The sequence below is a fragment of the Aythya marila genome (assembly GCF_965140915.1).
Source record: "Aythya marila genome assembly, chromosome: 2".
NCBI classification, from domain to species: domain Eukaryota; kingdom Metazoa; phylum Chordata; class Aves; order Anseriformes; family Anatidae; genus Aythya; species Aythya marila.
Window position 1 is genome coordinate 31,815,564 of NC_139043.1, and position 144,179 is coordinate 31,959,742.

Below are 144,179 nucleotides of genomic sequence, written 5' to 3' on the forward strand. Positions count from 1 at the left end.
GCTCAAATGGTTCTAACCACAGTGTCTTTCAAAGTAACATTTTAAAACTGATTTACATAGTTAAACACATTTTAGAGTATCGTGCTTGATCTCTTCAACACCAATGACATCTTCAGTGAGCACATAGCCAGAACCTTCCAAGTTTTGTGTACCACAGGAGGTTTTCTGTTTTCAAAAACAACACTAGACAAAAACAGAGTCACCTGTGAGCACAGGAGGCATCCAGTTTCCAAAAGACTGAGAATTTTCATTTTGTCTTTCACCAATAGGCAGTAAGTAATGGTCACTCTCAGTGTTATGTCTACCTTTACTTTCTGGGTTCCATTAGGAAAAAACACATTGAAAAGATTTCTGTCATGAACAGCTTCACTTCTGCAGCTTTCCTTATCGAAGGGTAGCATGAGAAGAGGACATCAGTCAGTTTTATGTAGAAAATTTGAATTCAGTTGGCTTGACCTGAAGTATTGTAACCTACAATCATATATAATTATTTGAACTGATGCCAAATAAATACATGAAAGAAAAATAAAATACAACATCATTAACATATTCAAAGATCAGCTAAGGTAAATGGAATTTGCATGGTTTTGTTTGAATGATATCCTAAGCATAGGAGAAATGGCTGAATAGGATAAGCTATCTCCTTAGTTTGTTTGGATGATTATGCAGCTTCCATACAGCCTGCCTGCTCTTCCCTTACACTTGAAGAAAAGAGTGAAAATTATTTACTCTGAATAATTTTGCATTATGATGGTATAGCAAAATTGCCATTTCAGGTGGCATTCAAGCTGTAGAAGACAACAGGTAATAAGCTTTTATTTATTCTATATGCCCCTGGTATTCAAGAGCTTTCAAGGGGACGCAGAGCCGACCACAGTGAACATCCATCCACACCACAGTCACAGTGGCTTCTCTCCTGGAGTACCAGGGACTGGCAGTGCGGACACCCCATCCCGGACCTGAATGTTGGAGCCGACTGCCCTTTGCTGGAAAAGCAGACATTAATACTGTCTGCCAAATACTTAAATCTGATTTAAAAAAATCTCACCTGTAATGCAACTTGCTCATCTCGGCTGCTTTTCCAAGGCCTTACCAGATGGTGGCAATCTTGTTTCATGTTTGTGCTGTTTCCGCCCTGACTTGCAGCAGGCAAGAAAGAAAAACCAGCGGATGTAAAATTGGCAGCTACAGGCTTGTTGTAGGCACAAAATCAAAAGAAAATGAAAAGAAAAATCCTCATCTCTAGTGACAAAAAATATTACACAGGTGAGCTTCCTCACTGAAAACTGCATCTTTAAAATTTTTTCTTGTTTGGTAGAATTATTTTACAACATTGCTTTTATTTATAGCTACTATTCAGAACTGAAAATCTGAACGTAGCCCTATTTTTATAGGGAGAGCATTTTAAGCTTGTGTAATGAGAAGTTTTTATTTCTTTATCAAAGGTGTGTTTTTATTTAAAAAAAAAAAAAAAAAAAAAAAAAAGTAGTGCAAAGGAACTTTGTATGGGAATGACTCCATACATTTTGCTTCCTGAAAGAGCCTAGAGTAACACAAGAATAACAGGTGTCTGAGCACACAAAAAGTTGTTTGGATAGGTATTTGAAAAATGAGCACACTGCAAAGCAAAGTGGCCCTGGTTTCAGAGAAAAAAATATAGACAGATAGATATTATTATATATAATTCCCATGACTGAGAAGAAGGAGCCATTTCTTGTGGAAGGCCTAATCCAACCTGCAATACATTGCTCTGAGGAAAACTTCATGACGTAAATGGGAGATTTACCATAGCAAAGTCTGTGATCCCTTTTGAACGGGAGGTAACACACGTCCATGATTATATTTCATGTATCAGGCCTTTCCTTTGTGTCTCATGATAATTTGGCCATTCTATCCTTCCACAGTCAGATACAGATACAGGCAGAGGCACACTGTGCACACAGAAGTGAGGCACAGAAAAGAGTTGAAAGGGGAACTCTTGCAGGAGCTACAGCCACATGCCTGGCTATGACTTTTACCAATCTGAATGCTCCTTGGAAGGACAATGCATTTAATATTTAATTTGGTATTTTGCACCACAGAAATCTCTCCAAACAGAGGACCTCTTGGAAAAAAAAAAAAAAAAAAAAAAAAAAAAAAAAAGAACTCCCTTCTGCAATTTGCATATAAAGCCAAGATCATTCTCTACAAATATCTAATCAGATGGTAATTAAATATTTAACATTTTAGAGACTTCAAACTTTTTACTTTAGACGAAGTGTTTATCCACAAACACCAGAAGTCACCTGCTTCTGGTCTGGTTCCTCAAGAGCATCCAACAATACACCCACTGCCAGACTTCCCATTGCTGCACTGCAGACCGAGCTCGATCTTCAGTGTGCTGGTGCACTTCTGTCCTTCAGGAGTGAGGCAGGCTGTTTTCTCCAAGACCCAGCCCTTGTGGTAGAAGCTTTTTCACTAACACATAATTTTTTTCAGTGTCCCCCCCACTTCTTTCTGATAATTTAAGAAATGGTATCTTAAAGGAAATAAGAGCATACAAAAGTAAAATTACAATATTTCTTGTCCTTTAAGGCATTGCCCATTCAAGCCATGCTCTTCAATCAGAGAAGCCTTCATCCCCTGGCTCTGACAATACTAGATTAGTTGTTGACATGTAGAGGACATGTTTACGCTGGCGTCTGTTAGAGTATCAAGCTCTCCATTGGCTGTGAGTGGTTGTGGGCATCAGTACAGCACGATAACTGTAAAGGATTGAAAGCAAGTATAAGGCCAAAACTCCTGTGTGCCAAAACACAACAATCATTATGTTACACACAGACATTCACAGTCAGCTTAATGAAGCGAGAGAGAAGGCCCAAGACCAAAGGGTGTGGAAACATTCAATCTCCTGCAGACATGTAACAGCAGCAACCACCCATCTCAACATAGGGCCAAAATAAATCACTAAGATAAGAGAAGACTTCTGCAGGAGACTGAAAAATATGGGAACATCTGGACAGGAAAAAAAAATAGTTGAATGTGTGTTTTGGATGCTTTGTAGGAAAAATATCTGCAAGAGACTGTCTTGTCTGTAAGCACTGAACACTGAGACCGAGGACATTTCCTGAGGATTAATAACTACCTAGGAGAGTTAATGACCCAGAGGAAAGCTGAGGGTCATTTAAACCAGTCAGTCGTCAGCTCGTTGGGAAATACCCTCCACTGAAGTTTGTTACCCTTGCTGCTTGAACTCCTCCCTCTCAGTAAATACCAAAAAAAAAAAAAAAAAAAAAAAAAAAAAGATCATACTGCTTTCTGCATAGCCAGAAAGCTCTACAGCTATGCCTCTGCACAGAGAATTGTGTAGGGACACCACCACCATGCCAGATTTTCCAAATAAGCAAACAAAAAGTCTTCCTTTGAATTCACATTACATCACTTAGAAAATTAAAACAAATAAAATAACATTTGTTATTTGACTAACAAGGTATCTGATGAGTTGTGGAGGGGAGAACATCACTGAGGAGTGCAGCACGTCAGCATGGGGCAGCAGCTGTGCTGCTGCTACAGGACAAGCACCGCATTATAGGCACCGGGGAGGGGATGGAGAAAACTTTCTTCCAGCCTGACTGACATTATGGAGGAGTTTAAAGCAAACCACAGAGATGTTTCTAAAGATGAGAACGACTTCTCCCTTCTGTATCTTTTGCTCACTGTGGGATTACAGCACACATCTGAAGTGAAGATCTGCTGCCGTGTGGACTAAGCACAGACCACTGCCAGCCACAGACCCAAGCCTAATCTGGCCCTTAGATAAAGTAGGGAGAAGGAAGAGTAAAAGTGTGACCTAGAATATATGGTACCAGCATATGTTTCTTGCAAAGTTTCATGAAGATAACACGTTTTTTGTGATACTCCCTTAACCCTGGGGCATAGAGATGCACCAGAGCAAAGGTGCAATTATGAGCACCAGAGCAACCAGAGCAATTGCATTATGAAAGAGTGAATAGACCAAAGTAAGCAGCCACACAAATCCTTGGGGGAAAAAAAAAAAAAAAGTATTTCATCTTTAAAATGAGATCTGCATGGTAGTCATATATCAAGGCATTTCACAACCTTATAGTTTGGGAACATAATGTGTGTGTGTTTCTAACATGAAAAATAGTATTACTGCATCATATTCCAGTGGCTTAACATTAGGCAAAGTTGTGCCTGGAAAGCCTCAGCCCTCTTTTCACTAAATGCTAGATATCTGTTAGTTTAAGTATTACTTATTTAAAAAGTTCTTTACATAAAATATTAACTTATTAATAAGTGCACTTGTGGTTATTAATAGCACTTTTATCTGAACAAAGAGAGAACAGGTTTATGTCCTAAGGCACCCAAATGTTATCGGTTACTTGAGCTTCCTGATTTGGCAGTGAATACTGGGAGAAACACACTTATCTGAACTTTACATTTGTCTGAATGCTCACCAGTAACAAGGGCAGGTAGGTACAAGAGAGGCAACAAATACAGGCACCTATTTCCTGCCTCTTTTATACTCCATGGTAGTGCTGCAGGAGCTGGTGGATAAAGTCAGGATCACTCTGGAAAAGCACTTCCAGGGAAACGTGTATGCCTTTAAGCTAAGGCACTTCAGACAACAAAGTTGCTTTTAACAAGTAGAAGATCTGGTAATGAAGCACATCTGATCTAAGCTGTTTAATTTTACCCTGAGTATAAGCAGTAACCAGGATCCAGTAATCCAGTAGGAGAAGAAATGGCACTGCTGGTGCTCCAGCCCCCTTTGTTAGGAGGGCCAGCCTGAAAGTTGAGCATCTTTAACTGTCTTTTGCAAGGCAGCTTTAGCAAAGACAGCTTGAACAAACAACAGTTGGCAGTTGCAGTCATTGAAGGACCTTCAACACTGATTTTATTTCTCAGCCGTGCAGAAAGGTCCAAGTGGACATTGACAGACAGTCACGACAAGGGCAGCCCTGAGGAGCTCTCACCCTGCTCTCTGACCTGCTGGCAGAATAGAACCCCAGGCAAGTGGCGCCTGTGTTGTCTCCTTGTCTTGACTGTCGAACTGTTAACTGCTCAGCAGCAGAGACCTAAGATAATTTTGCAGCTCTGGAAAGCTCTACTGAGTGTTTCTCCCACCATGCTGGGGTGGGCAGTGGAGCTGTGTGAGCAATTTAGGAAACACAGGGAAAGAGTTGTTCATCTCAGGCAGACATATATATATATATATATATATATATATATATATATATATACACACACACACATTTATATATTGACATTGAAGTACCTTTATAGTATGGATATTCTGTAACAGAGAGGCTGTTCTTTTACAAGCCTCATTTTATTGATTTATTTGCGTAAATTATTCCTAGTTGGTAGAACATCTATTTTTTTTTTTCTGTATGAAATCTCGATGCATTTTCAACTATGAAACTTTCTTGCTTCTCTTGACTGAAGCTGTTTGGCTCTGGTCAAGAGGAATGTTCCACCAAATTTCTCTTCCTCCCCCTCCCGCACAGGAAGAGGATGCCAGGAAGAGGATGCACTGCTTCTCATGACAAACTTTGTTTGGACGTTACCCCTCATGAATTTTCAAGATGTGCTGGGGATGAAATACTCAGGATAGCAACTTCTCTTTTACTGCAGGAAAGGGAGAAGACTTATTTTCAAGTGGTCTTACTTTTGAGCCAAATGTCTTAGTTTTTTTCTTTCCTTTTTTATTTGTGTTACAGAATTTCTCTGCACTTTGAAAAACAAAAGTTCATCAGGAGACAGAATGATCTTTGGACATTCAATCCATCCAGCTCTCACCAGTGCTGATTTCCCAAGTGTTTATTTTCCTTCCAAGCTTCATTTTTATTTCTTGTATCTCAGTGTGACAATCTTAGGCTGCGCCATCCTCTATGAGATCGAATGGAAGAGAAATTCAGCTGCCTGCACAGATGAATCCTCTCATATGGGAGTTCTACCAGACATTCCTGTCATCACTGTTAGGCTAACAAGTACAATAAGTATTTACTGTGTCAGCCCTGCGATACCTTTCTGAAGGGACAGGGTTCAACGTGAGGGTTGAAATAAACATGGAAAGGCGAGGCAAGGGAGAAGGAAGGCTGCCAGCAGTTCCCGTGCTTGCTCCAACTTTTTATGTAAACCTTCCACTTTCTGAGTTAACTGAAAATCTTTCAAGATAGAGCCCTATCACGAGCACATCTTTGACTCAGTATTGTGGCAATCAGCACAAAGTGTGTGGAAATACAAGAAAATAAATAAGTCAACTAATAATTCTACAGTGGCATACCTGCAAGAGCAGGAGATAAGAAAAAGATTGAGATTCAAAATGCAGAAACTTCCTTTTTTAAAATATTTTTGTCAAATACCAGGGGCTACATGTAAAGCAGATGCCAGCAAAACAAACCTTTCTCACATGGCAGATGGACCTGTCACAGCACCCTGGGGAGCCCAGGAAGACAGCACCAGGTCCCTCACCAGCAGCAACAGATGGGCTTGCCAAGAGGAGAATTTCCTTATATAGATAGTAGATCTAAGAGAATTATAAAGAAGTACCGCTGGGAGAGACCCTTTCAAGGAGACACCCTTAAAAAAGTCTCCTGCAAATCAAAATGAGTAAGTGATTCTCCTAATATATGCCAAAAACTGGCAAAGATGACTTTTTGGACTTTGTTAAGAGATCTCTCTGTAGTTTAATTTCTCCTGTTAGGGTTACTGTTTCTACAAGTTCTGAGCATGTATTGTGAAAGCAGCCATGGCATGAAAGCAGAATGATAATAGCTTAAGTCAAAAATATGTTCTTTGTGACAGCACTCTGAAGAGATAAGATTACACTTACCAAGACCTGGAGAAAAAGCAAGCTACAGTAACCTATACAGTGATAACCTTGCAATGAGGTAAGGTTCGAGCTTCGAGCAATAGCTGGCTGTGACAAGACTGACTTTTCTAAAGATTCCTCTTTCATCATCACGTGTAAGCCGAGACTACCTACAAACCAAGACCTAAAGATTACATGGCTGTTTCTTCTCAAACAACTGTCCCACAGCCAGAGAATACATGCAGGGAGAGGGTAACATTCTAATACATCAGCTCTCTAGCACACCAGAAGCTTTTAAAGAAATGTGGAAACAAGAAACCTACAGAGAAGAGCAAGAAGGAACAATATACAGTTTTGGAGGGTAGAAAAAGTTTCCAAAACCTCTGTATACCCCTGAGACCCAGCAGAACTGACAGATCAGCCACAGCTTTGTCAGGACTTTGACCTCCCAGCTACAAGACCCTGTGCCTGATGCCTACTCTGCCAACACCATCTGCAACCACAGAGCACATTGACCAGAACTGCTTCTGAACAAAATGTTTTTCAAACAAAATATTTTCCCACGAAGGCATACACACCAAAAAATAATAAATTAAAGAAGACAACAAAACAACTAAAAACACTCCTCAGTTTAGTAGGATTCATTTTCAGAAATATGTTTTCGATCTGATATAATCTGATTTATTATTCAAAGACAACAAGACAACTGCTAACATTCACTCCCTGGAACACTTTATGGAAAGTATGGACAGGAAAATAAACTATCATTTAATATAGGAAATACACTATGATACAGGGCTTTTCCCAAATTAAAACTGCAAAATTTGGTAACAGAAGTCATACCTTTGCAATAATAATAGCAAACTAGTAATAGTGATGCTGAACAGTGAGTTTATCAGGATGGAAATATGTTGAGTTTGCAGGTCTCAGTGGTAGTCAGAGCTAGTAATTTAGATTAGCTTCTGTAGAATAAATTAACAGCCTATTTCATAACATGCACCACTACATATGAATTCTGTCATTTTTAGAAATTCATAGAGCTGACAGAAGAGATGAAACATTTGCTCAGGGAGAACAGGGTTGGGCAATTTTCTTTTTTGACCTGGAACACACAGATCCTCTCCAAGGGAAGCTCTGGAGATAACACTTTGCTTCTGTATCTTTCAAATTCATCATCCTCCAGTCTGTCTGTTAACTTTGCCAGACAGCCATGCATCTTCTTTTTGAAGATAGCTGTTAAGGAGAGGAAGGATTAAGCTATCATAGCCTGAGGTTCAAGAAATTAAATTTGCTACTTCACTGAACGTCACTTGGGGACTGCCTTAAACTTTTCTGGGGCACAGGGGTGGGGATGTTGGATTTCTCCAGACCCGCTGTTTTTGTGTGTCTGCACACTGGAGGGAAGGAGAACGCAACCCCGACACGTGACGCATCCACAGCATGATTGCCAGGCAGCCTGCCCTTCTGCAAATACCATTAGGAACTTCTTTGCTCAAAAAATAAACTTAAATCAACATTAGCATTGTAATTATTGTAATGCTGCTGAATGGGCCACTCTGTTACCAAAAGTCTGTTCTAATCCCAAAACAACATAGTTAGGATGGGAGACTTTTTATAAGTATTTGAAATATGCATACCCCATTTCAGGTCCCGAGAATCAAATTACCAGCTTGTAAGTGAGATAAGGCAGCAAGAGAGTGCTGAGACCCTGCACGTCCCCCGGACCCAGTGATTTGCTGGGCTCGGTCCTCAGACCGAGCTAAGCCCTGATAACACCAGCTGGAACGTGTGCTCTGCAGCCCTGGACAGCTGGGAGGAGAAAAGGGCAGCCACAAATTAAATTAGGAGGTGTAATATGCTGTGAGAAGAAAAACAAATTGAGATTGTGAAAACAGGTGCCAACTGACATTTACTCAATACTCAGTCACACTTTCCTTTCTCTATATGTGATTAGCAGCTAAACCGAATTAGGATAGATTTCATGCTTCTGTGACCTTCCAGAACCCCCATACAGAAAAAGAAAAACACCTGTAGCTAAATTTTTTTTTTTTTTTTTTTTTTTTTTTGCTAAGGGGTAAAAGTGCCCAACTACTGCAGAGCTGGGTTGGCAGGACTGACACGTTAAGGGCAAAATCTGCCAGTCATTTTTCTCTGAGTAGTCATTACTAAATCTCAGCATAATGTAAAAAGGCAAATGTTCAAGATAAAAAGGACAAATAACAAATATTAAATATAGTGGTAGGTTGGTAAATATTTAGAAATGCAGTCTAATAGTCCAAATATGATGGAGGTACAAGCTGTCAGCATAACCTTCCCATGGGACCTCTGACAATGCTGCTATGCTTTCCATAGCCCCAGGGTAATGCAGTTCAACCCAAACATTTGGGGGACCATAATCAGAGTAAATTTGAATTATTATTTTTTATATTTTAATATTTTATATTTTAAATTAGTCCAAGCAATAAGCAGCAGTAAACACAGTGCTTAAAAGTGGCACCAGACTGGCATACTAATGGATTTAGTTATCATTCAAGCCCATCTTAGTAGCTCTCACTTGGAGAACAAGCTGAAACCTTTGGGTGCAGTCCTGATGTAGCCCTTGAGGACAGCAGTGACATTTGATGAGCCACTAATCCCCAAGGAGCCCCATGATGATCCTGTTCCTCTGCGAGCAGGATTGCTGTCTCCTGTCAGCTCCATGCGGGATTCTGTGAGTGAGAGGCCTGAGCTGGGCCTGAGGAGGTTGCTGTCAGCAAATAGATGTGCAAACAAAACGCCCTTCTCTAAACGACCTGGCATAGATGCCAAGGAAGTCCCTGGCTCAACAAGCCCTTCTAGGGGGATGATGTGATGTAAAAGATCACAGCCAGGCCTACCTATTGAAGCCAGGGTGATCTCCTTGCATATCCCCACCCCAGTAATTTCAGAGAAGTTCCATTGAAAGAAAGGGATCTACACATCTGTTAGGCTCGGTCTGTGGTCACAGAGCAACTTTCAAAGCAGGCATTTCCCTCTTCCCCAAAACCACCAGAATTATCAGAAGAAATTATTTTGATGTTGCTTTCCATCACCAACATAAGGATATACCACCCAAGAACTGGCTTGCAGCATAAATTCAGCCCCATCCTGCAGGGTTCAGTCCCACATTCACCCCTCAACCCAACTATAAAACATAAACCACCCCCACACAACCCCAAGTATACTATGATGCATAGATCCTAAATGCTTCAGTGGAAAATACTTCAAGCTACACCTTTCACTCATTTTAATTTTTTAAGGTAACTTTTACACAATAACATGAAGAAGTTTTGGGCTCTTAACTACAGAAGCATTTCATTAACATCTTTTCCTCAGCACTCCCCACAGCTGAACACATGATGGCAAGCACATACTGTAAGACCACTTGAAAAACGTCAGGGGCCTTAGAAATAGTTCACATTCTCTGGCCTTCAGTTTCATGATCATTCACATAATAAAATGTTTTTGCTTATTTCTTGCACACCTGCTGTGTGTCAGTTCCCCGTTATCACAGCTATGTCACCACAAGGCACTGCCGAGACCAACACACTCCATCACCTTCTTTGTACCAAACAGATCTCAGGCAGTGCTGGCCCATCACACTGATCACAAAGCATTTTATGTGCTGGTTTTTTTTTATGAGAGGAATGTAGTCCGTGGATGTGATTCAGGATTAGATTAAATGAGAACAGAGTTCTGGAACTCTGTCATCAAGTTTTGGATCAAAATTCATAAATATTTCTGAGGTATTTGTTTTTGTCTCATATGACCAACTCTTGCTGTGAAATGTCAGCAGCAAACCAAGCCAATAGGTGCACTCCTTGAGTTTTGAAGCCATAAACCATAAACCAAACCCTCTGTAGGGAGTAGCAAGGATGGATGGGAGGGTGCAGATCCAGGATCTCCTGCCTGGCTTCTTTCTTAACCCTGCTATTAGAACTGCAGGAGGGGGGAGGTACATTAGGAGATTCAGCTTCTCTTTGCTCTCAGTACCTACTTTACTTCCTCTTTGCTCTCAGTACCTTCACAGCCGGTCCCTGGGTACCTTATCCCACGTGTCATTCAACCCCCCAACACCCGCAATTTGCAATCTCCTTCAAAATATATTTGCTTTTAGAAGCACGTTACCTATGTTGTGCTTGTAACAAAGCAACCCAAGAAATAAGAAATGGTTAAATATTGACTTTATAACTGAAAGAGAACATATTCTAAATAACATTTGGATCTGATTTAAATGAACTGTTAGAATTTGTAACTGTTTTTTATTGCAAGTTTAAAAAAAAAAAAAAAAAACAACAGTCTCATGAATATTCCTACACTGACTAAAGAATAGCTGATGAAGAAAAACCTACTAAGCACGAACAAGACTATGACTGCTCTACTTCAAACACTACTTAAAAATAATTAAAAAAAAAAAAAAAGAGAATCAATAGCATTTTTCCTTAAACATGATATACTAAGCAAATGTTGAAAATACCTCACGTAATTATCTTTGTAAGATTTTCTTCTTAGGTCTTATGAATTAAAGACTCAAAAAATGCAGCAGACTACTAATGTTAAGAATGGAATTGATCTTGTATGGGGAACTGTTGGTAGCAAAGAGAAGTTTCTTTTAAATTATATTATTCCTGGCCCACAAAACACAGATCCAGAAATAAGAGTCCTAAATGTGATTTTTTCCTCAAATTATAGAGAAACTGCTACGATGCAGGAGGGAAAAGCACACATGGTCAAATCAGCTTCAAAGACAGCAAACTTACTAATTTAGCATTTGCATTGGCATTTTGTTCCAACTTCTGTTAACCAAGATTTCATTCCATGTCCTTACCTTAATTTATAAATAAAAAGCTTTTGTTACTGTTCTTTTTTTCTTAAAAATAAAAATAAAAAAACACACTTGGATGTTTCCATGCTCTAAACATCTGCAATTCCAACAGCACAGGATTCCTTGCTCACACCTTCTCCACAGACACAACCCCTCTGCCTTGAAGCCAGGCCAGTGCTGTTTGAGAAATGGATGAATCCACACCACCACTTAACCACAAAGGTGTTTACATTGTCCATACTTCAAGGGCAGTTGTAAAGAAAACTATTGAGAACAGTTTTACATAAAAATTCTAGAAATGGTAGTGAATTAGACTTCAAGTAGTCTTTTTCTGTTCACTCTTCCAATTAGCTAGTAAACACCAATCATTTTAAGCATTGCTCAATCAATATTGGCAGCTACAGAACCAAGAAAAGTTTTTTGATATGAAGATTCAGATTTTTGACAGTGGCACCTCTTTATGTACCTCCCTTAATCAGTTTTGTTGTTGGTGGTAGTTTTTCTTTGTTTTGGTGAGTTGGATGAAGACACAGAAGATATGAAGTACTGTAACATCAAAAAGTAAACTTGAGAAACCAAATGACTGCTCAAATCATTCTATTTAATATTCTTAGTTTAATAAATTACTGGATTAGTTGGAAAGACAACTTAATATCCTACATGGTATCACCCATGAATTTTAGTTTTGTTCCCGATACCAGCAGCTGAAAGAGTCCAAACAGCTATCTACTGATTATTAGTGTGCTTCATGCGGTTCAAGATAACATCCTTTAGAGAATACATTCTTGGTAGTCTCAGTAGTCTCGAGGGGGAAAAAAAACAGCATGGATTCTGTAGCAAGTGAAGAAGTTAGCACAAATGTTAATACATGGAATCATTTTTAATAGCTCAGGTACTTCAGCAAGATTTTTTTCTGGTACGAGAACAAGCATGCATCTTGGTCCTAAAGCATCCTTATCATTGAAATTCAGCTTTGCAAGCTGTATTTATATCCTGTCCTGATAAGTAAGGATGTATTTAAAAGACATTTAACACAGCTGTTAACTGGAAGCCTCAGCAGCACTTAGAACTTACACATAAAAATAACTTTGGTGTTTTTTTTTGTTTTTTTTTTTTTTTTTTTTTTTTTTTTTTAAATATGTGATATACAGGAGAATCTGGATCCATGTTTCCTTTCCCAGCACTGCAGAATGTCAGCAAAATTAATGAACTCCAAGCTGAGTGATACTGAAGTTCCACATTGCATTGATGTGATTACCCAAGACTGCAGAACAGTTCTGCACTCCTATCCTTTTCTCCCCCAAATACCTCTTAATGTTCTTATGTTAGTTTGTTTGAAATGTTTTGTATGAAGTCCTTGAAAACCGAGAGGAAAATGTTTTCCTTCATAATCCACCTTAACTTCACTTTCAAACTGAAAAATAAGAAACCTATAGCTTGCTAACATGAGGTGGCTTGTGCAAAGGAAGCTTTGTACTTATCCTAGTACTGGTAAAAAGAACAAGTTTTTCAAGTCCTAGCTATTTTGTGCATGGAATAACTGGCTCACTCGCACAACAATCTTCCACATGTTCTGAATGAACAAATGTTCCCAATTCCCACAAGTTTCTCAGAAGCTCCTAAGATTCCAGTGCTAATTGAAAATTCTGTGTCTACTAATTCAATGCAGAATTACCGCATTTCTCAACCTCAAGCTGAGAAAATCCAGGACACGGTGACTGAAAAGATTACTTGGAATTTGCCTTTTAAAAGTGCTACGCTAAGAAAGACCAAGGACATTTTTGAAAACTATATTCCTTCCTCCCAATAAATAGCTCTTGATTTCCAGTAAATTCAGAATAATCTAGTTCTGTAGTTAAACCCAACCTCAGAATTAACTTATGTACCAGCTCAGTTTTAAAATGTCAAACAAGAATTCCAGTTAGCTCTTTCTAAACTAAATGTCAAATGATTTAACATGCAGATTTCCCCCATCCCAACCCCAACATGCCAGAGTAATTTAAAGAGACACAGCATGGGAAACAGTTACGTGAGATACTTACACAGAAATACTTACATACAGAAATATTCCAGCATATTGCTGTGTCCATGGTGGGGGAATTGCAGTGGCATAAATGTTTCAAAGTGTTCATGAAAAGAAAGCTTAATTTCTTTTTAAATCCTTAACAGAAGTAAACTTGTTGTTTCCATTATATAATTTCCTTACTTCCAAGAGAAAAAAACATGAAAATTGTAGTTAAATAAATCAAATGTAGAGTGATGCTGATTATCAAACATTATAAAATCTTCAGCAATCCTCACACATACACTAAACACCACAAACAATATAAACCAGATAATGTGATAGATTGGAGAATTAAATAAGCCACAGAGCCACAGGCACATATGACCCACATTTAACAAATGGCAGATACTTCTAAGAATTCATAAAAAAAAAAACCAATAATATAATGGAGTGAGTTTCCTGCCATGAGATTATCCTAGGATAACAGCCTCAATAAATATGAATTTGCAAGCAGTTAATGAAATTCTTGACATGTGTCTATATCCTGTAGCAACATTGTGCAAATTAGTGAAAACAGTAAACACTTTACCCTAGGGTCAAAGAACTAACATCTCTGTAGCTCAGGACATCTTTTTGATGAATGTGAAACAGCTGGAATAAATATATCAAGGGTAACAATTGTGCTCTCCCATGGTAGATCCAGCTGCTGCAAAAATAAACCCAGAAGGGAAAAAAAAGCCAAATAGTTTAAAAAAAAAAAAAAAAAAAAAAAAGCATGCCCCATATAATTACACAGTTTCTGTATATATTCTTTTAGAATACAGGACACTGGAAATGCTGATTGAAAATTAGTGTAGTGATACATTTGTTAAAAGTAAAACCAGTTTATAAAGCATTTTAAAATCAAGAAATTACTTTTTTTTTTTTAAGCAGCACGTAACAGCAATATTTATCGTCAGTGATTTTTTCTTCTAGATCCGAGAAACATTCATACCTGCTAGTGAGAAAGTTATGTTTTTGTTGTGTGTGTTTTTTTTTTTCAAATAAACAGTGAGACTCAAAATAATCCTGTTAATACTTTATTAGTGTATTTTTTTTTATTTTTTTATTATTTTTTTTTAGCTTTGGACAGAACATAAATGCAAACTCCAAAAAAAAAAAAAAAAAAAAAAAATCAGAGTCCTCAGCCTTCTAGTACAAGTGACCCTGGCAGTCTGTTTCACGTTCATTCTTTGTTACGGAAACGAGAGGATGGGGAAGGGAGGGAAAAAGCATCAATAGAACAATTAGGCACACAGCTGACGCTTACTGTACAATGATATGCACAAGTAATTTATAACAGCTATATTCATGAGATGTGCTCTTCAGATTTTTCCCTTGTAATGTATGAGCTATGCTCACATGAGCAATGATCATTAAGAACAAGGGAATTAACAGAGGAGTAACAAATAAGACTTTTAAAACAAGTCTTTAAATAAACTAACGCAACAACAGAATGCAAAATTGTTTAGCTGAGAAGACATTTTTAACCTAGACTTCAAAACATTAAAAATTCATTTATTTTACAGTTATTCAAATACACATGCATTTAATGAAAATATTGCACAAAATTAAAATTTAGATTGTGGAATTCATATATTTTTATTTTGGTACACATTCTGGTAGCACTTAAAATTTACTGTTTAGTTCTAGCAAACACCAGCAGCACAAGCTTGAGGATGAACCAAATGAAAAATTGAATTGCTCATTTTCTCTTAAAAGTAATTAAGGCTAAAACAAGTGCATTTGTTGACAATGGCACAATTTTCAGCGGCCAGTCACAGCACCCAAAGGCCAGAAGTTACACCCATAAACTTAAGTGCTGTATATTAACATTCAGTTTTGGAGACTTTATAGGATAACAGGCTGCATGGGTTGACAGGGCAGGTATTTTAAATCCTCAACAGGAAAACCACTTAAATAAAGATGCATACTAACTTTTAAACAAAATGTATTCATTTCTGATCATTCTTGCCAGCTAACAGGCACCACTGAATTAGGAAGCCACATTCTGTAATTAAATACAGAAGACAAAACTTTAGTACATATATACATATGCACACACATGTATATAAATGTGTGTGTAAGTATATATATGTAATAAATTCATTAAGTAAAATGACTAACAAACACATTGTATTATGTTCAGTTCACATTCCTAGAGATATTATTTTATTTTTTTGTACAGAAATGTACCAGACAATTAAGAAAATCCCGAATTTGCACACGATCACTATTCTCTTCATTTTTTTCATGGTACCTGCAGACAGAAAAGAGGCTCCATAGATTTGACAAAACAGTATTTAAACTTCCCATTTTCATACTGTATAACTAATTCAGTGATTTAAAAGATATAAATTAGGTTTGGTAGTATCAATGATATATTTACTATATCACCAAGAACAATTGCTGAATGATCTTTATCAGTCAGATATCAGGTATAACAGAGCATACCCTGACATCAGAGGAAGATACAGGCATGTAAACAATAGTAGCTGGCTATGTTGATTACTTCACACAAGAACTCAAGAATTTTGTTAAATTCAACAGCACTTAATCATCACACTTCTACAAAACCTGCAGAGAGGAAGGGGGAAGGATTCATACATATTTTCCAACTTGTCTTCCTAGAAATTATAAAAGAAAGGGATTTAATTTACAGTATTTAGTTCTGCAATAAAGAAAAAAACAAGTGCACTTGAGCCCATGCATACTGTATGAGAATGTTAACAGTACAATATGATCACCATTAAGTAGTATGATAAAAGGCTACATTGTGTGAATAGAGTCCATAAGAAAAAAATATCTATATAGAGGCTTCAGTCAATTTAACTAGGTCCTTTAAGAGCTTTCTATCTTCTCTTAGAACACTTCCATAAAAAGTCTGTGTTCCCTCCTTGCATAAAAGGATCATTTGTTCCCATTTCGACACAAATTGCTATAAAGATCCTTGATCGATAGCTATATCTTACCCTGTATTTAGTGTTCAGAAAAAAAATGGACTCTGCAGGATCTTTCTATTCACCTGAATAGTGGTGCTCATAAACAGCAGGGGACTATGAAAAAGAAAACACAAACTGAGAAATGCTGTGGCCAAACAGGATTACTCATGTTACTTTATTTTTAGTTGGACATAAATTATTTGATGAAACTAAACAGATGGATGTGGGGCCTTGATGTCAAATTTTTATTAAAATTTTACACTATGCAAAAAAATAAAAAAAATATTTAAAAAAATATTGTAGTTTTATCTCCTTTTTATTTTCATATATACACTGAGATGCATTCAGGAATTTCCAAATGTTTGCATATGACTAGTGAAATATTTTATCTGTAAGGAACCAACTAATTCTAACATTTTTCCATGAGGCTTGCACACCCAAAGGTAAGGAATCCTTCAAGTGGGTAGGACAGTCTTTTACACCCAAAGTGTTTCAGATTTTAAGAGGGGAGTTGTGTGAGAATTGCTTCTTCATGCCATTTCCTCATCTTTTAACATGAGATATCTATCCTCTTTGAAACATGTACCCCCTTCCTTCTACAACTATCATCTTGACATATGTTCAAATACACCAATTGAACACAAATATGATGCCCCTTCTCCACTGAAGTCACATGCAAAATGTATGCCAGGTGCTGTAAGAGCAGAGCATGGCCCTTAGAGCTACAGAATAATCAAAATAAAGGGTTTATTTCTACTGCACCTCTGCCTTTACTAAACCCCCGGATAGATGTTAGTTTATTTTTCAAAACATAAAAGGTAAACTTTATGTGGCATAAAAACCACATTACCTCAACTTTTCTTTAATAAATATACTTTTATGATGGGGGCGTAACTATATCTCCCCTCCCCTACGAACCTGCTGTTCCAGAGACTGCTTTTCATGTTAGCTCAGCCTTTACAGGAATGTTAAATAAGCCCTACGGAGTCTCAACAGCCATAAGGTAGAACAATTCCACCTGATTTTCACACATTGCACTATCTCCCAGTGCCAAAATATTATTTTCCTCCACTGTATCGCCATAGCTGTTGTGCTTCACTCAAACAGTCTGGCACTTTTCATTGCTGGCAAACATCAACTCAGGAACGGAAGGAATCAGCATTCTTATACAATGGGCCAGTATTCTTCTCAATGTTGCATGAAGACGCACCAAATCATTTAAGACACACGAACCCTTCTGGTAGTGGTTGAATTACAAGTGAAGATGAGAAGATCCACAGGTCTTACAGATGCATTAATAATCTAATATGTGACACTAAAAGACTGGTGCAGAAGTAACAGCATGTGAGTTTGAAGCCCCAGAGAATCTGCCCAAGTAATTAGTCCTGGACAAACATACACCAGCTTAATAGGTTTGAAGTGTCACCTTTTCTGCAAGGAAGGCGCTTGAGTAGTGTGTAGTCTCTGTTTGTACCTCTGCATCTGCTTTGACCGTGAATGCAGTTTGTTGAAGAGCTCATGGAACTTATTTTGTGGAAATAAGGTTTCTAAGAATCTCTCCAGAAAGACATACACCATTCTCTTATTCAGTTGAGTGTGCTGGAACATTTCAAAGACCCGAAGAATGCCTTTTCGAGTTGTCTCAGCGCCTATGATGTGCTTCAGCTCATCTACAAAAATAAAAATTACACGTAAGTTCAAATCAAATTCTACCTGTTAACAACAAATTTAAACTGAATGTTAAGTCTTTTGAGTAATTTGTCTGGATTTTTCAAAAATTATGTCGCTTGAATTTTGAAGTGACAGTACCTCTGTTATAAATAGCATGAAAATACTAAAAGTTCTCTTATAGCCGAAATGATCTCCAAAAATTACTTCTTTCACACTGTATATGTGGAAAATATGCAAAAAATATGTATGCTTTTTTATAGTGAAATAATGCTGCATTGGAATACATATTTTTAATGTACTAAGCTTAAATTCTCTAGTGAAACTAAGTACAGGGTTGGTTCTAAGAACTACAGTTGCAAAGGTACCACATGTGAAGATTTTCAGTGCATTAACAATTAAAACCACTTTCATTTGGTGGTTTTAAATCAACATTTCAGTAAATCAACAAGAACACTAACATTAACACCACTACCACTAGATGGTAAGGACTATTTAGCTTCAAACACAAACCCACTTACCTGGCATTACCTCCAGTAATTTGGTCTTCCCTGCTACTCTTGTTCTCATTCTAATAGCTTTGTCTCTCCGCGGAACAGTCTCTGCTAAAATGCCATTGGGCCAAAAAGCATCTCTGTAACAAAAGCAAATCTGTCAAAATACATTAACATTTTAATCAAGTGAAAGGTTCTTTTTAATCCCTTCCAAGCTATCTCATAAAATAAATACAAGAAAGTAATTTATACAGAACTTCATACACTTTAAATATCAGAGCAGGAAGAAGAAAAGTGAAAAAGGAATAATCCAAAGTAGGAAGTATGATACACTCAATCTAATTGTGGTTAACTTCATGCTACTTTCAGCACAGGAACATCCAAATACCACATACTTGTTGCATAAAATATATGTAAAATTTGCTTTTACCAATCAGTCTCCATTGCCACTGACAAACTGTAGCCTTAGGTCTATTAACTGTTTCAACAGATCTCTGACAGAAGTTAGCCTATGAACACGCTAACTCTGAGATGAGGTCATTTCATTATACTGTAATGCCCCATGCAAAACACATACCTCTGTCTGAAAAGCTATTTTTTCCCTCAGTGAATGACGCATTCTTTTTCTGAGTAAGACACACGTGTTTTTACTCAACTTTATTAAAGAATAACAGAGTATCTCTAAAGTATGACCCTTTGGCTAATAGGTTATCCTACTGTACATCTTTCACCCCACCCCACACCCCAAGAAAAAGGCAAGGGGAGGGGTGCTATTGCTCAACAGATTTTGCAGAAGCCATTAAAACTTCTAGAAAGAATATGATGTAACATACAGATTGTTCTACGAAGATCTCTGACAAATTCAAAGTCAGACTTTAGTTCAATTGTTCCATCTTGTATGGAACATGTATTAGCATAGATCTAGGGTTTTTAGTAGTAACAACTGCTTGCCTTTTAAGACTGGGCATGCACATGCCTTCATCAAGGTAAACAAGACACTTCATCCAGTCATATCCTGAATTCAGAGACATAACTATATCACAGCTGTTCAGGGCCAGTTAACAAAGAATTTTAAGGAAAAGGAGAAAACTGTAAAACATTTTTCTCCACATGACAAATACTTTCACTCACTTAAAACAATTAAGAAGCAGGACTTACTCAAACTGTATTTCTGTACAGTAATTTCCTCACACAAAACAAATGGAAGGGATACACAGATATTAGGTATCAATTGACAAGCATTTTATATTTAATATATGTCATAAAAGACATACCTGAAGCGTTTTACAGCATCTGCTACTTGTTCAGGAGATGTCATCCAGTCAACATGATCAACTATTTTCCTAAAATCAAAGCAACAAAGTCTCATTTTGTTGTTACAACAGAGAAAAAAAAAAAAAAAAAAAAAAAAAGCATAGCATTTTGATAAGCATTCTGGTGCAAACCAAGCATAACTTCAGCTTTTCTCCAACTCCATACATAGGTTCTATAAAGCTGCACATCAGGAAGACAAACATCAATTCTCAAGATAAAAATCTAGAGCTCACTGATCACTCTTTGAACACTGCTAAAATTAAAGCCTTTTTCCATTTGAGCAAATACGTGATGACTAAGGAGGTTGGAAAACTGACATTACATCTTCAGTGTTATATAAATGTTCTGCTTGCAGAGTTCTCTTCATGAAGTGTTCTTCAAATTCTGTTTCTGTATGCAAAGAACTTACTTAAAATTTCAAATTATCCTACTTATGTATGAAGTTACTTTATAATCTTGACTACAAATTTACTGATCACGAAGTTTGACCTTCCTTCACCAACATATACACACAGCTCAATATTCAGATTTTGCACGTTTACAGAAATGCTATAAACATCTGTGCATCCCAGGACTGATTTCCTAAACAAAATTTGTTTTTTAAACAAAAGTAAAAGCAGAACTTTGTTGCAGAATGCCATTACACTTGAAGGATCTGCAAACACAAGGTCTGACTGCTGAACCAGAAGAAGCTGTAAGCATCTGGAACAGTCCCAAATGCACACATCTCTGCACTAAGAAAGCTGCCGTCTGTGTACAAACTCAGCTAGTTTGTTGTATCACAATCTGAAAGCAGCAAAATTGTTCACAGAGCTGTTCAATAGGGTAGAATGATTTTGGAAGCACAGGTCTCAAGATAATTATCATCTTCCCACTAGGAAGTATTTGAAAGCAATCCAGTGCTATATTATTACAATGCATCACCACTACTGGTACCATGAAAACTATATGAAATAGTGATAATGAAAAATATACTCATGAATGGTACAAAGTACTCTTTCAGTAATTTCCTCATCGTAATAGAAAGCTACTTTTCACTGACAGAAATCAAAGTCTTAATTTATGGCCCCACACCAAATCAACAATTTAATGTCAATTAAATTGTTTCTAGAAGACTTTGTTCTTTATTTTTACTTACTTTTCAGAAACAAATGATTAGAATGGGAAACGTGGAAGCAGTAGAATTCTATGTTTGTATATTAACAATAAACATTAATTATTTAGCACTACTAATAGCATGTGAATGAAAGGGGTATGTCTGAATTACAGAGACACAATCATGGGATCCCAAAGCATTGTTTTACTTTTCTCTCCTCCATCTTTTAAAGTGAGAGGAAAATATTAACATACCAACTAAGTACAAGTTCACCCAACTTGATAATGCTAGTGTATCATTTGTAGCACCGAACAGATGAAACCAGAAACGGGGCAGAAAGTAATGAAGAGTATTAACAGCAAAAAGTATAATGTTAAAACACGGGTGAAAAAAAATGTATACCATCAGTATTAAGTTGCATTCACAAAAGCCATGAACTCCATGTGAAAACTTTTGTGTAAGTACTCTGGCATGTAAGAGTGACCAGAACCGGTCTTTCAGCAACATTGTGTGTATCACCTTTTTACAGCACATTTGCACTTCCTTTACCAATCCTCTTTAAAGGGGAAGGCAAGAAGATATAAAACACAGTAGTTGAGCAATACCAAAAAGGATTTCTAGACACATTCTACATAGCTTTACTTACACAATAGCTCTCTAAAAGAAAAACAGTACCTGTTAATTGTGTCACCGTATGTTGCTCTAATAAGCTGTTGAAGCAGATTTTTTATATTTCTTCTTAACCACTGATTCCTTTCCTTTAAATCAAAGACTTCATCCATCAGGAGGAGCATTACTCTAAGTGGGATATTGTCATCCACCTGACCGAGTAAAAACAGGATCAATCAGTAAACTCATTTCAGCTCAAGAAAGGTACTTTTTTTTTTCATGGGACAAAAAAAATACTGAGTCCCCTATATTAGGATTTCAATAACTATGTGAAATAGTTTTTAAAGATGGATAGTGTACATTTGCAGGAACAGTCAACATCTACATTATTTTTAAAATATTAAAGTTTGAAGAAGTTTACTCAATTTTAGTAAGAGTATTAATTTTTCCTCCGTTATTATGTTTTATCCTACAGTAGCTGCTAATATTAGCTGCTAGCAACAAAGCCTGCTTATATGCCAAACTACAGCAATCTAAACTTTATGTTAATAGAATATCTTAAACCATTAGATAAAAATATAGCATTTGGAGTTAATGTATTGCACAGTACTGCACAAAAGACCACAGCTGTTTATCTCAAATACAATGAACGTGATTTTTTGGCTCAGTCATTACCTAAACTTTATATTCATTATTAAAACTTTATAGAATAGCAAATTAAAAATTAAAATTATTTTACATCCTCAGAAAAACAAAGACTCAATACCTTTTCTGTGGTTTTGGATTAGGATTTTTACATTCCACATATAACCTTCATGGTTTTGTGTACTGTTTTAAATCTGAAATGCTCTAACTGGAAGACTGGTTTCAGCAAGCAGTGCAACTTCACCTGTATTTTACTTGTGTTTGTACTACATTCTTAATGCTACCATTGAAGAATTAGCAAGACCTCACTACTACCAGAGAATTTTTATTTTACTTGGTGGGCTACACAGGTACATCTCACTTCAGAGTGAGTTTCTAAGGCTGGAACTGTGGTTAAGAGTACCAAGAACATTTTTATATACAAATGGAACACAGTGGAACATCATTCACTCAGCTAGAGGTGCCACGGATCCACACCTCACTTTTACAGTATTGTTTCCCCTAGCTTAAAAAATAAGAAATGTAAAATCCTATTCAAATTGACATATTTTTGTCTGATTTAGTGACTGTAGTTTGTGTAGAATTCATAGCAGTTCAGAACTGAAGGGTTTTAAAACATTTGAAATCTGCCTTTCAGAAACACATGATATGTTAACTTAGAAGCTATTAAGAATCGAAGCTCCTATTCACTTTACAGAAGATCAATGAAATATTTGCGGAAATGCTGCTCATATATTTGAGCTATATTATTTTTTCCCATGCAAAAATAGCAGCTTCAGGAGCATTAGAAGATACACATTTGTAATTACAGATTTACAGATAAATACTCTGATACAATGAAAAACAGTAAAGTAGAAAGAAAGCCTAGAAGAACAAATCTACGTTATTTGAGTAAAAATACATCTACCAAGCCATCATAGCAGTTATGCACAGGAAGACAAACTGGAATGCTTTGATGTGACTAAAAAACATGAAACATGAAAGGCAGAACAGGTGCAGACATATGACCATAGCGAATTGCATATAATCACTGGTAATCTTATGGCCTTTCTGTCCTACTTAAAGATGAAGGTTTCTTTTTTTTTTTTTTTCTCTCCAATTGTTTTCACATATATGATCAATGTTTCAATCAAAACAATAGCAAAATACCATAGTTATGATAACATCAAGAGCTTAGACTTCACCATCAAGTTTCCTAATATTATTACCTCATACATTCAAAGTATCACATACTGAAAGTTTATTATTCAGGAATATATTAAGTCTTTTTTTTTTTTTTTTCTCCCCTCTCTTCAAAACATACCAAACACTACTTCTGATCCATTAAATGAATGCTCCCTAAAAGGTCACCTCAGAAATCAGACCCTATAAAAAGACAACTGAAATAATGTAACATAACATAACAGTTTGGTATCATACTACCATTGAACTGAAAGAAACTTGAAGAATAACAAAAAAAGCATATATATATATATATATATATATGTAAAAATAAAAATACAAAACACCAAAGCAGTGTCATGTGAATTTTAAGTTACTGCACTGTCATGAAAGCTATTTTAGTACTAAAAAATGATAATTTTAAAAGGGAGCATATCAGTTTCTTTTTTAAAAAATAAGTAGTTTTTAAGCGTTTATTTATCTGAAGATAAATACATTGCTTAACAAAGTAACTAAATCTTTAATTTGGTTTTAGAAGACTTATCATTGAAGGGACAAGTGTCAGACTCACATTGTCATCAATTGGTGCTGCAACACGGCAGTGGTCAGGATCTGAATAGGTTTTCTGGATCAAAGGAGGCACCTGCAATGAAATCAAAAATGTAATGTTTATGAAGGAAAATACTGTATGAAAATAAATCTGATTTATTGCTATTCTAACCAAAACGATTATGATAATGAAAACCAAACTGGCCAAAAGTCAGTTATATACTCAAATGGATAAACATAAAGCAGACCTTTTGTCTTCCAACAAATCAAGTCTTGCATGTATTCCCCAGTAGCTGCTGAAGTTATCAATACCATTCAGACAGTCCACATATTTTCCCAAGTGCCTAGCGCTTCAACTGAAAAACATCTATAAATCCATATGAGACTGATGCTTCTTTAGATAATTCCTCTTTATCACAAGAATTCCCATTGAGTATATCTGCAGATGTGCACACCAGGGAAGCTACCAGCAATGAGAAAGTCCAGAGGCGGTCATTCTCTCACATGTAACATTTAAAAAAAAACAAACAAACAAAAAAACAAAAACAACAAAACCATACAACACAGGTTTGTTCTTCCCTTTGATGGTGTAAGGGTTAACTCATCTTGGTTACAGTTCTATATCTACCATAAATAACTGTTTTATTAATATAAAAATGTCCTGACCACAGGACCTTAGAGCAAGACAAGTAAAAGGGTAAGGGAAAAGAGGGCAAGATTACTACTTTACAGGACTTCTGGATAGCATGCCTTGCTACTACTCCACACCATTAAGGTGTTGTATTTAAGGAATACACAGGTAAGAAAAGATAACAGCTGTAGATGACAGGACAGGCAGAAAGAAAATTTGATTAAAAACAGAGTTCAGCAAGGAATAAGCAGAAAAGAAGCTCTCTCCTTATTCTAAGTTTCAATACATATGTTCTTTTGCTATTGAAAGAGGCAAATGCCGCAACCTAGTCTTATGAGAATGGAGGAGTATTCAGTTTTTACCAACATTATTCTTGTCCTGAATTAAAGGGTCCCTGCATAAATTTCATCTTCAAATATGTTACATAATACCAAAGAGAACTCTACATTTGTGTTATAATGACTGCTGAACCTTATTAGAAGTGCATAGGTATAAAACAGATTACTTTCCTGTCTATTGATGTAACTTTTCATTATAGCACACAACGTGAGTTCAAATGACTTGATAGCTAGTCTCCTATTAATTCACTAGTACGCATTAACTACCAAATATTTTCTTACCTTGAAAAATGATTGCTTTATGTCTTGTCCCAATCTCTCTGACATTTTACCCATGTTGTCTGACATTTTAGTCATTCCCTCTGCCAGGCTGTCAGGGAGAGACTTGACTGCATTTGATACATTTCTCATAGAGTTACGCAGTGGGTTTACAAATGTGTCCATCTGAAGGGGAAGATGTTTAACCAGAATAGTATAATGTGTGAGGACACTAGTAAATTAATACACTATGAGAAGTATCACATTGTTCTAGAGAACAATAAAATAAGGAACAACTCCAGTTGCTTAAGTTCATTACAAAATGCAGCAAAATGCAGAGACTAGCCAACAGTTCTCTGAACATTTCTGGTAGCTTAACAAAAAGGATGGACAGCTCAGAGCTCTGAATATGATCAATGGCTCTGAATGTTTACAATTAAACACACAGCAGCTGCTTCTGAAGGGAAATGCATTTCATCTTTTTGGCTGAAGAGTGGACAGCATGGTAACAACAGTAAATACAGAGCAAAGATTTGAAAAAGGATATTAGAAGGAATGAGACTAACAAAAAAAATCACAGATGTCACTGACAAAGTAATTTGCAACAAAAACATGTTTTATAAACTCTTAGTGCAATACATGGTCCCCAATTCAAAATTTTGATTTTGTTGTCATACAAATAAATGTACCTGCTATAGAAATGGTACATTTTTGGTTCTGTGTACCCTGAAATACTACATTAATCACAAATACTGAAACAGCTCACTTGAAATCTTTTTTGAAAGTTCTATAAAGCTGCTTAATATTGGTTAAATATCTCCATTTAATACAGTCATCACACTAATAAATGCTCTACTAAAGTTTCCCTAATAGTGCAAAACATTCTTACCTTCCGTGCAAAATCTCCCTTCCCTTTGCTGTAGGCTTTATTCTCCAGGAAGTCATACACATAATGGGCTAGAGCTGGAGAAGCTTTCATCATTTCAGGATTTAACAGGAGCTGAGTAAAATATTGTTGAAGGGCACTTTTTAGTTAATTATGAAAAAGGTCATGCCGTTTAGTAAAAGTTTACCATGCCTAAAAACACCATATCTTGCAATGTATTTTTTCATTTATTCTCTGAATTTCATTCCAACACTACTCTAAAGATTAAAACAATCTGCTGCCTGGTAATTTCTATAATTTTAACTTATATGTTAATTATTACATCTCACAGAAAAATACGTTTTCATTATTTATTAACATGTCCATCAAGTCAATCAACGGAAAGTCCCTGTGAAGTCATAGCTAGGCCTTATCTGAATGGAGAAGTTGTGTGTTTCTGCTACTGCGCAGAGTGGGTGCTGTGCCTATCCTACGCAATGGCACAGGAGAAAGTAACCACAGAAATGAGTGCAATGAAAGAAAGTTAAGTGGTGTAGTGCTCAAAAAAAAAACAAAAAAACACACACCACACAACACAGCTCAAGGGGAATGAGGGCAGAAACAGCTGAGAATAAACCAAAAGAGCACAGAGATGGCCAACTGACTAGATAATAATAAGTTTAAACTTCTCATGGTATACTGTTGAGTATTTATCTCCATGATTTATTTGGATTAATTCTGTTAGAAAACTATCTGAATTTTTAGATAGCATTAGCTCAAAACTGAACTCCTGAACCTTCCTGTACTAATATTAGGAAGTACTTATGACATTTCTATGAAATTTCTGTTTATTCAAAATTAAATTTGGCACTTAGTTTCAGCTGGAACACTTACAACAGCATTTTGTTTCGTGCTTTAAAAAAAAAAAAAAAAAAAAACACACACCACCAACAAAAAATGCTAGCAAGTTATCTACCTTAGGGAAAAAAAAAAAAAAAAGAATGTCAACCAAAAGACGTAACAGCTTACCTGCAAATATGCATTTAAATCTTTTTTCCTCTTTTCCAAGAATTCTCTGTCCATATTGTTAAATGTCTTTTTGCCAGGAAGTTTCAGTATATTTGCCAGATTTTCAAACTAGAAAAAAAAAAAAAAAAAAGATAAAGATTTTCATTCTGTGTTCAAAGGAGGTTCTAATCACCATGTAACCTCAGAAATTATAGGGGTCATTATTTCACATCACCTGTTCTCATCCACCATATAATACCTGGCAAATAATTTCTGCATCAAGACCAGAACTCAGGCACCCTGGAGATGCCAAAATGAAGGTAGGCTGTCAAGAACAAGTACTTGCAAACTCTTGGGACAGTCAAGTGCAAAATTTAATTTCCAAACATACCAAGTGATATTGAGCTTCGAAATACAGACATATGCTAGATTAGTCTACAAGTTATTCATATGTCATCACACCTGCTCAAAAACACCGGATTCAAGATTATCATTATTATTTGGGCAGAAGTTGGTAAGGTTATGACTATACATCAAGATAACTTGTACATCTTCCTAAAAGATCTCCAGTGAGTCTTCATTGGAGCTTTTCAATACTAAAAGGTGGCTTATAAAAAAGATGATGAGCAACTTTTTGCTCAGGCAGATAGTGACTGGACAAGGGGGAATGGTTTTAAACTAAAAGAGGGGAGATTTAGATTAGGTGTTTGGAGGAAATTCTTCACTGAGAGGGTGGTGAGGCACTGGAACAGGCTGCCCAAAGAAACTGCAGATACCCCATCCCTGGAGGTGTTCAAGGCCACGTTGGACAAGGACCTGGGCAATCTGATCAAGTGTAGAGACACCACCATGGCAGGGGGGTTGGAACTAGGTGATCTTTAAGGTCCTTTCTAATTCAAGTCGTTCTACGATTCTGGGAATTCAGTACTTTAAAAAAAAAAATGACAACTTCAATTTAATTTTGGATTGGGTGCCTATTTCTCACCCCACAAAAAAAAAATAATAATTCCTGCCCTTTCTATTAATTTTATATAAAAAATTCTAACATTTATCCATAAGATGTCAATAAAAGTATCTCAGACATGCACACAAGAAAGTTCAACATACTGGTGACATTGTTGTGTCTGCAAACTCAATAAGAAATTCGATTTTACTTTCAAAATAAAGTAATACTGTTGGGAGTTTCGGAGATGCTACAATGAAGCACAAAAATAAGATCAGGTAACCCATACCTGTTTCACCAGGTCAGGGATTACTATTAATTTTAATTCAATTTTGAAAAAAAAAAAAAAAAAATCAAGAGAAATACAAAATCTTAGGTTTTACTTTGTACTTCAGTGAATTACAAGCATCTTGCACATTTTTTTTCTTTTATTTAAGGATAAGTTAAGAACATGAGCATACACGTATATCAAATAAAAGAATGTCTAGCAGTACACTGAAATGCCAACATCTGTCCCTTCTGAAACCCACCAACCCTTAACATTTTGCTTAAAACCTAAATATGTATTTTCCAAGCTGAGTTTTTATTTCTTAATCTCTGTGACAAATATAACAGATGAACTGTGCCACTGTTCCAGACCAATAGCACAAACATTTCACAGTAAAACTTAGGAAAGGGAAGAAAAAAACCAAGTTTATTTAGTACCATATCCTTTTATTAAAGCAATCTAATGCCTCAGCATCAGGAACTAAACAGGTGCACCTGTAAACTGCTTTGTACAAATAACTTATTATATTAATGACTTAAAAGTATACCTTAATGCAAAAATAATGTAGAGCTTGAACTCTTGATCTTAACTCACTTTGAGAAAGCCAATACTTATGCCATACCATCACACAGGAAAAAAAAACAAACAAACAACAACAACAACAAAAAACCAGAAACACCTTTCAAAGAAACCTTCAAGGATTTCTGTGAGACAGATTACCTGCTCAGTGATCCTCATATGAAAGTCGTGAAAGTCACTGTAACGCCGATATGTCTTCCATGTCTCTTCACTGTTTTGATTTCGCCGATGGACTGTGATAGCATACAGTGCGTATGTCTTGCCATGGTCATTACACACGCCTGCCACAGCATATGGGTCATAGTCAGCATAGACTAGTAGTTTGAAAACAAAAACAAAAAAAAGGAACAAACAGAAAGAAGGAAGACGAGAGGACACAAACGTGAAGTAAAGAAATGTCTGAAATGACAGACTTGAGAGACTAAAATGGACGTGCAAGCAGAAGAGTAAGCCATCCCTTTATTCAAAACACCGCATAAGTGGTACCCCTCCAGAAACTTAAGTTTAATTTATAGACATTAAGTAGCCTTAACGATTGGAGCTTGTCTATCACATGCAAAACATGAAAAAAGAAAAAGAAAAAAAGAAAATAAAAGAACAGGAAAGGTTTCAACACTAAAGAATCGAGAACAAATCTTTTAAAAATAATTTTAACCTAAAGAATTCAAGATACAGGTGAAAGACAACTATGAAACCAAATGGAATTCCATTCTGCAAAGTACTCTCTAATTATATTTTTTTAAAGTCTGCAAATACAGAAGGAATGTGCTAACACTGTAAGCATTCAGTTCTGTTATTAACATCAGCAGTTATTAGCTACAAGATAGAAAGTAACCTCCCTACGCTATTTCTCAGTCAAAAGGAACTATATACACACAAATATACACAAATGCATGCCTTCTGCATGTATGCGTACATATGTACTCTGTATATGTGTACACATGCGCACTCAATTTGATTTCTCCATAAAATAAATTGAAAGAGACCCTTATCTGAAATAGAAAGAAACATCTTTTTTTCCTCATTGAGTATTTAAATTCTCTCCCACATTCCTCCCATCCCCATACAGAATTTTTCAAAAACTTCAATTTAAACTACAGACTAACTTAAAACCAATACTGCATACACCGCACACATTTAAATTAATGTGCTGTAACTCTAATTATTGAGCCAACAGCTCGTTGAAAATACTTCTTGATTAAGTTCTGTGAGTTTGTTAATGCATTTGTGCTCCATACACTTTTCTGCCAAATCATCAACTCTAACCTCGTGACATCTTTGAAAAGCAAGGCTGATGCCTAAGCAGCCAGTGAGTATCCCTAGAGTAGGGGCAGCTGCTGACAATGCAAGAGTTACATGTTAACAAAATGGAAACCAGTAATGTAGCATCATCAGCCTTTTCTTTGGTATCTACCCTCTAGAAGAATGATGAGTACTGAAACCCAAGAGAAAAGAGATAAGCCACGGCCCCATAAGCACTGAGCAAACCTTATCTTCTGAGCTTACACTGACCACTCTGCCATGCAGCCACCACACCACAGCTCAGGGACACTGCAAAGCCAGGAGTGGTAGAAAAAGAAAGAAGCAGCTCTGAGAAGCCCCTACATTGTTTCTTCTAAACCAGTACTTATTTTACAGCACAAAGCAAACTGAATGCTCAAAAATTAAGGAGAAGATCTCACGTACTACCAACAAGCACAGTGAAAGGTAGTGAACAGCATATGAGTGCTGCCTGTAACATCCAGAAGGCAAGGACTTCTTTCTTGCTCAAATATAAGGTGAAGAGAAAGGAGACATCCACTTTAATCCTATCTTACAGTATGAACATGTACAAAACCCACAGTTCAACTGGAGTATTATGGACTGACAGTAAGGCTGATAGTTATCAGTATGTGCTGCTAGCAGATAATAAATTTTAAATAATTTCTGTGGGGTTAGGTTATCTTTTTTTTTTTTTTTTTTTTTTTTTTAAGATCAAAACAATGAAACTTATAAGTTTAATTCAGAAAATAAGTAATGTTTGCAATTGCAAAAAAAATAAAAATTTGTGATTCTTAACTTTTAAAATATTTTTTCCCCTTTTCTGAGGGCTGACTACACTGCATGGATTGTACCATGTTCTTGCACTGGGTTTGAATAATAGAGTTTAATTAAAATGTCAATAAGTTGAATTCACAGCTTATGTCCACTATATAAATGCAAAGTTTTAAAAGTCTATTGCACAAAAAACTCCACAAAACAAATATCTGAACTGACAAATTAATTTCCTAGTGGAATCTTGTTGAAGTAGAATATTTGTAAATAATACCTGATGTTTATTATTTGCTCTCATGTAATACATTTTTTAACTTAATTCTAAGCAAAAGTTTGCTAAAACCAACCAAAAGTGCCACCACTGTAAAAACTGAAGTCACTACCTAAAATTAAGCTAAGTCACTCACAAATCAGAGAGAATTATGGGGTGACATAGCAAGAGAAGTAAAAACAGTCAACAATTCAGATGATGTGACTAGAAAAGGAGTTCACTTTTAGAATTTGTTCTTTAAATAACTGTAAAAAATAAATACTACTCAATATTAAATTTAACAATTATTCACAAACAGGAAAAATAATAATGCTACAAACAGTAAGAATTAAATCACATTTTAGGTATGGATATACCATCTACGAGCTAAACATACTAATTCTGTATGGAGTTCCATTACATGGACCTAAAGGGAAATATGAATTCAAATGTTTTATGATGTTAAGAAAAAAAGTTTCAGATTTCAAGGGCCTGTAATATTAAAAAAACTCAAAATAAATGTTGGAAAAAAGCAGACATTGTAATGGATTAACTTACCAGTATCTGAGATGTATGCATGGAGTTGAACTGTCTCATCAGAAGGGACATTTGAAAGGTCATCTAAGGACTGCATGGTGGGGGAGAGAGGGGAGAAGGAAGAAATGGTCAAGAGAATAAGATCATGGACACATCTCATTTGAGAGATGTTTTTTGATCATTTTAATCAATTTTCAAACTTTCAGTTCAGCATACACTAATAACTTAATGCCCTGTAATAATGAAGCTAAGTTTTTATTACCTGGCTACCAAACCCTTTTTTTTTTTTTTTTCCCCACAGCCAATAGGGCCCTTCATTTCCCTCACTCCTCAGTTTCATGTAGTTTGCGGACCACTCTAATATATTTACTACTTTCACTTGATATCTCAGTTTTAACAGAAGTACAGACACAAACAGTCTTTCATTGAACATTTCATAAAAAAAATGCAAAAAAGAACAGCTAGAGGGATACAAATGTGTTATAACAGATCTTTTGGTTTTATCTTTATACTGTTCTGTTTCTTTCAAATTACACAAAAGCTACAGTGCAGTAGAAGTTTAAAAATTTCTCTACTCTATGTAAAAAGCAACGGTTTCCTCAGGAATATTTTCCCATGTGACAAATAAACAGGCACACCCTTAGGTTAACATCTGTCTCCCTGTTCAGCAATTATTTGTGTGCCCACGAGGCCAAGAAGGCTAGTGTCATCCTGGTCTGCATCAGAAATAGTATGGCCAGAAGGACTAGGGAAATGTTGTCCCTCAGGACTCAGCACTGGTGAGATCACACATTGAATATTGCGTTCAGTTTTAGGCCTCTCACTACAAGAAGGATATTGAGTTGCTCAAGCGAGTGCAGAAGAGAGCAACAAACCTTGTGAAGGGACTAGAAAACAACACTTACAAGGAGCAGCTGAGGGCACTGGAGTTTAGTCTTAAAAAAAAAAAAAAAAAAAAAAAAAAAAAAAAAAAAAAAGGAGCCTGAGGCCTCATCACTCTCTACAGCTGCTTGAAAGGAGATTGCAATGAGGACAGTGTCTGTCTTTTCTCAGAAGAAAAATGAAAGGACACAAGGAAACTGTCTCAACTTGCAACAATGGAGGTTTCAATTGGATATTACAAAGAATTTCTTCACAGAGAGTGGGCAGCCCAGGGAAGTGGTGGAGCACCCATCCGTGGAGGTTTTTAAGAGACATGTGGATATTGCGCTAAGGGACATGGTTTAGTGGTGGGACTTGGTAGGTCAGGTTGGCAGTTGGATGTGACGATCTCACATGTTTTTCCAACCTAGATAATTCTATGATTCTATGAGATGGAGGAGTTATTACAGAAGGTAAATAATAGTCAACTGCTCTAATACTTTGCTTGCTATGAAATATTAACGTTAAACTACTTTTATATGGTTTTGTTTTGTTTTTAAAGCATCACTGATTATTGTTTTCCTGCCTCCCTACATTACCAACCCGACTTTTTTTCCTTAAAACTGCATAGGGTTCAAGCTAATTAATGATCTCCAGAAGCTCAACCCAGACATTTCTGCTGCCATTCAGGGTCTTGGGTGTAATACCTGTGTAACTGCTTCTATTTGTTCAATGCACAAAGAATATATAAAGTTCACATTATGGATGCATTTAGATGAAATCTGCAAGAGCAAATATTCTACAATTGTTTTATACCACAGTGTGCCCTACTAGTCTAGTTTAGTAGATGAATGTGTCAAATTAAAGGCAAAAATTAAGGTGATACTTTTAAACTTTTTTCCTCAAAACAGCCTCTTTCAAATGCATTCCTAAATGAAGGTACAGGAGATAAATTTTAAAATGGAAACTTTAGCAAACACTTAACTTCTGTAGCAAAGTATTATACAGAAGAAATTTCTGCAAATAATTGAAATGGTTGAGACTTTTTTTTTGAGATAAAGCAACAGACAGATTGCATTTAGTGTGCCCCAATATCTTTGGCATGAGGTACGTTTGCAGGAACAATTAAAAATGCACATATATTAAACGCACACAAATTAAATTAAAATGCAAAAATATCACACCACAACCTAATCTTTTTTAATGCATTGTCATTAGGTGAAAGTACAGACATTCCCTGACCTTTAAAGTAACCTTTCCAAGGTCTATTTTTCTTCATGTAACTAACTAACACAAGGGAGCTATACTATTTATACAGAAGTTTACTTTTGATGTGGAATTGAGCCAGGAAAAACTAATCTACCAGTATTCAAACACCTGTAAAAGCACTGAAAACCCCAAACAGCCCTAAATAATAAGGATTACAGAAAGCAAAAGTTCTGCATAAACAGGGCTTCGTTAGGCACTTCTGCTAGAATGTTTTTCACTCTTTATAAAAATAATAAATGTTGTATTAGGCAACTATACTTTTCAGAACAATAGCAACAAAAATCAAGACTTGGACAAGCATCTTATGCAAATACCTACTTATATTGCAACAGTACTTGATAAAGGCTTTAAGACTTTCTAGTTTAGTTTGGAAAAGCCAAAAAATTAAGCAGGACATAAGCGCTTGCTAGATGTGCTATAACAAAGAAATCCCTACCCCATAATATAGCATTCTGATATGTTAGGCTAGTTCTAGAAAAAATACTTGAGACGTTTTAAAGATCTTTTTAAGAGAACAGTCCATTGAAAGAATCTCTTCTGAAATGTTATCAGCATTGTATGCAAATTTATAAAAATTTAAAAAAACATAAGTTTTATTTCTGCATCAAGAGGATTTTGTGTAAGTTCCATCTGCTGAATCTTATCTTGTTTGTGTTTTTGAAATAAAAAGAGAAAAACAATAGAAAATATCCCAGCTTAAAAAAAAAAAAAAAAAAAAAAACTACATGGAAACATGTTTAGATTGAGAGTAAATGTATTCAAACTGTATTACAAAATTAATTATATTCCTCTGCATGCTAAGCATGATCTGGCTAATACACAGGAACTCTTAAGGAGCTACATAATCCTCCAAGAACGAATTAGAAGAACCTACGAATTACATGAGCCAGGAAATTGCATGCAGATTGCAAGCCTTTCTAAAACTATAAGACTTTCAAAAATACTCTCACATGCACCATCGAGCCTTGCTTATCTTGTGTCTCAGTTAAGAAGAAACAAATAAGAGGGAGGGAAGGAAACGCTTAAAAAAATGTTTAAAAAATTAATACCAAAATGCGAACTTGAAAATGGTCAGAATAGGAAACAAAGATTCATATTTTGGATAGGTAAAATCCAGATACTTGGATGTTTCCAAATCAAGTCCTAATTCAAAAAATTATTAAAAATGCAATTAAATGTCTTGTTTTAGGGTCTATTGGAATTTAATCCTTTGAGATTTCAATATTAAAGGATTTGTTTTCACCTATTATTACCCAACTCTAAAATTCATGTCTATTTATAAAAAGAATAAGGAAGTACGTTTTGCTTAAGTTTACTGTAGTCTACTGATACATTCATTCTGTGAGAAACTATGTAAGAAATTCATTAAATTCAGGGAAAAGTACAAAGAGGACAGTTTTATCTTACGGATTAAGTGATCCCTTATGTGTCTTTCAATTTGATTCAAGAGCAAGGCAAATTTTTTCAGAAAACAAACTGCAACAAAGTAACCCCCCTAATAGTAACATAATTTAAACTATTTTATAACACTTTCTCTACTATTGGGAGGAGGAAAAAAAGTACGTACCAGATTTATGCTGCCAGTAGGAGACCCATTAAAGGATTCTAGGAACAGTGAGGAAGGGGAGAAAAAAAAAGTAAAAACAGGTTAGAAAATTTTCTCCAATACAGGGCCCATATAGAAGAAATAAAAATGTGAAGCCAAAACCTTACGGAAAATTAAACAAGTGTACAACAGTTGTACCTGACATATAAATACCTTCAGTTTCCCAAAATGACATCTAAATGGAGATGTATGGAAGTTTATACAACTATAGATATGAAATAAACACTCCAGAGAACATTTCTTTTTCACTTTAAGCTTGTATCACCACATGAAATTGCTTCACTAAGGAGTCAGTGTAATAGCTGAACGTTTTCCATCAGATTGATGTTTCAGTTAATGAAAAAACTATTTTAGTTGCTGACTTCTTTGGGACCACACTACACTCAAATACTCCCTACCGCCACTAAAAAGAAGTCTGGAGTGACAAAATGGTTCCTAGCTTTGTTAGAAATCAGATTTAAAAAACAGTAATAATTCATGCTGGATATTAAAATGTTCTTCAATAGAAAAAAAAAAAAACGTACTTCAATTCAATACGCACTGTAACCTGGTAGCAATTTGACCCAAAAGTGTTCATAAGAAAAAGCACTAAGACTTGAGAGTGCTTAAGGAAATAGAACAAAAAAAGGTCAAGAGTTAAGCTAACTGTAGTAACAAGATATACAAAAACAATTTAATTAACATAAGACTGCTAAATAATTTGCTCAGAAAGGATGCATTCTATGTTTTGTCCACTATGTCTAATAAAAACAGACAGCATACTAAAAAGACACAGAAACTTTTGAGAAAATGAGGGTACCTGACCTTAACAACAACAAACTTAAAGAAAAACTCTTCTCCCCTTCCAGGATAATATGGATAGAAAGGACAAGCCATGTTAACATTCTCAAAGTGAAATAGAGCTAGTATTTCTATCACTCTTACCCTAACAGGACAAAAAATAGCTAAAGATAGTGGTTTGTGTTGTCAGCAGTGCTCTTAAGATTACTAGCAAGCAACCAAATGCTGGTAAATGATGCTAGCAGCAAATTCCAAAATACCACCAGGCAGCATGTATGTTTTCTTTAATTCATCATGCAGTTTGCCTAATCTCAAAAAAAAAAAAAAAAAAAAAAAAAAAGCCCATGCTCTCTGATGGACAGATGCAGGGAAAATCTGCTTTCATCCTTTCATCCCTACTCACTCTTAGAGTGAATTAGTTTTTTATTCCGTTATACAATTTATACAGCTTCTTGTTTCTAGTAGCAGGACTGCATCCGATATATTAGCTACTTCATTAAATTACACATTCAAAGGTATTAATTTGTGAATAACCTGACCTGTATCTGATCCAAGACAGATTTTGTCAGAGTTCTCTGGGATTTGTTAAAGAACTTAGAAGACCAAAAAAATCCCAACATTACAGGAAGAAATTAAACGTGATGGAACAAAACTAACACATGAAAATTAATAGTTATATTCACAAAAGTTGCTTAAAATAACTACAGAGAATAAAACCACTAAACAAAAAGAAGGCAAAAGAACAAGTAGATAAGAATAACTTGGGAACAAATAAAGCAGGTTGTAGAAGTGTTATTAGATATTTTGTATATTATTGTAGGTTTTGCAGAGGCAGTTCCATTAACAGGACTGTTTCAAAACTTAAAGAATATGGTGTAGTAAATACACATTATATTGAAAGTAACTTAAGTGAGAAGAACAAAGCTGATCTTCACAGTTCTAATTCTTCAGGTGTTAACAAAACGTATCACTAGAGCGTAGTAAAGAACACAATCCTCCTTCCATCTTCTAAATTGTTATTAAGAATAATTAAGTTCATATATAACTGTGCTTTAAAGAGGAAATAGATATTTATAAAGGGTTCTGTGTTAAAATTACTCTTGATGCACAATGTTACTTTAAGCGAGTAAAAAAGAAGGAAAGTTCTTAAAATAAGAAATTTCAGAGGAGCTGATAAAAAATCATGGAGAAAAATGTATAAAATGAAACTTCCAAAAGTGAAGGCTCCTTAGTTCCAAGGGGGCGGGGAGATGATAGAGAACGACATCACAACCACACATCTTGAAGTTTCAAGCTTGATTCTTAACAACAAAAAGACTTCACTGACTTTCAGTTTTCCAGAAACCTTTAAAAATCCACATCTCCTATGTACTTATTTCTATTTCCCGGTGAAGAATATAAACATTTTTTTTGAGAAAATTGCAAGTGAAAGAGTTGCACACTTATTTTAGTGACACACTCATGACTAAGACTTGGAAAAAAAAATTACACAAAGTTAATAAAGTTAAGAAAAACTTGTTTAACTCCCAGAACAATTTACATAAAAACACAAACCAAAAAAAAAAAAAACAACACTAATTTAAAATCCTGTACAAACCTTTTGATTTTATCAAAAACAGTGTGGACAATGTTCTTCATTTCATTTTAAAGGAGAAAAAGAATACACCCAGAAAATCTCCCTTACAGGTAGACAGCTCACCTCCTTCCCCGTCATCTGATCCTCTGAAACTAGGATCCTTTAGCATATCCAGCTCAGCTAACATGCGCACATACAATACATTCTGTTTGAATGAAGGGTAGAATCTTTCATCTCGCAGCATCAATTCGTAAACCTTATTGAAATAAAAATAACATTAGAAATATATATATATGTATTTTATATATATATTTTTAATTAGACAAGCTTTCATCAATAATACAGGAAAGGCATAACACATTACTTTCCTGAAGATTTCCAGTTCAGCCAACACTGTGTAATCACAAAGATTTAATCTACATCACAAATATTTAATCACATCATCTCAAAAATTTGTCTGTGTAGCCTGAACAGTAACATACTGCTTTCCTGCTATATTGACATGTTCTTTTTTTTCAGTGTCATCATATCCAATCCCCCAACTACCTACCCAACCAGTTACAAAAACAACCTTTATCATGAAGATAACTAGCAATTTAAGTACATATGAATTTCAAAAGGAGAAATACATAGAACATGATATCTTAATCCCCTACAAAATTGTCTTCAGTGAGTATGATCTTCACTCGCTATTTTTTAAGCAGTACTTTGCAGCAGTCAATGTATATATATATATATACACATATACAGAAATATTTGTGCATGGTAGGAACAAATTTGTACAAGTCCAATCACCTGGTAAGAATGCCAAAAAAAAATCATGCGGGTTTGAGGATGTCAATTTTGTAATACATGAAAATTTTACATTCTCTTCAGCAGATATCACATGCAAGGCCCTTATAATAATCTACTTTGAGCAATGTAGTTTTAACAATGTTTTCATTATTATTAAATGAAGTACAAAGTGATTCTAAGTTCTACAGCTCATATTGTTAATTTTTAATAGAAATGAGTATATGAAGTTAATGACCTAAAAATCGTAAAAACCTCTCAGACTGGATATGTAATTTACTGAAAGAACATCAATTATTTACTTGTTAATATCTATATATATTAGACTTGAGTGATAAAGTCAGTGCATGAAGGCATGAAGGTATTGATAAGATTTTATCTTCAATACTTGCTGCTGCTTCTGAGTGTTAAACTGTGCAGCCTGGCAGAAACAGAGCAGTCAAATTTCTTAAAAGAAATAAAACTAAATACAGTAATACACTTATACCCCCTTTGAAAAAGAAAGCTTTTTCAAAGCAGACCAAAATTGTACCACTTAGCCATTATTCTGCATAGGCACATTTTCTTAGATTGGTGCATAAACACAAATCAACCCATAATTTTTAACCCGCCCATTACTTTGAAAATCACAGGCTACATAAGGCCAAGCAAAAGATGACAATTTAGAATATTATTTTATAGAATATGAAAGTAGTTAAACAGGTTTTAGGTTTCTGATAACGTTGAGTTTCTTGATCCTCTTGAATGGCTGTACTGAAGTTTAATGCATTATAGCCTTAACAACTCCTATGAAATACAGGATAAATAGAGTATACCTTTCTTTGAATGTCATCAAAGATTTCAGGTGTTGGATCCTCATGGTTCAGTGTTTCTGCCAGTTTTGCTACTAAGTTGTCATCAATATTAACTCTTGGAGATGCCTGTCAAGAGATCTAAATCAACTTTCACAGAATAAAAATAAGCATTTTCCCCCCCCCAAACAAAATCCAATGCAATTCTGCAATTCTCTAGGCAAAATGCATTTCTGCTTGATGAGTATATCCAGGTCATGAACTGTCTAGAACACAAAACAGGAGTCAGAATTAAAAAAAGATGAAATTCGGACTGTGTGTTGAAACTCAGAACTTTAAAGAGTACTAACAAACATTTCAAAAAACAATTTATGCACATCCCAGCTGTGCATCCCAATTGTTCAAAGCAATATCCCAACTAGATTTACTCAGACTTAAACACAAGTTCTATTTATTCATGATCAGAAAGATCCAGATTCAGAAATGAAGAACAACCCAGAGAAAAAAAAAAAAAATGTAAATGGATGAAGTCCTAAAGAGTCTAAGGAAAAACTAACAGCTTGCCAGTTCTACTAATTCCTGCAGACTACTAGGAACAGCAAGCACAGTAGCTTCTTATACAGACTGTATTACAGCTACCAGAAGAGACAACATATTAGCATCCATCAGATTCACAGTCGTCCTTTGATATGACACATTTCATGCTAGTGCTTACTGAGCATTCATTTAGGTAGGCCCAAGCTCACATACTTTCTCATTTTCTGCAACAGACACAGAAGCCAACACTGAACCAGACCCAACATAGCTAGCTGCTCACTTGATCTATTTAGCACACCTGAGAGGCCAAGTTTGTTGGCTTTAGAATAAACTCTGGGATTAGGAACTTCTGACTTTGAACTGGTATGTGTTCAGTCAGCTCACAAAAACAGTAGAGCAAGCTCTGGATAGTCCATAGAAGACCCTGCTGATATTCTATTGAGGTGAAAAAACAAAGTGAAAGAAAAGATGCAGAAAGGGAAACATTACAACAGATTTGAGGGATAATTTGCTGAGGGAAGCTTCTAAAATGAGCTGAATAGTGATTTTTATGCATACACAAATTCAGAAAAAAGATGCTTTGTTCATAGAAGTTGACAAGTGTTTTATTCCACTGAACACTTCATTGGGAACATTAAAGCTTTGCCTATCAAAAGGTATTTAACAGGGTGATATTTGTGCAACATATACAGGCATTTGCAGAGGCACGGGAATTTATTTTGTTTCAAAGCCCAACCTGAATCTGTGCTTGTACACATATGAAATGGCTTTTGTTTTATTTCTTTTATTTATTTATTTTTTCTTAATCTAGGGAAAATGGGGGTAGCAGGGTGAGAGAGAAGGCAGTGTAAAAGGAAGGGAAGGGAAAAAGGGAAACATACACTATGGGAATTTATCTTCTTTTTTGTCTTCACACTTTCTTTAGTTTTTCCTCTATATTGTCCCTCAAAAGCATACTTTCTAGAATACAATGCATTTATAAGATAGCCAAAAAAAGGAGAACTTTGACCGCTTGACATAACAAAAGAGAAGATATGCAGGTAACACCTTAAGTGTTAGTTTGTAAAGAAACTACTACATCAAATCCATTTCACATTAATGTAGCCAGACAACTATTTGTACAAAAAGTTTCAAACAATTTAGAAATACATTATTCCTACCTTTTCTGATAAATATTGCTCATAAACTCCAACCGCAGCTGCTCTTAATAGACCCTTGGTTTGATTAGTTTGATGCTTTCCATCTTTTTGCCGGCTTTGAAGTACCTCCAGCTGTTGCTGTGCTGTAACCCTGTATCCTTCCACTGTCATCCAGAAAAACAGATGTGCTTGGCCACCAGTCTGCTGCATGTAATCTACACGAACACAGAAAACAGGCAACATACAAGCATAGTTATAATTTCACACCTTAAAGGAAAAATTCTCTAAGATGTGAACTAAGTTCTCCAGGATCTGGTTATACATCTAGAATAGTTGTCATCTGGAGTGAAAAAACCAGAAACTACTATATAGATGATATTGGTGATAATAATTAAAAAAAAAAAATGGGAACAGAGTCTAGAACTAAGCAGCTAATCTTAAAATGCACAAGTAAAAACTGAATCAATCACTACCATGTGGATATAACAGGCTTGTACAGCATGACAGGAGTTGAGAGGAAATTCAAACTGGAATTCTAATCAATCACATACATCTACTACATTAAAAGAACTATCAGCAACAAAAAAAGACAATTGACACTCTCAGCAATGACAATTAGCATTATTCATTTAGAGAAAAGCATCAAGCACTACAAAATAATAAATATGAATTACACAACCTTTAAGCCATCTATCAAATTTCTTTTTTATATGGTTAAAAAGTACATTGATTACAAGGCTACTGAGTTCTCTGAGAACTTAAAATACAGCAGTAATTTAACTTCAGTCTTGTCATTAGTTCCATTAGTTTCGCTGAGGCCAGTGAAAGGCAAAAAATAGCAATTAAGATTCAGAGTCATTCCAAATATGAAACTGAGCAATTCTTGCAATGATTCTTCTCTAAACAGAACAAACTTCTTCACTAACAGACCAAGAACGATTGCAGATCAGTCTTAAGGAGAGATTAGTATTGAAATGAGCTTCGTGGAAGTATTCAGAAGCACTAAGTATGGTGCTCTGAACAGATAATTATAGAACCATTTGCAAAAAAGGTTTTGTGTTTCCTCTGTCTTACATATAGCTTTCAGTAGATACTTAGGTACAAGTAAACAAACCTGTGAGCTAGGATAGTCTTTCTAAATAGAAAAATCAGAAAAAAAATTAATACTTACCCATAAAAAATTGTAGTGCAACATTGTCTACCAGAATATGGTCCAGAGGGACTGTGCAAAGTTTTCCAAAGTTTGCTGCCAGTTTCACAGTATCTATTTCCTGTAAGACACAGTTCAGCATGTTCATTGTTTTTAAATTAGGTTACCATAAATCAGACATAATAAAAAACTTATTTATGTTGTAGACAATAAAGCAGCCTCTCAAAGCTTAATTATTTTTACAGTCACTAATAAGAAGGTCATCTTCTCATAACTATTTTACTTCTCATAATTCAAACATGGAAGATTGCTGCTGTATGAGGGGCTGGCTTTTAACACATTCATGTAACATTCATGTAATGATATACAAGTCAAATTAACCCCAAATATCTCCCTACTGGTTACGGTAGAATGAAAATGAACTGAGATTAATTAATATCAGAATTTGATGGGGTGCAGGTCACCACAACTTAAACTCATCTCTGTCCAACTTTCTTCTGCTAATTAGACATTTCTTGGTATTGCAGTAGCACTTCAGGGTCCAACCATAAAATATTTTAAACATTTTAACTGTCAATATGCACAAGATTACATTATCACAGAGCCACACTGAGGTCCAATTAAAAGAGTCAATAAACTAGGCAAAGTCAAACATACCGACTCTGTAATAAATACAAAACAAAACAAACAAGTAAGCAGAACAAGATCAGGTTCTGAAATTTGACATCCAATTCTCATAAAATATTCCAAGTATGACAAAATACAATACGTAATAAGGCACCACAAAATAATCACCAAGTGGTACCTTTATCAACAAGTTAAGAGAACTTTGCCAGAGACTAAACTTGAGACACAATAGGTATGCACTGAAGCAGCAAAAAAGAACTAAATATAGGTGTAGAAATACAAAGATTTACCATCTATACACCATTTCAGTTCATCTCTTATACTGAATATATGGGAATAATATAATTTGTAATGGCATATCTAAACTACTAAATCCAGAATCTAAAACTCTCTAAACATGTGAACCTTTAGAAAATGTCTCCATGTTAGAATTGCAAATCAAAAAAAAAAAGTGAGTTTTACAATGTATGCCTGTAATTGCATGCTTCAAGCCATGTCTCAAAAAGCAGGAATCCAAAAGCAAAAAGCCAGACTGAACTGGTAAGTCATCTGCAACATCACTCTTTCAGAATCAAAAATCATTCTAAAATACTTACTTTTCCTGACTGCAACCTCTGAATTCTTGAATCACATACTTTAATAACATATAATAAACTGTTTATTTGATTTTTTATAGTGTTGATATCTGAAAAAAAAAAAAAAAAAAAAAAAAGTAATGCAGATGAGTATGCAAACTCTTGTCCTGAAATACTTAAAATACTTTCATAAAATACTTAAAATTCAGGCTGGGGCTTCAAGAAACCTGGCCTAGTGGAAGGTGTCCCTGACCATGGTAGGAGGGCTGGAACTAGATGATACATAAGGGTCTCTTCCAACCCAAACCATTCTGTGATTCTATGATCCTACTTTAAAAAAAATCAGAGCAATGGCACCACATATGAAACACGTCAGCTTTGCAGAGAAAGTTTTTCAGTTTAACTATTCTACCAATAGAAATGAACAAGAATTCTTCTCTTCCCATTTTCAGATTAACTGTTAAGCGACTACCCATTAATAACCAAAGTATTACTGAAATTTAGAACTAACTGTAAGTTTTAATTCAGCAGAAGCATACATATAACTAATTTAACTAATTTATAACTACATTAAAAAAAGAAAAGAAAAAAAAAATAGGTACTAGCTAATTCCTTCCTACAAAAATAAAATCCAGATGGTAAGAGACCTATTTTTAAACACATACCATCCAAGGTTTACCACTTTTATATATATACATATATATAAAACAATTTAACAACGAACTATTTTATACTATATTTTATCAGTTTGCATTTTCTAAAATTTTGGAATATTCTTCAGGGTTCACACTGGTAAACACACTCAATATTTTGTTAAATAATACAGTACTAACCATCTCCCGCTGTATCTAGAGATCGAAGATATTGCAGTTCTTCACTTGCTTTATCTTTCACTGCTTCCAACTCTCCTATATTATCACTTAATTTAATAATATTCATAAAGGCCTCATAGTTACAGTTGGAATCACGAATCTGGAAAAAAAAAATCAGTGTGAATAATGTAAAGCCGGTGAAAGCACAACATTAACATTATAAATTATTTCAGTGCAACACTGCAAAGTGGAATTTTGAAGACATTTTGATGCTTCTAAATCTTCCTTTGGTGCTAAAATTTTATATATTTCAAAATTAGATAAACTCTGAGAGAAGCACAATTTTTTCATAAGTTTAAATGATAAATGAGACTGGACATCTGTAAGCTATCTACATATTTTTACTCTCTACATTTGTGGGTCCATGGTTATCATTCTGTCTCACAGAGCAGCCCTGCCTTGCAAACACAACCAAACTGCCTCTAAGTGAGAGTCAGCACCACTAGATGACTCCCTCCTGCACTACATAATACGATCCCAAACCTCACATGCCCTTCATTCCGCTGTTCTGTAACCAGTTTTAGGATACAATCACCTAGGCACCTGACTGCTTTTTCCCAATACACAGAAAAAAGTTATCAGAATATTAAAAAAAATCAGCTTGAAGTTATCTCTGGCAGACATCTAAGTCCTGCTCAAAGCAGGATTCAATTCAGAGCCTTCCCATTAAACAGTGTAAAAGCTTGAATGTAACCTGCTTCACTTTTTTCCATGACTCAAAGGAAAGCTGCTTTTTAAAATTGATGGACGAGTAAAGAATGTAAAAAGGAATTGGAAAAAAAAGAATGAAATAAAGGTTGTCAAGGACACGATAAAAATGTTGGCAAGGTAGGGATAAATTAGAAGGAACAGGGCAAAAGAATCACGCTTGGTAGAATAAATGGACCAAGAAAGAAGAAACATGCATACAGTCCAAATCTGTTTCACTCCTCTCATTTTCAAGAGGTACAGCAAAGCCACCTGGAAAGCGTCATTGTACTTAAAGATCTGCCCCAAACCCATTAACCTTCTTCTGCTATTTCCCATCTCCCATTAAAAAAAAAAAAAAAAAAAAAAAAAGTAGGCAGAAATTGACCAGAACACTGAAAAGGTTTCAACTTTGCCAAGGGCCCCTGCAACTGTATGTGTTCCCCATGTAAGGGTTTCTTAAGATACAGAATTACAAAAGCAATTAAAACATTCTACTATGTAACCACAACCTAGTGGAATAAAAATTGGGAAATGTCTGAACTAACATCCCCTCAGAAACCCTAATTCTGATACCCTTATAAATACTATTAAGCTATTTTAATGCATACTATCATATCCAGGATTGCAGTCCTAGAATTGGCATACGATGAACCTAGCCTGCTCTAGGGACTCTCAGGAATTTGTGGAAGTGCAGGAAGCCTGCTGCACTGCTCACATCATTGGAAACTGCCTTATGAATGCAGCATGGGGATCTCAGGATGGCTGGCAGCTTTACAGCATGCATACACAGGTGGAGAGGGCTGAAGTCTAATGCTGCCTTTAGTATCTAAAGAGGAGAGGCTGAAATCACATTACCCATCTTTCATAAATGCTCGTTTTGGTATGGAAACATTGCACCTGGTCTGCACTACCAAAGTGCATTGACATGAGCTGCACAGAGAAAAGAGAATGTAGTGCAGATATCTTTGGTTTAAGTTAATGGAAAAACTTCTAAGAAATATTTTTTTTTCTAAAGTAACAGTACAAATAGTAGAACTTTAAACATTATTTTTTTAATGAATATAATGACAAAGAGAACTTGTATTTAACTTCTAATATTATAGTTTTATGTTTGTTTGTTTTTAAGAGAAATAGTATCAGACTATGTATGGTACGCATAGAAATGTAGTATTAAACATCTCATTCTCAATAATATTTTTTTTTATTTGAGTCTGATTTTACGTCAAAAGTTCCCATATGAATTAGAATTTCAGTCATATCAACTCCTGACCTTAATTTTCTGCAATCATCTTCATTCTGTAAGGCTTGTACTAAATTTTTGGAAGTGTTTATTCTTCCTTTTATTCCCTGAGTATTTACTTCCCCATCTCAAAGAAATTATGAAAAGTAATATTTGGGCCATCATCATAACAGAAAAACTTTATAAAAGCTTCAGAATTCTATCTTTGGATACAGTCGGGGGCAGTGCTCAGTAAATAAAGAAAGAGGACAAGTTACAAAAAAAGAATATGTGTAGGAGGATAGGGGAAACAAAAATTGAAATGCCTGGTGCACATGAGCAGCGGTAATTTTTCCATTTCACGTTCCTGCAGAAGCAACGTGAAAACTTTTACATAAAACAGAGGTGGCCAGACTGAAGGAACATTGTACACGTACACCTGAAGCAATTTCACGTTAAGAATTTTTAGTCTGAAATCCAGAGGTGTTTTCAGCATAGTTACTGAATGCACACATTAAGAGTAAGATACACAAATAAAAGTACCGAGGTCTTGCAGAAAGTTTAAAAAAAAAAAAACTTGACTAGTGACATAACAAGGGACAATGAATTTTAAGTGCAAGTTTTAACTTGCATTATCAGACAATAACATTAATTAAAATGTAAATGCTCTATTTACATAATTTTAGTATATACTTTTTTTCTGCAGGTCTATTTAGAGAGATGTCAAAGTAAAGATTTTGTTTCTTCCCATTCAGTTAAATTATTAATAATTAAGGATAATAATAATACCTTCCATGATCACAGGGAACAACGTAAGTAAAGGCTTATATAAAAATATTCTGGAAATATGAAGTCATGATAAATCTTACCATCCATATGACATACTGATTAATATAATCAGGATCACTGAGCTGGTTTATTAATGGAAGAAGAATCCCTCGGGAGAGGATTTCCTGAAAAAAAAAAAAAAAAAAATTAATCACTTTAATGTATTTACTCATAAAATTACTAAGTGCGACAATCCAAAAATCACTGTTACCAATGCTAAAGAAAAAGCATGTAATAGCAATTATCATTTAATGGGAAGATATTAATACCTCAAGAAAAACAACATACATTTTTACATGCTTTTCTAGTGTTGCTAGAGCTGAAAAAAACTTGGGAAACATATCAGGCAAACTGTTCCCTGCTACTAAATACTTCTCAAAATTGTTCACTTAAATAATCTAATGTTAACTTAAAACAATTAAAAAATAAAGTAAAAAATGAGCAGCTTTAAAAATTCTTATGGCATTAAAGCAAAGAATTAGGATGACTATTTACCCTGACAAAGTATCGCATGATCTTGTTCTGGAAGTCTCCAGGAGGTAGCAATATATACAGTAAAACCTCACACAGATCCCTTAGGAATCCTAGTGAGGGAGAACAAAACAAAAAACAAACACAAAATTCTCAGCATAATTGTGCATTATATTGTTTTTCATCCTACCTGATAACATAAATACCAACTGATAAATCCTTAAAATAAAATTCAAACATACAGCTATATAGTCCAAGCATTATAGTTACACCTTTCAGACTGAATATAAGCAGCACTGACATAAAATCAAACTGAGGCAGTTCTACAGAGTCATAAAGCCAAGAAAAAAGAGCCATATTACAAGGAATTCCAATATACTTTCTTTCATTAACATATATAGATTGTTTTTCCGTCCTGCATACTTTGCCAATAAACTGATTTCCCATGAAATTAAGATTATGGAGTGGTAAAATGGATGAGATACCTAACAAAAAAAAAAAAAAAAAAAAAGCAAAACAAATATCTTCAAAGCCACCCTTCCCTGTCAGAAAACAGTTTGAAAGTATTTTTTTTCTAATGAAAAGATGGATAGCTCCATATATACACACTTAAAATACTAATATGCACAAATTAGAGGAAATAAGACATTGTAAATAATCATGCTTTGAAAGTCACATGCTAAGGCTTCAGTATTTATTCATATTTGTAACTTCATAGTATTTTAATTCAGTCTGCTATACTAAAATAGCTTCAGAAGAATATTGAAAGACCTTCTTCATCTTTGGGAGAAGTGCAGACTAGGTCACGACAGACTTCTTTTTCCATTTCAACTTCAACCTCAAAGAATGTATCTACAAGTTCCTCAGCTTGGTCTACACAAAAGAAAATAAAAGAAAAATTTTTATGTAAAGATCAGAAATTTGAGACTAAACGATTAATAAAAAAGCCAAATATTTCACACACGTAAGATGCTTGCCAACTTAATACTCAAAGTAAAAATATATTTCCATCATTATGTTACCTTTCATCTGATCACCTTTCTCTGCTATTCTTTGCTGAGCTTTTCTGAAAACTCGAAGATGAGTGCCAAAGTCATCAACAAGTCGTGTAGTGAAATAAGGCTGCCAGTCTGTTTCCTTTGACCTATCAGAAAAGGGGTGACATGCAAATTAATTAGTTTATCCTGAATACCAAAAGCAATTATAAATTTCTACTTACTTCTCCCTGCCAAGAGTCAGAGTGATAGTAAACATGGAGAAACAAAGAGAAAAAAGCCTCCTGATCTATTCACTGAAAACAAATCAAACGTTGTGAAATACCATTTTAAAACTCACATTTACACATTATTTATGTTTGAATTACTTTAAAAAGTTAACACTGATATCCAGTATTGTATTCTGATTCTCATCATTAGTTTAAAATATCCGTGAAAATAATAATAATAAAATAAAAAAACTCACACAAACTGTCTACAAGCATCTACAACCTAAATGCTCCCCAGGTCTTTTTCTCCCATAGTTTCTGTCATTTTGGAAGGCACATAAAATCATTTTATTCCAAATTTTCAGGATATGCACAAGTAAGAAAACACACATTTCATTTGAAACTACCAACAACCTAATATTATCAGTAATTGATTCCATAGCTTACGTGAGAAGTAGTTGGCATGAATCTCTAAATCAACAGTGCACAGTATTGGAAAATAGTCACCGTTAGATTTGCATAAAACCATTTAATTATTGGTCTAAGAAAGATGCGGATATACTGATGTGTTGTCCATGCTTTCCTAAGCAAAGCTGTCTCAAAAGGCCTGTCTCAAAACCCGTTAATCATCGACAATCCAGATCCACAACCCGCACAACAATCAAATCACACAAAAACACTAGGTGGCAGCCTTGCAGCATTCTTCCGTAAGAGGAACTCCAAAAGAAAAAAGAAAAACCTGCAGTACTCGTTCTCTATAGAAATTCACACGCTAAATGAAATTAGAGATTATGGAACTAATCTAAGACTATTACAGCTATAACCAATTGCAGTCATTTTAAATGCACTATATCATTTTCCCTCAATAATAATAATAAGTTACTGCAGGTCAATGGAAATGATATGATTTGTACAGGAAGAAAAAACAATTGCACAGGAATAGTGGCTATTTTTGAAGAGCTGTAATACCGGAGGAAAAAAAAAATAAATTAGTTATAACTTGTCCTGCTTTGACACAAAACCAGTGTTTGAAAACGTTCAACAAAATTAACTTCATGAAACAGACAAAAACATTGCAACTGAACAGCCAAATCAATTTCAGGTAAGCACAGTATTGCTTCCCATATGGTATTATTCAGCCTATCTTTTCTGATTTCCAAGTTTATGACATAATGGAAAACCTAGGAAACAGTCAGTAAGATTTTGTTATCACATACTTCTCCTAGCATTAAACCTAGCTCTACATCTTTGATCTTTCTTGCCAGAAAAGCACACTAATCTACATTTTCAAGGTCAGAAGAAGGGGATGGATGACAACACTTGAAAACTTGCTAAGAAGTTTATTATTATTATTTAGGTTACCCACAACCGCTTCTCAAGAGAAAACAGATGATCACTACAGTGGGATGAATGCTTGAAATCATTGCTTATACCCATATACTTCTTTACTAAGTACACATGGTTTCCTAGGCTGAGAAATCAGCCATGCTGAAGATAAACAATTTCCTAAATTTCCTGCTACTTGATTAAGCAACAACTGAAATATATTGGACAATTAACAAACTATCCATTTGTTCTGAACCATGTAAGCTCATTTTTTAAAGAAGAATTACATGAAATCAATATTTTAATTCCCCAGATTGCTACCCCTCTGGAAATACTCATTGCTCTTACATATTGAGGAGCAACACCATTTTTTAAAAGTTACCTGAGTTGATACAGATATTTGAATTAAGGTTTTCAAACTGATTTGTCTTGGGAATTGCTCTGCTGTTTATATGAAACAGACCTGCACAGAAAAAGGTGATGACTCATGCAGCTCAGTGCCTAAACTGCAGAAAAATACTATTTGCTAATCTTAGGCATTAATCGAAATCTTGAAAAGACTATTTTGAAAAGACCATGACTATAAACTTCACCTCCTTTTATTCCTTAAGGGATCAACAAGACTGCAGCTCTCTTGGATTATAACCTTAAAGTACATTAATGTTCTTTCTGTAAAATACAGTGAACTGTACCAACAGATAAATTAAAAATTGTTTAGCTATTACCATACAACCAACAGAGATAACTGTCCACTTGTTTAGTCAGTGTATTGATAAAAATACAAATAAACTTACCTGGCAGAAAACTGAACAAGTGCATACTGAAGAGCCTGCCTGATTTCCAGAAGAAACGATTCATCATCACTTAGTGTGTAATACCAATACTGCACATAGTCTCTCAGGGAAAACTGGATTACCTGAAATTGAACAGGGAAAATAAAGACAAACTAATGAACAAAACAGAACAAAATACAAAACAGCTTCTTGTGCCTAGTAATGCAACAGTAGTCTTCTTAAAAGGTTCACATAGTGAACTCTACCATTACAAAATTGGGAGTGAAACAATAAAAACTCCCATGCTAAAACCTCTCTCATATTGATTCCTGTGAATTCACCACTGCTATGCTGAGTAACTGCAAGATACAGAAAACGGACAAGTATTGCCCAATATCCTAGTCCATCCTGGATGTTTTTCATTTACCACTCTCAACTGTAATTTCTCAACTTCTTTTTGTCTCACAACTACTTAGCTATTACACATTCAATACTTGGAAAAATAAAAATAATAAATTAAATAGTCCTAGTTATAACTTACCTGTTGCAAAGGCTCATCAATTATATTTGCACCTGTCAGTCTTCTGTCAATCTTAATAGGTCTGGCTTCACGTTTCATTTCTTCTATGCACTTGAAAGAGATTAGGAAATTTTAACTTTGCAGATTTAAGCAGAGCTGGATTCTAAGCATAGCTTCTCACGATACTTGTATACTTCCAATAGCAAATCTGTAAAACTTTTTGATTCTAATCTATGTAGTGCACAAGATCTAATATCTACATTTCTTTACATGGTAAATAACGACAAAAAAAAATGACCTGCATTACTTCCTGCTTACTGTTTAGAAGCAGTTTTGCTAAAATAACAGATCAGAAGGAAATAAAACTCAAATGGCAGTAAAAGGGCAGCGAAGAACAGCAGCACAAGATAATTTATGGGTAAGACTCCATCTTAATACTTGATGATGAGCTTCCTGTGCAGCCTCTGGCAAGTAATTGTACAGGATGTCCCCCCTATCCCTTTTGTTTCTTTATACATCTCAGGTTATTATATATGCCTGTAGAGAAACTACTCTTTGGTACCATCACGACTGGACAGGCAAGTCTTAGAAAAGTAATTGATGAGGATGTAAAAAATTGCTTTATAGAAGGACTTGCAACTTAGAGCAGTTAACTCCAGGTATTACTTCATCAGAGCCAACTTGCAGCAAGCAACATACTGAAAGAAATACTTGTTGACAGTATTTCATTGAGTGGACTAATATGGTGTCCTTCTATAAACTTCTGGTGAAACCTGCAATTAGCCCCTTTATTTTCTGGAAAATAACAACACAACAACCTACATTACTGTTCAAAAAAAAAAAAGTTTTCTTTTTTTTTTTTCCCCATTTTCTCTAGAGAACGGAGTGAGTTATGGCTGTATTGGGACATAGAATTATCAAAAAAACATAAACGTAAAAATGATAAACAATACACCCAGTGTTTCTGTTCTACTTGATTTCTCCTAAGTATCTCTCATTCAAACAAGTTCACATTCAGTGAATGGTGGTGAAATACAAGGCCAGAAAACGTTTCTGTTTTCAACTAACAAGGAAGTATTTGCTGTTGCAAAGTTCTACGTACTTTTAAGGGCAAGGGAACAGTTTGACACTACTTCAATATGTAAAAAGTTGACTCATATTCAAACAATATTCCAGCTATATATTTATGAATTTGCAAAACATTTTTGTCTTGACAGTATCAAAAATGCCAAAACAGTGCAGAATGGAATGATTATATATTGCTACTAAATGGTTAAAATTGCCAAAATAGTTTAAAAAGTGAAGTCTGAAATTTGAGGATTGCATGCACAAAACCACATTTGGAAAACAGAGGGGAAAAAAAAAAAAAAAAAAACAGCCAGAAAGAAAGAAAAAAAGAGAGAGAAACAGAATATGCAAGGTTAGTTGGTAAAATCTGAATGCTTATAGGCGCTTAAGATTCATGTTTGGGTCTGGTCCTCCGCAATTCATCTTGTCCAACCTTCTGCTCAAACCAGAGCCAACAACAAGGTTACACCATTCTTACACATTCCTTTTTCTCCAGTGAAAGTTTTATGTATTTGCAATACTAAGTAAATAATCTTCCATCAAACTTACATAATTTCCCCTTAATGCACAGCATTCATTATATATATAACAAGCAACATCCATGCAAACATATCTGTACTAAATCCTGTGTTGTAAGTTCTCTAGAGCTTGCTGCACTCTACACATTACTTTATTCACATTTTGGTGCTCTGAATTGTAACCCTTTTCTTTAAAATAAAGCATTTGAACATTTATTTTCAATTAAAGAAAAACAAAACAGAACAAAAGAAAAACAGCACCAAAATCATAGAATCACAGAATGGTTGAGGTTGGAAAGGACTTCTGAAGGTCATCTAGTCCAACCCACCTGCCAAGCTCGGTCACCTAGCACATGTTGCACAGGATGGCATCCAGGTGGGTTTTGAATATCTCCAGAGAAGGAGACTCCACAGCCTCTGTGGGCAACCTGTGCCAGTGCTCTGTCACCCTCACAGTAGAGAAGTGCCCCCTCAAATTCATCCGGAACTTCCTGTGCTTCGGTTTGTGCCCGTTGCCTCCCGTCCTGTCACTGGGAAAAACTGAAAAGAGACCGGTTCCATCCTCTTGACACCCTCCCCTCAGATATTTATACACATTGATAAGGTCTCCCCTCAGTCTTCTCTTTTCCAGGATAAACGGGCCCAGTTCTTTCAGTCTGTCCTCATATGACAGGTGCTCCTGCCCCCTGATCACCTTCATAGCCCTCCTCTGGACTTGCTCCAGTAGCTTCATGTCCCTCTTGTACTGGGGATCCCAGAACTGGGCACAATACTTCAGGTGTGGCTTCACCAGGGCTGAGTAGAGGGGCAGATTCATCTCCCTTGACCGGCTAGCAACTCTCTTCCGAATGCACCCCAGGATACCGTTGGCCTTCTTGGCCACAAGGGTACATTGCTGGCTCATGGTCAGCCTTCTGTCCACCAGGACTCACAGGTCCCTCTCCACAGAGCTGCTCTCCAGCAGGTCAGCCCCCAACCTGTACTGGTGCTTGGGGTTATTCCTCACTAGGTGCAGGACCCTGCACTTGCCCTTGTTGAACTTCATGAGGTTCTTCGCGGCCCAATCCTCCAGCCTGTTGAGGTCCCTCTGAATGGCAGCACAGCCCTCGGGGTATCAGCCATTCCTCCCAGTTTTGTGTCATCAGCAAACTTGATGAGGGTGCACTGAATTCCATCCTCCAGGTCAGTGATGAATAAATTGAACAGGACTGGACCTAGTACTGACCCTTGGGGGACACAACTAGCTTCAGGCCTCCAACTAGACTCTGTGCTGCTGAGCACAACCCTCTGAGCTCTGCCAGCCAGCCAATTCTCAATCCTCCTCACTGTCCACTCATCCGTCCCACACTTCCTGAGCTTGTCTATGAGGATGTTATGGGAGACAGTGCTGAAAGCCTTCCTGACTGCCTTTGAGAAAAAGAGCTTCCTATGAAGAATCCACATCTTCAGATTACTCTTCCAACTGAAAAGCTCAACTAAAATAGCTAATGCTGTATTAACAGTGACAAAAAAAGAGATGCAGAACGCTACTGTAGAAGATAAGTAAATATTAACTGGAGGACAATTTCAAATAGCATTTAGTATGAAGGTTTGTTTTTTTTCTGTTTCTGTTTTTTTCTGACTTACTACAAAAAATTCCATAGATCGGTCAGTATTGGTAGCATAATAAAAGTGACATACGTGCACCAATAATCCACACTCAAAACCAGAAGTACTAAATTTGCAACCATTGTACAAAAAAAAAAAAAAAAAAAGACATTTTATTCTTTCATAAAGCAACTAGAGCACACATACATATAGGGATCAAAAATCATTAAAAAAGATTCAGACACAAAGTCTAAAAGACAGAAAAAAACTGTTCGTAAATCTACTCTCAAAAAACGTTAGACATAAGCAACACTTCACAGTCACTATAAGCATTGTAAGCCATATAGCACCAAGAACTTTAGTCTCCTAAAATCAGGTTTCATTAATGGAACCAAATCATTAGTTTGCTGACTCCTTTCTCAATAGTGGCAATAAAGTCTTAAATTTTTCATTTAGACCAATAAATTTACTCTCAGCTTTCAATATACTTCAGTCCCAGACATCTCAGTTACATGCACACACAAATTGTGATTAGAAAACATACTGCTGAATCACAAAGCACATTTCTTTACACGTGCTGCTGATAAGAAAGTTGAAACCTCATCACAGACAACATGAAGTGTAGTGACCAACTGTCTGACAGCTGAAAGATGTTTCAACAAAATATTTGTGAGATTAAACATCTTAGTGTAACTAGCAATTTTTAGGTTTGTTTTCTCTATACTAATGAGTTCAAACCAATTAGGCCAAGATCCACCTGCCAAGACATATAGATTCATAAACCAGGAATTGCTACGAATTCCACATCTTGGCTATTAGGAGCTCATTCTATACTACAGAGATGCAGATTAAGCCAATTAGGATGCCTGAATTTAGGTCTATCTACCTGGTAACATTTCAGAAAAGAAGATGACAAAGTTGGAAAGTGGATCACGCTGCTCCTCCATTTGTGTATGCATTTCCATGATTTTTGCTTGGCCTTACATAAAACGTTGGTCAAAGATAAGAGCTTCTCCCTCCCTTAAGTACTCTAAATCTGGACTTTATCAAGGAACTCACTGACCACAAAGAATCAAAATTGTCAAAACTACAGACCCAAGGATGGAAGAATCATAAGTAGTCACAACAATCTTGCAAGAAAAATCTGGAAGGAGACACCACCTCCCCCCCCCCCCCCCCCCAAAAAAAAAAAAAAAAAAAGTCTAGAAAATAATAGTAATTTCTAACATATAGCATTAGACAGTTGCACCTTACTCTTTTTGCGTAATGAGTAACAATAATTGAAACAAACTTTCTATAAATGCTTTAAAAGCCTATATTTCGAAAAGGAAAAATCATGCATTGCAATTTCATACACAGTTTAATAGCTGAATCAAAACATAAAAGCAGGATCATTTATTTTGGGAAATGGGTACATTTTTAATTTTTAGAATAACACTGCTAATCAGTTTGAATCTAAGTTTCAAAGCTATGAAGACTGATTTACAAGTTAAGGTCAGTAAAGTCTCCTTACCTTAGGGATCCCAACTGATGTACAGGGAAGAAATGAATGTTCACACTGCTCAAGGTATCTTTCTGAGTTGCTTTTTCCAAATAAAAGAGTAACCACAAAACCCCTAAAATTGAAAAAGAAAGACAAGCTAGAACGATCTTTCCAATCCCCACCCTTTAGAAAACATTGCACAGTGAGGTACAAAATTCCAATACTTGACTCTCACCATTGACTACCATAGGACAGGGCTCTTTCAGTGTAGTATGCTACTCAAATTAACTGACACAATACAGTATGAAGTTTTCCAGTCTTCTGTTCGCATTCTTAACATCATGTTATCACTTAGCAAATGTTTATAGTCTATACTACAGAGCCTGCTACCTAAGAAGAACCTTTTAGCGCATGCTGCCTATGCTCCCAAATATTAGAAGAGTGAAAAAGGGGTACATGTACAGGCTACTCTGGTTGCATTTGTACAAAGATGCTTTTACTTCAACACTGTGCAGAAATAATGTCTTTACAGAGATATTTAGACCATGACATTTTGGTAATAGTCACAAAAGCACCAGAAAGAAACTGATGTAGTAAGCGTAGAAAGTAACTACTGATTACATATATTATTACATATATTTAAATGAGAGGTATAAAGTTTTCGATCTGGAATTCATATTAAGCTGAAAAATAAAGTAAAAATCAATAGTCCTATCAAGCTACCTAAGAACAGAGAGGCAAAGTTCTCCTAGAAGAAAAAGTAAGTTAAACACAAGGTATTGAGGTTTTGTTATTTAATTCAGCATATAAATTCTAAAAACAAGCATACTCCTGGGCCATTTATTTAAAAAAAAAAAAATGTTATTTTAGAAATTCATTACCTTTTCCCCCCTCACAATTCCTCAATACTATTTAAGTTATGACTTGTAACAGGACAGCAGCTACTTTTATTATTGTTTTCTTTGTAATATAATGAAAGCACAATGGAAAACAACCACTCTAAGAAGCTCAATTTTTCTGCAACAGGAATAATTTATGGCTTATGACACAGGGAACAAAAACAAAAACAAAGCTAGTTTTAGGAAGAAATGGATGAAAACCTAAAGGCTGTGCCAATTATAGCATAACTGAAGGAGGAAGCCTTTGAAAAGCTGAGCATGAAAAACAATGAGAAGCCACTGTTGCTCAAGACTAGTCTTGGGATGGCTAAACATGCACAGCAAGCAAATATCAAAAGTATTCCATTTAAAGGACAACTGACCAATGCTCGTGGCCACAGGATCTCACAAGGCTGTTCCAGGCTAGAACATGCTGAAATCACACTTTTTAATATAGGTTGCTCTTGATAAATTATATTCTTACTCTTATGATAAGAATCTAGTTCCTAACCAACACATCTGAATTCACCAGATGTATTCCATTTGAAAGTTTTAATTCCCAAGCTGGGGACCACTCTTTTCAAGTACTCTAGTGCTCAATAATTCAGAAGTAGGGAAGTCGTCATTTATATTGTAACAACTCCAGGACGGGGGGGAAAAAATAAATAAATAAATTATTATGGGTAATTTGATAATGTAGAAGAAAATTTCACTTGATATTCTGACTCCCTTACAGCCTACAGCACCATCTTTATATACCAATCCCAAATACTTTCTACATCTACATGTGAATGAAGGACAACAAATTAAAAAGAAATAATAATTAAAAGCTGTAATTGCTTTTCTGCTCCAGATGCTTCCAGATTGCTTTAAAATCGTAACACCAACATTGCTTTTAGCATCATAATCCAGTTCAAGGACAAAAGCTTGTTTTAAAACTTAACAACTTAGCATAGTGAAACTAATATTGTGTTTTGTTTTGTTTTTTATTTAAATGTTTGGGTTTGTTTTATTTATAACCTATCATTTTTCCATTAGAAACCTCAGTCTGCTTTTAAAGAAGACAGTACTCCCAAAATGCTTTTTTTTTCCCCCCCCCAAAAAAATGATTTTAACTTCAACCATATAGTAGTAACTTGTAGGAGAAAGGAGGGGAGAAGTACTTCCTTTAATTCAAAAGGATCAAAACCTGGCAAGTAACTAGCTGTAGACTATGACCATTCAGTATAGCTGTTAGTTAATCAGAAGCTTCCAGTGCAAATGCTTATCCAATTCATCAAGAGGATATTCAATCCAGTAAATGAAAAATCAGCATAGTCTTTTCTAAAATTGAATAGAACAGAAAAAGAACAAGACTAATTTATTTAAAGTTATTTTTTTCCAGATTATTGGAAGACCAGCTTTTCACAGGGATGGATTAACAACAGAACAATGGTGAAAGGCAGAAAAGTGAGGACTACAGATTTATCTTTTTCCTATCAAGTCTGAAAAGTGACAATGTCAGCTGAATGGCTTTGTGGAAGTCAATAAGCAGCTAGCTTCAGAACCAGTCTGGTAGGAATTAGAATAATCAATGTAGGCGGCCAGACACATATACATGGATATTATTAAAAAAAAAAAAAAAAAAGTGTAATTATCAATACTTAACACAATGGAGCAAATTCCTTAAATGTCATAGTGACTGCTGGTCCCATAAATGTTAGTTATGACAGTATCAGAAGCTTAAAGCTGCTGGCAGAGCCACAGATCACATAATTTCTATTTTACTTCTTTAGGATGCAAAGAGGGAAGTAGAGAGAGTAAGGTAAGAAACACACATGAAACATACATGGTACAAAGAAAAGATGGGTAAAAGACAGGCCCAGCATCAGGTTAACAGATTTGCATCTATACTTGAAGTAGAGGCAACAAATATTTTATGAAGCTTAACACCTTGTAATAGTCTTGGCTATACAGGTTAAAGAAACGGTATCTATCTCTTGCCTCCTGTTTGGGGTGGAAAGATCCCAATTGCCTTAGTGATGAGTTATCAAACCCCAAACTTTAGCTTTTTTGTTATCTTTTGTAAATCAATCCTAAAGCAAAACAAAATTAAACAAAGACAACTTTTGATTTAAAGCTTTTGTATAGACACACAAGTATCCTTCTATGCATACAAACACAGTTGCATGCTTACTACAGGCTAACTGTGCAGCAGAAAATACACATATTAAAAAAAAAAAAAAAAAAAAACTAGATAGCACACAAAAGAAGTGAAACAGTAGAAACAGATAACATTGATACAGCTGTGGCATCATCGTTTTCCTTCACAACTCACTGGCACACAGTATAAACATTAAGGTCATTATTAAGGATGCAACCAATATTCAATATCTCCTGTTTGAACTGCAAAATGGGACAAAAGTAGGCTCCCAGCTAGCGTAAGTCTGAAACCATTGATATAAGCCACCATTTGTGAACAAGTGTAACCAGCTAGAAAACTGTGTGCCAAACAGGATAACAATTCAAAGTATTAAGATAAAGTTACAGTATGAAAAGCCACATCCAAAATTGTTACTTTGCTCCACATAAGGGTATAGTAGTTTCCTTAATGCTCGTGCTAAACATGAACCAAAATTAGATTTTTATTTTCTTAATTTACATAACTGACGTTATATCATTGCTAATCATAGGTGAAAAAGCTATAAACAAATATTAATGTTATAAGGTAAGAGGAATAGGACCAAGTGTTTTGCATAACTTTGCATGGGAATTAACTCACAAAGAAAAGCAGGCAAGAATACCTTTAAAATAAATCTATTTGACCTAGTTGGTACTCCTGATTCTGTATGTTGACTGTTACAGGATGCGTCACACATCTGACAAGATTAACAGTGTAAAAAAAGGACCAGACTACAGCCTTAGCCGAGAAGACATGCGTTTTAAGCTAAACCTCTACTAGAAGGGCTAAGACTTCACGTCTGTCTACGTACATAAACATGTAATAGGAAAATGGATACAAATTTTGCTTTAACAAAATTTAACAGTACCACAAGATGATTTTAGTTTTAAAATCAATGTTCAGTAACTAGCTACAAAAATGAACCAAGTTGCATTGATGGACAAACAGCCAGCAAAATATGCCAGTCATACATGTATCAAGATTCGAGAAGACAAAAGCATTTACTTAAAAACTAATTTAACTCACCAATCTTGTAAACTGACTACTCTGCATTCTCAGACAGGGAATTCCAAGTTTAACCCAAGTTCAAAACCCAAGCATAGCATCTCCAATTCTAGACACTAAACTGTATTGCACTTTTTGGAATGACAGAGAAGTGTACTAATATTATTTACCGTATCAAATAAGAAAGCTAAAAGGGTGTTTCAAAGAGGAGAAAAAAAAAAAAAAGCCCAAACACTCTCATTAGAAGTCAAGCAGGTTGTGGAAAACCAAGAAATATTGCTGTCCTGCAGAAGAGACGGATGAATGAGAGGACGGAGGAATATCTCACCTCTCATTTAGACCTGGTATTAAAAATAAAGGTTATAAGACAGACATATACAATGTAAAAATAGTGCTAACGACAATAAAAATACATTGTTTGCTCCCTTCCTGTCCATAGGATAAAGTATCTACAGTTACTAATCTGATTTACTTGATGAAAGTGTTGCAAGACATGTCAATAAACCCAGAAAAACACCCGCTCACTGTCCTCATGAATGAAATAACAGTGGTGTTAAGTGAATATTTGTCCCCTTAACATCTCTTATATATAGCTCTTTTGCCTTTTTTTTTTTAAATTTTTATTATTATTATTTTAAATTAGTCACCTTTTCTGCCTTGGCAAATGTATCATAAGCAATATTCTACAGGAAAAAAAATCAAGAGTAAAATTTAAGATCAAGAAAAACAACTTGGGTCACAAAGAGATGCTTAAATGTGGATGTGATTACATAGAAGTCACTACAGATTTTCAGAGCAAACTGCTAATACACGCATTAAAATTTAATCTCACTTATAAAAAAGCAGTAAGTAGTCTACTTACCCACCCACGAAGCAGAGGATATAAAATGCAAAGTAAAATATAGCAAAGGGTCCAAAAGTTATTAGAAAAAGCACAACACCAAGACTTCCCCATCCCCATATGGAAAGACTGGTCTGTAAACAAGAACACATAGAAAAAGTATTATTAATATTTTTTACAACTTTAAAGTCTCCAGAGCAATATTTGTAGTTTATTAAAAACTTGATACATTTTAATTGTGTAGGAAATGACACTTTGCTTGATAAAATGAAAACACTAAGTAAGAAGTGCATATTGCTACCAACTTACATTGCAAGCCAGCAGTCTGCTTTAGCCAACATTAGAGCCTTTTTCCGTTATCTACTGTTGGGCATCTCTCACTTCACATGCAACTATTACCCATAAAGTGTCAACTTTCTTCTCTACATTTATTTTTTACACACTTGTTTCTTGAAATACTTTCTTCATGTGAAATTCTCCACTACTTCCAAGAAAAATACAGACTTCACAAGAGAAGAGGAAAATATCAATACAATCACATTAACATGACTAAACGTGTAATTTTCACAGCCAAGCAATGCTGTATCTTCATTAGATGATGCACTGGTCAGCCAGTGCATCAAATACTGGGTATAAACTTACTTTTTTCTTGAAAAGAGAGAAGGAAACTTAAACTGATTATTATACTGACAATTCTTGTTAGCAGAGAAATCAAGAGCATTCAAACAATTCTCTAGTATCTAAAAAGGATTTTGCTTTAAAATAGTGAAATTTAATACAAAAAAGAAGAGAGACCCCATGGCAGGACAGATTCTTTGGCACTGGGGGGTAGACAAAAGCTGTTTTGAAAGCACCCAGTGCAGCTGAAGTCAACCACAAGAGCAGCTGTGGATTTGGTGGTTTCTTAGGGCTGATGCCTGCCATAATTCCGCAGACAAAACTCACCCTGCAGTGAGATGTGGGACATTGTGCAAGCACATGCACATACATATGTATATGCACACACTTAATCTCTCTCTCTCTATACATATAGATGTATACCTGTAAAAACATGTATGCACGTGCGTGTATACTTCCAAAACTCAAGGTAGCGAAAACCAACTGCGCGGAGCTACAACGGCTTTGGACCCTCACGGTGCTGCAATGTAGCCGGAGAGTGTATAAACTTAATTCAGCCTAGTCTACAGTTCAGTATGGAAAGCATGTTTCAGCCAAGGCTCAGAAGTGTGAAACTGATGATGACAAGTATTTATAGGCCACCAAAACTGTTCCAGCTCTATGGTTCTCAACTTTTCTTTTTTTGCTGGTGTCTAATTTACGCCTTTCCTACCCGTGATCAAATGACACCCTGATGGAAACTCAGACAACTGCTATGTCAACAAGTAACACTAAGAAAGCACTTAAATAAACTCGTCTTGCAGTTTGACATTTAGAAAACAAGCAGAAATTGAACACCAGATTTGCAGAGAGCCCTTTTTTAAAGCTTTTAAGAGGAGGGATGAGGGGTGCTTGCCTACATTTCTTATTTCTCCTAAGACTATTTAGATTTCACCTTTCCTTCTTAGGCACAGAATTCAGAAAAAAAACAACTTCCTGACACACACACACACACAGAGAAGTTTTTGGAATCCTATAAACAATGAACAGTAATAAAAAAAAATAAGGTTCCTACATAAAGCAGTCTCAGTTCTTTTCTGAAAGGAAGACATCGGGCTGCCCAAAAGCAAAATCATAGCTCTACAGACAGATTGTTTCACGGATATACACAGTAATCACCAGAATTATCTAATTCTTCCTGTTTTATTACGAGTTTAATAGAAAGTTGAGATTGGATTCTGTTTTCTTCCTAGTTAAAGCTTTTTAGCAAGAGATGGAGAAGTTATATTGGCTTTTTGTTTGGAATTTGGGGCTGGAAAAATACTACACTCACCTGCTTACTTATTTGTTTAAATTAAAGTGTCGCAGCTCAAAAACTGAATTGAAATTCAATTCTCTTTCGGCTGAAAAAGTGCAATGCCTTTTTTAAGTGATACTAACCATCCAATTCAAACAGCTAAAACGCTGAAGAACAGCGTTACAATAAAATAAAAAAAAAAAAAATCTTGGCCACAGCTGAGTAGAAGATTCTTTCAACTTCTAAGAAGTAAATACAGCAGTATTTTGAGAAGATAAAGAAAACAAAAGAGACACCAATACAAAAAAAATGGCAAATACAATAGAAGTGCCATGAGCTCTCATCATACATTCTCATTATGCATCTACATTCTAATACACAAAGACGATTCCTCCAATTGATGCCCTCAGAAATACGTACATCCTAAAACTTCCACAGAGCACTACCCACCACAGGAAGATATGCATGGAGAAGATAACATTTAATCACGATTTTTTTTATATCATAATATCAGTATGCTTAATGGCATTATTCAAAAAAGTTGAAGTACCAAATATGGGATAAGCACTCTAAATGACTTAACAAAACTTAATTAAACTAGATAGCAGGGTGCATATTCAGGGCTGGATGAATGCATAATTAACAAAGAAAGTTCTCTAACTCTAATAGATAGAACAGTGACCTTTTGTCCTACACCCTAGCTTTGCAATTTAGCATATGGCTACAGAGATTCAAATCTCATTTGGTATTTTAATAGGATTTCTTAAAACTCGTACAACTCAGTACACTGCAGTAAGTACAACAGATACTGGCCCAATTCTTATATACTTTAGACACGTGGTGTATAGTCTTGAATGTCTCTCTCAGAAATCCACAAAAGGATGCAGCGATGAGAAAGGTTCCATTCAGGCTGACTGCAAACAAAGGTTCCTGTAACCTCACACTTCTTAAAGGGCCATTAGCAGCATGACTCCCAAAGAAAATTGAAATCTAAATTTCCTTTACCACATCAGAAGCAACTATGAAAAGCAAAGAAAGTCCTAATATTACTCAAATATGACTATGCAGCTGGTACTACCTTAGTAGAAAGTAAGGTGAAACTAGCTGGGGTATTAAAAAAATAAAAAGTCATACCCCCATACGTAGAACTTCTTTCCAAATAAGCTGTATTTATAAAAAAAAATATATATATATATATATATAAAAAAATAACAAATTGAATGAAGCTTTGTCTAGTCCTACTGAAGCTAGCTGTAAGGTATTTGTCACTCTCAACAGAAAGAGTACACCAATCTCATGAAGATGCCATAACACTGGCATTTAAGTAGCAGCTCCCCAAAACCCCTTAAAAGAAGCAGAAGTGTCCCCTGCTGGGAGCACACCCTTCCAAACCAAACTGTCAAAGTTTCAGCTACTGCATTTCAAGCAACTCTGGTCAACTGCCTAGGGCTGAAGAGATAGTATTGGCCTTAATCCTGTGGGATGCACGTACGTGTGCACACTGTGTGAGCGCACAGGCACACGTAGACAAAGACTCTGTGTTCCAGATGAACAATGCTTCCACCTCATCAGCTGGACATGCACTGGTTTACCATCCCTACAAGATGCCATATGTTCACCCCACCATCGCAGCTCCCTCTCTTGCGTGTCTTAACTCTTACAAAGAAAGAGTTCTGCAGCGTATTTGTAAGGTCATACCCATGAGGAGCTAATGCAGCACCACAGAAGATACAGTCGTCTTCTTCCATGGACTGGAATTGCTTCAGCAAAATAAACATCAAATGCAGTAAAGGGCTGTCTGCAAGTCAAAAACTGTGCACCAGAAAGCCTCGTTAGTTACAAGTCAGGTGAATATTCACAACCTTGATTCAGGCAATGCAGATGACAACACTATCAATGACACATGGCTTTTTTTGGACTAAGCTTTGTTCATTTTTCCCCACTCAATGTACCCCCCCCCAAAAAAAAAAAAAAAAAAATACAGATACCTACTAAAACAAGTACTTAAACTTGCTTTCTTATATACCTCTGCTTTTCCTGTTTGGCTTCTGCTTTCAAATTAACGCAGCATTTTGTTATTTTGTATTGTTGTAACAGGCTCCTGTTGCACACCTACAGCTGATACAACTGAGCCCAGACTGACTATGTCACCATCCATGCAGGACTTTGTCTATATCCATAAGATTCACGGCCTAGAAATTACGTACAGTTTATAGACTAGACAGACAGTCTTAAAAAAAGTTTAAGAGAAGAAATATCCCACTGTAATTTAGTATGCAAGTAGTTATGCACGTGATAGTCCACTACTTACGAATTAGCTAGATTATTTTGCAAGCGAGTCAAGCAGGAGCATGGCAAGGTTTGAATGTACCAGCCACAACAGCAATGAGTTACTACAACAGCATACGTAACTACTATGCTTTTTTTTTTTTTTTTAAAAAACTATACTTTAAAGTAGCTTCAGTGGGTTTCTTGTTCATTTAGTCCAGTAGACAAGCTTTCAGAGCTTTGCTTCTAACCCACCTTTAAGCAAAACCCTCAGCCCTGATACAGCTTTCACTGAATATTTGCTGAGGAAAGTACAGCTGTGCTCATTTTGCATTTAAACTGGTGCCGTCAATTTTTGTCTGCAACTGCAACTGACAGATACCTAAGTGCTTCTTCTTTCATGCAAAAACAGCTCCAGATGTCCAGTGGACAGATGCTCCTTTCTTCTCGCCTTCCCCTTTGCCACCAAGCAGCAGACACTTTTGTGTCTTTCAGAACAGACAGACAAAATGGCTGGAAAGGCTGGGCTCGGGAAACACCTACTTGTCCATCTACAGCTTTGGCAGAAGACTACTCATACGGCACAGCTGTAGCATCCAAAAGGCCTGTACCACTGCTGATTGCCCCTGTGAGTGCTTTCAAATTGAAGGCTTGCAACAGAATAGTCTGACCTTTGAAAGAACATGGTCATTTAAAAACAAAAACACTTCCTTGCAATTCTTTTACTGTGTATATCTGATTATATCTGTGTATATCCGATTAGTGTTTTTTAAATGGCAGTAGGTGACAAGTACCTAGCTAGATAAGCAAACTAGTCTTTGCTATTTTAGTACTTTTCCAATATGATGATTTGCCAAATGTATTCAACGCCACCTGTGGGCTCACATTAAAAAAATGTCAAAGACTGCATATACAGTAGATGTCAAGTTTAATTTTCTGTTAATTCTCCACATCTGCGTTTTCACTCAACTTCCATTTTAAGTGTAAATGGAATGTGTTCATGTATAAACCTTTCTATAATTAAGGCAAGTGTCATTTTTGTCAAGTGATTAAAAACATTATTTTAGGATTCAAATTACTGTGTCTTCACAAGCATGACAAGTAGAATTGGAAAGCAGTACCAACTGGAGTACCAATTTCATCTGCAGTGAAATTGTTATGTTATACTACCAGGAGAAACATTTAACAAGTGCAAAATAAACCATTAATAACTTTGTAGTTACATTCCTAATACATGCCAAATCTACAGCAATCAAAGTGAAAGACACGTCAAGTGGGGTTTTGAAAAGAGGTCTGCATATCCCTATTTCCTAACATCACTAAAGGTCTCTTCTTTTAACCTCTTCTGTGTCATCCCTTTGCCCTTTCCTGCCTTAAGCCAAAAGGCTTTCTCAGACTACATAAAAATTACAGTGAAATCTATACAACACTTTACTGCTGCAGTACTCAGAAGAAAACTCTTGGGAAAATTTTAAAGGGAAGGATTTTCATATACTCTGTTCTCCTTTTGTTGATTCAGGTTTATTTTTTTCCTCTCCCTCCCCCAAGTAAGCCTAAAATATTAGAGGATGTAAATATAAACAAATCATCTTTTAAATAAAGAACATCACACAATGTTAAGTTTTGGAAAATTAGGCCCATAAAAATATCTTCTGGGGAAGTGCAGTACTCTTGCTGATCCCTCCTGGTTACGCAGGCTGGAAACTCCCTTCTTCTGTACTAAGCAGGAGTCCATCTGTCCCTGCTCCACCTCAGCTCATCCTGTTCTGCTTACGGCATGCTTTTTATGTCAAATGGTTTAATTGGTTAACAGTTGGATTAATCCAAGAGCAGCCACGCCTAGCTCTGTTTAGCTCAAATTTTCCTGCTGCTTCTCACACTGCCTCAGCCAGGAAAGCTTTGGGGATCGTGTTCCCCTACCTGTCCCCCCAGCTACACCAGTTGGTCTAGCAAAGCACTCCAGGACAGGTAATAACTTCTGCTGCATCCTAAAACCACAATCACTGCGCTCATTCCGTGATTTGTGACATTCATTTTCAAAAGTGCAAACCTTTAAATGAAAATATATGTTAACATCACCTTGAAGTACACAACTATACAACAGAAACACAGTGTGTAATAAAAAGTTTAAAAGCTATCATGTATGTTATTGCGATTCATTTTTATCAGAAAAAAATAATAAAATAAAATAAAAACTGGCTTCTTGTTGAATATTACTGGTTAAAATAGCAAAATAATGTTGTATGTTTTGATTAAATTTGCGCGTGTAAGACGATGAAGAAAAAGAACAGTCTTCTGATTAACACTGCTTCTACCAGAAGGAATAAATATTTATCCCAAAACTTCATTTTAAAGTGAAAAATCAAAGTGAAACAGCCTGGATTAATGAGTCAAGGGGCTTTATTGTTTTTTTGTTTGTTTGTTTTCCAACACCTGCTCTACCAGCATTTCTGATGACAACATGAAATTAGGAAGTGGATTTTTTTAATTATTTTAATTGAACCAACCTTCATTTCTCTAACATTTATTCTCTGGGCTAACAGCTACTTTATCTAAGCAGAAATAACTACAAAGGACAGAAAGCCTTGTTTCACACAATCCAATTTTGAAAGTAGAATATTTATCATGTAACTAGGAAAACCAAGAGGCCACCTTCACACACACAGACACACACTTTCTGATCACAGGCTTGCAGTAAAAACCTAATTCTAAACCACATTCTAATCCAAAAGGACACGGAATAACAGGTTTAGAAGACGCAATTCAGCATCTTGGATAATGATGAGAAATAGGAGATGCAAGCCCACTTTCAGACAGTTTCTTAAATCTAAGAAGAAACGACATACACGAAGTCATTTTTAGTTTGATTTCCAAAAAGTGATCCTTACTGACTTATATCTAGCTTAGTTTGGCCAGAAGGAAAACAGACAGGAAGGATCCAACAGGACCAGACAAACAGGACCAGGCTTATTGCTTGACACGATCACCTTAGGTGATCCAACATGAGAACAAAGTAATCCCTCTAACGCAAGCTTGAATTCAAACCAGTGAGATAATCTACACTGTTTTACGTTCAGCCTCTGGATAAACAGATTACATCTATTTCAGGTCTTGCTAGTGCAAAACTCTGGAGAAGAAAAAGAGGGAGAACTGGAATCTCTTATCAAGTAACATTTAATAATTTTTTAAATACAAAAATGACACAGGATGTGGCTTTATGTTCAAAGGCCATTCTTGTCTGAGATCTTTAGAAATGGAGAAGAAAGTGGAAAGAAACTGATTATAAGAGATCTAATGAACACTAATTATTTTTCTTAAAATAAATCCAGTATTTCTTCCCTAGAATTATCACGGTTTCACAACAGTGCTTACATGAAAATATTTTGCATAATCTTAGACAAAATTGGCTTCAAAAAGTTTATATGCAATTGATACTTCAGGAAACCTCAAAAACTTTATAAACAATAGCCCATAAAAACAGGAAGCGAAACAAAGTGAAAGTGTTTTTTTTCACCACAAATGCAGAATTTGTCAACAACACAGAAGGATAAAATAAGCTCAATTCCATAAAATGATGAACTTTTTAGAACTATACACCACAGCACCAACTGTGCTTTTTCTGTTTTGCTCATTCCTAAATAACTCCTGAAAAATGTCCTAAAAACATCAAGTGTGAAACACAGCATGGACAATACCTTCAATTTTGCAGAAGCATCTTTAAGCAATATAATTATTCTCAAGCAAACCCCATACAACAAGTAGATCACTAATAAACCATGTTTTAATGACCTATCTGTAGATATGTATGATTTTAACCAATAAATTGTATATATAACATATATATACACATATATTTGTATACACACACACACAATCCAGAATGGTTTAGTTATTAGGACTCTGACTATAAAATTAGTCACCCAAGTTTTTTGTTTGTTTCTTTAACCTGCTGGTAATATATTAAATGTTATTTGATACTTGCAGCACAATTGTCAAGAGTCCCCTGAACTAAACTCATTTACAACTCTTACTGTAAGATGAAGCTGCTCTGGATGCACTGTAGTATTTCACCGTCCAGTTGTGTTTTTTCTTAACTTTAAAGTTACATAACACAATCTAATGGTTCCCAAATAATCAACACTCCTTCTCTAGATAAAAAGTTACTTTAAAATATTAAATTAGCAGTGTAACTTCACAGTGTTTTACCTGAGACTGGGCTAAATATAATAAGATACTCTAATTGCCTTAGTGGGTCAGGCTATAGATGTGAAGGAATATAAGCAAAAAAAAAGCTAATTCACATTAGCTACCATAATTGCCAGAAGGGTTCCTCTTGAAATAGACACCTCAACGAGACCAAATATTAATTTCCACATTGTCCCTAGTGGTCAAGTCTGTCATCTCTAACTATTGCCATTCACGTCACATCTTTGTGGACTTATTTTGTGGTTAAAAGACACTCCACCACCATTACAAAAAAAGTCATTTTTCCTTTATTAAAAAGGAAGAAAACTATAAACAATAATGTAGGGCTCAGAAAAGAAACCTTTGAGTTTCTGAGCTGTGATGTCAAACTGCACCTTAACTACAGGCAGTACTGGATCAGGAAAGTCAGAGCTCAGCTGAAGGCCAACACAGACACTCTCTCAAATTATATTGGCAGCAAAAGGGCATCTTCAAGAAGGTCCGTCCAGGCCAAGAGAGAAGATATAGGTTCATCATCCTCATCACGGTCCCCGGGAAGGCTGCAAGCAACCAACATGGATTTAGCAAGGGCAGATCATGCCTGACAACTCCATTCCTTTTTATGACACAGGGAACAAGGAAAGGGCCTCAAATGTTGTGCATCTTCCCTTTAGCAAGGCATAATACCTCAGTCTCATCACCTAACTGGTAAGCTATGGGTTGATAAGTGGATGATAAGCAAAGGAAAAAAAAAAAAAAAAAAGACTGGATGATGGGATGCAAAAACTTCATCAGTGGTGCCAAGTTCAGTGGGCAGCCAGTAACTATGCAGGGACCTTCAGGGACCAATACAGGAACCACCACTGTTTGATATCCTCATTAACTACCTGGATGATGGGACAGGGTACTCTCTCGGTAAGTCTGCATACAACACCAGACGAGAGCACAGCTGCCATTCAGAGAGATGTTGACAGGCTAGAGAAATGGGTTGACAAAGCCTGATAACATTCAACAAAAACAACTGTAGGCTTGCTGGGATGAAATAACCCCATGCCATAATACAGGCCTCGGGCCAGCACTCTGGGAAGCAGCTCTGCAGAATGGGATCCAGGGGTCCTTGCGGACAGTAACGCAAGTTGGCAGACAGCCCTTATGGAAAAAAAAAAAAGCCAACAGAATCCTGCCCTTTATCAGCAGAAGTGCTGCCAGCAGGTCCAGGGAAAAGATCCTCTATCTGGACATGAGATCACATCTGGAGTACTCTGTACTATTTTGGCCTCTCCATTACAATACAAATTAACCTGGAAACCAACACACAATATTTAATTCAACCATAAGGGATTTTCTGCCAAAATAAAGTACATCCATGTACTGAAGCCATATACTCGCTCTACCATCATGGGATTGGTAGATTTAAAAGTTTATTGGTGATCCTAATTAATATTCTGACCCCTATTTGTATGACTGGGAAGTAATACAACCTTTGAAAGTACCGAATCTAGTTTCAGTTTGGACTTCTGCTTGCGATGATCTCCCCTTCACTATGTCTAATTGCTGTTCCCCAAAAATTACTAACAGTCCCCCAATATTTGAGTGCCATCACATGGCACCTACAGGGCAACCAGGTGATCAGGCCCAGTCAGCAAGGGTTTATCAAAGGCAGGTCCTGCTTGATGAACCTGATCTCCTTCTACGACAAGGTGACGCACTCAGTGGACAAGGGAAGGGCTGTGGATGTGGTCTCCCTAGATTTCAATAGGGCTTTTGACCTAGTAAGGCTTCCCACAGCATTCTCCTGAAGAAGCTGGCTGCTCAAGGCGTGTACAGGGGTACGTTTCACTGGTAAAAATCTGTCTGCGTGGTCTGGGCCAAAGAGTTGTGGTGACTGGAGTTAAACCCAGACGGAGGCCGGCCAGTAGTGGTATCCCCCAGGGCTCAGTATTGGGGCCAGTTCTCTTCAAACAGTGATCTAGACAAAGGGATCAAGTGCACCCTCAGTAAGTTTGCAGACAACACAAAGTTGAGCACAAGTATTGACCTGGTCAAGTGTAGAAGGGCTTTGCAGAGGGATCTGGATAGGCTGGACCGATGGGCTGAGGCAAACTGTATGACGCTCAACAAGGCTGAGTGTCGGGTCCTGCACCTGGGGCACAACAACACAATGCAATGCTACAGGCTGGGGGAAGAGTGGCTGGAAAGCTGTCTGGCACAAAGGAACCTGGGCATATTGGTCCATAGCTGGCTGAATATGAGCCAGCAGTGTGCTCAGGTGGCCAAGAAGGCCAACAGTGTCCTGACTTGTATCAGAAATAGTGTAGCCAGCAGGACCAGGGACGCAATTGTCCTTCTGTAGTCGGCTTCAGTGAGGCCAAACCTCAAATATTGTGTTCAGCTTTGGACCCCACACTACAAGAAGGACATTGAGGTGCTGGGATGTGCCCAAGGAAAGGCAATGAAGTTTGTGAAGGATCTAGAAAACAACTCTTATGAGAAGCAGCTGAGGGAACTGGAGTTGTTTAGCCTAGAGAAAAGGCGGCTCAGGGGAGACCTTATTGCTCTCTACAACTACCCCAAAAGAGGTTTATAGTGGGGATGGGGGTCACTCTCTTTTCCCAAGCAAGAAGTAATAGGACAAGAAGTTCTCAAGTGATAGGACAAGAGGCCTCAAGTTGCACCAGGGGAGGTTTAGGTTGGATATTAGGAAAATTTTCTTCACTGAAAGGGTTGTGAGCCATGGGAAAAGGCTGCCCAGGGAAGTAGTTGAGTCACCATCCCTGGAGGTATTCAAAAGACATGTACATGTGGTGCTTAGGGACATGGTTTGGTGGTAGACTTGGCATTGCTAGGTTAACGGTTGGACTTGATGATCTTAGAGGTCTTTTCCAAGCTAAACAATTTTTTCTTTTTTAATATGTAGTACTTTTTAAACACGATGATAATTAGCTTCAACTACAAAACTAAATGGATGTGAAAAGACGAACCTCAAAGAAGCAGTTTCCGGTAGCCAATTAACAGATCCAGGCTGCAAATGTAGTGCATCGTAAGCAGCAGCTCAAATCCACTAAAGGAATACTAGAACCTTTCTCTGACTATTATGCTGCTACTCCACTATTCCCTTCTTATGTTTAAACTTACTTTAGTTCTTTAAATGCACTGTTTTCTTGCCAAGATACCAAAAATAAACTGATACAAACACTTTCACTACAAGTTCTCACTAGCCATTACATCTGAGCTCTCATAAAGCCAAATTTTATACAAAGGATGCTTCTAGATGAAGACAAACATGAAAAATGATGTTATACAAAATGACAAAAACCTTTACAAAGCTACAGCAATCCTCTAAACTTCCAGTTCATTGCAACTATTTTTCTGGACAGAATACCATCCAGCTGCATTAAAAAAAGTAAAATAAAAAATGAGAAAATGAGATCAGCATGTCCAAATTATCCAGTAGTCCAACATCAAAAGATTCCAATTTCTTTAAGCAGCAGCTGATGTCTAATTCTTTGCAGAATGGACAGTGCCTGACCAAAAAAAAAAAAAAGTCCCTATTTAACAGTGGGAAAAGAATTGTTGAATCCTATGGCCTTTATCAGTGGGATAAATGTAAGGGGAATATCGATTACAAATATTCCTAATCTTTCCTCCTCCTGTGTTTAAAATCCCCTTTCCCAATCCCTCCTTCAATCCTTATGGCTTGCCTGCTTTACCCACTGACTTCTAAGTCCCACTCAATTCACCATTCCTTTTGGTAAATGTGGTTACTTTCAGCATTTCTTCCCTGGTCTTCTGTGCACTTTTCACTTTTTCCTGTGTGCTGACTGTTATCAACAGACCCATTTTGCCCACCGCATCTGAAGTGCTTAAACTTCGCAGGGTTCAGCTTACTGATTTGCTACTTAACACTGCTGGTGGGCTGCGGTGCGTAGCTCAGAAACCAAGGTACGTGTAAGCAGACAGAAACCTCCTATAATTTCTTCTGAGTCTCTGCCTCTGTCCACTTGGCCTCTATGTACGCTCAGAGTCTGAGTATCCTGATAAATATTTCAGCCTCAGCAGCCTCCTCTCCTTTCTCAGGCACAATCTGGGCCCAGAGTTACTGTGCCAGCTACATCCTGGACAGCTCCATGGTGCACACACTGCCCACTGTGGCACTGAAGGGGACAGCAAGCACGAATATCTGTAAATAAAATTTACAGATGGATAGTTTTATGAACTCCCTGGAACACTTCATTCTCAAACAAGCATTTCCAGTACCTGAGCATGGAATATTTCCAACAGATGAAATCGAGTAATTTGAGTATCCAGCTCTTGGTGCAAGCTTACAGAAGAGATCTAAAAACCTCAGCCATTATCAACATCAAGAACACTAAAAAAAAATAATAATAAAAATTCTTGCTAAAGTGGATGTAGCTCACCTCACTCATAATTATGTTAGAGGCACAGATGTTTTCAGCAGTCACAGAAGGAACAAGGATGATCCCCATTTTCAAAAAGACGGGAATTATTTTGGGTATTAGTTGTATTTTAGATCTAAATAGAAGTAAATGCAGGAAGGCACTGTGTGCACACAATGCACTTCACTTGCACTGGATCACACAGTTGTTGACTGGGGAGTCAATTTCTGTGTTCCCATTGACTCCTCATTTGGCTGATGAAAAATTCCTCACGTGGTTCCTGCACAGCTGCTAGACCTGACACGAGAAGCAGCATCACACCAGCTGGACCAGGTGGGACTGGGAAAACCCCCTTTAGCAGCAGCCCAGACTAGATCCACTCAACTCTAACATGAAATGGCACTCAGTACCTTAAATTCCTTTATGCATGCAATACATTTAGAGAAAAATGTATGCCCTGTCCCGTGACATCAGCAGGAAAACAGATAAACATTTAAGGAAGAAAAATAAAGAGGAAGGAAACACATGAGAGTGATAAGTAATAAATAAATGAAGAGCCACACAGATAGCAAAGTGGCAGCACTAAGAGACCAGCTCATACTACTCCACACAACAGCAGCATGGTTACTTTGATCCTTGGAAATCAGAAAAATACCTTGCATAATGCATCAAAAAATGGAGAACAAGAAAAAACACAGTTACGGCTGAATCTCTAGAAATCAAGAGAGAAATTAAGAAGAGCACAAGCAAAATATCAACATATTGAGATTATTACAGGAAAACAATTTCAAATAGAAAACAAGAGAAAAGAAGGTATCAGTAAACTAAAGCAAAAATAAAAGAAAGTGATAGGCAAGAGAAGACCATCAATAATTGCGTATTTTTTTTCCTTTACTATATTCTCAAATAAAGTAGGGAAGAGCTTTGGAGCATTTATATAAACAAAGTTTGCCTTTGGTCTCTATTTCTAACTCATCATCTTCTCAAGAACTCTTTAAAAAGATGTAGTAAGGCAATTGCCAACTGAAAGACAAGACCAATACTATCCAAAGTCCAGATAGTGTAAATACATAAAACTTATTTCATCATTAACACAAGAAAGTCAAATTAACACAAGCATGAGGTAAAAAGAGATAACGTCATGCCATAAACAAGGCACTAGTTATACAAGCACTCAGTGCTAGTACACAAAGAATGCAAGTAAATTATGTCTAGCACAACTACTGAGTACTCAATTTAGAAAAAAAAGAATGAAAATTTAAAATAAAGACTTACTCTCCCCGCAGCCTACCATTATAAAGACACATCTTTGTATCAAAACAATGACAGTTCCATTCACACAAAACAATCTCTCCCCAATAATCTTAAAATTATATATAAGCAACAGATGAACCATAATAGGTAAGTAAGCCCCCTTTTAGTTGTTCTGCAATGTACCCTAAGATGTAATCTGTAAATGAGATGTTAAATCCCAAGCTTTAAGATCACCATATTAAAAGATTTTTCTTTACATAAGTGAATAAAATTCCAATTTGTTAGCACTGTGATCAGAAATGCTTGTTTGAATACACTAAATACTATAAAGAGCGTATTTCTTCAAATTACATTAAAAGAAGTTAGCTACCTCAAACAGGTAGGGATATTAAAAAATAAAGTACAAATTTTTAACAAATATGCCAACATATGCTAGAAAAAATGCTCAGCATAGCATTTGAGGAAAAAAATGCACACAAAAATACATGTGCAATTTCAAGCACATCCACTTTCCTCATCTACCAAACGAACTAGCAGTATTACCAATCATATTATTTTCAAGACATCACAAAAATCATTAGATATGCTTCAGAAAAGATGCTATATGATGCCATAATACAACACTCAGGAAAACTCTGAAAATAAACAAAGTCTGGACTTGTTATAATGAAATACAGAGGTGTAAGTGAAGAGGTGCCAGCCTCACAAAGAAGAAAGGACCCAAGGCGACTCAGATATCTCTGGTCAGCCTGAAGCAGCTGTTCCTTGAACAGCAATGAGCAAGGTTTCACTGTGCCCTTAAGTCAAACAGTCCCAAGATCATTTTTATGATCAGCAATACTTTAAAACAAACATTCTTTCTACAGTTACACAGGCTGGATACTTCTTTCCTCAAGCACCAGATTTTCAGCTCATCCCTGTGGTCTGGGGTGTCAGATTCTGACCATAGGATGACCAGGAACATCAGGCATGTTCCTCCCATGCCTTCAGTGCTGATTAAGAGCTATGACAGAAGCTATGCCAAGTCTGAGGCACTGTTTCATAACCAGTTGGTTAGCTGTAACAAGAATCTCACGATGAACTTCAAGAGTATTTTCGGCTTGGCCCTTGCCTGACAGCATCAGCAGGAAGAGTGGAAGCGCGGAGCATCCCACAGGATGTGTAGCAATGCAAACTTCCTGCTCGAGCCTAACCTAGAGTGCCTTATATGGCACCAGCAGAAGTGCAGAGCAAAGCTAGCTCTCAGGGTTGCAAACATATATGGATGGACAGAAATACATGATCCTAAAATAGCAATATTAATGAAATAATAACTTTTTGACACCAACAGATTTGGATAAAATGGAACTCAGACCATACCATTCCTCTCAGAAACACAGAACTGAGGCAAGAAAGGCTGAGGAAGAGCTGCGATAAATACGAATCACATAGTAATAAAAGCAGCTAATTCTGTACAAATCCAGACCCCAAATTCATGAATATTCTTGGAAAGAAAACATTTGTAGCTCATCTTCTGACCCAAAACTTAGATTGAAATACTTAACTGAATGCTCTAGACACCAGTGTTATCAACAGGTACCGGTGAACCTTTAGCTAGGCCATATCACCCTTCTCTTGAAAAAAAAAAAAAAAAATCATAGCACTACTCCCACCCATGAAACAAAGATCAGTTCTTGACAGATAATAGTTCGAAATACCAAGAGTTCTTCTAGCCAAGCCAAGCTGCAGTATGTGCATCACTTTTGCCATCTGATGCAAGAAGGGCCTTCAGTGGAAAGTGAGCAAGCAGAACCAACTTGAGCAAGGCAGACTGACTCCTACTGAGGTTCAAATGGGTCTTAAATCTCATGCTCACTGTCTGAGAAACTATGCAAACCTGCAAGAGTCTAGAAGTTTCAGGGCCACTGATGAAATGACCTCAGACTAAAATACTACTGAAGTAACCACTGCAGTCAAACTCGTATTCTGTTTTATGAAGCACTTTTAGAAAATCCTCCTTGAACAAACCCCGTTGAAAATTTGTGGAGCTTTTAAAATGCCAATTGATTCAATTCACAAGTAAAGTTGTCTTATAGAGCTTTCACTGAGATCACATTCCCTGCAATATCTAAAACACCAAGCAACGCTAAGTCCTTCAGAAATCTACTTCTCTTCTCTAAAGATTTCAGAGCTATTTCTGCTTCTGAGCAAGAGTAAAATGCTTGACAGATACTACTGAACTCTAGCAGGATAGAAATTGCTTTATTTCCAAAATAAATAACAGTTATAAAAGAAGTCACCTAGCTGAACATACCCACCAACCATGCTTACTCACGTTATAAGCCAATGTCTACTTCATCTCATACCCATAATCAAAATTACACAGTTAAAGTATAATACAATAGAAATCATGTAAACAAGGTTAGTGATCTTGCCAAAATATTTCAATATGGTTACATCATGAAATAGCGCCCCATTTTTTCAGTTCAGAAATGAAAGATTACTGATTACTTATGGAATAATAATTAAAAAAAGAGAACAAGCAATTAATCCCAAGATCATGATGTCCTGCACTTCTTGAAGTTTCTCCCTCATGTAACTGAAAGTGCCAATTACAATTGATTTTTCTATTATTCCAGCCTTAGTGCTTTCAGCCAAGTGACAGTGAAAGGTGTTAATGGGACTTGAAAATATTAGTTCTTAAAAGTGTTGCCAATAGCCTGCACACAACTCCAATGGTTTCTCATTTCTAATAATAGCAATGCTCCTCATGTTAGTTCAGATGAAAACCTGCTTTGTCATCTCCGTAAGGGTGGGGATAAAGGGACAAACATATTTAAACCAGAGATAATTCCCTAGAGCACTACCAAACAGAGGAAATCAACTTTTAAGCTCCTTAAGCTATCTAACCAGGCAAACCATTACAATTTTTACTGAATTAAGGAGCTTCACACTTTTCCTCTTCCACACTGTTTTGGGGAATTGCACAGAATGACATTTTAGAACTGATGCAAAACTCCATTAAACCTAATCACTTTATGACCACCTATGTAAGAATAACCATAGAATCACGGAATGGTTTGGGTTGGAAGGGGCCTTAAAGACCACCTAATTCCAACCCCCTACCATGGGCAGGGACACCTCGCACCAGACCCGGTTGCCCAAGGCCCCATCCAGCCTGGCCTTGAACACCTCCAGGGATGGGGCATCCACAGCTTCTCTGGGCAGCCTGTTCCAGTGCCTCACCACTCATTGAAGAATTTCCTCCTTATATACGATCTACATCTACCCTCTTTCAGTTTAAAGCCATTAGCCTTGTCCTATTCTTACACTCCCTGACAAAGAGTCCCTCCCCAGCTTTCCTGTAGGCCCCCTTTAGGTACCAGAAGGCCGCTATGAAGTCCAAAGGGTTTAGATGTTAACAGCCTTTAGCTGTTTAGCAGTTAACTGTGTCCTGCATCTTTCAGGGCTGGAGGAACATATACATTACAATGTGCTACTGTTTCAGTAAGGCTAATTCATTATTATTCTAAAGCAAGTTAAAACAAGCTGCTAAGTCAATCTTTATTCTTAAAGTCAGGCTAATTTCCTTGGTTTTCCCCAAAAACAGCTCTCAGTGGTTAGTACCCATCAAAATCCAACAACAATAAAAGTTTGTTATACATACTTTTTATTTATAAAGTAGTTTAACTATCGTTATCGTTTACCTGTAGTTAATGAATTATCTTGTCTGGTTGCAATAAATACTAACAAATCAGAGCTCATTTTACATTGGTTATTTTCAGTTGCAGACAAGAAAAAGTAACTTTTCCTACTTTGTCAAATTTCAGAAAGCTTCTCAACTGTCACTAGCTAGTGACTGCAAAGTCTCTCTGCTAAAATGAGAACTAAACTGTTGAAAATTTAGCTGCTGATAAATTCAGAAGGATGCCATCACTAAGAATCTCAAACCAGTTTAATAAGAAAAACATTGGAGAAGAAGCTGTAGAAAAACTGAGGAGCATGCTTATGCTTCCAGGGAGGCAATACTGACTGCAAACTCAGTTGCAGGTTGTCAGTTTTAAATAAGCTCTGAAACTTCTCATAAATGAAGTCTCACTGAAATCCTATTTTGCCCCCATTTGAATTTAAGATAAAATTAAGCAGCATAAGCCACAGTTGTTAAACACCTGCTGCCTTGCTGTGCCAAGGGCTGTACAGTTGCCACTGCACAGAAGTCAAGAACAGTGAAGGCAGCCACCTGAAAACACAGGGATGGACAAGGGCAACTCATGTCCATCACGGCTTCATCAGAGGAGAAAACCAGTGCTGAGTGCTGAAGCAGTAAGTCGCATGGGAACAGGCCACACTGAGTCTTGAATGGCAAAGGAGACATCTGATGAGCAAGAAAAAGGGAACAAGTGAAAAGACACAGAAAGGTCAACCAGAGAAACAGCTGTTGCAGCAGCACTCTGAACACCTACAGACAGAACGCATTGACACGACCGCAGAAGTGAGTTCCAATGCCCAAAAAGACGACAAAAAGTTGGGGAACAGCCTTTGCTAGGTAGGTAAATAAGCATGTGTCTGGCACCCAACAATATGATCTGTGATGCAACTAAAATAAGACCTGCAGTAAGGGAAAAAAAATCCAACCAACTACCCAGCATTTTTTTTCTGACAGGAAGCACGATCTTCCCCTGAAATTACTGATTACAAGGCCCTAATTCTAACCGCATCAGAACTGGCCTGAATCTGCTGCAGTCTGCATATACAGTCAAAGGATGCAGGAAGCTGATTCTGAGAAACTAAGTTACATTTTAACCGTACGATAACAGCACATGCAGAACCAGATCTTGCCTCTTCTTCACACTTAAAAATGCAAACTTAAATATTTTGCTTAATTATATTGAATTCATAAAAGTAGCAGCTCTAGCAGGATTTTTTTCCAAGTTTTTAATGACCCAAAAATCGATGGTGATCTTGGCCATTTTAGGCAGTAGCAAACTACCCACGTCCACAAAAATCCACCAAATTAGCTTTTTTTTTTTTTTTTTTTTTTAAAAATCTTTTTCTCATCTCGCTTCACTGTATGCTTTTAAATAAACAGTTACTCTGTGACAGAAAAAAAGACCTACTGGCTGTCTGGCATTCACCCTCCCTAAAGTTAGTTAGTACAGCCTTCGTATTTTAGGAAATATTGCACCCAGATATTAAGATAAATTTAGGCAGCCTGAAGATGCATGCAGTTGTCCCTACTGTCCTACTCTAATGCCAGTCCACCATATATTCCAATTAACTTTTCACTAATAAAGTGTTTTTGTTTTTGTTTTTAAAAAAAGGATACTTAAGTGTTTATAGAAAACTGTATATGCATCAGTAGGCTTGAGGCAATCTGCATCTTCCTGCCAAGTGTGAAACAGCTCGCAGGCGTGCACACAGTTTTCACAAGGTGATTTAGTTACCAAGTCACTCAAGTCACCATCAGAGCAGCCAAAAAAAGCACACTGAGAAGGACTCCTTCCAGTTTGTATGTCAGAACAGTTTTCTTGTTTGCTTCTAAATTGCAAACACTGCTGTTGCCATTCCAGAGCTGTCTGGTTGTTTAAAGAACTCCTCCCCATGACTGCTGTTCAGGCAAGCAATCAAAGCCTGCCTACAACTTTGCTAGACGCCCCCAAAATTTTAAAAATTTGTTTTCTTGGAAGACACCAAGCCTGCAATGCTTCAAAACATCTTGTCTACAAAGATTTTGTAATGAGAACAAGAAGTAGAACACAACAGAACCCAGTCCTCCAGATACCAAGGCTAAGTATCCTAATCGGTCATAACACACACAAGCTTCAGGTTTTACCTCCAAAAGCCAATGGAGTAAGTGGCACTGGTATAGCAGCATGGGTGATATTAAACAAGATTTTTCAAACCCAAGACAATAAAGTGTCCTGAAATAGGCCATCATCAAACAGAACAAAAAGTCAGGTGTGAGGCACCAACCCAGAACATTCTATGACACCCTTAAAATAATCTAAATTACAAGTATTAATGCTTGTACACATCATCCCTACCAGCGCTATTTCATGCAGACCATTAACCCTGACTACCAACCACATACCCCGCATGCAAAAATAGGTCATGTATTTTTACATGTTTAAGTCACTTGGCAGATGTTACCCTCCTGGGGAGATTTGAGAGCTCATCACTCCACAGAGCCACATTTCTAATGCCCTGAAACTCTGATGCACATTCAAAGCTTCAGTGTACTTCCTTAGCTATCGCTGAGGAAAGCAAAGCTAAATTTTCCAGGTGTCAGAAGGCAAGTCTTCATCCTGTAAGATGCTTAAGTTTTAAGACAGTTTATTTTTGGACAAATAACCTTCACCGCAGGATCAAGCGATAAATTACAAAACACATAACACACGTAACGTAGTCATCACGTTTGGGAGGCGTCTGTGTGCCAGACACCTTGTTGACTGATTAAAAATAGAAAATCAATCCGTCTTTGGAGAGAAAACCAAGTACAGCGGTGAGTCTCACATAATGAGACTGACATGAAACGCGAGCCTCCCTTTTGGCACGGGAGCCCCTCCTGACCCACGCAGACCCTCAGATACAGACTTGTCTCATATCTGTCTGTCTGATCTGGGGCTGAGACCCCCGAGCAGGGAGAGGCAGCTCACTTCTACCCACTGCCTACAGCCAGGAACTCCAGCCAGGGCAGCACTGCTCGGCTTCAGCCTTTGGAAGGGGAAAGCAAACGCGGAGCCTTGACTAAGCAAAGCCACCGCAGCGGGGCGGGTCGCAGGGGCTTCGGCGGGGGCCTGGCGGCGCATCCCCCGGCGCGGCCTAGGCAGGCCTCCCGGCCAGGTGCGGCTCTCCCTGCCCGAGCCGCCGCCCCGCGGCCTCTCGCCGGGCAGGGTGAAGGGGCTCGGGAGGGCCCCGCCGGCTCCAGGCGGAGGAGAGGGGCGGAGGCAGGGTGTTAAGAGGGGCCCGGCGCTGCCCGGTTCGAGCAGCAGAGGCCCCGGCCGACAGCAGCCCCTCGTCCCCCGGGGGCCGCGGCGCGGTGCTGCCCGCCCGGCCGCGCGGAGAGCCGCTCCCTGCCCTCCCGTCCCCCCCGCGCCCCGGCGGGCCGAGGCAGGGCTCTTACCTCTGCTAACATTATTACCCCGCTGCGGCGTCCCCGCGGCTCTAGCCCCGCAGCATGGTGAAGGCCGGCGGCCGCGCGGAAAGCTCCCCCCACCCTGCGGCCAGGCGAGCCCCCGGCCGCCTCCCTCAGCGGCCGCCCGCCGCCCCCAGCCCCGCAGCCGCCCCGGTAGCTCGGCCCCGAGCGGCCGCCATCTTGAGAGGGCTCCGTGCGCCGCCGCCGCCCGCCCATGGGGGCCGCCCACGGCCGGTCCCGGTCCCTCCTCCCTTCCCTCCTCTCCTCCGTCCCCGGCCCGCTGCTGTCCCTACCTGGGCCGGGGGGGCCATGGGCAGCCCGGCTCCGCCGCCAGGGACGGGGGCAAGCCGCTGAACGCGGGGCCGGGGAGGGCGCGGGGCGGGCAGCGCCTCCGCGGCGGTGGGAGCCCGGCCTCGGCTGCTCCGGCCTCAAGTAGTCGGCAGCCCAAGGGAGAAGTTGAGGGCAGCAGAACTTGAGGCGTTGTTTCCAAAAGCGCTTTGCAGTTTTTGTGCCCCGTCCCCGACGAGAAGCGGTTCTACTTTTCCTCTGAGCTCTTCGGTGCCAAGCATCAGTCACCAATTAAAACGCTTTTTCACATTTCTGACCAAACAGCACTCCATTAGGGCATGCGGCATTGCATGTCCTTTCCCTGCACTAGATGTTACAAAATAAACCTCTATATGTTTGCTACCGATGTTATCGTTAAGTAGCGACAAAAATTGTGGAACTGAAACACAGCAGAACCTGCGCCTCACGTACTGCCAGCATAGTTCCTTCTGCTCCTGTGAGAGCACACTCTCGCAGCTCGGTATTCAAATACATGTGAAGGAAGGTTACTGCGTGAAATCTGTAGCTTTTCCATTAAACACTGTTCTGATGGTCTTTCCGGTTTTGTTTAACTAGGTTTCAGAGTTGCTAAGCTAATCTCAGGTGCGCTAGCTTGATAGGAATACAAATGAGATACGTGTTTGATTTCTTCTGCATTGCCAGTAAGAGAAAATGCATACAAAACAAATAGTAATGATTACCAGAAAGGATGAAAGAAAAGCAACAACACTACTCTAATGTGGGAAAGAAGAAGGAAAAACAAAAACAAACAAACAAAAAAATCAATTACAGTTGCTTTTCTCACCAAGTAAAAGCAAAAAAGCAAAGGTCCTGTGTTGTTTATTGCAGAGGTGGAAAGGGGGACAGTGTGCTCTTATGGCTGCTGGGCTTTGTAAAAGTTTTCACAGGGGTTTTTAAATACTTAGCAGCTCAAGGTTGCCCACTTCTTGCTTTTATTCATGAGTATTACCAAGTTTCAGTTTTACTCATACAAGTGTTTTTCCCCTGCAGAGACCCAGCTGTTAGTCATGTGAATTGAACTTTCAAAAAAAAAAAAAAAAAAAAAAAAAAAGTCTCCTGATATTCATTGTGGCTTATTTGCCTTTTCTAAATAATCCAAAATATTAACCTTTTAAAGTATTTTTTAAGCTATGTACTTCTGAAATTCTTCTGCATGTTTGAATGTTTGTTGTTAGCATTACTCTTCTTCAAGTGTATTCCTTAGAGAAAATCCAAATCTCACAGCACACAGAAATCTCTTTTCAAGAATATGTTTAACAATAACAGAACCATGCAGTGGCCTTGCATATGGTATTTCACCATCTTGATAAATTAAAAATTGTTCAAAACCATTGAGCAACGAGAGTTATGAAATATCTACTTTATTGCTTTAGACCCCTAGCACTTATTTACATGCAGAAATAAAGCATGCTGTAGATGTTTATTTGGAAGACACGTATATAACTATGGTTCTCTAATCACAGCTTTCATCACACTCCAGTTCAGCCAAATAATGCCCTGTGTTCTGGTCTGTGGTAGAGGAAACCCCAAAGGGACTCGTAATATAGCAGAGTGCTCAGTAAATCATCAGTTGTGTAATTATGCAAAACCACGTTTAGGTACAAATAGAATTAAAATACTTAAAACACTGTTTGCTATGTCACTTAGTCATAACTGCATTCTCTGGGCAAGGAACAGTGATAAGATAAATTACCTAGCTTATAAAATGTAAGGGGTAAACAGGATGTGAAAGTCTCATGACTTAACATGAATATAAATAAAAGACAGCTTTTCTGGAGTTCAACCAGGATGATGGTCTAGCAAAACAAAGTGTCTCTTACCTTGTATGTTTAAGCACATAAGGTGAGTTATTCAGAAGGAACTTAATCCCCTTTTACAACCTACTGCAAAACTGTATATATCCTAAGTGTGGTAGATGCTGGAAGAGGACAGTCTTATGCAAACCTTACAAAAATGTTACTGTTTGTTCTTCTAAAGGTTACAAGCTAAGAACAAATAATAGGAATTATATTGTTGCATGTAGCATGTACTTTGTTAATCTGTAAATTCTGATGCTGTTACTTCAAACAGTTTTGGGGGAAGGGACTAAGAAAATCCTTATATCTCAAAGGTCTTTCTACTCCCTTACAAACATACTTTTAAAAAGGCCTATCAGTTTATAGGAAGAGACCTATTTCAGCCTAACCATGCTGTTAAGTTCTGGTATAACATCATTCACAATTTCTGTGAGGTCCTTCAAGACATTTCCTTTCCTCATAGAGGCATCAGCATCCCTTCAACATCAGTTTCAAGCCTGGGTCACATCCCATCCCTTCCCTTTAGCAGCACCCTTTACCCCTACACCCCCCAAAAATAGAATTCCAGATCACAGTTTTACATCCACCACTATCTTTTTAAAAAAAATAATAAAATAAAATCTTTATATTTTTTTTCTGACGAAGATGTAGTCATAATTAATACTTTGTACTTGAATTTGAATTCACAGCTACTTCTGCTTGCTATTTAGCAGCCCAAAAGCATACTAGTCAGGGAAGCACCTTCCATTCATGTGTTACTGGAAAAAAACTACCTATAGTGGTACTGAAAACTATTTCCTGTTTTTACACGTGTTGGCATAGCCTTAATATTGTTGCAAAATAGTTCTTAGTGGTATAGTCCATTGTTTTCAATTTAGGTTAACACCAACTCAATTTCAAAAGGGAAAGGTAGCGTAATTGCAACAGCAGGAATGAGGCTGTGAAGAAGGACAGAACCACACAAAGGTAGACTTGAGGCAGAAGAGGAGAGCTGACAGCAGCAGCTTGGAAAGAGGATACGAAGCATTTCTTGAGAGAGTAGTCTGCTGGGAGTAGAAAAAAGGAGCAAGAGAAAAGGAAGCTGCCCAACACTGAGGCATTAAAGAGTTACATTGTCTACTTCCATTCTTGGAATAAACTGAAATAACATAGTTATGAATTATTTTCTTCTGGGGAGGAGAGTGTTTCTAAATTAGTATGAGAAGGTCTGAAAACAAGGCTTCAGTGATGATTTAAAGGATTATCAGTCATACTTAGTGGGCCAGGAACACTTGACCACTTACTTGTTTTCCTGAGACTATCTTCAAGTGACAATACTGCTATTAAACTTGATGAGTCATCCTTAAGAGCCGTATTCCTTATGTTTTATCCTTGTGCATTCTTTACAGATATACCATGGGATCAGCATTGCAATGACCTTGCATACTTACCGGAAGGTTTGTAGCCACACGAGTACTGTGCTCATCCAGGCAGAGCGGTGCACTCATTATTTTTATTGTCACTTCCACAAACCTGCAAGCACTCTGCAAAGAAGTGTGTTATGGCAAGTATATTTCTGATCAAATACAAACTTGGCAGAAAGACTGTGCTCCCAGTCACTCCTTAAAGTATTCAGAGAATTTTCTTTCTCATAGGACTATAAATGCTTAATTCGAGGAAGGAGTCAGATACAGTTGTACCTTAAGGCTAATGACTATAAAGGGTTTCATATTTATAAAACAGCTCCTACCTGTTGCCAAACTTCTTGGTGTTCTTTACATGATTACAGTTTTCACTGACTATAAGCCCAGCTAGTTGTTGTGATGTTCTGGATCCACATTTTGAAATCCCACTGCAGACACTGGAAACTGCACGTTTATCTACCAAAACTATGTGTGAATGCAGAATTAAAATCAGAAATACAATGGAAGGAGATAGGGATACCACTGACAGGCTCTCCAGCTAGAAGTTTATGAAGATTTTTGTAAAGTGTAACATAGCGAGTTCACTAAGTTGAAAGGCAAGCTTGGAGACAAAAATATAATTGTGAGGGGGCGGATTTAACATACACAGAAGGGGCACAGGCAAGATTTAGAAATAAAAGAGCAACTCTGCTGACTTGCAGAGAAGCACAAAAGAACACAAATTATTTTGCACTACTAAAAGGAGGGCAGTCCCACAACCTAAATAACTGTTAGCTCGCCAGCTAATGAAAAATGAAATCAATGACCTAATTGCCATTAAGATACCCTCTGAAACAGCAGTAACCTGCATTTGGAGGGCAAAAGGATACGTCCTCTTGTTTTATACTAGAAGACAAATGAAGACCAAGGAAAGGGGAAACAATAGCCAGCACTGGGGGAGGGACAGACTGCATGAACAGACCAATTTTGCTTTACTAAGCAGCTTCATTAAAGTGGTTACAAGACTATTCTAGGTTCATTAGTAATCCTAAAGTTTCACATCTTTTGCTAAAGTCCACAATAGATTTTTCACAGCATCATTTCCATATACTATAAATTAGCTTTCATTATGCACAATCAACTAATGTAAACCAAATTTTGGCCTCACATAGTTTAGCCTGGCAGAATGGTTGGCATTTGCTTTGTTTTTTTTGGTTTGTGATTGTTTTTTGAGGGGAGAGAAGGTAGGACACAGGAGGTCTGAAGAGTAGTTTATTGTCATCAAACATTTCAGGTGTTCAGTCCCATTGTTTAAAAGCAGTGCTGTTTTTAAATGCTTTACAGTTCTGCTTTATGGTTGAGTTCTGTAAGAGCAAATGACTACACAGAAACATGATTGAAAGGGGAATTCAGAGTGTCTTTGATGCGTGAAATTTGAATATTCTGTTATTGCAGGATGTTGCCTGTTCTAAGCTTTTTGGTGTGAGCTGCCAGAAGTTCAGATAAGGTTCTGATCAGGCTCAGAGCTCTACAACCTCCAGTCAAAGATTTTGTACACTTTCTGGTTTATCAGCATTTGCCTAGGTGCAGCACAGACAGAAAATGCACAGGCATGTGCAAAAGGGCCAATCTAAACAATAGTATGTGAATATTGGGCAGTAAATAAATAATTACTGAAGAAGCATCACATGTAGTTCCTGCTTCTTCTTTTGCAATATCTACCCATTGTTCAGGTTCTTAGAGTTGTTTATTGGGGTCTGAAATTTATTTTAAAGCCTTTGCTAGCCTACATCCCTTCACTGTAGTGAACTTTCTGCTATTCCAGCAGTTGTCTCTAACTAAATCAGACACTGTTTTCCTTAACAGTTTAATCCTAATTGTCTAAGCAATTGTTAGAATAAAGATAAACAATATTTCTTAATATAAAGGAAACAGTCTCAAAATTATACTGGTGTCTCTTTCAGAAGTCTGTAATGACAGGCCTAGAATCATCTCAGAATTTAATATAGAACTTAGTCATCAGCTGCTTAGCTTCTGGCCATTGATGTTCTGTGACAACAGTGCACACAAACAGAAGGCTTCCGAAATAAGGGGTTTAGAACTGTCTATACTTTATACTTTAAACTTTATACTTTTTTACTTTAAGAGGTGTTTTCTGAGCATTGCCTCACAACCCTAGGTGTTCAGAGCCAGGCTTGAAGAATCATGACAATGGAAATTAAAGTTGTTTATATTTTCCCTGTTTCCTGAACATTTAAGAAGCAGTCAAGTCATATTTTCAGAGTTTGCTTTGCAATCATAAAGGCTACAAACTCTTTTAAAGGTTATTTCTACTTGCATTTAATAACATGGCTCCACAAACTCAAAGACAGAAGCTAAATATTGTAAGTTTTGATAAATTTGTAGGACTTGGCAAATACCATGAGGATACTCGAGGGCTTATCAGACTTTCTTTCCATCGTGCATCACTGCTATTTGTGTCTTCTCTCCGGGTGAAGGAGTTTATTAGTATTGTGAATGCTCTCACAGCTGACGCTCTCGCTGCTCGGACCCTTGAGGTCACTTTGCAGATTGGCTTCATTCTTCTAGTTTTTTGTTTTGCTGCACACTTATGGCAGTTTCTTCATAACAAAGACTGATGCAAAAAATACCACAAAATGCAGAGATTTAATTTAATCATCAAAAAGAGCCTCAGGAAGTCCAGATTCCTGAAATTGAAATGCTGCTGGTAATACATTAGCAAAAGGACAATACCAAGGAGTACCGTCATTACTTATTTGAATGACAGCATTTCCCTCAGTTTAGTTAAAGTTAGACCCAGAATATTTTCTCCTATGTAATTCACACCACAAGTTGGTTGCTGTTCCCCTGAAGGAGAGTTGAAAACTGGTCCTACGTCAACTCCAAATGGTTTTTCATGTGGTACCAGGACTACTAGGTCCCTCCTTCACCAGAAAAACCTGTTCCTTGGGCACTCCTCTCCCTCATAGTTACACGCATAGTCAGAGAGGCCACTCTGAAGGATCTTCCACTGGCTGTATTTTATATACAAAATGTGCCCTTGACTAAAGATCTTACACCTCTCAGTAGTACTACGGTTTGTTTGGTTTATAACTGAGATCATGTTTTTCTCCTTGAGATTTTCACAAGATGTTTATTTATTTTATTTATTTTACCATTACTTTTGATTGTATCAATCCCTCTACAAGTTAGTAGACATTCTGCAAGGCCACTGCAAGCTACTAAGGATTAAATAAAAACCAAAGAGTTGTTATCTTCAACTCTTACTCAAATGTTGCCATTATTTCCTTTCCATTTAAAGTTCTATATAAACTCTAATAAATAGATACTCTATTCAACTCTAATAAATCAAGTGTCTCATCTATCAACCTGAGCCACCTTAGGGAGGTGTGATGTGAAGCCTTCTTTTCTGTGTGGGTTTCTCCTTCACTTTACTATGAAGGCTAATTGCCACTTGTCCATTCTCATAATTTACATCCAGTTCCCAGAAAGAGAGACAGGTTTACCCACTGTCTATTGTGAAAGAATTGGAACAAACAATTCCACTGCTGCTGCCATGACTTCAGCAATACACCTAAGGTCATGAAGTTAAGAACATAATCTGAGCTTTTACAGTGGTTCAAATATTAATCCTTGCAGCAAAGGCATATCCTGAAGTAGAACAGTAAAATTCTCCATATTAAATCCCAAAATTTCTTGACAATTTCCAGTCTCTCTTGAAATAGATCCTCTTGAAATGCCAACTTGAAAAAGGATTTGTAAGCCTAAAATATGTTTCCTCTTTCCTTTCCTCCATGACGTCAGTTAGTTTAACAAAGGCTATCTCATTTTTTTCAGGCTAAGGACACAGTTCTGCCTTATGTTACAAACAGTACAGATGCTGCAGTCAGAGTATAGTGTTGTGTTAAACTTACCATATGATCACATAGATTTTATTTGGAAACACTGAATATAAACATAACTTGACCCAGACTACTCTGGAGTCAAAGTTGAGATTGCAATGTTACAGACTAAGCTAAATTCATTTAAGCAGCTGTGCACAGGAGTCTGCAATGCAGTGTTGCGTTGAAATTCAGATCTGCTTAGTCATCATACTGATAAGAGATGTTGGAATGATACAGATTGATTAACAGCTTTCTACAAATCTGTTTTTGCTAGATTCCTACAAGGATCACAATTTCACTTTTGAGAGATGAAATAGTTGTTGCCAGAAAAAAAAAAAAAAAAAAAAAAGAAAAAAAAAAAAGCCCATTTTACTCCAAACTCAGAAGAATAAGGAAAGAAAGAGAGAAAAACACAGAAGACAAATTAAAAAATAAAAATAAAAAATGTGTTCTGTCCTACTCTGTGACTGATGTCTTAACACTGTTAGTTTGAATTTTTTCATCTGTTCAACTAAAAATTTGCCAGTTCAGAAAAACATTAGTTACATGAAGTTTTTCCTCAATACAAGAGGCAGTTAAGAACTTACTTAATATATGTAAGTGTTTCCAGATTTAAAACCCAAACAGCAGCTAGTTCTCTAATTAAAGCTCCAAAGTATCTGACAACAATGACAAAGAGCAAGGTTGGAACAGAGAATTTCCAGTTACAAAACATAAATCAGCTGCACTACATTTTTTTTTTCACTTTTCAGGAGCAGCCCTATAAACACATTTAGGGAAAAAAAAATCTCAGGAGAAAGAAACAAAACCAAGTTAGAATAATATAACACAATTTTAAGATTTTTTATTTTAAACACAGTCCCTCTATGTCCAGCTGTGGAAAATAAACAGCTGGACTACAAAGTCTCCTGGTATTCACCTTCATCCATCCATACGCTCTCTGCTCACCCACTGTCATTTTTTTGTTCTTCACCCTGTGATTTCTTCACCATTACTTAAGCTCTCTTTACTTCTATTCCTCCCTTTTCATACTGGTAATATGCTTCCTTCCTATGTCTCCTCCCGTGCAGCAATGTCTCCATATTCCTTCCAGAAATACCTCCCATTCCCCCCATTGAGTATGAATCCAGGCTCATGACTCTTGCTTGGCTCCTGGGGAGGGAACCATCCCAGGGGAGCGAGCAAACTGCCAGGCCTCGTCCATCTTCTGCCTCTCCTTCAAGCCAAAGAGCTTCTATCTTTGAGGAGAGGCACTCTGGGATAAGGCTTATGCTAGCTACCCAAAGCACTGCTGGATCTAATATGTCAGTCGTTCTTGCTAATGGAGTCAGTAAATGCCATCTCTGTATCTTTAACCTGTATAGCTTTTTCATAATATGAAGTAGCTTTAATTAGAAATGCCAAATATATGACACACTTCATCACTACAGCAGGTCCTGTGGTTGGTTTTCTTTTTGTACCTAAAGCCACCGTCTGTGGAGTCATGTGTCTAAGCTGTGCACTGACAAAAGATTCTGCTTTAGGCAAGCAAGTTTTCTTCCTTCCTCTTGACACAGAATTGCTTACTCATGTGAATCCTAAAGCTGTAGGAAACCAGGGAAGGTCAGAAGATACATCTCTGTTTCATGATACAGAAACTCCCTGGTTCAAAGCCTTTGAAAAAAAAATCTCTTTTCTACTCCTAAAGCTTTTAGTTTTCAAAACCTTTGTTATCTGTTAAACTTACCACTGGAATAAATGCTGCAATTGTTTTCCATGCAGAACTAAAGGAGATGTGCTTAAGCGTCTGTAGGATTGTGACAAAAACATATTTATACATCATCTTCCTATTGATCGGGATTGGATAGCTCTATTCCCAACAGTGCTCCACAAGCACATTGGTATTTGAAAGGACAAGCCATCAGTATTCTTCTGAGAAATCTGGAGATTTCCAGAAGTCTTCCAGAAGTCTTCTTTATTACTTCAGCATTCTGTACCCAAAACCAACAATACATACACAGAGCTGTGCTCCCACAAGAAATTTATTTCTGAGATAATAAAGATACCTGTCTTGTCTTACCTCAGGTAAGAATTGTGAATAGAGTTGCATTAATTCATAGGGATGCACATAGCTGATATTGCGATAGTTATACAGAAGCTGTTGTATTTTTGTAACCCCCTTTTGAAATCTTTGCATTAGGTAGAGTTCAATTGTGGAATGAATTACAATGAATTGGAATGAGTCTGGAATGAATTGGATTGCTGCACACTAGCTAGAGAGAGCAGAATCGTATCTGCTCCCGCAGAACTTTTTTTTTTCTTTTCTCTTTCTACTTATTATTCTCATCATGTATGTAAAGTACACAGGTGCTGATTAAAAGATTGCAAAAGGGACGTGGAAAAAATCTTTTTAAACATACAGAATGAAATAGTTTGAGTGGCACTTTGTGATTTGTTTTCCAATTAGGAATGACATTTAATTTTCAGAGTTGAACTGTTTTTAAGATAACATTTTGTTGGCTCAGCTGCATATGCCTACTCCTGTGATTGCCAACTATAATTTTCAGGAGTTTGGGCACAGAGCAGGCTAACTGCTCCCAGTTTTAATGTGTAAGACAATGCTTACTGCTGTGAGTGACACAACCCCCAAATTATTCAGGTACAGTTTTTATATATGTATAGATTATTGAAGAGGCTGTAGGTTTTAGCTCTTCACTGACTTCATAGATATTTGGGATAGGTCTTTCCCTTGAAGAAGAAGAAGGGAAAACACAACTTTTTATGCAGATCATAAATTGTCTTGAGGTCAGTGTCAAGGTTTGTAGGCATCAGCACTGATTTGACAGTTTTCTCATTAAAATCCACTGGTCAGAATAATACAATGTACTTTCCTCATGATAAATATTTTTAAGTTGTTTAGTTAGTAAAAAGAAATCTGTTACAAGGAAAATACAACTTTTAAAAGTACCCCAACTGTATGAAATATTTCACAGAAACAAGTGAAACTATATCTCTATTGCTAACACCCCGCAAATAAGAGGCCTGCAGTGATGGCTACACACTCACATTAAACTGACACTGTCTTCCTGTGCACCCAAGTGCTCACTTTCATCGTCTTCCTTGTGCTGCTATAACCACTGAGGCTTTTAACAGGGTGCAGTCAGGCAAGTTTGGGAGTGCAGGCCACCTTTTTGACAGCAGCTGGCATTTCATCATGTTAAACTGATGGCATAACCATGACCTCATTCTGCAAAACTGTCAGTTCAACTCTGGCATTTTAAAAGACTGCACATTTTAAACATGTTGTAACTATAATCATGTACAAGATACTAAGGGCAAAACAGGATGCTGATGAAAAATAAGTGTATTTCCACTAAAATACGATACAGCTGATAGTAGTACTGAAGGTAAACTGTGATGAGGGGATTGGTATGTTGTATACGTGCTTCTTATCCAATATAAAAAATAGGTGTGCCACAAAGTAAAGGACGAAGGACAAGGAACCAGATGACTTCCTGTGTTGCTTTCAGAAAATATTTACTTTGAAATGCTTGAATGTCTTTAAAAATGCTTTAGATTAACTTCTTGGATTGAATCAAAGCAGTAATTATGATTCCATGAGTTATTCCATGAGGCTTTGATCCCTGACATGCTGTATCATGTTAGTGTTTATTACAGACCACCATGATGTTACCTGGCAAACAAGGAATCTTTTATTGTGCTAGGACTTGCACATAATCAAACCATCTTACTAGGACTGTAAAATAATTTTTTTTCCTACATAAGCTTAATGCTATATTTCAACTTTGTTTCTCATAAGCTGCAGGGAATTTTTCCAGACCAAATAGTAAGCTGTTCTTTATGTTCCTGCTGATGTATAGCATGCAGATTACTTATGAAGGGTTTGTTTTAAATTGTATTTTTAGATTGATTTTTATATGATACCAAAGGTGTGTGTACGGATGTACACACAAATGGGATGTACACATACCCATATACACACTTCTGTATGAGTATGCACGCACGCACACATGCATGTTTATCCCTCTGTTTTTCATTAATACCTTTGAGCCCTTTGGCTAATTCCAACCAAATTAATTTAGGACTAGAGTTCTAAAAATAAATATGTTTCTACAAGGCTTGGAAAATGGCCACGTAAAGAAGAAAATCTCACCAGTGTCCTGATGAAAAGAAAGGTTGTAGTGCATACATTATTCAAAGGTAGAGAATCTTCCTGGAGGACAACCCGTATAAATGTCTCAGATGTTGGAAAAAGGGCAGTTTCTTGGTCTATGTCTAAACAGTATGGTGCACATTGTGATACAGTCAATGGTCACAGCTGCCTGGTTTTCTGTCTTCTTTCTTTAGCAACTCTAGAAGTATTTTGGAGTACTTCTGAGTCCTCCATTCAGATGCAGCTTTTTATGTTAGAGACCTAGGTCCTTAGAGTACTCAACTTCACAAAACTACTTGTTGAAGAGTTTTAAAGGATACCTGGTGCTTGCATCCAGCCTGTGTAGCTCTTTGTCACCAGAAAGATTTGCTTCTCACCCCATTTTCAACTGTGAAGTCACAGGCCAATCTACATGGACTAGCAGAGACCTAGTGCTGCCTTCAAAAGTCCCAAATGCACCAGAGTGCAAAGTTTACAGGAACTGAAAGTGCATCAAACTCTACAGGACGTGCTCCACCTGATATTTTACATCTTTTTTTTTTTTTTAATTTGTCTGACACTTCAAACCAAAATATTATATAGCACTATAAAAGTATATTCTGTCTCATGAATCTCACAAGTCTCAGGAACTTTTGTCAAAGATCTTAAATTTACTTATGTGAAGAATACAGAAGACTTATACTTAAAAAAAAAAAAAAAAAAACAACAACGAAAAAAAAGATATAAGCTTCTTAATTTTGTGACTGAAGATAAAACCTTGAAAATGTGATACAATGACCAGGAAGCAAATCAAAGGAAAACACAAAAAATCTCAGATTGTAGATCAGTCTTATGATTTTGACTCATGAATTTGAATGTCCTTGTATTGTCCTTGCATATTAATATTGTCCAGTATCTTATCTGGAAAAAGAAGTCAAAAGGTGCATGCAGAACACCCACAGGAATGGCAGTAATACCGTTACATGCTACTTTTACATATTTTTGTTTCCTGTAGCCTATGAAAGGTATATATTAGGATATTCTTGTAATAACTCTACAGTAAAAATATGTTTTAAGTTGTAATGTGGCCTTTTCTAGTTATTCTGTATACAAATATATTCAGGATGTGTGATGAAGAAATAAAATTTTCTTCACTGTGAAACTATTTAGTGTAAGAACTAGGAAAAGAGTTTGGTTTATTGTTGTTCTAATTTTAATTGATAAGCATTTGATTTAGCAATAGATTTTCCAGGTTCTAAAGGACTAAGAAAAGATAGGACTAACTATATGCCTCTTCTACATTTATTATGGAGGACATTTTAGGAAATAATCATCATCCCTGTACCAAAATGTCACTTTAAAGGTAAACTGCAGTCAAAAATAAGTAGATAGGCACTTTTGTGCCTATAGTCATGTACCTATAAAAGAATTTTAAAACTTCTATGGAGTTATGGGGAGTCTTAAAAACTTTGAATCACAAAACTTAATATTCTTGATGTTCTTATGATAAAGAACACCTTTCAAACCATAGTTATAAGAAGCAAAATAAGCTGCCTTAAAAGCAGTGGAAATGAAAATGTTTGGTTTCTTCTGGATTTATGATCTAGTCCTGCATATTATATTCTCTCAGTAAGCTCATGTTGCCCTAGTATCCTATAGGGCACCCACTGCATAGCTCTGGTCTTCTCCAAGACCTTTGCTAACCTCTTCTGTAGCAATATCACACAAAATCCACCATCATTTGCAAATGTAAACCAAACACCCAGCATAACCTTAATCTCTCTTATTTTACCTGCTGGCTATGCAGACTAGCATTTAGGTACTGTACCAGATGAAGCACATGGTATGACAAGCACAGTTACACGTGTTCTGACTGATCCTGACAGATCAGCCAAGCAGCTTCTGTTACATAGGAAAAATGTCTGCATTCTTCACATCTTCTTATTTTCTCTTTAAAGAATCATTACTAGCATTTGTCTTCTCTCTCTAGGTGTCTTCTCTCTCTAGGTGTCTTTTTTTTTTTTTTTTTTTTTTTTTTTTTTTTTTTTCCCCACTAAACTTGAGTACATACACCAACTGTGAAACCTCAGTGCTTTTGCTGTAGTTGCTGCTGCTAGATGCAAATTACCAGAAGGGGAGCTTACAGAAGCAGGACAATTTCATAACCCTCCTTTTCTGAGGAAAGCATAAAAGAAAGAGGCAAAGTTAAGTTTAAAAAAGTCAAGTTACCTTTTGACTCTCTTCAGCATTTTCTCATGCTGTTTTATATAGAAAACACAAACAATTATATCCAAGTAATTCTGAGCATATTTTATTTAAAGCCCATTCATTTTAGCTTAATGTGCTGGTTCCCAAAGTGATACCAGGTTACTTTCATGATTCTGAATTAGTACAAAATTGGAAGACCAACAAATGCTGAAGAAGAATAAGCCTCTGAATCAATATTTCTAATGTGAAGTCAGATCATATTCCCTGGATATGTATTCTGGGATGACCCATTAATGTATGGCTCCAAGGATGTAATACAATAGGCTTGCTTTTTCCACAGTAATGCAGGGCCTGGATTTAGAGTACAGGGTGTCAGTGAGGAGCATTTCACTTGCGAGGCTCATTCTACATTGTCTCTGTCATCCAATTATAATTATGTTTATTCATGAAAATCTGTAGTGTTTTCTGCAGCTCTCCCTAACATTAGTGCAGAAATACCTTAAGATTCTTTACTTTGCCAACTTTGTAACAATCCATCTGAATGTTCTTTCTTAATCACATTATCTTCTTTCTCTTTCCCATACAACCCCCAGGAGACCTAATTTAATACATTATATCTTCCACAGTGACGGCTCTACCTTTATGCTTAGCTTAGGAACTGACTAAAAATTAAAAATAAAAACCTGTGCAATCAACTGTGGAAGCTTCTAATAGGTGTATAAATTCACAAAATTATTTAAAAGTCAGAAAGTATACCTAGTAGAGTTGCAGTTAAACAGATAACAATGGCCAAATAACACAGTTATTATAAATTTTGTGACAAAGTGTTTTCAAGACTGATATCTTTTATTAGTTACTAGAATTGCTTGGTAAGAACTCTCTTAAAGCCTGAAAATTGCATTCTCTGCTTCAAGGCAGATAATAACTAACAGGAAAGATGTGATATTTTCTCTACAGTCTTTGTCCCAGCTGGTCTTGCTAATGTTTACAAATATACCTATGTTCAATTATCTTTTTAGGATAGTTCTCTTCCTGAAAGGATGTCACAGGCTCTCTGGTTCTTTAATCATATCAGTTAAGCATTTCAAGGGAATAGTTTTAGTTACACTTTTTTTCAGCAAGATAACTGTAATTCAGCAACCAGAGCAGTTCTCCTGGAGAATGTAGTCAGAAGCTCCATGCCTGGGCCCTGGGAGCCCTAAGAGGTGCAATTGCCACATGAGACCTCGCCTGGGACCTTCATACACATGGCCACTGCTCCTGGCCTAGACCACCATTTCAGCTCTGGCCTACGGTATTGATTTCTCTGCCTGAGCTATACTGCAAGTATACTTGTTTTCAGCCCTGTTTGTTGAGGTAGTGTTTGTTTGTTTTTACTGCTCTGCTTGCCTTGCTGTGGTGTGGTGGGAACGAGCCCTGTGGTTGAAGCCCTGCCTGTGCTGTACTCTTCCCCAGCTCCCCTTGCTCCTGATGCAGCCCTGCTATTGTTGCTCTTTGACAGCTTACAGCTCAGTCTGCTGACTACCATAACTTCCTGGCTTGGATTTTATTCTTTATTAGAATAAAAATTCCACCTATAAAAGGAGAAGGTAGTAAGTCTTTTTAGGTTTCATCATACCACTTAAAAATAGGAAGAGGGGCATGCTTCTAATTCTGGAAGAGTATTGGGAGTTTTCTGCTTATCTGAGAAGTTTCTGATATATAATGAAGTCTTAGTAGACTTAGCCAATTACTTCTCTTTCCTGACTTAGTAACAATTAGTCATCTTTTTATTTAAGAATCGGCTTAATATTAAATCTGAGCGTTGCTTTTTTTTCAAGCCTATTATATTGAACAAACTGGAAAGTATTTGGCAGTGGAGGTATTACATAATGTACAACTTCTATATGCCAGAAACAACAAATGTTCATTTTGGCCTGCTGATTTTATTAAGTGTATAACACTGAAGGAAAAACTTGGCATAACTTTGTCTTGTCTCTTATTTGAAAATTAAGTCCTGTGCCACTGACTGTAATGGATGCAGAGTTATGCCAAAAACATCAGTTCTCCCCGCATGCTACCAAACCATTTCTCCTGAAGCCTTCTTGCTTGACACCTCAGAGCAGAGCTAATAAAACAAATTCCCTACCTAGAAGTCTGCGACTAATTTATTGCCTGATCTAAATTTCCACAGTAGCATGCAAGAAAGCTGGGGGGGAGGGAGCAGTGTGAGTAAAATAAGCAAGAGCTTGCCTTGCTAGAAGAATCGAAGTTACTAGATATACTTCTTTGTGTTTTAAAAGGTCTTGGGTGTTTTGTCACTCATAGACAAATGATGTTGGCTTTATACTGTGGCTGTGAATCGTACTGATGATTTGTTTACAATGTGGAATTCAGCATGAAGTGCTGGAAAACACAGGGCACTGTTTTGTTGTGGAATATGCTAGAACACACAATGAATTTTCCGTTTCAGTAAAGCAACTGAAATGGCTGAACCTAATTGTCTGAGTGGAACGCTGCTTCCTGTGCAAGGGCCTCATGGGTGCCAAGGATATTTTGGGTTAGCAAAACTAATTCCTATCAAAGAAGGGTCACTCCAGTGTGAAACTTAAAGGTTAAAAGACCTGGGAAATGTGGAAGGAATTACTTCATGGGGAGCAGCCGAGAAATGCAGCTGCATGTCCAAGAAGTATAGCTACAAGGTGCTCTATGCATCTGATCTCCACTGAAGCGTGAAAGTCCGGATCACAGTGTTTTATTTGTGGAACGATTCTAAGCACATGAAATGCCAGGCGAGGGCCGGGAGACACGATTGCTCCGTTCCTAACTATCTTAATTACTGCTAAACACCCTCCTTAAGGGTCGCGCTCCCGGCTGCCAGCCGAGGCAGGCCTGCGGCCTCCGCTAGCACCACCTAGCGCCGAGGCGCAGAGAGACCGCGGGGGCCCGGCCTCAGGCCTGTGCTTCGCAGCCGGGCTCCGAGGCTTAGGTACTGCGGCCCTCTGCTCCCCCAGCACGGGGTCAGCTTTGTCTGGTGATAACGCTGAAGTCGAGTACACCTTGTTGACTGGTGCCTGGAGAAGCAGAGCTGGGCTTGTGAAGCCAGACAGATGAACCTCTGCCCTTAAGCAAGGACTTTACTGGAGCTAATCCTGCGTCTCTATTTACTAAATAAATAAATAAATAGTAGTGATAATGAAACCCAGCAAACACTTCCAAATGTGTGAAAACGACTACCTGCTAGCATGTGTCTAAGTCTATTCAATGTTACCAGATTAACACAAAATTAAGAGGACTGAAAGGAAAGGAATGTGTATGAGCAGAAAATGCTTAAAAGCAGAGTGGGCCTAAAGTAGAGAAGCCATCCGTTATTACTGTGTAACTACAGCTTGATAAACAATAATTACGTGACATAGGTTGAACAAGTTTCCCTATGCTGTTTCCCTTCAACTGTGAAAGCAGATGCAACTTTTTGGACATCTAAGGGCTTGTAGTGAACTTGGTACATTCTTTTTACTGCTTTAATATTGATTACATGACAAGTCTTCACAAACAATGATCACTGATACAGCAGCAGTGACAGCATGTCTTATGCAAGTGTTTCTGACATGCTGGTGACAGACATAATGCTGCACAACTGCTTTCTAACAGGAACTAACACAGTTACAACAAGTCATCTACTGTGTGAAATAGTTTACAAGTGGCTTTGAGGTTCTCTGTAAGCCATTACAGAGGAAAGATGTGCTTCCAGCATACAGTGACCATACAGTGGATATGCACAAATTAACTTACTTTGAAGTAGTTAATAGCTATTGCTATCCAACCATAGAAACAAACTTCCTGTGGTTTAACTCCCATTGTTGAAGGGGTAACGTATAATGCTGGTCAGGTTTATAGGTGCTAAGGAGTGGTACAGACAGTCAGACAGAACTTAGCAGACTTCAGAAGAGGCTGGAGGGAAAAAAATAAATATATTTGAGAAAGGGATCATATTGTTTTGTCTGTGTAGCTTATACCTAGTGGCAATTTAGAGGAAGGCTGTTAGATGCTTCTGCAATATGAACATGAAAGCTTCTAAATGAATGTTTTTTATTTTTCCTTTAAAAAAAAATAAAAAATCAATGTCTCCTATAGCAATACATTAGACTGGCAGACTTTTATATGAGGAAAAAGTGTTTTCAATGACATAACTGCTGCTTGTATTTCAATTTGGATGGTGGACTAAAGGCCAAATTCACTAAGTTTGAATATAAAATTCATTCCAAATAGATCAGTTCTGAAAAATCTTAGGTGTTCTTACTGAAACTAATAAAACCTTGAAAACTTCTGTTCCAGTCAGATATGGTAAAATCACATGCCTGCAGACTTGCACAAGAGTACTCACTCAAACTTGATTTTTTTTTGAGACCCAAAGACATGGAGAAGATTCAAAAAGTAATCTTCTTCATGGAGAAGATTCAAAAAAGTAAAACTTGCTAATTAGAAGAAGTGACATAATTATTTTGGACCCTCTGCCTGATTATGGTAAGTGTAATAGGCTTATTAATGGGATAGTTAACAATAATGTAGTAGGCTGTCTTTACCAGTAAGATAGAACAGGCCAACAAAGTTAAGGCTTCTTTACTACACTTCCTACAGCCCTGCCTCTGTACATTGCTGCTTATTTAAATGCACGTTAAGACCTTAAACTACCACCTTTATAAAGAAACAAATGAGTTTAACTCCCATTAGTCCTTTAAGCAAGAGTACGTGCCAATGAGATTCTTCGCATGACCTTTCTCTTCTCCAAGCTGAACTGTCCCAGTTGTCTCAGCCTCTCACATGAAATGTACTGGGAGATTTATCCTTGGGACTAGAGGCAGACATATCTCACCAGTGCAAAGCAGAGGGGACGGATCACCCCCCTCAGCACTGTCCAGCTGCCTCAGCCCTCCTGAGTTAATCTCTTCAGGTTCTGTGGACTTGTGAATGTCCAATTTGCAGAAATGTTCCCTAAACCGATCCTCCTCTACTCCTCCTGTACAGATGGCCAACCATCATTTCTCCAGACTTTCCCACTGGTCTCAGGGACCTGGGATTCCTGTGGATAAATCTTAGCAGCAAAGACAATGTTGTGAGAAAGGCTTTGAGTACCTGGGCCTTTTCCATGTCCTTTGTCATCAGGTCCCTGCTCCTTTCAGCAGGAGGCCCACATTTCTCCAAATCTTTCTTTTGTGGCTCATACCTCTGTAGAAGACCTTGTTGCCCTCTATATGCCGCATGTGCTTGGCAAGATTCAACTCCAGATAGGCTTTGTCTTTCCTCCTCTTCCTCTTCCTCTTCCTCTTCCTCTTCCTCTTCTTCTTTTTTTTTTAATGTCATGGTCACTTCAGCCAATGCGCTTATCATAAATGCAGAATCCCTGTCATGAGCATTAGCTGCACAACCAGTTGTTGACCCATGCATCAATAACTGCAGCTCAGCTGTCAAGCCTAGGTGCATACCAACCTGTCTTTGCTAGGAATGAGCTCTCAGAGGCTATCTCTACAATGTCAAAACAATCTTGGCTGTTTTTTCAGCCTTTGATTACATGCTTGTTGCAAAAAGCACTTCAGATCTTTAGTTGAAACATTAATTTTTGGTGCAATATTTCTGGATTTTTTTTTCTGTTGAAGTGAACTATTTATAGATAACTATTGGATTTTTATTCATTTAGAAAAATATTGTGCACACAATTTTTCAAGGTATTTTCTATAATTTACAACTATTTTATTGATTGGATTTCATTTTAATAGGCCATTTGAGTCGTGACAATCTCTTAACTAAAAAGAAGGTAAGGATTAGGAAATAACTAGCAAAAAAAATCCTGTTGAGGGCAGAAAGAAAGCTCTCTAGTTTTTTATGGGTTTGTGTTTTATTCCTAATGCCTCCCTCTGCTGCAATAGCCCCAGTACTCTTGCATTCTTTTGAAACTCACTGTCCATACAGCAAATCAGATTAGAGTTAAGCATCTCATACTAGCTCTTATTTGGAGTTATGCAAAAGCTGATCATTTGGGTGTGAAAGAGGAGGAAAAAACAAACAAACTAACTAACTAATTTTTGTTAGTTTTTCCTAAAGAAGTGGCTATTAACTTAGGTTTCTCCCCTCAACTCAATCTTAAATTTCTACAAAGCTTGCAGGCATTGAACTATCTTCTTTCCAGTTTAGTTTGTAGAGGCCAGTGGGTTCTGGTCTTCCTGAGAGACAGGCTTCCAGACTTGTGGGCATGCAGCATGACTTGGTCAACCTTACTGCATCAGAAAACTAGTCTAGAAAGGGTAGTATGTAATAAGCCTGTCTTACAAGGGGACAAGAGTTAGTGTGAGGGAAGGTATCAAAGTGATCCAAGTTCCATTTTGATTTCTGCCACAGGCTTGTATGCCTCTAATGTACTTACTGCACCTCCAACCACGAGAAAACTTGTTCACTTAGGACTCTGCATTGTTTGGACAACATTCACTAGCAAGATTACCTGCTGTCCTTGGCTGTCACAACTGCTCTAATGTAGAGATTACTTTTCTACAGGTTAATGCAATTTTTCAGCATGTAAGATACTTATGTAATAGTTTAGTTTATAAATGTCAAAATGCAACTCAGAATATAAAGGGCAGTAGATATTTCTTGGGTTTAAAATGTCTTGATGGTCAAACAAACCAGCTGATGAAATTATAGAAACTTAATGATATGTGATAATGATATGTCCCAACAGACTGAAAGTGTGTCAAAAAATAAAGAATAGCACCGTATTTTCAATAACACTTTTTCATTCTATTGATCTCCATTATTATTTAGAATATTCCTGTCAAATAGCGTGAGAATAACATGCTAATAATGATCTGTAGTTCCTTAGTGATTTTTAAATAGATTGTTTTCTGTCAAGAAATCATGCACATCATCCCATTCAGCTTGTAATCTGTGACAAATCTGTACCCATTTTGGAAGTGTTCAAAGACGATGTTGATTAGAGGTACATAGGTCCTGAATATTGAAATACTAAAGCTTCTATCTTGAATATAAATATAACCAGCATTAATATCAAGGCTTTAACTCTAGGTGGCAGTTTATTCCATCATTTTTTTTTAAATGTTAGGTTTAGCGGCAGCATATTGATTAGCAAGCTTTCATAAATGCAACACTATAAACACGGAAAGAAAAAGCAAGTCAAAGAGTCAAAACAGCTCTCCTGATTTTTATATATTCTTTCCCAGAATCAGGTCACTGAGTAATGGGTTTTAGAGGGTATGACTTGCAAATGTTTTCTGAAGATTTTCCTATAAATCTGAGATGACTGGGAATGGCCTGATCATGATTCTAAAGACTCTCTGCCACTTTTTTTTTTGTTTTGTTTTTTTTTTTTTGTTTTGTTTGTTTTTTGTTTTTTGTTTAACCAAATATAGGCTCAAACCAGTTGGTAGTTACTGAAAACCTCTAATATTCTTGCTGCTGCTGCTTCAAGTACTTGATGTTGGTTGCTGCTCCTGAGCAACCTGCACATGTTTTTGCAGCCCCTTGCTAGGATATTTGCTGTTCTAGTGCAACCTTTTCTTCTGGTTTTCTGCAAGCCAATTGCACCAACAAGAATGTGTACACAGCAAACTGACTTATCTGTTTGCACTTGCTGAACTCTTTGTAAAACTGCTTCCTTTTTAAGGATATGACATCCCCATAGACTTGAAAAATAAATCAGACACAATACAGAGGATTTATAAACAATTAGTAAGGGGTGAGTGATGTAGTAACACTGCATTGGTCCCAGATATGGATAAGCCAATGCAGTTCTCCAGCAACTCTGATCAAATCTGTTTTATGGAAGTTTGATGCTCATATTATGTGAAAAAGTAGATAAGCTTTTGGAGCAGCTAAGACCGATCCTTAGAAAAGTTATTATCTATCACTAGAATTGCAAAAGATAATGGGGTTTTAAGCACAATTTTGGATCTTTCAGTTTTGCTCTTTGCCTTTTGATTGTGCAGGGCAATGATGACCAGCTGTCATTTAACAAAGTCCTTGCAGCCTATATACAACCAGGTAGAGGATGCTAGGATGCTATCATTAGATGACCACTACTAGTACTCTAACATGTTAGTTGAAAGCTATACTCCAATTTATTCTGGAGCTCTGGAGTTTATTCTGGAGACCCCAGCTGGAGCACTGTGTTCAGGTTTGGGGCCCCCTGCACAAGAAGGATGTGGGCCTATTAGAACAAGTTCACAGGAGGGCTGCAAAGATGATCAAAGGGCTGCAGCACCCATCCTGTAAGGACAAGCTGAGGGAGTTGGGGTTGTTTAGCTTGGAGAAGGGAAGGCTCAAGGGAGACCTCCCAGTGGCCTTCCAGTACCTAAAGGGGGCCTACAGGAAAGCTGGTGAGGGGCTCATGGTCAGGGGGTGTGGGGATAGGACAAGGAGTAATGGCTTTAAACTAAAAGAGGGTAGATGTAGATCAGATATAAGGAAGAAATTCTTCACTGTGGTGAGGCACTGGAACAGGCTGCCCAGAGAAGCTGTGGGTGCCCCATCCCTGGAGGTGTTCAAGGCCAGACTGGATGGGGCTTTGGGCAACCTGGTCTGGTGGAGGTGTTCTGCCCATGGCAGGGGGGTGGAACTGGATAATCTTTAAGTTCCCTTCCAACCCAAACCATTCTGTTACTCTGTGACTCTATGAAATAATCTAAGTAGATGATATCTGAGGGAAAATAAGAAATGCAAAGCATGTGGCAGAGAAATACAAGTGAATAGAAAGGCAAGAAGCAGAACTAAAAGAAAATGTTCAAAGTTAGGTTGAAGAGTATTAACTTACTATACTTTGAAAGCAGACACTAGAGAAGGAATTAAAAAGAAGGAAACTGTAAACTTTTAATGTTGCTTTTAATTGATTCAATAGCAAACAATCCCATCCTGCTGTACTCAATGGCTGTGAAAACACATTCAGTGACTTCAGCTGTGGCCAGATCAGGCTCACTAACTCCAGCACCTGTAAGTGAGGTGGGAACAGATGTCTGTATGCTCTGTCTAATCCATATGCAGGGTATACCATATGCTAGCTGTTTGGTTTAGAGTTGATTGGAAAAAGTCCCCAGCTTAGTCTTAAATGTCATTTTCATGCTTACCATTCTCCTTGTGCAGTGTTTTCCACCTGCTGGTGTGTTTTTACTGTTGATGCTAAAGATCTCAATTGAGAGTTCCTCTGTGAGCCCAGATGACAGTATGGATAACTTTTGATATTGAATTACTGTCACTTTACTTTTGGTTACATCAAAGTATTCAGCATATTCTACTGAAGCTAAGGCAGAGCTCTGGTTAGTAACTAATAAAACATGAGCATTGTTTTACTTGGAGGCAGCCTAATGAAAGTGTGGTGTTTTTTTTTTCTTTGTTTGTTTGAACGTGACCATATCTAATAAAAGTATTTGCAGAAAAAGAGTAATGTCAACATTTTTATGCAAACATAAAAGCTGAGCATCAGTATACATGACAGTCACAAAGTTTGAAAGAACTCCTGTATGCTGTGTTTATAGAGATGAAGATTAATTTGATGATAAAGTACCACCAAAAGCTTGAGGGATACTTGCCTGATACTTGCCACAACTCGTAGACTCCTTTTGGGACAGTAATTCAGACTTAATATACTTTGAATGATGTTCAGTATTGCTAAAAACAGCTATATATTTGAAAGCTTAATATTGCTTTCAGAAGGAACTAAGTGTTTAGGGGATTAGCTGAGAGTCTAAGAAACTGTGTCACCATCTCCATTGCAATTGCGTCCAATCCTTTTACATGACGTTTGTTTTTTTTTGCCAATAATACTGACAATCTTGGATTTTCTTTTATTTTTTTCACTTAAGTAATCTTCATAAGACTACTTTTGAGAAAGCTGTATCTGTCATTTCAAAATGCAGTGTTGTGTATCCAACTCAAAACCTTTGTCTAACTGAGATTCATGATGACTCTAAGGAATATTACAGATTGATGCAAGGACCAAGAGAATACAAGTAGCCCAAGCCATTTACATGTACATGATTTTTTTTCCATTTTGAGTTAGAAATTCTCTGTGCATGACCACTGAAATCCTCAAATCTCAGGCGCAGAATCTAAATGCTTTAAATAAAGTAAGGACATTCTCTATTTAATAAGGTAATACAGTAATATGTGCTTTAACTTAAATTATTACTCTTTTTGAAAAAGGCCTAGTGGACTGTACACAATCTACATGGACTACTGGAACATGAGCACCAAGCTAACACATTAGGTACCTAAAATCTTAAGTAGTTTTTGATGTTTCTGTAAATCTTAGCTAGATGTATTCCATTACCAAAGTCTGGTCATGGGGGGATTGATGCCTAAATTCAGACAGGTCTGTAAAATATGCTCTATTCTCCTTATTCTTAAGCTGTGAATGCTTAAAAATGGTCTTTCTTTACTCATTATAAGCACATAACAGTTCTTAAGAATGCATGTAAATGTACCGTGTCTCAAACAAGATTGTTAAGGGAAAAGACATCTTCTCCAAGAGGTGAGTCTTCCACCAAGTTGGCCTAAGGCAAGCTTGGCTTTCCTATCTTTTTCCTCACTTAAGACAATTGAAGTCAAGTCAGGCTATACAATCTACTTTTATCCTTAACTCCTTATATGCAATCATGAAACATCTTTCTCTTCAAGATTCTGTTTTTTCATTACAACCAACTAAACTATTAGACTTCGAGGACAACAAGAGTAATCACAGAGGCAGTTCTCTATCATACTACATACTCAGTGCTGCGGGCTTTTGCAGTGGTGTTGTAAAACATGAGGAATCTGAAGGTTGGCAAGTTTGGTTCCAGTACATTTTAAAGACTTTCCATATAGAATAGCACACCCCTGAGTCCACTTGCTGCTCTCGTTTCTTTGTTTGTTTGGTTTTGCCTCAAAAATTTCAAAATCCTGAACTCACAGGTTTCTGGCTCAAAAGGGCCTCATTACCAGCATTTCTAACATCTCTTTTCCTGATTCAGAAAGTTAGTTATTCCCTTACACGAATGCCCTCTCATAGAACCATTAAGGTTCAAAAGACCTCCAAGATCACCTGGTCCAACCATCCCCCTACCACCAACTAAACAATGTCCCTAAGCACCACATCCAACCTCTCCTTGAACACCCCCAGGAACGGTGACTCTGTAGTTTAAGGCACTCTCATTATAAAGCACTCCAGTTACTGGTTGTAACTATTTTAAGCATTAATATTAATAACAACTCTTTTTGTTCTGTCACTACAATTACTCCTCAAAACAACATGACACTCTACTGGTTCCACAGATGAAGTTGCAGTATATTCTCTACTACATGAAGAACAGCGTGATATTTTTTTAAAACTAAGTTAGCTAGAGAAGGCTCAAACGTCCACAGAACAAGCTAATTGTTTAAAAATAACTACCAAGTTACTTTAAATACTACTGTGTTTTTTCCTCTGTCTTGCTTTTCCCCCTAAATGTCATTCTGTTAACATGTAAACTCCCTGACTTCACACTAGAATGATTCTAGGAAGTGTTAGGAACTTGTCATCAATACTCAGAAATCATCAAAAAGGTAAATAAGCTCAGATCAACAAAATGGGTTTCCCCTTTTCTCCCTGTGTACTTACCTTTTCCCGTACTGCAGATTTCCTCAAGAGGCACACATCTTCAAATAGATTTACAGATGTGCTAATAAAAAGCTTCATTGTTTGAGCAGACTCATTTTCCATGGCTCTGATTGAAATTTAGGAAAAAATTAAAAAAAAATAAAATTACTCTGTGTTCTAGAAGAACAGCTTTCTCTTCTCATGCTGAAACTTCAGTATGGAAAAACTTCTCTGAAACCATTATCTTCTGCCCAGATCACTACTTAGGCTATTCCGTGTAACCCTCTGTTCTCTATTATGGAAGTAAGGAACTGTAAGAGACCTAATTTGCCTATTAAATGGAAATATTTAATGTCAAAATAAAGCCTGTCATAGTTTTGTGGGTGAATTTTGCATTTTTTTAGCTACCATTTCTAAAGTGAATTAATTAGTTGTATTCAATAATTGCTACGCAATGTAACTTTTCTTTACCAGTTTAGGCTATTACTGGTCTCAGGACTGTTTTGAAGATATGAAAGTTTCTAATACATAAAAATTCAAAGAACATGTGAAAAATAAGTTTAATTCCAATATATTTTTTTGAAAAATAACACACAGAAAATGAGAGACAATGGCTCTTCTAATAATGATGGACTTGGCCATTTCTAAACTCTTGTTACAAATACTGAAGATAAAGGTAAGGAAATGTCTCATTGAAGCAGTGCCATGTATCAGAGAAACACGGGCTTTAATGAAACAAAAATGAGACCAAAATGTAGTAATTGTTACACAAAAGGAGATTCCCAAATGAAAAAAAGTCTGAACTGTGAATTGGGCTATAGGAATATACCACAAACAGAAGTAATTAAGCAAAATAATAATAAAAAAACCTTGCTAATGCAAGTATTAATTACTAAAATATTTTGATACTTTCAAAAGTGACTTTGTTGTTGTTGTTGAGTTGTGGTTCCACTGGGTTCTTGATATACAAAGCAGCAGCATTCCAGGAACTTCTCTGAAACCATCAGCACACAAACCTGTTTGAATTCAGCAGTAGTTGGATAATTTAGGCCTTTCTCAGAATTTTGGCCTTAAATCAACACCACAAGGATTCACAAGGATAGTTGTTCTGATGAAGCAAAGAAAATATTATAACAGAGTACTTGGTAGTACTTGGTAGTACTGATATAAATAGGAGTAGATGCAACCTTGGGAGGTAGGTTAATCGATCTATCAGAGCAGAGTAGGAATGTTATGCCAGGTCTGCAGTCTGTTGCTGTTAATTGATTTCAATGTGATGTTTGGCCTTTTCATAGCAGCAGTGATATTGCTAACTCATGCTCACCTTTTAATAGCATATATCTCTAAGCTCCTACTTCAAAGTAACATTATCTAAACATCGCATATTTTTGCACTCTTTTTGCCCAAGTGTGATGTTTTCACTTTCACTACTGTATTTCACATTTTTTTCAGGTTTTCCTGGTAATTTGTCAACACCTTCTGAGTTCTGATCTTGTTCTTCAGGCAGTTCCTTCTAGGACTGTCTTTTCCTCAGGTACAGTAGTTTGCTGTATAACTCTCTATTCAGGCTGCACAAAGCATTGATGAGAATGTGAGATAGGCCACTGTTACATTTGTTATGTCCCTTCATTTTGCCAGTGAAAAATATGTCTTTTTAAGATATATTACACAAACAGTTTGCACCCGTTTATGGCAGTTTCACCTGGACCACATTTGCCCTGCTTCCATGTAAAATAGTGCTGGTCAGTGGGATTTCTTCATTACACCAAGTTTTAGGAAATCTATATATTTTCCTAAGAGCAAGGCCTTTTATAAAGGAAAATAAGTGAGTTTGACATAAGTCTTTGTAAAAATGTCAAGTTGTCTGCAGTTTGTGTTTGTTTCTTAAAATTCAGTTCTGTATCCTAAAGATTGATCTTTTGCTTTATATCATAATTATTCTGAACAGTAAAGTTAATAACAGTTCTAGACTTTATCAGCCCGTTTCATTATTGTATTTTGAACATAGGCATTATGTATACTTTTTGTTTTCCAGTCACTTAGAAATGTCTCTTTGTCATTCATGAATTTCTAAATATACTTGATAAGTTTTGCAGTTGTGTTGATCAGGTTTTTATGTATTTGATGGTGAAGTTCATCTAAAATTGAAAACTTACTCCTCTGTTCCTGATACTAATTTTCTAGGCCTTTGCTATCAGTTGGTTTCTTAGTAAAGACATTTAATTAAAGAAGACTTAAAACATGTTGACCTTCTTTGTTCAATAGCAGACCAGTATTTTGCTTGCTCATCACCTTATTATTGCTTATTAAATTATTTCTTGTTACCTTTGGTTTCTCTTTTATTTTTATTTTTATTTATTTTTTTGCCCTGCCCGTCTGTGTTCTTTTATTCTGATAATTACAAGTTAACCCAGTTTCTAATTTCTCCCTTTCTTTCATCATATGTTCCCTTCAAATTTTTGATTTTTTTGAGGAATTTGTTATTTAGGCTGGTATGTTTCTTTCTACCCTTACTATATTTCCTCTACTTTGGGATAATGTATATGTGTGCTATTTTTGTTTAATGTCATTTATCTGAGTAAGTACCTCTTCTGCTTACATTTTTTTTTTCCTTTCCCCCTTTCCCCCCGCCCCCCAGGGTCTTTTTATATTATTTATTTATTTACGTATTCCTTAGGTTGATCTTTTTTTTTTTTTAGATTTCCTTATGTCACTATGATTGTATCAACCAAATCTCTGCGTCTGCTGAAGTGTACCTGTTGTTAATTTCCATCTTCACTTTCTAAGGATTGTGAACTCTTCAGTTTCACCTTTTTCATCCAACTTGACAAGGACAGAAACCTTGCTATTCTTACCAGTTACCCTTTACTGCTCCTAATTACATTTGGGAGAATCTCCCTTTACCTGTCTTCTCCATTTTCTGTATTAAAAACAAACAAACAAACAAAAACTTGACACACATTCCAATAGGTTGCTAGGAAATCTGTGTTTTGCTGTATGTCTCCCCCAATGCCATTTATAAATATGGCACTACCCTAAACTAACATCTAAAATGCATAGTTCTTTTCATAGTTCTTGTAAATATAAATAACAGCTTACCTGTATTAAAGCTGTGGTTATAATTCTGAGAAGCTAGTTGCATATTGGATTCCTCCATAAATGTTGTTTTTGCAAAAATGTTTGCAAACTTTTCTGTCCATTGATTTGAGTTTGCTTCACTCCAACATGCAATTTGACTTACTCCTCTGCAAAAGACTTGCAATAATATTTTTGTAAAAGATAGTATTGTTACATTCGTGTGGAAAAAGCATCTCCCAGCAAACTCCTTTTACTTCTTAGTTAAAAAGCTTTAGCCACGAGAACTGAAATGCTAGCTTATTTCTCACTGCATCATTTATTCATGTGTGTGAAACACAATCTGTAGACAGATCTAATGGCTTGTGGAAAATTAGCATTGAATTACTGGGCAGTGGTGCTACATTAGTGTAGTGTTCCTTTCAGAACATGTTTTACTTTAGGTAAACTTGCATATTCTGAGCTATTTTGTTCATGGAGCTGAACGTTACAGAACAAGCCTTATGAGAAAACAACAAAGAGAAAGTACCATTTAGGCAAATGGTTAATTTTATCTTTGTTTTGCCAAGTCACAATTCATTGTTTTTCTTGATGGTGCAAAACTAATTGGCTCTTATCAGAGTTACATTACCTCCAAAGGCAGATAAAATTAATGCAAAGTAAACATCACCATGATCAGAGAGTGTCTGATGAAAGGGGAAACAGACTTGCGTGAAGTTGATGCAGAAACCCACAACAACTTCTCTCAGAATTGTAAATCAGGAAGTTCTCCAGGTTATCAGCTACTGCTCTACTTCATTATTTTGTATTCTCTGTTTTAACCTCAGGTCACCTTTAATACATCTGCTCTGTAGTGATTAATATTACTGTTGAAAATAAACTACGGAAGAGCAGTGCTGTACTGCATGACTAATTAGTCTATCATGCTACTTGTTTACAGCTTTTAAAAATGTTTCTCTTCACAGAAATAAATCAAAGCATGGTAAGCCCCATGTTGTATGTGAACCACCATTGTGTCTGACTGTGGAACTTTCAAGACTGGTGCCCTTGTCTTTCAAGAAATTATAATTTGAACTGCAAAATCTTCAGCCCTTTATTTTCTTCCATTCAATCTCTTTAACACTTGCCATGTTTGCAGAAAGCTTCTGTTTGGGTCTGGGAATTATATGACTTTTTTCCTGGAAAGGTTCACACTTGAACAAAGCTATGTACCAAATTTCTTCTAAGAAATCTAAAATAACTTTGACAACAGGCAACCAATATTGAGTCTGAAGGGATCAAGGAGTACAGGTTATGTCCACTGAGAGGTCAGGACTGTCATTTGCCTTTATAATTTTAAAAATGAAAATGCCAGTAACTTTAATCCCAAACTTCAAAAGAGTACAGAAACACTCTTGGAAAAACAGAAATTTCAAACTTAAGGAAACTTGTATTTTTTAATCAAAATTTGCAGTTTTCTGTGAAGCAGGTAAAATTCTATAAAATATGAAGGAGGGTTTATGTCTACATGGGATTTGTATTTAGAGACTCAACAGCTGCTCTGTTCAAGACACTTGATTTTAGGGAATGTGATCTCTAACAGGTTCAGGGTCTCTTATGGGGAAAAACGTCTAAGAATTATTAAAACTTGCAAAGAAATAGGAAGAGTTCAGATATCATTGTGCTCCACAAGCTTATACACTGACACTTAACTGCAAAGATGTAGAAGACTCACGGAGAGGAAATAATGCATTATTAATGCACTGGTGACTGGACAAGAAGTTTGGGGCTTAAAATGTAGGAGAGGAACCTCTCATGAACATGTATGTACCTGAAAGACAGGGGAAAGAGGAGCATCTCTTCACAATTATGTCTGGACAAAGCCTCTTTTTCTGATACCCTTCGTCACAGAGGATCCAAACAAGACCTGTTTGTTCTCTAGCAAAGAATACACCGGAGATGACAGACTTAATTAGATGTATCTGTAATTAATATTTCCTATAGTATTTAATATGTGGAATATTAAGTACATCAAAGAACATTAAGATTTGTTCTGAGAACTTGACTGAATCCAAAACATTATGAAAAGTGGGAATTGGGAGTCTCCATTCTGTATGTCTGCATGTAGAGCAGAGAGAAAGAATCTAGAGAATAAAGAAGTTACTTGAGGAAAGCGATGAAATACATACATCCAGCTTTCCAAAAGAATATTCTTTTAGGATTGTACGTGATGCAGAGAAATATGCAGAAATCAAAAAGACAAATATAGGAGAGTATTTCATCTCAAGTTTATGGTCAGTTCTATTTTTTTATTTATTTTACATGCAATTTTTTTTCATTTTTTTCTCACAGTCTGAGTCTCAATTTCCTTAAAAATGGTACATGATTATTTAAATGGTTTTACCATCAGCTTTGTCTCTTTTTGTGTAACATGGTGGGTGGCTTGCATTGCAAGCAGTACACTGTTTGTGTTATGTCTTTGCAAAGATAGAACATTAGTATATAAATGGGGTGCTGGCATTCTGGACGGATTAAGCTGTAGAAGTTTTGCTTTGTAAGATGAGGATCTGCCCAGCATTCACTGATAATTCCCAGAAGCTCATGGAGGCTAGATTATCAGATAGGGGCTTTGAGATATTTCTGCTTGGTGTAGGGCAGTGGCCGTCTTGTAGGCTGCGGCACGTCTCCTAACTGCATAGGCCTTTCTGCAAGGCATCAGAGGAAAGCTTCAATTAGGCCAGTCCACTCTAGGTGTACGGATCAAACAGACGTCATCAAGTAATCAAACAGATGTCATAAGAGGTTGTGTAACCATCGTGATTAGATGTTTCTGAGAGCAAAGCAAGGCAAAACCTCTCTCAACAATGCTAAGGCACAGTGGATCTAAAATAGGAGCATGGGCTAGATAACATCTTGAGGTTCTTGAAGCCCTGTTTTTGAGATCGTATCTTTTACTTCCTAAAATCCAGCACCCACAGCATTTTACTGAAAAGAAATTGCATTCCACTTAATATTGTTGTCATGCGTATGAAAATATTCACTTCCAAGTTTATCAAGTTTCACATAAAAAAAGAACATGATAAAGACAAACTGTACTCCTGTATCCATGACACTATTTTTCAATGAAATGCAATTTCACCTTACAGAGATCATTTGCAGAGCAGGATTCAAAACAAATCTGTTGCCAGTGTTCTTGTGTAGTCATCTTTCTAGTCACAAAGTGCAATCCCCACTGTATTTAAGAGCAATAAACAACTACAGCTGCATTCCCTGCAACAGAACAGGCAAACAGAAAGTGAAACTTTTTTCAAATAGCAGCTAAGTCATCCTGTAATAAGGGGATGAAAGGGGGGCAAATGTACTCGAGAAACAGATGGATTTCAGATAACCTTTTTTTCTAGTTTAAATGCAATTTCTTCTTTGTTAAGCCATTATTGGCCCATTCTAGTGTGTATATGTCTGAATCTGACAATCTTAGTGATTGTATGTTATGTATTTCCCAATTCTTTTCCCTTTCTGCAGCACCTTTGTGAGCAAGCCTCTGTCTTTCCATTTCCATCAAGACCAGCTTTTATCTCACATGCAGAAGCCTTGGTTGCAGGGACACTTAGCTGATGCCTCTGGCAAAGACCCAAAACTCCTTCCCATCGCTTCCTAGCAGATAGCGAATGTCAGGCCCTCTGCTGCTCAGATGGTCAGTAGCCTGCTGGCACCATTTTGCCTCAAGTTAGCATCTATGTATCATAGCAACATACAAGAATGCTAAGCACGTATACTAATACAGTGGTGGTTTGTTACAAAGAACAATCAGAGAATTCCTCAATCGACTCTTGCACTAGAATGATTTTTATGTGCAAATGCTGATTCACAAAGCAGGTTTTCCATATCAGGTACAGAAATGTGTGCTAGTATTAATCCCATTTCTAGATGAGCAAAATGACCTCTTTCTGCCTTAAAATTATGACTATATCACCTGCTCTTCAGTCATGCAAGGAGAAACAAGTTCTGCAAGGTGATTGTGATGAGGGCAGGTCAGCTGGTTATTTTTAGCTCAAGCTAGCACATTTAGCAAACTCTCACAAGAGGAAACATTTTTACCTGCAGCTGATTAGCATTCAGAGCTGCACAACTTCATCCATTTAAGCGTCAAAACAGCTATTTTAGTCTTATTCTTACAACCAAATGCTTGCTGTTCAGTATTAGGAAAAAGGTGCACTCAGATGAAATGGCATAATATGCTTCCGATCCAGAAAGCTAAATGCAAATAGTGATTACCAGTCTCTCACAGTGGAATAATAAGCACACAAACATTAGCATTGGAACAGAGTTTACCCTCTGTCACTGTGAAGGCTTCAGCCATTAAAACTCTACCAGAGTACAGAATGGAATTTTCCATGTATTTTTTTTTTTAGGTTTTCTTTTAATGGAAGCTCCCATTACAAGTTCAAAAGCCTTTATTTAGCTGTCATTAGGATATTGTTTTAGGACAAGCAGGATTTCTTTTAACTGTGTTCCTTGACCTGGCTGCACAGGTTTGCACATCAAAGACTTTCTCTTCCTCCCTACTCAGCTAACCAGACACACGTACCCCAGGGAGAATGCCAGATTATCTAGAAAGGCTAGAAATATGACCTATGTTTTTATATTAATTGCATACCTTGACAGAGTCATGTGGGAAATGCTCTCAGAAGGGACTTCACAAAAATTGCTTCTGCTAGCTGTTGTCTCCTGGATTTGTTCCCATTACAGAGTGAGATTCTACCTGAAAAAATAGATAATGCAAGGAATCATAAAAAACAAAAAGACGGGGAAAGAAACGATGTTTTGTTTAATAACTGCACAGCTGTTACACTTGTTTAAAAATGTAAACTCAAATAATATTTTTAAATTGCTTGTTGTTTACCAGTAAAGGGCAGAAATATTCTTTCTCTTCCAGAGAAAGGCAACCTGTTTAGAATACAAAAAATATCTTTCAATTTTTTAACCAATTCTCCTTATAGGTACTTGTTGGCAATAAGTATGATGATCAAATCTGAGTGGTTGAATTCTAAGATCAAAAGGGTACTGTCATTCACTTTCCAGTTGCAGTAGGTGCTGAGCATTTATTTATCAGAGACTCCTCGTATCCTTGCATGACATTTTTTGTTCCCATCCATTTTAAAGGTCTCCTGAAATCTGCTTCCTTCTGTCCACTGCCCTGTCAAGAACTCCCCACCCTTTTTCCCAGAATCCCAGCCTGATATCCCTTTTGTTTCCCTGCCAAGGTTCTTCCACGTGTTCTGGGTTTTTCTTCCTTATTCTCACTGCCCCAGAAAGTCCTTTCAGTCCCTCTTCTTGTGCTACTCTCTATTTTCCAGATTTCCTCTACCAATAATGTGGTTCTAGGTCATTCAGGATGCTAATGCTTAAAAACTGCATAGTGCAAATCAATAGCCAGATGAGGAAACCCTTGTTTCTCAGAAGGTGTTACTAATTGGCAAATAATTGAGGCATTTGTCTATCTTCAATTATAGACACCTGAAGCTGCTGGATATCTGACCACAGTGTCAGCACTTGCTTCTGTCCTATATTGCTAATGTTTTCTCTTCCACTTTCCACTGAGCCCAGTAGTTACCTAAGGATAGAAGTCAAAAGTTCCACTGTGTAATCTGCAATAGCACATAGGTAGGAGACGGGCTGTGCTAAGCACACAACACCACTGAAACAAGAACACTGGAAAGTTCTTCATAAATGCAGAATATATAATCTGAGACAGATGCAAAGCCAACAGCAAAACAGCATGTCTTTTTCTTTTGACTTCCCAGTACGCTTCTAAGTCAAGCTCCGGTCAGGAGGAAAGATTTAGTACATTTGTTGACCCCTGCAGCCAGCAGAAGAAGAGCTTGCCCCGCATGTCCTTAAAACCCCATCGCAGTACAGTACGATCAGGCCACATAGCACGCATTTCTTAGTGCCAGCACACTTGGTAAGGGCAGGCCAGGCAAGCAAGGCTAGATGTAGGGTTTGGGGACACCTCTTTGCAAGTAGTCCTGCTTCTGTGTCACCACGACATAAATCGCATGTGAAAAACTACCAGCTCTGGTACCAGTGCTCACAAAAGCACAGCTCACTGTTTATTTTTTGTGAGTGTTCCTGTGAATCAAATTGGACTGCTGGATTGTTTTAGGAAAACAAACACAAGAGAACCGTGAGTGCTGCCAAAGTGAGTGAAAACAATGCTGCTGGGGAGTGTTTGCTGTGGTAGTGGTGACTTTGAGTGCTCAGTACTTCAGGAAAGCAATTAAGACACAAACTCTGGCCTGGTAAGAGTTTAGGCTGTGTTTTAGTTGCAGCCCCTCCTGTACAGGCTGTTAATGCCCCCAAAGCATCACATTTCCTTCATCCAAAGCTTGCTTTCTGCTCTTAGACCAACAGCTCCTGTCTCCATCCTGCAGTTATGTTTGTGTGTGCCTCAGAAAGACTATATGCAGTGGACAAAAATTACACAGCATTTCTTCAGGGTAACAAAACAGAAAATACTAGGATCCTTTTGGATCCTCTTTCCTCTTTTTCACCTTGGTTCAGCTGAGTGCCCGTCAACATCAGCTTGACATTCTGAAATTTTCAGTAGTGTCAGTATCTTTATAGATGTGCTTACAATATTTCTGTTCAATTGCTGTTGGTTTGCTCAAGCTAATCATCATTCTCTTAGTCTGAAAAGTTCCAACTTCTGTCACTGGAAAAATACTGAAAAGAAAAAAGGAATAACAACAACAAAAATCCTTAAATCTGACTTGCAACCCCTAATGAGAAAAGAGAAAAAAAAATCTGTCATCTCATTCAGAAAGAAAAAATGCTTTTTTTTTTTTTTTTTTAAGTGAAATAAATGCTTTCCCTAAACATGATCGCAGTTGACAAAATGCTGGATGTTTAGGTGGCAATTATAGCTCTTTCAGAGACTGTCAAATCTTGTCACAACACATGTTATAAATGAGGACAGATTTAGACATCCTTTATGACAGTTATGTGTAGGATGTGGATGGTTGGCAGTTAAATTTCAAATGCAAGGAAATTTTCCTTCCAATAGATCTTTGCTTGTTTATTAAGAGGGAGTTACCGTGCACTGAATCTTGTATCTACCATGTGCAGCTTTTCATCCTTACAGCTTTTGACATTTCACTTTAACTTTCCTTTTTGACAGCCATCTGAACATTGTTTTAGGTAAAATGTAACCTTCAGTGCTCTGGAGATGTATGAAATTTTTAAAGCTCTCGGTGTTTTCATACTGAGATTACTGTTGGAAAAGTGTCATATTATACATGGATGGATAGATAGTAAGAAAGCAAATAACATAGATGGTAACAATAATGATTGAAGGGAGCCACTTCATGATGCATGCAGAAAATGGGATAATGCAGAAGTCCACATTTATCATGAGATGTATAAAATGTTGATGATGTATTTGTAATAATAATGTGCATCACAAAGCACAATTCATATGATGATAGACTACACGGGTGTCATTAAAGCCAAGCCTGACATGGATTTTGAAGTGTTTCTGATGTTAACAGCTCCAATGGCATGGGGAGAAGAAAGAGAGGAGAAATCCCAGAGCCATGGAAGAGTCCTGGCAGGGTCAGACAGAACTTTTTTAGAAGCTCCTATGGAGAGCGTGCTGGAGCAGCCTAAATGTCACATTTTCTAAGTGCAGCATAAGCCTTTTTGACGGCACCAGCCTCACTCTGCTAACCGGCATTGACATTGACAAGCATTGCATGCACCCTTTCTGCAAAGCCCAATAAAGAGATAGGAAAGGGCTAGGCAGCATTTCCCAGCTAGGTGACATACGGCGTATGCTACGCTATGTGCAGCTAGTAGAGAGGGGAACTATACCTCCTTTAGCCCCCGCTCCAAATTCTAATAATCCTTTGAAGCTTCTGGCAGCATCTCCTCCTCCTGCAAGAAACTGGTAAGAGGAAAAAATCTGTTTGCCCATTTTGTAGTCCTCCCACACTTGAATATGGTAGGCTGTAGACTAATTTTTATGAATGATGGCGTATAAAATACCAGTGAATTCGTTAAGTGTGATTCTAACGTTTCTGAGAGATAGTAAAGAAGAAATGTCATCTACGGTATCAGGACCTTGTGACTCTTCCATTTAGCTATAGCAGTGTAGAATGGCAGAATTATTCACGTGCATACGGCAAGGCAGCTACTTGAGATTGCTGGACTGGGACCAAAGTGCTCGTTGCGTTGGAGGACTGAGCCCATAAACTGGAACACTGTGGGCAGCTATACCTTTTGCAGAGCTGAAGTTTTTCTACTTTCTATTTTCATAAGAGTGGCAGTATTATGTAACCAAGAGATAGATGAACTTGTGCTCATTCCAAAAGATCATAAAATACTCAGAAATATTTGTGGAAGTCTGCCTCGAGTAACACAGCTTAAGCCCTTGAATCCTGAATGGGTAGCTCTCCTGTTTCTTTCCAGTTACAGACCATTCACTTAGGCCTAATGACATGCATCCAAATAAAAGCTTGCGATAGCACAAATGTGAAAATAAATGTACTGTTTCTATGCTTCAAGACACCAGCATTTATTGCCTTATTCGGGAAAACAACAGACTTATTTGGCTCATTTATACTCTACACGAATACTGTTTTGAGACAGGGACCTGTGTCTTGCATCTCAGAGATCTTCATGAACAGGGCCATATGCTTCCAGGCATCCTCCCTTCTACTCACTTGACTAAAAAATACAAAGGGTCAAAAGATTACAGGATGCCTCAGGTATACATAATTAATTTACTCATAAGCTGCTAAAAAGTAAGATAGCCACAGCTTTTTTTTTTGATTTGTTCAATTCCTAACTGAGATGACTTCTTAGGTCTCCCCTTGATTTCAGAGGTTAACTTACTGTGTGTGAATAAATTCTACCTGACAGTCTCTCTCCTCACTCACTTGACCAGTGAAACCTTTTTGATAATATTACAAAAAGTTTGCCTATTTGAGAAGTATTTTGGAGTATTTTTACCTTCAAGGAAATGTCATATTTGCATGTATGCATTCAGAATAAAAAAGAGTTTGTTACTTCAAAAGGTAATCTTTAAGTAATTGATTTCACACCATCTAATTTTACAGTTTTATGCAATAATCCTGATTGTGATAGTGACTCTCAGAAAATTAGAAATACCAGCAATTTCAGCCCCTTTTAGGGTTCAGGAAACTAATTTTTAGAATTATAATTATTTGAGGCTTTGTCAGACTTGTTCTGTTATTTGTATTCATGCATTTCTAATTACAGAAAAAAAATAATAAAGAAGAAAGATATCCTCCATAAAGATAAGCAACACATTCTTGGATAATATTTGTAATGGATCCATTAATTGAACTTGACAAAAACTAAACTGCAATAGCAAAATATTCATCTTTAGATGGATGCACTTTAAGCCTTCTTTCAATAAATGTCTGTCCTTCGGGGCAGATAGATCTTTTAAGGCCCAGGGATATCAGTATTTCTATGCCCAACCTGTTCAAAATCTTGACTGCCAAATTGTCATATTAAAAAGACTTACAAGTCCTAGCTGATGGCACTGCCTTTGATGCTGGGGAAAGGAAAGGCTACAATGCCATTCTGTCACTATTTCTGCTCCTAGTGCCAGGGTGGTGGCAGAGGCCACCTGGGTCAAAAAGGCATTCAATGAGAAGGGGAAGTTTAACCCCTCTAGTTCATTCCTTGATGTCAGTGCTAAAGCAGGTGAAGGCGCAGATGTCTGGAAGCCCTTTTGCATTGTCAGGACCCTGAGTTATACTGCCCCTGCCTCCCTCCCCCAGTTCCCTCACCCTGCCCAGGACCCCATGCCAGCCCTCTGGGTTGGGTTTTGCCATCCATTAGGTGAAGGAATCTGAATGGAATTGGCAGCATGAGGGATCACATCTCCAGCATTCATATCTGCTCCTCAGCAAGTCCTACATGGTTTGCATTGTGAAACCAAGAGCAAAAAAGGTCTTATCGAAACTTGATGTATTTCATTGAGATCAGGAGGAAAAACACGTTACTATACTGTAGATTTGGATAATTAATTCTGTGAACCTATATTTGAAAGGATTTGGTGTAAACCACAAGAGAAGCACTCAATAGTGAAGAAATTACTATAAAACTCTTTACAGTCCAGCTGCCCACAGCTGGATTAGGAGGATGCTTTGTATTTCAGCTTCTCAGCCTACCATTAAAAACTACCTGCAATTGCTGGTAAATACAATCTTCTTCTGCACTGCTACCCACAGTATGGGCCCAAAAATGCGCAGCATGGCTGGAGGATATTCATGCCCAGTATGCAATCAGATCTTGAAGAGTTGCGTGTTAGTCTACAGGCTCTGGATGAAAACATAATAGCCATTGCTTATCTTTGCAGTTTGCTGTGACAGGATGACATCTTAAATTTATCAAGATGCTTGGTGATCTCAGTGCAATAAAGAGCAATAGAGAAAACACAGGAAAAATGTATTTGTGGAGTTTCGTTTTAGACAGAACAGCAGGGAAAAAAAAAAATCTCACAAACTAATCAGACCTCATGGTTGTCAAAGTGAACCCTATTCTTTTCAGTCAGTGTCTGAGGAGTCACAAGCAGACCAGGCATATTCTGCATATTTTTACAGGGACTATTATTGATCACTTTCTCTTTTTCACATAGACAAATATTTTTATATTTATTTATTTACAAATAACAGTAAACGAATAGAAACTTTCCAATCAAGAAATCTTTGGTTAATATAAAACTTTACAGGTGAGCTTAAGATTTTCTGGAGTTTTAGTTGGAGTGACTACTTAAATTGCACAGTTGTATTCCTCATGAACAAAACATAACATTTCTTACATTCAAACAAGGTTATGAAAATAGATGTATATGCAAAATGAGTTCTGTAACAAATAATGCTATTGCTATTTCATTGGCCTTATTTCCAAACAGACCTGAATATTCTCCAGTAGCTACACTGCATGCAGAAAAGGCTTAGTGCAGAAATCATAGCTCCTTTGCCTTACATACAAAAGACAAATACAGAAAGAACAGGCTTTCTCTATTTTCTTCTGCTTCTGTAATTCTAGTACTGTACCTCAGTGGAATAGGAGGAGTTACAGAGGTTATGTACAGGTGAGTTTTATTATACTCCTAAATTCCTTTTTCCAGGAAAAAGGCCACAGTAGGTTGAGATAAAAATTCTCATTTCGTACAGAGACATGCACGCTTTCCAACTCTCAGCTGTAACCTGGAATATGTATGTGCATGTTATTTATACTCATGTATAAATATGATACATACATACATATACGAAATATACCTCTATGATGCAGATCATATGGATATGATATAAATTTATATATATATGTGACACAAATCTTGTAAGATGCTACGCAGCACAATTTATAAATATTCTCTTTAATAATCATTAGCACAAAAGAATAACTAAACCTCCAACCCCCTGAATGTTTTACCTCTACAGAATAGGTGGTATTCAGGGAGCAAGTACGTTTTTCTCTTCAGGGTAAAATACATTGTGTGAAATCTTTCAGAAACTGGGCATTCATGCAGTACAGCAAGTACGTGTGACCTCTACAAAGTTATTCGACTATGTGTGAAAGAAATGGTAGGCTGATAAAAGATAAATGTGGGTCTCTCATCAGCACTACTTCTCGGATTTCTTTAGCTGAGAAACAGTAATTGTGGCAAACAACCAAAAATAAAAGAACGATACACAATAGTAAACACACACACACACAAAAAAAAAATAGACTGGGATATTTAAAATAGGCTAATCACTAATGGGAGTTGTTTTGCATGTAAAAGACACCCCTTGTCTTTTCACTGAAATAACTTAGGCCATTTAGATTCATCAAGCATTAGTATTGTCAGCGTCCATACTGTAGTGTTAAAATTGCAAAATGCTGCAATTATAGAAAGAGTATCCATTTGATAGTCTTGAACACAATGCATTGCCTTGATGGCATATGCATTTTTAATTGGATATTAACTTTAGAAATCCAGAATCATAGTAGAGATGTCTCTCCTTGACAACCTATGAATGAGAAGGGCTATCTCCTGTCAACCTGGCTGATAAAAATTCTCCTGTAAGCCTTCATGTAATAAAACCAAACCTTGTAAGGAATGAATAAAAGCAGTAGACACCTCAGGTGGGATCCACCTCACCTCATTTTGGGCACCTATAATTGAATGAAGCGTTGCTCTGCTGAGGTATCTCTCTCTGCTGCCTGAACAGGGAGCCTTGGGTAATGCAGTCATCTAAGTGAGGGCAAATGAGTTCCAGCTCTTGTGTGAAAGCAAGATGCTGATCCAGATTGCTGTTTGTAGGATGTGTCTGTTGGAGGATGCTGAGACAGTGTGATAAAGAAACATTTCTTGACGTCCGTTGGAGAAGGAAAGACTCAGTGCTGCAGGCAGCGAGGCTCTGTGACTAGTTGGTTTTGACAAGAACTGATGGTGCTCCGTACCTCATGTGATTGTAAGTGTAGCATGTTGCCTTCCTCACGCGTGCCGAGTGCCTGCCGTGCGGCGCTGAGCAACCTCACATCTCATTAAAGTCATTGGATAGAGCCTTCAGCTATCTCATCAGATGAAGCTGCACTATTTATACGCTGAGAGCATATGCATACTGTACTATTAGTGCTAATATTTTTGTCAGAACACTTTTTTGAAGTAAAATGTGAGAACATTTGTGGGCAGTAATCACAAAACAGGGTTGACAGCTCCTTCCTTCTCTTACTCAGTCACAAACGTTTTTCCCTTCAACACATCATGTAATGTAAGTGGAACTGGTCATTTTCAGAAACCAGTGTTATTTGGTTGATAATATGTGAATACCAAAAGGGAGCTGACAAGGTTATCACCAGGTAGAAACTGATAACAGCAGGCTGCCTGCATCCCTATCTTAAATTGAAAGGGGAGCTGCACAGCCTGACAGCAATACCTGGGAGGGGAGCATATACTGCATTTGTAAAAGTTCGTAACAGATAACTAAGCCCCTCTCTTTCATCACCACCTGCCTAGGAGTTACGGGGCAATTTTTATTCCATTAACAGTCTTCCATAGCCATGGAAGTCAACCAGTAATATGAAATACATACTTTAATGTTTATGAAATATGAAATACATAATTTAATGCCACAACAATGTTTAAGTCAACCAAGACAACAGAAACATTTACAGCACTGTTCACCTACCCCAGCTGGAAAAGCCAAAACCATGTCAACGATAATCCTTCTTCATAGCTGAGAACTGTGCAGTAAAAGTTCTCTTTCCATGGACATCCTGGTTCATATTGCCCTCATGGCTGAGCTATGGGATCTTGGGAAAGAAAAACTACTAGGTATTGGCATTTCAGAACAAGAGGTAAGAAACCACAGCAAGAAGTAATAATGTCACTGAATTGTTTTGTTCCCCTCACTCGGAATGGTGGAAGACTCACTCAGATATTCACATGCAGCTGTTTGATGTGCTTGAAGATCAGTGAGTCACCATCATGCACAAAGCTTATTGACACAGACTCCCAGTAGTAACTTCCACCTGTTCTCCATCACCGCTCTGTCATCACTATAGAGCGTGGGATAATAAAAAAATAATGATACAGCAGAAAGCTGAAACAAATCCCACCTGATGAATCACTACAGTAAGAAAGGTCTGTGTAATCTCAGGCTCATTCATTCCTTCAACCTATTATATCTGCTAACGCTGTTAACTGTAATAAGCGCATGACAAAAACAGACGTAATTGTCCACCCCAAACAGCATGATCAGGTCAGTTTTAATGTGTTCCTCAGAGTTCCTCTTCTCAAATTAAATACAGCTTGTTTTTTAAAAAAGTAGTTCAGCTAGGAACTAAAGATATTCACTTACAACATGCGTTGTCTTCTAACAATGATTATGAAGCAACAAATAAGACATACCAAGTACAAAGGCCAAGCATTTTTATTTTTTTACTTATTTAGCATTTTCACAAAGACTGATGAATACTGGAATTTTTTAAGCTAGATATATTTATGAGCTGTGGGCAGTTCTTGATATAGTTACAGTCTATCCCTGTTCGGATAAAATCCATTTTCTATTCAGGGTAAATGAAGGACTATTTTAATGCCTGCTAGCTTCGTAATGGCAGAAGGAATAGAAACTGCCTTCCAAATTGTGGATAGTCATGGCAAGGCTGAAGTGGGTGCTCAGATCTATAAACTAAGATTTGTACAATTAGGTGTGAATACAGACACACTCCTTTGTTGGAACTGTACTTGCCGAGGCGATCAGCTCTGGGGCAGACGCGTTTTGCAGCGGAGTGGTGGATCGGACAGGCGGAGCTCATTTTTCCAGCACCGAGCCCACTCGAGGGAGCTACCAGGACCTGGCAGCCCTCATGAGGGAGATGAACGAGGTGAGAACGAGGCGTAGGCGGAGCCAGCAGCGCCCCCTCCCCGGCCATTCAAAAGCTGCCCCTAGGGAGCGCGGTGACCAGGATGGGCAAACAGGCCGTGGTGCGTTAGAAGGCAGTTGGCATGGCAGTTGGCGTGGCAGTTGGTGTAGGCAGTGCTAGCAGGCAGGGCAGAGCACTACCCCCCACCCATACAAATGCCTTCTCTAACGGCGGTCTACCACTAGCTCAGCTGCATTGGTGTACACCAGGCACAGTGCTCTCTCTAGGAAGTGTGTACACACCCAGACCGACTGCCCGCTCAAAACTGCGGCAGTTCAGGTCTCTGAGTGCAGGGAGTCGGGGTGCAGGGTGCCTGAGCCTGTTGCTACCACCTGCGGGGGGCAAAGAGGCTGTATGCATGAGGTGCAAGCAGGTGGACGACCTGATCCGCCTCGTGGCAGAACTCAAGGAGGCCGAGAGGTTGAGGGATATCAGGGAGTGTGATCAGGAGATAAGACTTGTGGAGCACAGCTTGAAGGACAGGTACCAGAGGGAGACACCCCAAACGGGGGTGAACCCCCTGCCCTGTTGCTGTCGGGCAGAGGGAGGGCACCTAGGAGTCAAGGAGGAATGGAAACAGGTCCCTGCTCGACATCCCAGGCAATGCCCTCCCCCTACCGGCCCCACCTTCCCAGGTGCCCCTATGCAACAGGTTTGAGGCCCTGGAGCTTGAGAGACCAGTAGCTGAGGAAGAGGTAGAAAGTCTACCCAGGAGGATGCCTAGGGCGAGGAAGTCGACTCCACGCCTCAGGACAGCCTCCACCAGGACAAAAAGAAGGGTGATTGTTGTGGGCGACCCCCTTCTCAGGGGAACAGAGGGACCTATTTGTCGGCCTGACCCTACCTGTAGGGAAGTCTGCTGCCTCCCTGGGGCCAGGGTCAGGGACATTGCCAGAAAGCTTCCCAACCTGGTTCGCCCCTCTGACTTTATCCTCTTTTAATAGTCCAGGCTGGCAGTGATGACATTGAAGACAGAAGCCTGAAGACCATCAAATGGGACTTTAGGGGACTGAGACGGTTAGTGGATGGAGCAGGAGTACAGGTGGTGTTTTCATCCATCCCTACGGTGGCAGGGAGGTGTACAGAGAGGACACGGAAAGCCCACCTGATAAACATGTGGCTCAGAGGCTGGTGCCAACACAGATTTTTTTTTTTTTTTGACCATGGGGCGCTTTGCTCGGCACCCGGCCTGATGGCTGCAGACGGGTCCCTATCTCTAAAGGGAAAATGGATTCTAGGCCAGGAGCTGGCGGGGCTCATTGAGAGGGCTTTAAACTAGGTGAGAAGGGGGATGGGGCTGAAACAAGGCTTGTTAAAGCTGTGCCAGGGGTAACAATGGCAAGGCTGGGAGAGAAGGCAATGGCCCAACTGAAGTGCATCTACACTAATGCACGCAGCATGGGTAACAATCATGAGGAGCTGGAAGCCATTGTGTGGCAGGCAGGCTACGACTTGGTTTCCATCACGGAAACATGGTGGGACCATTCTCATGAATGGAGTGCTGCAATGTCTGGCTATAGGCTCTTCAGAAGGGACAGGCAGCATGGAAGGGGTGGTGATGTGGCTCTCTATATCAGAGAGAGTTTGGATGTCATGGAACTTGAGGCTGGGAATGATAAGGCAGGGAAGAAGATTGGCCTGGCTGAACAGAGAATTGTGGCTTGAGCTTAGCAGGAAAAAGAGGGTTTACGATCTTTGGAAAAGAGGGCGGGACACTTGGGAAGACTATAAAGATGTTGCGAGGCAGTGCAGGGACAAAATTAGAAAGGCCTAAGCTCATCTGGAGCTCAATCTGGCTACTGCCATTAAAGACAACAAAAAATGTTTTTACAAATACATCAATGCAAAACGGAGGACTAAGGAGAATCTCCAGCCTTTACTGGATGTGGGGGGGAACTTAGTTACAAAAGATGAGGAAAAGGCAGAGGTGCTTAATGCCTTCTTTGCCTCAGTCTTTAGCGGCAAAACTAGCTGCTCTCTGGATACCTGGTACCCTGAACTGGTAGAAGGGGATGGGGAGCAGAATGTGGCCCTCACTATCCATGAAGAAATGGTTGGCGACCTGCTGCAGCACTTGGATATATGCAAGTCGATGGTGCCAGATGGGATCCACCCAAGGATACTGAGAACTGGCAGAGGAACTGGCCAAGCCGCTTACCATCATTTATCAACAGTCCTGGCTATCGGGGGAGGTCCCAGTTGACTGATGGCTAGCAAACTTGATGCCCATCTACAAGAAGGGCCGGAGGGTAGACCCGGGAAACTACAGGCCTGTCAGTTTGACCTCAATGCCAGGGAAACTCATGGAGCAGGTTATCTTGAGTGTCATCACGTGGCACTTGTAGGACAAGCAGGTGATCAGGCCCAGTCAGCATGGGTTTATGAAAGACAGGTCCTGCTTGGCCAACCTGATCTCCTTCTATGACAAAGTGATGCGCTTGGTGGATGAGGGAAAGGCTATGGATGTGGTCTACCTTGACTTCAGCAAGGCTTTTGACACAGTTTCCCACAGCATTCTCCTCAAGTAACTGCTCGTGGCTTGGACTGGCGTACGCTTCATTGGGTTAGAAACTAGCTGGATAGCTGGGCCAAAGAGTCGTGTTGAATGGAGTCAAATCCAGTTGGAGGCCAGTCACTAGTGGCATTCCCCAGGGCTTGGTACTGGGGCCGGTCCTCTTTAATATCTTTATCGATGATCTGAATGAGGGGATTGAGTGCACCCTCAGTAAATTCGCAGATGACACCAAGTTAGGTGCGTGTGTCGATCTGCTCGAGGGTAGGAAGGCTCTGCAAGAGGATCTGGATAGGCTGGACCGATGGGCTGAGGTCAACTGTATGAAGTTCAACAAGGCCAAGTGCCAGGTCCTGCACCTGGGGCGCAATAACCCCAAGCAGAGCTACAGGCTGGGAGATGAGTGGTTGGAAAGCTGCCAGGTGGAGAAGGACCTGGGAATATTTGTTGATAGTTGGCTGAATATGAGCCAGCAGTGTGCTCAGGTGGCCAAGAAGGCCAACAGCATCCTGGCTTGTATCAGAAGCAGTGTGGCCAGCAGGTCTAGGGAAGTGATTGTCCCCCTGTACTCAGCTCTGGTGAGGCTGCACCTCGAGTACTGTGTTCAGTTTTGGGCCCCTCACTACAAGGACATCAAGGTGCTCGAGCAAGTCTGGAGAAGGGCAATGAAGCTGGTGAGGGGCCTGGAGAACACGTCCTATGAGGAGCAGTTGAGGGAGCTGGGTTTGTTCAGCCTGGAGAAGAGGAGGCTCAGGGGTGACCATATCGCTCTTTGTAAGTACCTTAAAGGAGGCTGTAGCGAGGTGGGGGTTGGTCTATTCTCCCACGTGCCTGGGGACAGGACAAGGAGGAACGGGCTAAAGTTGTGCCAGGGGTGTTTTAGGTTGGATATTAGGAAGAACTTCTTTACTGAGCAGGTTGTGAGGCATTGGAATGGGCTTCCCAGGGAAGTGGTGGAGTCACCATCCCTGGAGGTCTTTAAAAGATGTTTAGATGTTGAACTTAGCAATATGGTTTAGCGGAGGACTTGTTAGTGTTAGGTCAGAGGTTGGACTCGATGATCTTGAGGTCTCTTCCAACCTAGACGATTCTGTGATTCTGTACATTCTTTGCTAGCAGGAAGCACGGACATCAGAAAATTAAGTAGACAATTAGAACAATAATTAGAACAACAAGAAAATACCGGCTTATGCAGGTAGGACACAGAGGATTCGGGATCAAGAATGAAGGACAGCCTAGAAAAGCAAGGAAAAGTCTCAGCTCTGGTTAGTCTAAAGCTACCAGGAAATCTTTTAACAGACATCCAAGCCTTTAACTTGGATCCTCTTTTTATGCAGTTCCCCACAGCATTAGGGGGGACTTAAAAACCTTTACTTAATGGGAGTGAAAGAAACAGTTTTGGGGCACAGTGCTGCTCTGCAAAGGCAGTGTAAGGGCTTGGCATTCTGAGCAAGTAGCTGGGTCTTGTCATTCATTTCATACTTAATACATCCAAGGAGACAAGATTTGTTTATATTCTCTGCATACAAATAGGTCTGGATCAAAAAATACATGACTCTATCGTGTTTCTAAGAAACAACCCACAAATTTCCAAATACTGGCTAACCACTGGCACTAAAAAAAGGGTAATAACATGTTTAATTTTAACCACCTGAATAGTCCTATCGAATGTAGGTATGTGTATACATTCCTGAAAGCCCAGGCACTGAAAGAGCTAATCGCACATTAAATTATCTCCAGTGCGCAATAAATGTATTTTTAAAGATATCTAAGTATACATAAAACTATTATTTTTAATAATAGTACAAAAATCTCTATTATATTTAGAATGTTGGTGTCTGCATTGATTTCTTTACATTGCCTACTTCTGTAGCAGATGAGTGGTTATTTACAAACTACGTAAAAGTGCCTGATCAGCCAAACCACTGTTCTTTTTTTCAGGAAAAGAGCAAACACTTTCTGTAAACGAAATCGACAAGTATACCCAATCTGAAACACCTAAGATTTTCATCTTTATGAGCCACTGAGCAAGATACTTACTAAAAGGAAAGCAGTCTTACCCAAAAGAAGACATTTAATTCTCAGACACACTAACAGATCTAACAAATAAGTTAAACCCCAGCAAAATTCCAATATTTTTATTAGAGAAGAAAGGAAATCTTGATGTTTTAGAAAATGAATGTAAACATTTCTAGTAAAATACAAATTGCAACAGTAGACACTCTTGTAAGCATTAGTGTATATATATATTAAGCATATAGAGAGAATTGCACAATGATGGTTAGAAGGGACCACATACTTTAGGCACATGGTGCATGGATGTTCTTCACAAAATGTGAGGTATCTGTTGATTTCTTTTGGTTAGGTACTCAAATCCCTTTGGAAAAAAAAAAAAAAAGTGACCTGAAGCATCTGACTGATACAGCTGAAAAGGGGCCAGATGAGAGGCAGCTGGTATTGATTTCTACAGAGGAGAGCAGTATGAATTGAACTTCTCAGGACTCTGAAGACAAAAAGCACAGAGCCATGAGTTCCATTTAAAACTTGACAGGAACTTAAAGGCTGAACATCAGCTAAGTCTGAGGTACTTACTTGTCTTACGCAGAAAGTATGTGGCTGCTTCTTTGAACTTAAAGATGAATTTAAGTCATCTCTCTAAAGTATGTCTTGACAGTCTGCTCTGGATGTGACTAGCAACATAGGTGTGTTGCAAGACTGCACCATGGGAAAAATGACTGAAAATTGTTGACTGCCAGAGATAACGAAAATGATCTGCTGTCCGACAGTTGAGTAACAGAAATACATGAAAAAGGAGTAATTATTTCAGCAAAGAGCTGGCATACAACATCAGATAAATGAGTCAGACTAGCTTGTCATCTCTCTCCTGGTTTTAAGTACTGCTTCATGAGTGTTGTACCTCAGTGTTTTTTTAATACCTAAGGTTTAATAACTAAGTTTCCAGTGAAGTCATGGAACTTCAGAAAGCTATTTTTTCCATAGTACTAACAACACTAAAAAATCAATGTGAGAAATGATTTACTGAATGTTACAGAATTTTGTATACATTAGCTTTTCCGTTGTTTTCAATATTTTCAATGTTTCTAATTGACTGAAAAAAAAGTGTTTTGTTTTGTTTTGTTTTTTCTCCTCATAGGCCTTTCAAACTTTTCATGTGAGGAAGTAGTTGGATAGAACATAAAACTGAATGTTAGATGAATTGTAAAGTTTTTATTATGGATTTTCTCTCACTGTCCCATATAGAAGTATTCAGATCTCATGAGGAACCATGAGAAAGATAGTTTTCTATTTCTGTGTGGTTTCCAAAACCTTTGTGGCCCTCTTAAAAATTACCTCACTCATCTTTCATGTGAAAAATATATAAGCTTTTTCCATCCCAAATCCCAGTTACTGTAAATTAAGGTGGACATGATGGTCATCAAGGCTCTAATGGTCGGCAGACAGCAGTTCACAATACAGCGGGGATGAAGCTAAAAGAATGATGTAAGTCTCATTTTAGGGATGAGAATGTTCTAAGGAATTCAGTACCTCACCTTGGGTTTTATAAATTAAACTTACAAATTATAATGCAGGGTTGCCACATCCTTTTCTCACCCCTTTGACTTCCAGTAAATGTTTGCAATATCTCAGAAAGACAGTGATAAAATTGGGAACACTACATATGAAAAAAACAGCTACACATATCCACTCCAGCAAATCAGTCAAACCCATAAATCATTTTTGGTCAGTAGGATTAGGAGTTGATAATGGAGGAATGGCATAGGAATTCTGGATCTAGCAAAAGTAAGATAAAAGTAAGATAAGTTCCACTGAGTGGAACTGAGTAGGGTGAGCGCATCAGTCACCAAAACTTGAAGGTGTCTCAGAGAAGCCTGTCATTTCCAGCCTGAGCTCATGAGTTTCCAATGAAGCGTTAAAATAGTGACTACTCCTCTAGAATATAATTATAATGCCTATGCTTGCTTTGAGTAGAGAGAGGACAAGAGTACATAATGAAACAAATGTATGTATCAGGTTGAAGAGCATCTATTTGTCAGAGAGACAGTGTGGTGTGATTTCATCAGCCAGTATGGACCCAGACCTGCCATGTGGTGCTCCATGACTCAACATCTAGCAATACCTTTAAAACTGATCCTCAAGCTCAAATGCAAATCAAAGGAAAATAATGAGATTCATCTCCAAGATGAAACACGTATAGTCGCAGACTTATTTCTAATTTTGAGAACTGAGACTTATTTTGAGGGTCACAAAAGGCACTGCTGTCCACATTGGAGTTTTCACCTGTTGTGTTCCTTGAGCAACTGATAACATGCAGGCCCAAATTCCAAATCCCCTTTAGTTACCAGCTTTACCTTTTAGTCTTAGCTAGTTCTTCACTACTCTTGGAAACAACAGTTTAAAGCATTTGTTTCAGAAAACCTAACATCTGACATTGTACCTAACATTGCACTGTATTGGAAAGAATATGTAGTCAGTCTTAAAAAATTGAAAATATTATGTAAAACACTGTGAAATTTCTATAGTAGCAAGTGGAAGTATATAAATACAAATACAAATTCCAAAGCCTCTAGGCAGAAGATAGCTAACAAATTTTTGGTTTGCTTAGGTTTCCAAAAACTAAACTGTGTTGAAGCTAACTTTTTCCTAGAAGGGGACAAATAAATGGAGACGCTCCTATCTCTCACCAAGATACATCCATCCATAAATATAGATTAAAAATAAATGCAGGTAATACACAATAGACTAAAACGCTTCAAATGCCATATGAAATGTTATTAGGAAAAGGGAATTCTGAAGACTGTCAGCCATTACCAGAGAAGAGATCTAATATGGGCTCAGAAAGATGAGGATCCTCATCATGAGTAGAAGACATCAAGAAACATCAAGACCGGTAAAAAGACCTAAAAGCAAGAGGTCAATCAGAACACAGTTGAATGGCGCTGCAGAAGCATGCAACGTTCTCAGTTTATGACTGCCCAAGGGGCTGAAACCCACCATGCCAGGCCTACACATGCCAACTTTCTCCACATGGCAAATGTTGCAGTGGAGACAGCAGACAATGGCAGCCCAGAGCCATGCCACCACGCCTCGTCACCCTTCCCTGCACACCTCTGCCATGCCTGACAGGAGGGCCGAGGCCACAGGGCGAGGCGCAGGTGCAGGTACGGACAGGAAGGGCAGGCTGGCGAGAGGCATGAGATACCGAGAGACCTCCCAGAGCCAGTCACAGCCTCAGCGGGAGGACACAGAAGCCCCGGGGCTCAGGGGGGAGCAGGGCCCAGGCGGAGCCCGGCCGCATCCTCCTCCTCCGCCGCCCTAGCGGGGCCGGACCCCGCCCGCCCCGTGCAGCCGCCCCACAGCGCGCCTTCCCCGGCTTGGTGCCCGGGCGCCTCCCGGTACCCCCGGAGCCGGGTCGCTGCCCCCACCGCCGGCTCCCCGCGGTGTTATCCCAGCCCAGCCCGCCGGCCCCCCCAGCGGCGGCGCTGGGGATCGCGGCGCATCCCGGCGGGCTCCCCCCTCCGGCTGCCGGGCGGCTATTTTTAGCCGATCCTCCCCGTGTCGCCACGGGGCTGCCATCGCAGCGCGCAGCCCCTCGCCAGCTGCCGCCGCCGCCCCGCCTGCCTGCCTGCCTGCCTGCCTGCCTGCCCGCCTGCCCCGGCACAGCACGGCACAGCACGGCACGGCGATGTCCCCCTGACCCCACCGCCGCCGCCAACTTTTCCTCGCCGCCCTTTCCCCCCTAGAAGATGGCAGCAGGGGGAAGCGCTGGAAGTTGCAGCCCGCGAGCGAAGAGATAAGGAAGGAGGCGGCGCGGGAAGGTGAGTGGCACCGGGATCCCCCGGCCGGCGCCCCCCGGCTTTGCCCGCGGCGCTTCGGGCAGCTTTGGGGAAGTTGCGAGGCTCCCCGTGCCCGGGCTGCCTCCTTCCTTTCCCCGGCGGGGCCGCGGCCGGGGCCGGTCTCCTCGGGCAGCCCTGGCCGTGAGGGGCCGGAGCCGGGCGGGGAGCGGGGCTGCCCCGGCTCCCCTCAGCCCCTCGGTGCCCCCCGGAGCCGCCGGGGGTGGGTGGTCGGGGGGCGGTCGGGGGGTCTCTGGTGCTGAGGTGGCTGGGGTTAGTCAGCGGTGGAACACAGCGTTAGTTAATCGGTTGTGCTTATCGGCACTGTAGGGAAATAGAAATATCTCCTTGCACCACACAGAATGTGTGCTCGTCTTTGAGAGACTCCCCCCGAGCCCGCTGCAGTTTGCAGTTCGGAGTGCTCTGAGGAGGTCTGAGAACATCCTTAAACTGCACGGGGGTGAAACAGGGAAGAAGTGTTTAAAACAAGCCTGATGCGGAGCATGAAGTGCTGAGGCGAATCGTGGCGACCTTTTGACATGTGAAAATGCGTGAATGTGCTTTTCTAACCCCAAAGCTGTTGAGAATCTTTGTCATAAACAGCACGGAATAAGCACGGGCACGGATAGCAAGGAATTTAAAGCATATTTGTCTTTCCACATTGTCAGCTCTAGTTCCGTGACATTTCGTCGCTGTGACAGAAGAATAGTTTTGTGACAGTTACTCGGGGTATAATTTGCAGGCATACAAAGGCCTGTGTGCTTTGCCGAGAACTCCATGAACAAAAAAGGAAGGTATTTCAACATTAAGGTTTTTCAGACGCCCTCTCCTGACTCCCTCTGCCATCTCCCCTCCCTCATCTCCCTCTTCCCCCCTCACCGATCCCCAACAGCTTCCCTAGATCTTTCGATACTCTAAATTATTTTTTTATTTATTGTTTCTAAATTCTTCCCTAGTGTCCAGTGCATTCCTGGATCAGTGGCCTCAGCCCACGTTTGTTTTGTACCCAGAACGCCCACTTCGTTCAGAGAGAAATGAGGGCTTGTTCTCTGTCATAGGACCAGAGCGCTCTTGGAAGGCAGTTCCATCCCCTCATACTACTCCAGTTGCATCATTATATGTATAACGTATATAAATCTCAACTATATATAGCTTTCCACAGTCAACGATACAATTATGCACTATTTTGACACCTCTTTTTCATTATTTTGGCAGAGAGCTGACCCAAAATGTTAGGAAAAAAACATGTCATGGCCCCAGAGGAAAGCTAGTCAGTCATATTTACCTAGCGCTGGTGCCAGCTTCTTCATATAAATATTGCAATAGCTCTGCTTTGTATGAAATTGGCATTGTCAGCTGGGAATTCCTAAAAGAGGAAACCATGCCATTATGCTTGATGGTGACCAAGTTCATGCAAATGCAACACCATAGTTAGTTAAGCCTACCCAAAACACCACTCTCAGTGTCAGATCGCTTTTCATTTTGGTATCAAAGTCTGTGTTTAATACACACAACTATTTTCAACCTGACATTAAAATGCCAGTTTTCAAACCAGTGGTGTTTGGTTTTCCATTAACCTTTTTTTTTTTTTTCCCCACAAATGAAGAACAGTATGCGTGCTGAAACTGGACAAGTAGTTTGTAAGCTGTTGTGTGTCTTCTGCTTGGCATTCTCTTCCTGTGTTGAGAGCAGTTCAAATACAAAAGTGAAATACTGTCCCGACTACTAAAGTCCCAACACATGCTTAATTTTGTGCAGCCATTTCTCTTTGAAAAAACAAACAAACAAACAAAACGCCCAAGAAAATAATAATACTATAATAGAATGGTATATCTTCTATTATGAAAAACATTAAAAAGAGATTATGTTATAAAACCTGTCTACTTTCTAGAAGACATTTAAAGCAGAAAATAATTTTCAGTTGTTTGTCTCACTACCCTAGATATTCCCATGGAAGTTGCTGTTAAAATATAGTTTGGACACTGAAAATATTGATCAAATTCAGATTTTTCCATCATGAAAACGATATGAATCCTGTTATGAATTACCATGAATACAGAGAGTGACTAAATGTAGGTTCTTCATATTTGCCTAATGCTTAGTAGGAGAGACGTAGTTTTGAAAATAAGCAGATCTTGTTGTATGTGAACTATTACAACTGACGAGAAATGACAAAAAAGTTGGAATGTGGCCGAGTGATCTCCAAAATGGTAAGTTAAGCACGTATTGACCAGACATCCTAGCAGACTACCATTGTTTTATATTCCTCGGCATTCAAACTAGCTAATTTAAAGCTATCTTGGGTCTGCGTATACAAGCTGCAATACAAAGTACGTCTGGTTTACAGTCATGGCTGAATCATGAAGCTGAGTGAGCTTATTGTTTCTCAGGAGTGAGGGTTTTCTTCCTTTTAGAGAAGAGGTTTGGGCTGGATTTGCTGAGAATTTTATGCTATTCCCTATATGCATACGGTGTACGTGAATTTCAATAGAAATTCAAGTTAAAAGAATCAGTATGTATCAGAGTTTTCCAATATCTCCAAGTCTGTACAAGAAAATGTTCTGTCTGTTGCTGCATTTAAGTAGGAAGGCACATATTACATTCAATGAATTATATTAAAAATAAAAAAGATAACTCACACTTAGAGACAGAACATTGGACTATTCCATGATAAAATATATTGTCATGCTTTGAAGTTTCAGTAATGATTTCCGAAGGAGTAAGCATTTTCTCGGGGAAGGTTGCATTACTGAATCACTTAAGGTTAGACTGTTTACTGGAATTGATATGTAAGTAAGGCATTTTTAGAGCTAACATCTATTGATGAAATCACCTTTCATTTATTCCACTTGGTTTTGAGTTTGTGGATTAGTATAATCATATGAGATGGAAAAATTTGTCTCCTGATTGGGGTAACTTACCTGGAATGAATGCATTATATTGTGAACTTTGGCCCATGCTGGCTAGGACTGTTCTAGTGTTGACTTTATTATAGCAACATTGGTAATATTATGAAGTAAATACATGTTACTCTGTATCTTCATCTTCAAGCAACTTAAAAATTGAAATGAGGTAGCGCTTAACTTCTGTACAAAAATACTGTTTTAATACCTTGAGTCTGTCTTAAACTTCTTTCCACTCTAAGGTATGATCTAACTTCCCTGTGTGCACATATCCAAACTTTTCCATTTTTATATAACATAGTTATGTAACTTTTTGCAGAAGTTTGTCAATGCAAAATGTCAATGTGAGTTCAGAAACTATTTAGAAAAAATCATTGAAGAAAAACATAGCAGGGGTTAGAAAGCATAGCAGTAACGGTTCTGGATCAGCATGTCCCTAACCTGCAAATATTGTGAAGACTTGGTGTATTCCAGGGAGGTACCACTGCTTCCTTACTCATCTGCTGCTGGGCATCTGGGGACAAGGCACCAGGCTCAACAGATCTCTGGCTTGATGAGCTCGGTTTTACTGCTCACGCATTCTTACACAGTCAAGATTGGCAAGATGAAATGATGCGACTCAGAAATTTCTTTATGAGGAAAAGAGACTGGAAAGTTTGGTATACAGCCTTCAAGCTCAGATGTTTACTTGTCTGTGGCATTAATTCAATGTGTTATGTAGTTTATGAACCAAGCAGGTAGTAGGAAGCAAATATTTATTCTTATTTCTTAGTGGTGGTGTTTTGCAATATGAATATTAATGTTTATCTCCCGCAAATCATGAGACATTGTTGAAGTTTCTTTATAATGTGTAATAACTATAAAAATAGTTTGGTTTCACAGTTATTGAATAGCTGTAAACTATTTTTTTGTTCAAGGAAATGAAAGAGTCTTCAGCAAAGGTAACTCATAAGTGCCTATAAGAAGATAACTGCTTATAATAGTTCTTCTGTGTGTCCCCAGTTCTTCAGTCTTGAAGTAGAAGATGCTGGATTCTGTATATCACCACTTGATTTACTCTCTGAAGCACTCAGTCTTTGTTTTAAGTTCATTTCTATTCAAGATACAGAGTGCTCTTTCTCTAGAATGGATGGCTCAGGGGCTTTGCTCAGACTTGTCCCCTGTCCAGCTCAGGCTGAGCAATCATGAGCCAGTCTAGTCACACTGAATGAGTCCAGCTTTTGTTTCCATGCTGTTTTAACCTGGAAAGCTTTATCTAGAGTGTCTTGAAAAGGCAGTGCAGATCCATCAGAGAAACTGATGAATCCTGAAGAATAAGTCAGAGTCTTGCGAGCATCCAAGGTATGAGAAAACTCAAGTTGTAACTTATTCATGAAGTAGGTGGTGTGCTGCACAGTGTCTGAGGTGCCTTAACCATTTGATAAGGGTCTTCCATTTGCAGCTCTGCACTCTGCCCGTCACTTGGAGCTCTGTAAGATTTCACAGAAGCTGCTGTGGCAGTGGTCTTCCACATTCTTCTTGTGCTGTTCTTATACTGCTGTTCTCATGGCATTGCACCTGCAAACCCTGACACTGCTGTTGTCCAGTTTCCCCTGGAAGTGACTCCTGCTGGTGAGAGAGCCACCCCTTTTCACCATCGCTTTCTTGCACCTTGTTTTCCAGGTTTTAGTTTACATTAGGAGAAAGTTGCTTGAGTGTCTGGTAAGTGTTACACAATAATATATGCAAAACTTAACAGCTAGGTAAGTTGCTACACCAGGCCATGATCAAAGACTGCTCCAATCAGTGCTAATAGCATTATGTGTGGGTACAGGCAGTAGGGAATTTGAACAGATCAGGAGGAAATTTGTATAGTTTCATGGGAAATTGAAAAGATTGTGAGGAAATCTATGCAGTTAACATGAGTTCAAAAGCTATTTAGAAAAAATCATAGAAGAAAAACAGCGGGGGTTAGAAAGAACAGCAATAACAGTTCTGGATCACATTGTCCCTAACCTGCAAATATTCTGAAGACTTACGATTGTTGTCTCATGTTCTTCTGTTGTGCACATCTATGAAGAGCGTGGCTCCATGTTCTCAGTAACCTAATAGGCACTGTCAAGCTGCTCATAGGTCCTCCCAAAGCCATCTCTTCCCCATGCTGAACAAACACAGTTCCCTCAGCATCTCCTCACAGGGCAGCTGCTCCAGCCCCTGACTATTGTGGTGGCTTATGCTGGACTCCAGCATCTGTCTTTTACTGGGAGCACTAAAACTGGGGGCAGTATTCCAGATAAGGTGTAGTGCTTGAGTAAAAGGGACTCCTAAAACTCCAAGGTGGTAAATGTACCAATTGCTAAATAGCACAAGATTTTGAAAATGTACAAATAAGGCACTGAGCAGAATTCTACTGTCTTGAGACCATAAAATTAATAAAAGCGATTATGTGCTTTGAAGAAATTGTTATTGCACCTTACATAGTAGAAACAGTTTATTTGACAGTTCTTATCAGAAAAGTTCCTGAATCATGTTATTTTAGTAATGTGACATTGGAATTTTACTCTAACATACTTTTCATGTATTAAAATTTTTCTTTTATAGCCACATATGAAGAAAATGACATTAACAGCCTATGTCTAGGGTTTCAATTATACAAAACTCTAATTACTTGAGTTTTTGACCTTTATTATTAAGTCTCTAGTGTGCCTAAATATTGAGCTGAAACCTTGCTTTAACAAGAGGTGGGTGAACTGTTGGCATGAAAGTAAGATTTCCAAGGCAAAACTTTGAAACACTAAATTCCAAATGGAAATTAAGCAGCATGCACATAGTAACTATATTTTGTGTTTAAAGTGTACAACTTATTGGCATTTTGCCTGATTTATAGCTGCTTAGTTGTTCATAGCTTAAAAATGGACGGTACGTACTGCTGACAACATACAATAGGTACAGGTACAACTTTAACCTTTCATGTTTCCTCTTTTGATAGACAGTATAATCAATATTGATTGATAACCTATTGATTAATAAGCTTTAATAACCTAAGCTGTTTTATTTAGGATATAAATACATATGGTATATAATTTCATGAAAGCGTATTATAAATGGGAAGATCAGCAAGATGAAATAATATTCAACAGCTAAAACTGCATGGATGTTTGTGTCGTTTTTACATGTATTTATTGTTGCAAACATAACTGAAGACAAGGTAGGAAAGCTGCTGCAGTCGTGATCAGGGAAAGAAAAGTGTCCATGCCAGGAGCTGCAGCTTGCTTCCCAGTGTTTTGACACATGGAGTCTAGGGTTCTGCCCTCTTAAGGAGTAGGAGCTGGTATTAGAATAGTGAGTTTTATCATATTCAGTAGAAAATAATAGAAGAGGCAGGAAAGAATTTGTTAATTTTCAAAGTGCAGCTGGTGTAATCTTTCCAAGTCCCCCCTAAAATGTTTTAAGACAGAACATACCATCTGGGAGTGATAAGTGTATCACTGCAAACTCTAAACAGCAAAAACACAAGCATTAAATAATTCAGCAACCTATTTGAGATAATGAAACAATTCCTTACTCTGTACTGCAAGTATCTGCATATCACAACATAATCGTTACAGGACCTTTGTGAGGAATGGTAGTTCCATTTTATAAAGTCCTCTAATGTGGTTTAGGTCTGTTCGGCTGACCTGCATCATCCTCACCAGGGATTTAGCTGGAGGTTTCCAGCTAGATGTTGCCTTTGCATACCTGGTTTTCCTTAGCTTAAAAATCTGAGTAGGTAGGGAACAGAGGGCACCTGGAGTTCAATCTCATCAACAGGAACAGAGTGAAGACGTCGATTTGGGACCCTGAACCTTTGGGCTGAAGAGCTGACAGTCAGTACTGGGATAGGAGTCCAAACGAAGGTCCAAGCCAGAGGAAGGTATTTCCGTTTGTAAATGGATACAGCCTGCGGTAGCAGCATAACTGTCTGTTCCTCTTGCATGTGCTCATTCGTCGCTGGAAGGTGGATGATTTGCACATAATACAGAGCACTGCTGAACGTAATGCGATGAAGAAAAGCTGAGTAAAACCCTTTAGAGGTGTTAGTTCTCCTATTTCCGACATTAGTTTCTTAATAAGATCTGTGAGTGACGTAAACATCAAAGGGAATATTCAGCTGCTCTCAGTAAATCCAGGTTTCTTACACAAAGTTGCTTGAAAGAACATAAAGGGTCTGTGTTTATTGTGTGCCATTATACATGCCTTGTCTCCCACTCTGAATGGCTATACCTTTTTTTTTTTTTTTTCATGAAAGAAATAAGTTAAGAGTCCTGGTAAGAAAATGCTGTTTGTTACCTTTTAATTGTTTGGAATGAGAGTGCAGAGCTTCCCTTTGATTAGAAAATGAGGTCAATATTTGCTTTTTTGGTCAAGAAGCTTTCATCAGAAACTACTGAAAAAGCTGCAGGGTTAATGTGATGAATTGGTGTGTAAGCAATTTACAGTTTTTACTGCACTTCAGTGAGGTGCTCATGGCTGGAGCAGTACCAGCCTTTTACTGTGATGAGACTTCTTTTAGCACTTCTTAGAGCTGATAAGCCAATCTTTTTCTTTTTCCTATATGCTAATGTATGTCATTGATACTGATTCAGGTCACAAGGTAAATGCACATTACAAAAGAGGTTGATAGGAAGGGGTATCTTCTAAACGATTTGCTAAGCAGGACATGGCAGACTTAGGACTTTGATTATAAAGGGCAAGGATTTTACTTACCGGTGAGGAGTTTTGCCACTGACTATAATGAGGTCAGGATGTCACCTTTGCACATAAAATTTTAATCTTTCTTAGGGTATTTGTATGGGGAGAAACAGGTAAGATAATACAGAGAGCTTGTTGAAAGCCCTGTTCATGGTTGAGACTGACTTAAGGCTGGAGTGTGGTCATCTCTTTCCCAACTGGCAGCAGAAATGGCAGGGAGCACGAAAGCTGGGATTGAAGCTAGTAGCAGTTAAGTGCTGATATAGTCATTAGCTAAGTGATTTAATGTCTAAATGATTTAATTTAGACAGACCACCAAAGCAGTGGGGTTGGGGGCTGGATTAGATGATCTTCAGAGGTCCCTTCCAACCTTGTCCATTCTGTGATTCTGTGAGCTACAAAAACATATAAAAATAATTAATGATTGGTCTTTCCTATCTTTTGTCAGTTACTACCTTCAAATAGTGGTGAAGGATTTTGGCATGCACTGTTAAGACCGTTTTCCCTACATCAATATGTATACATGCTTCTGCTGGTTCCGTCACTACTTTTCCTTATTGTTGCCTGAACACAAGCTTGTGGCTTCTCCAGTGTGTTCGGATTACATGCAAGTTGGGTGTGCTGGTATACATGGGAGACTTGACAAATTAACCCCTTTTTTTTTTTTCCCCAGGCTGTAAAGTAGCAAAACAACTGCTTCCAGAATTCACTGCAGTTTTTATGCAGTCTGTTTAAATTGCATATGAGAAACGTGAAAGCACTGATTGACTTTGTAGTGAAAAATCGGGTTTCATTTCTGACCCTTGTCATTTGCAATGGACCCTCTCCACTTACATATCCTCAGAATGTCCATCTATACTTCTGGCGAGCATTGCTGGGATGTTCTTTTCTCTGTGAAATCTGCACGCATCATTTCTCATCGCTCCTTTCATTGTTGTGGAATGTTTGTATCACTGTCTGTGCTTGGAGAAGGGACAGGAGGCAAAACTGAGCCTCTTCCTTTTTCAGGTTACGTTTGGACCATAACTTAAGATTTGTGCATAGAAATGTCAGAAAGATCAAAATACATTTCTGTATAGATAATGAAGCAAAGTAATCAATTTATTTAGAAAAAAAAATAAAAGTATCCTTTGTAGAGTTTTCAGTGTAAATATTAAAGATATTTAATAAGATAAAATGTTAAGGCTTATTTTTCATATTTTAAGGCTACAGAAATATAATCAAAGGATAAGGAAGCAAGATGAAAAAATACTTTAAATTCTCCTTGCTTACTCTGATGGAGGATGATTTTCTTGCATGAAATTGGTTAGCTATGTGATTTGTAAGCTAAAGTATTTCACTTTGGGTCCCTGTTGCTGTTATATGTATACTGTGATTTTATATTGTTCTTCTTTGTGAAAGAGAACACTACATAGCTTCCTGCTCTAGATGTGTTAAAATCATGATAATAAAAGAACCAAAATTTGTCATTTATGGAGTATAGTCATATTCTAAAGTGAAGGGGAACTGCATATACAGATTGCCAAGGCCAGAACTGAAGTCTAATCTATTTAATTTATTTTGTTCATAGTTGCCTTTTTTTTCCCCCTTTTGTTAAAGTTTTACATCAGGAAGCGATGTGAATGATGCACTGTGCCCATACAAATCAAAGCAAAGGCACTTTTCATCTTGAAAACAGATTTTCTTATGCAAGCAATTATTCTCATGTCTGCAGACTTTTTCCACTAATATTGTTGTTTCAGTTGAGCAAAGGAATAATTAACTATACTGATATTAATGGAGTTAATATTACTGACACACATCAAGGTAAATAAAAGTCAGAATTTGACTTGTATCAGGTTGAAAATGTGTTAGCTAGAGATTCAGTCTAATTATACTAAATTCAATCTAATTCCTTGTAGTCATCCAGACCTCAGAATTCTAATAGTAATTGGATTCTCATACTTTGTGTAATTGTAAAAATCTGAAGCATAATGTAAATTTGGTGGAAATTTTCCTGTAAAGTTTTAAGTTTCTGGAAAATAAGCACTGTTTAAATAAAATTTCCCTTTTTCATCAGAGAGCTTTTGTCAGAAACTATTAATAAAGACTTGGTTAATTGATTAGTGTGAATAATCAGTGTGTAACTTTAGGTTTTCCACCCGTTTTATTATGTATTACAAAACATAATATTTGAGTACAGAAGCTTCACCTTTTGTTATGAAAAATACTAATCATAGTGTTTCTGTTGTGAAGTATGATCTACATCTGAATTCTGTAGATTTACTGTTGGATAGCGTAGTGTTGGCTATGCCATCACTAGAATTATAAACATAGATAAAATTTAAGGCAGTAAGCATTAATGCTACATAACAAATGGTACTTGAAACCAGATATGTTTCGTTCTGTATCCATCTTTACAAAATTTATTGCTTACAAACTAAGAGTAATGATGCCAGAAGAAATAAAGGGAAGTTTTAGAGAATGAAAAATATTTTATTTTTATCCTCTGGAATAGATGAGGAAGCTCTTTGTTTTAGTAACTGCAAGTTTGTTTAGTGCTGTGGTTCCCATTTCCTGATGGTAATAAATTGGAAAGCTGTCATTTCACTTAACATTGATTGATATATTTTTTTTCTTTTGCAATGCATCCCAAAATTAATAGAAGTTTTACTGATTTTATTGCAATTCTGTAGTAAAGGGAGAAAACAAGTTTTGTTCTAAGAATCATATGTAAGAATAAAAACAGTAAAATCTTAACTATTTGAATGGGAGTGAATGTTTCCTGGAAGAAAATGGAGGCTTTGGAATTGGATATAAAGGCTGCAACAACCGACTAGATTAATCTAGATCAGAGTGGTTGGTGACAACTAGAAAATACTCGGAGCCAACCAACGTTACTGCCAGGGAGGTATCACCTAGGAAGAACAGGAAGTGAATATGCAATCAAAGAACTCTTCATCTCCATCCTGCCTCTAACCTCACTCTAGAAACTGCAAGAAGAGGTCTCTATGGAACTGTTCTTCACTGCACAACATTTTGGGTCTGTTCCAGAGTTTCTTTTTTTTTTTAGATTTTTTGCTTGGTCAAGAGTCATAGCAATACCTTACATACTGCAGGTGGAAAAAGAACCTTTCACAGATACGTAGCAAGTCAGATAAATTGGGATCATTGCTAACCAGCTAAATCAGGTCACTGGGAA

The 144,179-nt window shown here is 37.8% G+C and overlaps 1 protein-coding gene and 1 long non-coding RNA gene across 6 annotated transcripts; one reads left to right on the forward strand and one right to left on the reverse strand.

Moving 5' to 3' along the window:
• Positions 1-14,731: 14,731 nt before the first annotated feature.
• SNX13 (sorting nexin 13) lies at positions 14,732-82,791 on the reverse strand. 5 transcript variants are annotated; one of them, XM_082752193.1, is made up of 26 exons: positions 82,446-82,791; positions 61,062-61,174; positions 56,186-56,288; positions 51,521-51,610; positions 51,001-51,122; positions 48,699-48,820; positions 48,448-48,549; positions 47,701-47,789; positions 47,247-47,330; positions 44,430-44,568; positions 43,618-43,706; positions 42,416-42,515; positions 41,266-41,459; positions 39,593-39,697; positions 38,109-38,241; positions 35,591-35,628; positions 31,915-31,984; positions 29,214-29,353; positions 27,304-27,411; positions 26,299-26,409; positions 25,434-25,595; positions 24,205-24,276; positions 21,894-22,039; positions 20,083-20,151; positions 18,836-18,948; positions 14,732-18,316 (listed from the first exon to the last, which is right to left on the reverse strand). In XM_082752193.1, the coding sequence occupies exons 1-26, from the start codon at positions 82,461-82,463 to the stop codon at positions 18,069-18,071; spliced, it is 2,880 nt and encodes a 959-aa protein (XP_082608319.1). In that variant the 5' UTR covers positions 82,464-82,791; the 3' UTR covers positions 14,732-18,068. The 5 variants fall into 5 exon arrangements, 4 of the variants coding, with proteins under 4 accessions (XP_082608319.1, XP_082608317.1, XP_082608318.1 ...); XM_082752191.1 differs by having other exon boundaries at positions 29,214-29,386; XM_082752192.1 differs by lacking the exon at positions 82,446-82,791 and adding an exon at positions 82,141-82,277 and having other exon boundaries at positions 29,214-29,386.
• A 50,566-nt stretch (positions 82,792-133,357) lies between these two features.
• On the forward strand, positions 133,358-141,706 carry LOC309875367. Its single transcript, XR_014317026.1, has 3 exons — positions 133,358-133,370; positions 140,078-140,180; positions 141,672-141,706. It is a non-coding gene; the product is annotated as an uncharacterized lncRNA (long non-coding RNA).
• The last annotated feature ends 2,473 nt before the right edge of the window (positions 141,707-144,179 follow it).

Bases quoted from the DNA above. Each gene is read 5' to 3' on its own strand.
- SNX13 (XM_082752191.1), bottom strand. The intron at 51,123-51,520 runs GTAAGTTATAAC...GTTCAATTTCAG, and splicing joins TTGATGAGCCTTTGCAACAG to GTAATCCAGTTTTCCCTGAG. The intron at 25,596-26,298 runs GTAAGAATGTTT...CTTCCCCTTCAG, and splicing joins AGGGAGATTTTGCACGGAAG to ATGGACACATTTGTAAACCC.